Source organism: Diospyros lotus, chromosome 8, assembly GCF_014633365.1.
Source record: "Diospyros lotus cultivar Yz01 chromosome 8, ASM1463336v1, whole genome shotgun sequence".
In the NCBI taxonomy this organism is placed as follows: Eukaryota; Viridiplantae; Streptophyta; class Magnoliopsida; order Ericales; family Ebenaceae; genus Diospyros; species Diospyros lotus.
The window spans coordinates 33075169-33198353 of NC_068345.1; the positions used below are offsets into that span (position 1 = coordinate 33075169).

The 123185-nt window shown below is 36.2% G+C and overlaps 5 protein-coding genes, 1 long non-coding RNA gene and 1 other non-coding gene across 14 annotated transcripts; 3 read left to right on the forward strand and 4 right to left on the reverse strand.

Moving 5' to 3' along the window:
• Positions 1-19415: 19415 nt before the first annotated feature.
• Positions 19416-22837, reverse strand: LOC127808026 (probable serine/threonine-protein kinase PBL21). Of its 2 annotated transcripts, XR_008024852.1 has the most exons (7): positions 22264-22837; positions 22148-22186; positions 21867-22054; positions 21563-21752; positions 20185-20576; positions 19642-20097; positions 19416-19525 (listed from the first exon to the last, which is right to left on the reverse strand). XR_008024852.1 is itself a non-coding variant. In XM_052346330.1 (6 exons), the coding sequence occupies exons 1-6, from the start codon at positions 22349-22351 to the stop codon at positions 19792-19794; spliced, it is 1203 nt and encodes a 400-aa protein (XP_052202290.1). In that variant the 5' UTR covers positions 22352-22837; the 3' UTR covers positions 19416-19791. The 2 variants fall into 2 exon arrangements, 1 of the variants encoding a protein (XP_052202290.1); XM_052346330.1 differs by having other exon boundaries at positions 19416-20097.
• A 4466-nt stretch (positions 22838-27303) lies between these two features.
• Positions 27304-29371, forward strand: LOC127808027 (glycosyltransferase family 92 protein At1g27200-like). The gene has a single exon (XM_052346331.1). It carries the CDS (start codon positions 27331-27333, stop codon positions 29089-29091), a length of 1761 nt encoding a protein of 586 aa, XP_052202291.1. The 5' UTR covers positions 27304-27330; the 3' UTR covers positions 29092-29371.
• Positions 29372-39247: 9876 nt separating this feature from the next.
• Positions 39248-44204, reverse strand: LOC127808028 (uncharacterized). The gene is made up of 4 exons (XR_008024853.1): positions 42777-44204; positions 40594-42612; positions 40392-40499; positions 39248-40167 (listed from the first exon to the last, which is right to left on the reverse strand). It is a non-coding gene; the product is annotated as an uncharacterized LOC127808028 (long non-coding RNA).
• LOC127809006 (small nucleolar RNA snoR101) lies at positions 42977-43041 on the reverse strand. The gene has a single exon (XR_008025017.1). It is a non-coding gene; the product is annotated as a small nucleolar RNA snoR101 (small nucleolar RNA).
• Positions 44205-48780: 4576 nt separating the features above from the next.
• Positions 48781-50553, forward strand: LOC127808029 (HMG1/2-like protein). Its single transcript, XM_052346332.1, has 8 exons — positions 48781-48941; positions 49040-49085; positions 49266-49370; positions 49491-49548; positions 49634-49678; positions 49799-49879; positions 50111-50203; positions 50303-50553. Exons 2-8 carry the CDS (start codon positions 49048-49050, stop codon positions 50318-50320), a joined length of 438 nt encoding a protein of 145 aa, XP_052202292.1. The 5' UTR covers positions 48781-48941; positions 49040-49047; the 3' UTR covers positions 50321-50553.
• A 10652-nt stretch (positions 50554-61205) lies between these two features.
• On the forward strand, positions 61206-64023 carry LOC127808032 (WUSCHEL-related homeobox 8-like). Of its 2 annotated transcripts, none has more exons than XM_052346336.1 (3): positions 61206-61574; positions 62796-63317; positions 63496-64023. In XM_052346336.1, the coding sequence occupies exons 1-3, from the start codon at positions 61331-61333 to the stop codon at positions 63573-63575; spliced, it is 846 nt and encodes a 281-aa protein (XP_052202296.1). In that variant the 5' UTR covers positions 61206-61330; the 3' UTR covers positions 63576-64023. The 2 variants fall into 2 exon arrangements, with proteins under 2 accessions (XP_052202296.1, XP_052202297.1); XM_052346337.1 differs by having other exon boundaries at positions 61207-61574; positions 62796-63321.
• Positions 64024-64097: 74 nt separating this feature from the next.
• Positions 64098-115967, reverse strand: LOC127808030 (uncharacterized). 6 transcript variants are annotated; one of them, XR_008024856.1, is made up of 29 exons: positions 115387-115964; positions 115129-115213; positions 110655-110730; positions 103281-103345; positions 103158-103202; positions 102970-103070; positions 102737-102878; positions 102199-102260; positions 102055-102128; positions 101903-101973; positions 92867-92954; positions 92668-92740; positions 92484-92579; positions 91205-91298; positions 90666-90759; positions 90493-90576; positions 90249-90405; positions 89770-89963; positions 81340-81384; positions 76074-76102; positions 75851-75972; positions 68979-69026; positions 68674-68798; positions 68206-68552; positions 65839-66790; positions 65604-65660; positions 64910-65029; positions 64628-64828; positions 64098-64481 (listed from the first exon to the last, which is right to left on the reverse strand). XR_008024856.1 is itself a non-coding variant. In XM_052346333.1 (28 exons), exons 1-28 carry the CDS (start codon positions 115727-115729, stop codon positions 64772-64774), a joined length of 3846 nt encoding a protein of 1281 aa, XP_052202293.1. In that variant the 5' UTR covers positions 115730-115964; the 3' UTR covers positions 64099-64771. The 6 variants fall into 6 exon arrangements, 3 of the variants coding, with proteins under 3 accessions (XP_052202295.1, XP_052202293.1, XP_052202294.1); XR_008024855.1 differs by having other exon boundaries at positions 64098-64510; XR_008024854.1 differs by having other exon boundaries at positions 64099-64453; positions 64529-64828.
• Between the last annotated feature and the right edge of the window lie 7218 nt (positions 115968-123185).

Below are 123185 nucleotides of genomic sequence, written 5' to 3' on the forward strand. Positions count from 1 at the left end.
GTCGTGATCACTAAGTCAATAGACTATTCTTCTCAATCAAACCACTATAATGAAGGCAAATTGTGAACAGTCATGACTTGGATAATTAATAATTAAGACTACTGCCCTTGAGCTAAAATGAACAAGAACACTGGAAACCATTCTTCCAACAATAGACCAAAGTAACTGTCCTAGAGCCAAGATTAACCACAAAACCAAAACACCCAATGCCCATGATGTTCTTGAACAACCCCGGCAATTCTCCCGGGCCTAGTATTATCTAAACGACTGCCATCCAAACTAAGTTGAAATTTAGGATCACTATATTTTAAGAGTACAATAGATGAACTTATATACTGCATACAATAACTCACAAATTATGCTGTGAATCAAGTGGTATTTCAAATGGTTTATGGAGTTTTTGTCCCACATTGATAGAATATAAAGCTTTTCTTATCTTTTTATATACATTTGAGTCTATTTGAATTTATGAAAACTGTTAGAGAGTTGGGCTTTCTACATACGAAATTGGGTTAATTCAAGGCAAAAATTGATGATTTGCCCCTGCACGCGAGTTAGATTGTGCATTGTAAATTTTTGTTTGATTTGCTTTATCTTTTTCTGGCCTTCCTTGAGACTGCTAAACACTTTATCTTATCTTCTTTTTATCCATCTAATCTTGATCAGTTGCCAATTATCTGTTCCAAAGTTCATATTTCTTCACCCACAAAAGCAGCTACTTACTGTACTTGTGAGTCACGAAATCCATCGTTCTTCCTCTCTATTCATTTCCCCTACTGCTTCTATAGTTGTTTTGTTGGGTTCTTGTACTGTCTTTTGCTCTCCTTTTATTCGCAAATTTCGTGAGTGCACACATGCTTGGGAGAGCTTGCTATATCATATAAGAGATAGTCACCTGAGCCTTTGCACAGTTTATATATTGAGAGGTAAAAATTATCTTTAAGATCTTGTAACATTTATTGTCATACCTTAACTTTCATACATTTATTGTCTGCCTCTATCTATTTTTCTTTCAACAAATTATACTCACAAAAAATTATATATTTAAATCTCAATTGTAAAAGAAATAACTGTACTCCATATCTTTTAACCAACTCTTAAAGAAAGCAAGCACCAATATTGGTGCTATTTTTGGGCCATAATTGTCATTTTTTGGTTGGAGCCTTACTCTTTTCATGCATGTGGGTCAGTGTACGTGAATTGTAATAGACTAGTTAGACAAAATTTGGAACCCCTACCTAGGGTAATGCTAATAATTATCTTACGGGCAATAATTAAATTATAAATAAATACATATTATTTATAATTAAAACATATTGTTTTCAATTCTAAAACAATTTTATTAGTTGATAAAATGTTATAAATCATGAAATATTTACCATCAATTAATAAAAGTGCTTTCCTGACTAAAAATCAAATATAATAAATATATCTTATTTAAAAATAAAATATATTTATTAAAATTGAATGGTTACCTTGAATACAATAATTAATGGGCTATTCTAGCACTGGCAAGATGTTTTTTTTAAAAAAAATTGTATAACCATTACACTTTATTTAAAAATAAAATATATCAAATACTCTTGAATTATACGTACCGACCAAATCAGATCTAGCCTAGTTCATAAGGTCCAAAGACGCCCAGCCGACGACAAGATTTCGGCCCAACTTCAACTTACGATAACTATAACACACCACTATGTAGTGGCACTCTTGCGTCAATTTACATTTATTGCAAATTTTATCCACATTTATTATCAATCTCGTCGGTAGCCCCGACACAGAGAGCCTTGTCGATACCAGATATCACAGTCCTATCATTTTGTGTGATATTCAAGGTAAACATGCATAAAGGGCCTCTATTTTTATATAAACTAACCTGATGAGATATTAATATATATTTTTCTTAACTCTACTGATATATTTTAAATTCTCATTTTAACTTGAACGTCGAAGTAATTGTAACGATCACATCCCGCCCGCCGTTATCAAAGTCAGATCCTTCTGCACCTCAAGACTCGCGGACAGCGAACCCTCCTTTTCCCTCGCTTTATTGCTGTTTACTGTCGGGACAAAGTACGAAGGAAATAAAGAAAAAAATAATTGGGTGCTCCGGGAGTCAATTGAACCCGTCACCCAAGCCACGAAGACCCTGCCACATACTCGTAGGTAATTGGTTGGCCTCCCTTTCATCTCCTTCCTCTCCTCTTATTTCATTTTACGTTCCCACTAGTGCCACCGCCACGCCCTCCGAATATCTTCCTTTTCCAATTATTATATATATATTTATTTATTTCCACAAAATGGGCCGCAGCCATTGACTTGGTAAAGTGGGCCCAGTTCATTTAATCAGATCGGCAGGTTTCAAGCTTTAGATATAGGGCGGGCCCCATAAGCCCAAAAAACCCAACCAAGCAAAAATGTTACCCGTCGTCCGTCCGCCAAACCGTTAGAGATTCATGTTGGGAAAGTCAAGCCATCAAGGGAGCAGTGAGCTGAAGAAGCAAAGCAAAAAAAGAAAAAAAAAAGAAAAAAAGGTAATAAAGTAAAGACTGATTTTTCAAATAAGTGAAAAACAAACATATATATAAATATATAGTCATTATTGTTTCTTTAACCATAATAGTTATTTGCTAAATTAACGAAGGAAATGCTAAATGTTACCAAGAAAAGCAGCAGAAAGAGATGGAATTGAAAAGTTGTGGGGGCATGGAAGAAGGGGTGGAGAAGATTCTGAGAAAGATGGGTGTACGTCGTATGAAAGGCTTGACGCGGCAAGGGATTGGGAGGCGAAGCGATTGGTTGACGTGCAAAGCGCCCGCCCAGTTTTTTCCAAAGGCTTGACAATCGAACCATTTCTCAGCACCCAGGAACTTCTGTCCCGTGACACATTCAAAACAACATTCGTACGTGAATCATAACATCATCTCCCCTCCGATATGAATCATCATTATTGACTTCTGTTTCTTTTTCATTTGTTATTGAGAATGGTTAAATGTAATTAAGTGTTTGAAAATATCTAAAATGCCCTCTTCCCCTCCACCCCCCCCCTCCCGACGTACCTTTTACTTTCAGTACCTTTTACTTTCAGGCTTTCAGCCATGGCTAGCTAGCGATGGCAGTCAGGGATGGATCTACGTATGAGTTGTCTTGTGCTAAAACTCAGGGCAGCCCATAACAAAAATTAAATTATTAGAGTAATTTTTTAATTATTTAGTATTAACCTAGCCCAAACTCAATTCAGCCCACCCTCGTGCTTGCCCTCACTCTTTGCTCTCGGGCTCGGCCCTTCTTGCTCTCGCTCTCTGCCTCTCTTGCTCTCACTTGAGCTCGGCCTTTCTCGCTCGCCCTCCGACTCTCGTTGCCTTTCTCTTGCTCTCGCTCACCCCTTCGCTACCTCTCGCCCTTGCTCTCTGCCTGACTGCCTCTCTCTTGCTCTCGCTCGCCCTCACCCCCACGCTCGCTCGGCCAGTCGGCTTCGCCCTCTTGCTCAATGCCCTCTGTAACACCCCACTTTGTCGAGCGTGTTATAACTTAAAACAATTCTGGAATAATAAGTTTTTTCTTAAAAACTATTGCTAAACCATAACATTCCTCATATCAATCCCAAAATTTTCATACATTTATCTCAAAAGAGAATTATCATATACATCAAATGCGGAAGCTAGAATCAAACCTAACACATCTTAACATTATTCATAAATCAATTATTACATCCTCATTAACCATAAATAAGGTTTTACATCATCATTCCTCAAAACGTTCAGAATTCAAAAGTAGCAGAACTTAAATACATGGACTACATAACATACATTCAATTCATCATGCACTTTACTAAGTGTCATTTCATGCCTCATTTGTAATAACCCAAGAGCCCAGAGAATGATAGTATACATCGAGGATAAGTAAGGAAGGAAACAACACTAGCGGATACCTTTTGAGCAGAATATAGGCAAAGAACTCCGGGGTTAAGTATGCTTGAGCTGGGGAAGTTTAAGGATGGGTGACCTCCTGAGAAGTTCGCGTAGACTCATCAGGGTAAGTTGTTCTAGTCATTCTTATCGCTCAATACAGGATGTTACAGGTGGTATCAGAGCCGACCCTTAGTGAAGACAGTCCGATGAGGGCGGGGAGTGGCACTAGGGCTCGAGGACTTGTACAATGAGCAGCTTCTGGCAGGCTTCTAGGATGGCAACCCCTAAGGGGAGAAGATCTGGGACCAGTTATAAGTCATATGACGAGAACGTCATGTGCTCAAGAAGGGAGAATATAATACCCCAAAAGCCCAGAGAATGGTAGTATATATCGAGGATAAGTAAGGAAAGAAACAACACTAGTTGGATATCTTTTGAGCAGAATGTAGGCAAAGAACTCCGGGGTTAAGTGTACTTAAGCTAGGGAAGTTCAAGGATGGGTGACCCCCTAGGAAGTTCGCGTAGGCTCATCAGGGTAAGTTGTTATGGTCCTTTTTATCGCTCGATACAGGATGTTACATCATTCATCCTCATTTCTACTACAATCTCCATCTAGAAAGTTTGAATATTCCATGAGCAAAACCCAAGTTAGATGATGAATCATCTAAGTAAGGGTACAAAACATATTTCGTGCATGTATGCAAAATACAAAATGTCATTTTTCATATCATTTCGGATTGAGTCGACCACACCTTAAGACTACTCCCCATTTTTACATTCTTTTTATCAGGCCGAGGTGTATGGGTACACCCTTGGCAGAGCAACGGTGCCGATCCATAATCCCAAACCCTTATGCGAATGCATGATCAATAATGTCATCGTGAACATATGCACATTTCATCATCAATACATATATACGCAATCTATATAACATATTCACATCGAGATATGACAACATAATAAAATTATTTACATAAAATTGGCATTTGGGTCGAACTACTTACCTTCTCAACCTTATCAGGATACCTCGATATTTGCGCATTGCCTTGAAATACGTGCATCACCTTAATTTGCGTGTCAATCTCAAATTCGTATAAGTCAATTCAACTTAAGCCTCAAAGCACTCTAATCATCATATTTATTTAAATAAGTATTAAAACCTATTTTTTCATAATTTCTTACATTTTCTTTATTTTTTTCTCTATTTCTTCATATTTTTCCTCAGTAAATCCAAACTGAATATTTTTCAAATATTTCACTATAATAATTCATAAAATAACATTCCTGAATTTCTAAAATTTTCTAAAAAATATTAGTCACCTTGAAGGTTTATCTCTCGAAGTTACGGTTTCACAGCAAATGACCTAGATTCTTATAGAAAATACGAGTTTCAGTAAACCTAACCTCCAAAACTTTTACGTAGGGTTGAATGGAATTAAATATGGGTCATAACTGAAAATTTTCGATTAAAATGGGCCCCACACGCGCCCTGTAACGGTTGGGGTCCACATAGCAACGTATTATTCGGTTTAGGTCGCAACCAATCCTCGGTATTATCGTTTTAGGATTTAATCCCAAAACGCGCATCACTATGTAGAACATCCTCCGCACTTATATGCCCAGATCCCCCATTTACATGGCCGATGTGGGATTCGCTTAAGGTGCCTACATGTACCTCCCTTAGGAACTCAACGTTCTCACTAAGGTTTGCCCCACCACCGCGCTCAAAGGCTCGGGGGTCGGCTCTGATACTATTCTGTAACGGTCGGGATCCACATAGCAACGTATTGTCCGGTTCAGGTCCCAACCAATCCCCGATTTTATCGTTCCGGGATTTAATCACAAAACACGCGTCACTATGTAGAACACCATCCGCACTTATATGCCCAGATCCCCTATTTTACATGGCCAATGTGGGATTTGCCTAAGGTGCCTACACGCCCTCACGCGCCATTTGAAAGTGACCCACTCACTTTCACGCGTAGCCGTGACAACATTGTGTCATTTTCATATTTCGGTCATATCTCCCTTATTTTAATTCCAATTCGACCCTTGTTTGAACCTACAGGTCCATCTCTTCCCCCTCTACAGAATATTAAAAAATTTGGGCTTACCTTGCCTTTTTTCCAACTATTTGGGATAAATTCATATGAAAACCCGAAACTCCGTCGAGACTCGTTCTCCTTCGCTTCTCATCCGATTCCTTCCATTCTTCTTACAGAATTTTCTCCCCTCTCTCAAGAACAAGCTTTTCACCTTAGAATCCATCAAGCCTCAAACTCGCTTGGAATTATTTGAGAACAACTCATGATCCTTATTTATAGATTTCTCAGACCAATCACATGAAGCCACTTGTCACTTGATAAGCTTTGGACTCCAAAGACTCAAAACTAGAATTGAATGTTATTTGAAATCCAAATTCATATTAGTTTGAGTTTTGAAATCCACCAATAAGATTTGTACTCCAAAGACTCAAAACTAGAATTGAATGATGCTTGAAATCCAAAGCCATTTTGAGTTTTGAAATCCAAAACTAATATTCCACGCTTCTTTCAAATGTCATTTTGGCCCTAATTTCAAATCCTCAAGCTTTGATATTATTGGTCCCTTAGGGAATGGCCACTCAAAAGGGGTGGTGAATTAAGTGATTAAAATTTTTCTTAATTTTAATAAATATTCTTGATTAATGATTTTATTGAAAAATATATATTTGATAAATATAATAAATTATATATTAGATTAATAATAAATGTAAGTCACAAGATATAACAAAAATAAATACAATAAGGCACAAGACAATTTATAGTGGTTCGGTGTCTTTACATACACCTAGTCCACTCTCCCAAAATCTAACCACCCTTGAAGTTCCACTAAATCAAAATCACCAAAATTTTCATACTAGCTCACCTTGGAAACTAGATACACATCTAGATTACAATGGGTTCTAGACAACCACTATACCAAAATTTTCTCCCTGTTATCTTGGAAACTAGATTCACTTAGATTTTAACGGATCTAGGAAATCTATACAATCCTCAATAATAATTTAAATGTTTACAAATAATTTATCCACACTTGGACACAAATAAGTAATTAAGAAAAAATTATACAAGACAATAATATTTAAATAAATAAAAAAATTGTAACCTCAAATGGAGAAGTTCGGATTTATCGTAGAAGACTTAAAGAATTTTTCTCCTCTTGCCTTGTGAATTTTCGGTAGATGAACAATGAAACTTTAAGAACCTTGGAATACTTAAAAATTAGCTTGAGAGCTTTGGGAGCTTTGTATGTGCAATGGATATTCAAAAAATGAGTTTGGGAGGTATTTATAAGCATTTTAGTCACTAAAGAAATGGTTAATATGATATTTGAAATTCAAAAAATGTTTAGCCTTTCTCAAACAATAAGAAAATATGTCTTACTTTTAATTTAAAATAAATTTACTTTTTGCATGAAAAATTAAGATTTGAAAATTTAAATATAAACTTTTGAGACATATATGATTAAAATAAGAAAATATATCTAAAAGCAATCTCTTTTAATTCAAAATAAATTTACTTTTTGCATGAGTAAGAGAAAATATGTCTAAAACCAATTAGCTTTAATTCAAAATAAATTTACTTTTTGTATGAGAAAGATAAACATGTTTAAAAGTAATTCTCTTTTAATTCAAAATAAATATATTTTTTATATAATTAATAAAAGCATTTATCAATAAATGAAAATTTAAACATATACTTTTGAGACATAAATGATCAAAAGAATGAAACATGTCTAAAGACAATCTACCTTTAATTTAAAATAAATTTACTCTTTTTACTCACTTTTAATTCAAAATAAATTTATTTTTATATAAGAAAGAAATACATTTATATTATAAAAATATTTTTGTTAATCATCAAAACTTAATTAATATGAGCAAGGTGGCTCAACATATATTTTATCACATGAACTCCTAATTTAATCCTTATTTCATTTGGGTAATTCTTTAATTACAATTACACCCTCAAATATCAAATTAATTCTCATTTTACATCTTTATTACCTTTGGAAATTTCTTAAATTACAAATACACCCTCTAACGTCCAATTAATTTGTATTACGATACTGAAAATGTAAAATTAATAATTCAGAACTTACTCGATAAGGACAATTTCGCCGCAATGTCATCACCGAACTATTGATTCATCCCCAAACCATCTCAAGGTTAATCCTTACGCGAAACTGGAGCTTTTTCTGGGTTCCATTTATTTTTCGAAAGCCTCCTATGATGATTCAATTTTTCAGCCTGAATCAAAACTATATTTTAGCTGTACCGAAAATCGTCTCAATTCTAATTTCTTTTAATACCATAAATCTTATCTCGGAACACTCATTAAGCCCATATCATTTTCCTTAGACATTTACACTCCGGGACATTCTCTGTAATCGATTCGATACTTATAATTGCTATCAAGCCAATTTTTTGGTATTCTAAACTTACTTAAATTACGTGGCAACCTCACAAAAATATGTGTTCTTATATTCTCCCCTACTTACAAAAATTCCGTCCTCGAAATTTGCCATATATCATAAATCTTAAAATTTCATCTTCGAAATTAGCACCTGACTGATCAAATAACTAGGGAATAACATACCTTACAACCTTATTTTAAATAATCATGTTATAGTTTTTCATAAGAGATCACATATCCCAAGAAAAATTATACCGACTATAATCCTTATTGTTTGTGAAGCACCAAACGGCGTCGTAAGCCTTAGCCAATTGGAAGGCTGTGCTGCAACTGCTGCCTGCCATTTGGCAGCTACTGGATGGCAGCACGTGGCAACCATCTGTTACCTCTTGATTGCGCCTAATTGTCCTTGTTGATATCTCTATCGCCCAATTGCCTTCTTTACCTGCTGCCATTTCTATTGGAATAATCAATCATGCTTGCACGATGTAATCTCAGCCATCCATCTGTGCTTTATGAGGCTCGATCCCAACCATTCATCATCACTTTTAATCTTGCGCCTCGAGATGTGAACTATCAGATAAAAAACAAAAAAGCTGAGAAGAATAAAAGCAAAGAGAAAGAAAGATCTGGGGGTTGGTTGAAGGCTCTCGTCTTTGGGCTAGGGTTCTCTGGTTTGCTCTCTGTTTTCTCTTTCTGTAAATGCTTTGTATAGTTTACGTTCTATGGTTCGATAGGTGTTGCCTTTAATGTGTATTAAGTGATTATAGGGCAAATTTTTGTTTCTCGAACCATCGTTTGTATAGAGTGATTGAGAGGGTTGAATGTGGGTGTAATCTCTGATTTTATTCATAGTTCAGTGAGCTCTTCTCACCAGAGCTCAACAAGGACGTAACCCTAATTTGGTTGAACCACGGTAAAAATTTCGTGCCCCCTTTCAATTTTCATTTTTCATTTCAGTTCTGTGTAAGAATGTTTTGCTTCCTGTTTTGTCCATCGAGAGTTTGAGATTGAAAGTTGTGAAAAACCCTAAGGTTTGTGTTATCGATTCCCAACAGTTGTAACATCCCGTTCAAGCGATAGGAAGATCCGGAACCACTTATCCTGATGGGCCTACACGAACCTCCCAGGGGGTCACCCATCTCTGGATTACCCCAGGTCAAGCACGCTTAACTTGGGAGTTCTTTGCCAATATTCAGCCCAAAAGGTATCCGGTTGGTGTTATTTCCTTTCTTACACTATCCTCGATGGCTCTCGAGGTATTACATTCTCCCTCCCTTAAGCACATGACATCCTCGTCATGCGATCTTACAACTGGTCCCAGATCTCCCCCCGTTGCATGGCCGACGTGGGATTCGCCTAAGGTGCCTACATGCACCCCCGTAGGGGCCTACACACACCCCCTCGGGACTCAGCCTCCTCGCTGAGGTTTGCCCCACCACCGCGCTCAGAGGCTCGGGGGTCAACTCTGATACCACATGTAACATCCCGTTCGAGCGATAGGAAGATCCGGAACAACTTATCCTGATGGGCCTACACGAACTTCCCAAGGGGGGTCACCCATCCCTGGATTACCCCAGGTCAAGCACGCTTAACTTGGGAGTTCTTTGCCAACATTCAGCCCAAAAGGTATCTAACTGGTGTTGTTTCATTTCTTACACTATCCTCGATATATACTAACTTCTCTGGGCTCTCAAGGTATTACAACAGTGGTATCAGAGTCGTGTTAAGATCGGCTCTTAGGGTTTCTGTAAGTTCAATCATTTTTCAAATCTAGGGTTATCATTGGTCTGGGGGTTTCTGTGAAAGTCCGTGTCAGCAGGTGTTTGCTATGTTGATTCTCATCGGTGTCTAAAGCCCTCTAAATTATCTTCGTGCAAGGCGAAGATGGCTTCTACCCAATTTGAAATCGATATATTTGATGGAAAATGAGATTTTGGAAGCTGAAAAAAGAAGATGAGAGTGTTACTCTCTCATCATAAAGTGCTTACAGCACTTGAGACAGATGATCGCAAATGGTCCGCAGACCAGCTTGCGAGGACAGAGCAAATCAAAGATGAAGCTTTCAATCTAATCTTTCTCTATTTGGGTGACAATGTGATCCGCAAAGTAAATGGTATGTCTACTCCCTTAGAACTCTGAAATAAATTAGATTCTTTGTTTTCTATCATCACTGCACCTAATTTAGTTTACTTGAAAGGCATGTTGTTTAACTTTAAAATGAGTACATCTAAGACAATGGATGAGAACATAAACGAATTTACTAGGCTTGCATTATTACTTAGAGGTACTAATCAAACATTAGGTGACTCGAGTGAAGTTATGATTCTGTTAAATTCATTGCCTGATGATTATGATGTTGTTAAACATGCATTGAGATATAATGGCATTGTACCTAGTCTAGACCTTGTTATTTCAGGCTTTAAGGCTAGAAAACTGAAACTAGGAACATCTAAGAAATCTGGAAATAATCTTTTTGTAAAAGGTAAGAAGAAAGATAAGAAGGGCAAGCAAAAATGCTAATGCTATCACTGTGGGAAAGAATGGCACATTAAAAAATATTATTATGATTTTATTAGAAAACAAAAGCAATGGGGAAATGCAAATGCTAATGCTAATAATTCAAATTGCTTAGTTGAGGTTCTTACTGTTTCAGATTTTTCTATTGATAATGAATGGATCATGGATTCAGGTTATTCTTTTCATATGTGTCCTAATATTAATTGGTTTCAAAATTTTGATAATAAAGAATCTGGAACAATGTTTATGGGGAACAACCAATCCTGTAGGGTTAAAGGTATAGGAAACATATCTCTCAAATTACATGACAACAAAACTTGAACCTTAACTGATGTACGATATGTTCTTGGCTTAAAAAGAAATCTGATATCTCTTGGCACATTAGATGAGCTAGGGTTCTCTTATAAAGAAGAAAATGGATCCATGCATGTGTTTAAAGGAGATGAACTAATCCTAACTGGTGCTAAGAAAAATGGATTGTATGTTTTGGATGGCTGTTATTTTCCCTTTGATAATATTAATTCTGCATGCGTAGTCAAAACAGATAAGACAGAATTATAGCACCTAACACTTAACCATATGAGCCTGAAAGGTCTTAAGGTATTGTCTAACCAAGGCTACCTTGGATCAGTGCTTGTTGGGTCTCTCGATTTTTGTGAGCCATGTGTTCTAGGCAAGCAACACAGGCTGAGTTTTCATAAAGAAACTCACCTGGCGAATGTATGCCTAGAATATATACATGCAGACTTATGGGGGCCTTCTCAAGTCCCTACCCACGATGGTAACATGTATTTTCTTTCTATTGTGGATGATTTCACCATGAAGGTTTGGGTTTTTCTTTTAAAATCTAAATACCGGACTCTAGAGAAGTTTAAAACTTGGAAGAACATAATTGAAAATCAAATAGATAGAAAGATTAAGGTCTTAAGAACAGACAATGGTCTGAAATTTTGTAACAAAGGGTTTGATGAATTTTGCAATACCCAGTGAATACTTAGACATAGGACTGTGAGGTATACACCCCAAGAAAATGAGTTAGCTGAGAGAATGAACCGAACCCTCCTTGAAAAGGTTAGATGCCTCTTATTCACATCTAATATGCCAAAGTCTTTTTGGGGAGAGACTCTGTCCATAGCAGCCCACTTAGTAAATAGAAGTCCCTTAACTACCCTAAACCTAAAATGCCCTGAAGAGAAATGGACTGATAGGAAATTAAATCTTAATTACCTTAGGGTGTTAGGTTGTGAAGCATATACTCACAAGTCAGAAGGTAAATTAGAACCAAGGTCCACCAAGTGTGTGTTTGTTGGTTACCAAGAAGGGACCAAAGGCTTTAGACTATGGGAAAGACAATCTGGTGGGATTAAAATCATTATCAGTAGAGATGTCATATTTAATGAAACCAATTTCCCTTGTAAAATTGTAAACTCAGAAGAAACCAACATTCCTAGAAGTCCAGATGATTTTATTATCCTATGAGGGTCTCAAATCGAGGTGGAGCAAGCTGCAGGTAATAACAATCTTCCAGCTACTCCAACAGAATCCAACCTAGAGGGTGTTCCAGTCCCAAATGAAAATCAAACCTCTGATCATGATGATGATAAAGAGGAATAAGAAGATGAACCTGAGATTGAAGTGGAGCATCATAGCTCACCCCAAGATTTTAGTGACTACCATCTAATCCACGATAGGAGTAGGAGGGTTTCTAGACCCCCTACAAGGTATGCCTATTCAGACTTAGTGTATTGTGCCCTTTTGACAGGTCTGTAATTAAGGAGCAGTGAGTCTTCCACGTATAAGAAGGCTGTCAACTCCAAGGAAAATGTAAAGTGGCAGCAGGACATGGATGAGGAAATGTCGTCTCTTAAAATTAATGGCACCTGGGAGTTGGTGCCTAGACCTCAGAAATAGAAACTGATTCAGTGTAAATGGTTGTATAAATTAAAAGAAGGTATGTCTCCCATTGACCCAATTAGATATAAAGCAAGATTAGTGGTAAAGGGGTTTACTCAAAGGGATGGCATAGATTACATTGAAATTTTCTCCCCTGCAATTAAATTTAAAACCATTCACATGATGTTATCTGTCGTTGTTCAATTTGACCTTGAATTAGAACAATTAGATGTCAAAACAGCATTTTTGCTGGAGATTTAAAAGAGAAAATTTATATGGCTCAACCTGTTGGATATATTGACTCAGATAAGCCTGAATATGTGTGTTTACTAAAAAAATCCATGTATGGCTTAAAATAATCCCCAAGACAATGGTATAAAAAGTTTAATAATTTTGTCTTAGGGATTGGATTTGTTAGGAGTCAATATGATAACTGTTTCTATTTTATTCTCTCCATTATCCCTAGTTTATCTATTGTTATATGTGGATGACGTTCTATTAATTAGCAAGTCTAAGTCTAAGATAAATGAATTGAAACAGATGCTCAACACAAGTTTTGACATGAAAGATTTAGGGTCAGCTAAGAAAATTTTAGGAATGACAATAGAAAGGGATAGAGGAAATTTTAGCTTAAAGGTTCATCAAAATGACTATTTAATGAAGGTTGTAAAAAGGTTTGGCATGCACAACTGCAAGCCAATTAGTGTTCCATTAGCTGGACATTTTGTCTTAACTAAATCTCAATGCCTAACGTCCAACTCAGAAATTATTAAAATGGAAAATGTTCCATATGTTAATGCAATTGAAACTATTATGTATGCCATGATTAGTACTAGACCTGATCTAGCCTATGTTATCTCATCCCTTAGCAAATTCATGTCCAATCCAGGTAAACCTCATTGGGATGCTTTGAAATATCTATTAAGATATATAAATGGCTCCGTAAATGTTGGACTTAGCTACAAGAAAAGATTTTCTACTCTTGATCTTGTTGGGTATGTAGACTCTGACTTTGCAAGTGAAAGAGATACTTGAAAGTCTACCACTACTCTGTTTTTCACCTTGGATGGAAATTGCATAAGCTGGAAATCACAGCTACAACCCCTGGTTGCGCTGTCTTCCACTGAGGCTGAGTATGTAGCAATAACTAATGTTGTTAAAGAAGTAGTCTGGCTCTAAGGTATCCTTCAGGAGATCCACCTACTCCAGAGCAAGGTGGTGGTGTGTTCAGATAGTCAAAGTGCGATTCATTTGACCAAGAATCTAGTCTACCATGAACGCACAAAGCACGTGGATGTCAGGTATCATTATGTTAGAGATTTGGTAGCTAATGACACTATTTCTATACTAAAAGTGCCTCCAGAAAATAACCTAGCAGACATGGGTACAAAGTTGCTAACTACAACAAAGTTCAAGCATTGCTTGAACCTGTTACATGTGGGTATTGGTTGATCATCTCAGCCAGAGCTATGAATGTGAGAATTGTAGCATGATGAACTTGAGAGGATTTTAGATTCACCTTTGGTTTGCTGCTTCAAGGTGGAGATTGTTGTTTGTGAAGCACCAAACGGCGTCGTAAGGCTTAACCGATTGGAAGGTCGCGTGCTACAACCGCTGCCTACCATTTGGCAGCTGCTAGATGGCAGCATGTGGCAACCATCTACTGCCTCTTGATTGCGCCTAATTGTCCTTGTTGATATCTTTATCGCCCGATTGCCTTCTCTACCTGCTGCCATTTCTATTGGAATAATCAATCGTGCTTGCACGATGTGATCTCAGCCATCCATTTGTGTTTTATGAGGCTCAATCCCAACCATTCATCATCACTTTTAATCTCGCGCATCGGGATGTGAACTATCAAAAAAAAAACAAAAAAGCTGAGAAGAAGAAAAGCAAAGAGAAAGAAAGATCTAGGGGTTGGTTGAAGGCTCTCGTCTTCGGGCTAGGGTTCTCTGGTTTGCTCTATGTTTTCTCTTTCTGTAAATACTTTGTATAGTTTATGTTCTATGGTTCGATAGGTGTTACCTTTAATCTGTATTAAGTGATTATAGGGCAAGTTTTTGTTTCTTGAACCATTGTTTGTACAGAGTGATTGGGAGAGTTGAATGTGGGTGTAATATCTAATTCTATTCATAGTTCAGTGAATTCTTCTCATCAGAGCTCAACGTGGACGTAACCCTAATTTGGGTGAATCACGATAAAAATTTCGTGCCCCCTTTCAGTTTTTGTTTTTCATTTCAGTTCTGTGTATGAATGTTTTGCTTCCTATTTTGTCCATCGAGAGTCTGAGATTGAAAGTTGTGAAAAACCCTAAGATTTGTGTTATCGGTTCCCAACAATCCTCTCTTAATCACAAGATCTTTGGCACGTATATCTTACCCGACACTTGAGAATGCCATTACGCATCTCAAAAATCAGCACCGTTGGTTCGACCATACCCATCAATCCTTAGACAAGTACACCTGTCAACCCCATGCCTCTCGATATTCACTTTTAAAGCCCAAAATCATATAATCCGGTCTTTTCACCACGACTCTCAACCCGAGCTTCCATCCAAATGGAAGTGAATATAATAAAATGCCAAATTGAAGTGACCTTTGTATGCGTGTGAACATGAGTTGGGAAAAATCAAATGGACCTGCAGTGTGAACAAGAAGAGTTCAGAAACGAGAGAAGAGACAGGCAGATTGTGGGACACGACATTTGGAATCTATGAACACCCAAAACTCTGGTAAGCGCGTTACTTGATTTGGGTCATGGCCTACCCTATTCACACTTCATTGTCATTATATTTTGAGGATTTCCATGATTTAGAAAGGTCCAATGAGGTTGAGTTTGATGTCGAGAGTTGTCTTAGCCATCAACAGACTGACAAAAGATTTATATATTATTACATCCAAGCCGGTATTTTAATTCATGGTGAACAAAATCAATCTAAGCATAAGTTTAATGAATTTTTTATTTTAAAATTTCGTCGAGCATAAATTTAATAAAAATTTATTATACTATTTTTTAGTTACATAAAAATTTTAATACATTAACTTTTTAAATTTCAGCTCCAACCTAAATTTCTAGATTGGCCGATGGTGGTAGTGTCTTTCTGCAGCAATGGGTTTAGTTATGATTGAACCTTCCTCTGTTAAAGTAAACTGTTATGTGTCCACGCAAAAAGTGCAGAAGGTAGGTGCAAAGTGTGGGCTGGTTCGGCTTTAGTCAAGTTAGTAGTTGCAGTCAAATAGATCGACGTTAGGACTGTTTCCATTTGTTCCTTGATTGTTGCATTTAGTTTAGTGGACTGACGGTAACAGCCATTATCTTATTATTGTTGGTTATGTTTGGGATTTAAAGGTGTAATCTCTCCAATAATAGAGTTGCCACAAGTGAATAATAATAATAGAGGTATATAGTTCGCATGGGCAGCTCAGCGGGTCAGCAGTAGTGAAGTTGGAATAAATGTTCCAAGATCGAATCTTACCAGTGACAGTGTGAGAGCAATCTCTCAAATGAGGGGGCTCCTTGTGCGCAGTGTGTACTGGTCTAGCTGGTGTTGGTTGGCTAAGTCACCATAATTAACCTCCCCTCACATTCCTGTCGAGCCAAGGGTGGGGGACGCCTGAGGTGAGCGATTTCACCTCTTGGAACAAAAATAATTGAGGTATATATTGCATTCAGCAAAGTTTTCCAATCTCCTTCTCCGTCCTATATTCTTGTGTCCCCTTCTTCCTTCTTATCACAATCTGGGACTAAACCCTCAAATCTCTACTTCAACCATCACTAATACAGAGATAACAAGAAGTATCTTTATCTGTCAAAATCTTTTCATAATAAAAATGATTTTGAGTACCAATAAATACACATAAAAAGAGTATAAATGAGGTATTTAAAATATCATCGATCGGTTAAGTAAAGTAGTAAAGAGCCTAGTGTGATATAGAAATTCTTTCGAAAAAAAATATTTTTTTGTTAAATTTTTTTAAAAAGAAATTACATAATTTTTTATTTTAAATTTTTAAAATAAATTTATTCTTTCCACTTCTTCAAATAGCTTATCTTGAACTTGAATCTTATCTCAATCGTTTTAACAAGCACTACCTAAATAAATATATATTATTAATGTTAGGTAAAAATATCAATTTTCTTTCATCACTATATCTAATTATTTATTTAAAATTTTTATTTGAAAAAATTAAAAACCGTAAAATATCGAAGATCTCCTGTTAAATTATAATGTATTATTCATCAAGTTATATTGTTGTTTGCATTGGGATTTGTAAATTAGAACAGTTTAAAATTTTATAATCATTGTTTTCTAACTTTTCCTTTATATTTTTCATATTCCCAAAACCAATTATAAAATTATTGTAAATTTATTTAAATTATAAATATATATTTATTAATATTAAATTTTGGATGCAAAAGTATTCATCGAGTTATTTTTTACCTTACTTACAAATATGAAGACGAGTGATTAAATAAAATATTTTTAAAATATATAAACAAAAACAAAAAGGCATAAGACACATACATGCTTATCAATTTGGAGGTTTTCCTCATTTGTACCCTAAACTTAAACGGGACTCATTGTGTCTCTTAGCTTTTAATTTTAAATCTTTTACACATTTTAAATTCAATAATTGAACTTGGGACATACACATACTTCTGTCTTCTCTAAAAACTAAGAAAATATTATCATGTGAAATATTGATTGTACAATAAAAATCAATGGGATGTTGTCACATGTCAGTGCAAACCAAACCCATTTTCTTCTCTCTGCATTGTTGTCACTGACACCTTCATTGTTGTTCGCCTCTAACGCAGCCGCATCCGACACCATCAAAGCCTCAATCATCGTTTGCCATTGTCACTACTACCACCACCATCAATGCTTTGTCGTTCTCTCATGTGCCTTTCTTTTTCTTCGTCAATGTCATTCTCTCATGTTTGCATGTCGCTAGTGGCTTATGGGATGGTCCAATCAGTCACGATCTTATGGGTTTCTACCACTGTCGATCAATTGGTATTTCCTGCCATGGTCGATCGATTTTCTTTGTCTTGGCTATAGCGATTAGGTTTTTTCTTCTTTATTCCCTTCAATCAGCATCCCTAGTGGTCGTCATTAAAAAAGATGGTTATTGCCATCAGCACGAGAAAGACGAGAGATTGCCGACAACAAGAAAGGTGAGAGGTTGTTGTCGCTGGTGCTGGGAATGAGAAAGAAGATGATGGTATTGTCTTCGCGTACTTCAATTACGTGTGTAACTCATGCACAGTGTTGATTGGACAATGAGGTGCATGATAAGTTCAAAATTCACATTTAAGTTGTGTAATAGATACCAAACTATAATTTGAAGACCGCAATAGTCCCTTGCAAAATTTAAGGGCACAAATGATTAAAAGTCCCAAATTGAGGGGCAAAAATGTGTCCCATGCCAAACAAAAATGAGGATGAAATTCTAATTACAGGAACGGATGAGAGGTCCGTACCATACCCTTCCTTCACTAGACCAGAGAATGGTTGGTTTAGATGTTGAACCAATGGGTTTAGACCATTGCAGTGAAATTTTATATTTTCTTAGTGACATTTTATATTTTCTTAAAACATATAAAAATAAGAAGAAGAAAGAGGAGAGAAGTTAAATTTCGAAGATAAAATTGCAATTTACGTAATTTTTTTAAAAAGTATTAAGGGGTTATTGTTATTTTGTAAAATAAAAGGGTGTCTTATAATTTATCCTATATAATAACACAAAAAGTACTTTTCAAACGATCAAGTCAGATCCAAATTATTTTTTTTAAAGTAATTATTGTAAAAATATTTTTTACAAAAATGATTCTTACATTAGTATCAAAAATTTCACCTATATCAACTACGCATTTAATCTTATCACCACTAGTGAAGTGGCTCACGCTATATACAATTAAATAAAAAAAATTCAAATAAATGTTCACAAAGTGTCACTTAATATTTAGAGACAACACAAACACACCCTTACGTTTATACATTTTCCAATTGATGGAAAGGAAACGTCAAAATGGGCTAAAACAGGATACAGATACAGTTGTGTTAAGAAAAGAAAAGGCAGCTCTTGCTCTTGGAGTATTATTACACTTTGGGTTCGATGGAATTTTGATCATCCATTCAGCTCCAGTTCTTGGATGCTTTTGGATTTTTGGAGGATTAAAAATATGTCTACAGAATCTTGGCTGCTATGTATTTTATGTTTTTTTCATTGTCTTGTGGGCCATTGGCCTCTCGTGTTGTCTCTTGATATTGTATCGTTTTGAATATTACATTTTTTATCTATACATATTTACTTTTGATAAAAAAAAAAGGCAGCATCTTAATCCAAGCCCAATACCAGCACAGGATCAGATTCAGAGTCGATAAATTGCATAATTTCATAATATATCAGGAAGATAGATAATTTGAATTATGGTTCCATTCAAGAACTAGTCTTAGTATTAGATGCACTAAAAAATTAAACCAGTATAGTTTGCTAGTTATCAAGAAGAAGTCCATGATTCAGAAACAAACCCATGTAAATACGCCTGCAAATGCAAATCACATATATATTCCTGTATTTATTATTTACTTTACCTCCGAAGGAACATCTTAATCTTTTTTTAAAATAATAAATAAATAAATAAAGAGTTTATGTTCGCCAACCCAACTGCCATATAATTCACCATTTGAATAAATGATTGGACTCTAATTGTGCGTCAACAACACGGATAACATGCCTAGAAAGAAAGAAAGAAAGAAAAAAAAAAAAGTATAAATAAATTGCCACTCTGTGATCCTCTCTTAAATGTCAATAAATAGAAATGTATGTATACAGGAGGTGAGATCTAAATACCTCTGTGTTCCACCACAAGACCAACTCTTTTCTTTACAAAGCCGTCTCTGATTCTGAAAGTGAAACCCAAGTAAGCAAACTCCCAGTATAAAGAGGGCGGTGCCCTCACAATTAACCAGAGATAGATTCCATAAGTTGCTAACACAAGCCTCAAACGGCAGAGGAAAAGCTTCCACAGTTTGGGTCTCGAGAAAATGAGTCACTCTCGCTCTGCAAATTTGGTGCTGATCCAGGGGACCGCTGCAGTCCCTTCTGCAACTCTTTGTCGGTCTGAGAGGCCAAGTACTCGAGTGCTACAACAATGTCACTGATAAGGGGCCGGAAATTCGCTTGCTCCTGAAGACACATTGCAGTGATGGAAACAGCATAGTGCAAGCTACGGTTGGGAATGCGCCCTTGCAGCCGCGGATCGACCAATTGAACAAACTTCCTCTTGTCCTTTAACAAAGGCCGGGACTGAAACAAAGGGGAGAGGAAATTTTTAATTGAATAATAGACTTACATGGAACCTGCACACAATGGAACGATTTCTTTTTAACTCACCCAAACAATGAGGTTCTGCTCTCCCGGCTTTTTCGTGGTGTCAATCACTTTACGCCCTGTTATCAGCTCCAACAAAACGACACCAAAGCTATAGATGTCAGACTTTAGAGTCAGTTTGCCACTCATTGCGTACTCAGGGGCACAGTAACCATATGTTCCCATTACTCGGGTAGAGACATGAGTATTGTCACCCACAGGACCCAGTTTAGCAAGTCCAAAATCTGAGAGCTTAGGATTATAGCTTTCATCCAACAATATGTTTGCAGATTTCAAGTCGCGGTAAATAACTGGTGGGTTCGCCTTGCAATGGAGATATTCCAGGCCCCGAGCAGCACCAACGGCAATCTTCATTCTTGTCCTCCAGTCTAGTGGTTCTTGATTGGGTTCAATATCTGAGGACGAGAAGCATTGCAAGTGTAAGGTCTCAATCTCCCCTTGTCTAATATAATAGCAAAACTAGAATATGATTCATTGCTGAAGAAACCATCATCAAAATAACAAGAAGAAGCCTATTTTTTCCAAATGATGTTGAAAAAACAAGTGATACATTATGTTTGCAATCCCATTCACTAATGTTCCATGTCATGCCCATTCTAGAGACAAATATAAAGCCATTTTTGTCGTTCCATAACAGGGTTCTTCAAATGAGAAACAAGACCTATAACTGGGGACCTCTTGTCTGATGCAGCAGTGGAAAGTGTCATTTCTCATTCTATAACAGTCTCCAAATTAATAAACAAGCCAAAATGTAGATGAAGAAACCAACTCATTAACTAAGCTGATCTCATTATAGGCATATATAAACCCTTCAATTGCAACAATACTCAAAGCTTAAAAGGCTTACAAATTCATTAACCATCACGATTCTCTAAATCCACTCAACATCAGTAAATACTGCAACTCTGAAATAAAAATGGAAGCTAAACGAGAGGAAGATTATGAAAAGACCATGAGTGGATGCTTTTGTTTCTTATATTTCATGGTTAATAAGAACATGGAACCCTATCTAAAGACTCTGAACTAGAACTTTCCCGGCCAATCTACAAAATTTCACCACGGAAACACGGAGGTATCCATTCACAAGCATCTAAGCTCCCTTAAACTATCTATGACGAGTGGATATAGATTTCATTCAATGCTTACATCCCTTAAAACTGATCACCTTTCACTAAATACTTATTGTTTGCATAAGGAAGAAAACAATAAAATAAATCCTGGCGAGTACTCTTCAGTTCAATGTTTATGTTTCATAACCCAAAATTCAATAAATTTACTGGGAATGTTCAAATAAACAGGAACGGAAATTTGATAAAGAAGCAGAGATGAGCAAGTCCATAAAATGGAAATGAATTTAGGGCACATTAGAATCAAGAATTACCAAAAAGATGATTCTCCAAGCTACCCATTTGCATGTATTCATAAACCAGAAGTCTCTGATCTCCATCAGTGCAATAGCCAATCAACGTGACGAGGTTGGGGTGATGTAGTAGACTCAACATAAGAACCTCCACAATGAATTCCTGGTTTCCCTGCAGCCCATTGAGATTAAGCTGTTTCACTGCAATAATCTGCTCAGCAAAAGGAAAGAAAAATGAAATCATGAATTAGCATGGCTTAAACTAGAAGAACACGAAATGTTGAGATTTGGAAATGCAAGATCACAGAAAAGAAGCAAAGCTTGCCTGGCCGGATTCCAGGCGGCCCTTGTAAACGCATCCGAAACCGCCTTCCCCAATCAAATTGGCCTCTCGAAAGTTTCTTGTGGCTGCGGCGAGCTCGCGGAACGTGAAGCTACTAGCCATGTTGCCCTTCTGGCTGCTAATTTCCTTGCCCTTACTACTAACGAAAGAATTCGCTCGGCTCAAACTCTCTACACAGAAAGCGGCGTCGAATTCAAACCTACGAAGAACGCCAAAAAGAAACAAACAGAACAGAAACAAATTCGTGAATTTTGTAACCTCACCTTTGCTATTATTGACGAATGGCTTCCCCCGCCCGCTCGCTGCAAATCCAAGAGATGAATGCTTCAATGGAAATAGACAAAGAAAATTAAAATGTCCAAACAAAATTGAAAGAAACCTGAAGGCTCGGCAGGGTGAACTGCCAAATCGTCGTCATTATCTTCGACATCCTTGCTATTAAAACTGGCGCAGGAGAAGCAGTTCATCTGTGTATTTTCTGGGAAAACAGGAAAAAAAAAAAACAAAGGAAGGCGAAATCTTGCGCAAGAACACGCAGAGAGAGAGAGAGAGAGAGAGAGAGGAGAAGCTTCGAAATCTCCTCCCTCCCAAAGAGTGAGTGAGAGATATCGAGTGGACAAGCCCTAGGGGAAACCTAATCCGTGTTCGATTCACATGGGAAAAGCACTACATTGGCCATAAGATGGCAAAAATACGCAGCGAGAGACAGAAGAACAGACAATTGCGGTGGGGGAACGAAGAACAGGTAAAATTGAACAGCAGCTAAATTTGGTACGACCAGCTTTCCACACCCACCACTTATAGCAGCGCCTTTCTCGGTGAAAGCTATTTTCCTTTTCTTTTTCTTTTTTCACGCGGCATTTTGCGGCACAAAACGACGATTACTACGTTACGTCACCCTCCCTCAATTTCACAGCCATTGAAATACCTGCCTCCAATCAACCCCCCCCCCCCCCCCCCTCCTTCCCCCATTACAGCTTCTTCTTCTTCTTCCTCATCAAAAATCCTACTTTTTTTCTTTTTAATGTTCTGAATTTATTATTTCTGTCAAAGTAAATGTTGGGTGTGGACTTGTATTGGATTCGCTGCCCCGGCCGATTGCATTTTTAATTCCGCCATGTATAAAACCGTGTGAATGAAGCGAAGAAGAAGAAGAACGAACGAAGAATGAAATGGGTTTGGCGTTTGGAGCATTAACTACGTTGCGGAGGAGGAGCCAAATGCGAGACCAATGGGATTGGGGCTGGCATTGACTCCATTGCGGAAGCTTTGGGCTGCGTGTGGACAGTAGCGAGTGCAATTTCAACGCAAGCTGTCAGGGAATTTGATGATTTCAATGCCTCGACCTCCCCTTCTCGCACTTCTGAGATGATTCCTCTCTCTCTCTCTCTCTCTCTCTTCCTTCGCGGAAGCTTTGGGTTGTGAGTGGGCAGTGGCGAGTGCAATTTCAACGCAAGCTGTCAGGGATTTTGAGGATTTCAATGCCTTCACCCCCCTTCACCTTCCCTTCTCGCACTTCTAAGATGATTTCTCTCTCTCTCTCTCTCTCTCTCTCTCTCTCTCTCTGTATACTTCATCCACACAAATTTAAATTTTATTTATCGAACATTTTTTTATGATATTTATATATAATATAACATAAAATATAAATATTATAAAAAAGAAATAACATTTTTAAAAATTTCAATACCAGCAATAATATGTAATTTTTCTTACCTTTGGAATCCACATTATGGATTCACAATTGTTATAATTTGTTTTTATTTCTGATGATTATCATAATTTTAGATCTAAAAATATTGGTTTTTTAGTGTTCGTCTATATTATTCAAAATTACATTTCAAACATATATTTTCATATTTTGAAAAATAAACCTAAACATTTTCAATGAACTAAGTTGTTACAACTTGTTCTTAATATATGTTTATAAGATATATATGAAACTTTAAGAAGTAAAAAATTAAAATTAAAATTAGATGAAATGTCAAATGGGTTCTCGGGGCCCAAGAGGCAACGTAAAGGCCCAAAAGGGGCCCAAAATCATGCTAGAGTCAGAGGTGGTGGTGGTGCTGATTGTGATTTGAAACCCAATAAATATAAAACGTAGGCTTACTCACCACTATTCTTATTGGGCTGGGCTGCCTTTATATACTATACTATACCCTTTCCATCCATATATCGTTAGTACCCAATGCAAATGGAGGGTGGCCTATTATTTCAAGTGACGTTTAATATGAAATGAGATGAATCATCACTTCAATTATGCATAGTCCGAGCACCCTGTATGTCTGGGTCTGGCTGTAACTGCTACTCCAACTCTTCAGTCCATGGAATACTTTATATTTATTCTTATTATTATTATTTTTAGAAATTCCAATATCAGAACAGTTTATGGTAATCCCAACCCAGGGCTGAGATCGAGTATATCCCTTCACCAGCTGCCATTTCTTTGTCTTATGTTGCCAGGGGCAGGCACGAGCTGAAGCCCCCAGATTCAGCCCTCCCTCAAATTTGCTCCTAGATCCGCCCCTTTATGTCGCTTTTCCCTCACTCGTCTGGCGCTCTGATTTCATGCACAACTCGTGTAGATATTGGCTATATGATAAAACATTGAAGGCACAGACAGTATATACTGTTTAACTCTAATTATGAATGAAAAATCAAATTCAAATCCCTCTTTCAGCTACAGATGCTGCTTTCTTTCATTTGCCAAATGAACGTCGTCTAACCTTCTTCATCAACGTCTAAGCGTTTATTAGAACAAGTGGGAAGAAAAGAAACTCAGAAGCATTTTACCCATCCACTCTATTGCACTTGGATCAGCTAATTCCTTCCTATTCTTGACTTGCTCCAAGCGATGGCATTAGAAATTGATTCTCTTCCATTAACCTACATTCTTATACGAGATGAACATATGGCCAACAATTTGTCTATGCAAATACAGCCACAGCAGAACTATCAATTTGCTTCTGATCGATGTCAAATATATGCTCTGCTGCTATAGAATGAATAATGTAACATTATTATTGATTGCATATATTACCTCAAAAAATGACAACGTAATACATACCCCTTTCCCCTCAAATAACAATTAAAAAAAAAAAAAAAGAAAATGAAAAAACTCATGCCGGATTTGGAATCCACCGGGGTGGGCTTCGGCCCTGAGCCAATGCTGATGGGTTCCATGGAGGAACCCAAATGCAATCTGGGTTTCCAATCCAAATCCTGTCTAAGTTCAATTGACATATCTTTATATATATATATATATATATATAATAGAAAGAGTCAAAGAGACTAGTGGCGATGGGGTTGACAGTGTTTGCAAAAATGTTGCAATGGTAGTTGCAGAAGAAGAGGAGCAATGGTGACGTAATGGTGTCGCAAATGAGGCGCAACGGTAATGATAGCCGCGGATGGAGAGCTATTATTCATCTTCAAAGACCTAGTGCAAAGTGAGGTCAAAGTTGAATAGGAGGCACCTGTGTTTATCTTCAAACTTAGTTTCAAATTTTTCTGGGTTCGATTCTTCGACCAAAATAAATCCTTCTGGGTTCAATCTAGCACCAAAAGATTTCAAAGATGAATGAATCAAACCAGATTTAGAGATGATGGAGAAATGAGAGAAAATATTTTAGATATAAGGGTAAAATGGTCATTATACGTGATATATTATCTGAAAGTTTGATGTTATTTTTGAAAATTTAAAAATAATAATCAATATATATAATTTAGGTAAAGTTTAAAGATGGTATGTAAAATTTATTATAAAAAAAATAATATTATCTCACAATTGAAAACCAAATACATGATCTCATGGTATATGGCCCAACCTGACCTCCCTTTGTTAAGCTTGTCCTTGTAGCTGCACAAACTAGACTCAACCTCGGCCTTTAAGTTATTCGTCATTTAATTAGGCCTAGCTCGACTTTGTCAATCTTGGGCTCAAGATCTTTGGGGGCTAACTTGGTCCTTTTATCTTGAGTTATATAGGAGATTTCCTTAGGGTTTGAGAACCTAATAATTTAATTTACAAAGATTCTGTAACTAGAAGAAGGTTGCATAAGTTAACAAAAACTCTTCCTAAGATTCTTTCTTATAAATTAGGGATAAACCTAATATACTTCAAGATTAATCCCAATAAGGATCTCGGGGCATACTCTCTCTATATATTCCAAAACTTAGGAAGTCAATCATGGAAGATAAGACAAATCTTCTTAAGTTTGTATGGAATTAATATTTGTTATGAAATTAAATCTAATTCTAAACGAAGGATTATGTCCAAAATCCAATATAAGTAGAGGAGGATCGATCTCACACCTTCATGGTAAATAAATATATATAGTTCAATTTCATCTATTATTAATTGCTCCATCAAAAATGATTTTCCTAACAAAGTCTCACAATCCTTATTCTACAAACAAATCTGTTTAGCCCAAAACTTCGTTTGTGATACAAGTTAAGTGTCATCATCTCTTTTGAATAAATATATTAGCAATTAATATTTTATATGATCAATATCGTTCAAATCCCCAAATTAAATAGATAAAAGTCAAAATGTTGAGAAATAGTATAAAAATTGAAAATAGAAGTTAGAAGGGGACACATAATATATATATATATATGTGCACGTGAATGTAACTTTAGAAGCAATTAAAGGATGAAATAAAAGTTATGGGAGAGGGGAAAGAAACGAATATAGGAATGGAATATTTGGCATATATATAAGGTTGGAAAGGAAGGAACTTTGTGTGCAGCTGAAGGACGGTAGCGCATGTCATGGCATCAAATATAACCCAATTCTGTGCCGCCTTTGCCGTAAGGCCATGCCCCCACCCCCACCCCACTGGCACTGCCCTCTCTCTCGCATTTCACTCAAGAATAGCGATTTAATTTGCTTCCATCCATGACCCATGTATATATATGTGCATGAATTTGCGGCCAGAAAAGAACATGAAAATTACGTGCAACCCAGTTGAGGGACACGCAACGTACGTACGTAAACAATCATGCACGTGGATCTCAAAGCGATCGAGACTCTGGGACTTGTTATTTTAGATTGGCCCAAATTTACAATCCTCACGATCTTCATAGTTTTTCGTAAATACATACATATAAATCAAAGATTTAGATCATCAAACAATTCTCGGTAATCCTTACAAATTTTAACTCAAATGCCTCCAACCCATAATAATTCTCAAGAGCTTCAAACATTTTCTTAACAAGAAATGAACATATAATAATAATAATAATAATAATATAATACAAATGACAAGATCCGACCCACATTCCATTGCATTTAGTTACAAGATCCGGATATAAGTATATACATATATATATATATATAGGGATTAGGGAGAGTGAGTGAGAGAGAGAGAGAGAGCCATAGAGGGGAGTTCGAAATCATTTATTAATTTCATTTTATTTTTTACGGTCGATAGATATAATAATGTTGGAAGAAGAATCGCTCCATTTTCGAATTTCATACACTTTCTCCCCGATCCGATCGATGGCCCAGAATGTTCGGAAGGGCTTTATCGCCGTCCTGGCGACGATCATCTTCTTGGCTTCTTTCTACCACTCTCTGTTAGCTCCCAAACCGCCGTTCTCTGCCGCCGACCTCCGCGCGCCTCCCATTCCTCGCTTTCCCCGCACTGACGCAAATTCCGTCATTCAAGAACAGGAACAACCAAAACATGAACCAGTTTCTCGCCAGATTATCAGCCGCCACGTCACCTCCGTGATCGACTCCATCAACACCGTCTCGATTCTGCTTCCCGCTTGGGAGGTCCTCGTCATTATCTCGCCGAAGAACCGATTTCTTTCGGACTCCGTCCCCACCGGCTTCACATGCCTCTTCCCTAGTAACGCTTCGTCTCCTGGGAAATTCGCCGGTTTTCTGAGTTCTCCTCGCCGTTCCGCTTTCAAGTGCGACTTTCCGGGTAGGCTCCGCCGTCGATTGCCCTTCCCGCAGCCTGTTCTGTCCAGATCGCCGGACTATCCGCCGGAAATACCGTTTCCGGCGCCGGAGTTGATCCGGTGGAACTACCTAGTCTACGAGTCGTTTTCCACTGAAACCGACGTCGTCTTGTTCGTGAAGGGCATCAACCATCGGCAAGGCGTCAACAGAGCGCCGAGCGAGTTCAGGTGCGTTTTTGGTGACGACGACGGCATTAACGCCGTCAAAACGGCCGTCACGACGTCGCTGCAAGAGGTTTTCCGCTGTCCAAACCCGCCGTTAGTGACATCCGCCTTCCTATCCAACGGTCGAATCAAAATCTCCCTCGAGATTTTGCAACAGAAGCGAATAGTGCCCTCCGTAGCGTACTACACCTCCTCGCGCAAGATAGCCCTACAGCAGACAAAGTCATTAATATGCGCGTGCACCATGGTGTACAACGTCGCCAAATTCTTGAAAGAGTGGGTGGTCTACTACTCCGCCATTGGAGTCGAAAAATTCATACTGTACAACAACGGAAGTGACGATCAGCTGGACCGAATCGTTGAAGAGCTCGTTTCAGAAGGTTATAATGTAAGCACTCTCTTCTGGCTGTGGCCGAAGACCCAAGAAGCCGGGTTCTCTCACTGCGCCATTTCCGCCAAGGACTCTTGCGAATGGATGATATACATGGACGTTGACGAGTTCGTCTACTCTCCGTCATGGCTCAATTCATCAACGCCATCAACCCAGATGTTGAATGATCTCTTGCCCGAATCTTCGTTATTCGGACAAATCCTGATCAGTTGCTACGAGTTCGGGCCGTCTAACCAGAACTCCCATCCAGAGCTCGGCGTGACACAAGGATATAATTGCCGACGCCGCAGCGAAAACAGGCACAAATCAATCGTGTTATTGGAGGCAATCGATGAGTCGTTGCTTAACACGGTGCACCATTTCCAGTTGAAGCAAGGATACATAGGCAAGAGACTGGGCGTGAAAGAGGCGGTGGTGAATCACTACAAGTTCCAGGCATGGTCGGAGTTCAAAACCAAGTTCCGGCGTCGGGTGTCGGCTTACGTGGTGGATTGGACGGTGGAACTGAACCTTGCTTCGAAGGACAGGACGCCGGGACTGGGGTCTGCGCCGGTGGAGCCCCCAGCGTGGGCGGAGATGTTCTGCGAAGTGTACGATGAGCAGTTGAAGGAGTTGACGAGGAGGTGGTTCGGCTCCGAATCACCATCTGGCTACGGAATGGCCTGGCAAAGATGACAATTACACCCGGCCCGGGCGACGGATCGAATTGCTGTTGCCAGGGAAAAGATGGGGTTGGGGTTATAGAGAGGAAATTAAAGAAGATATATATATATATACTGATGATCAGCCAGCGGCGAGCCAGAGAGGAATTAATTTGCCTCTTTTTCTTTTCTGCATGAACAAACGTACGTATACAATTTTTCTGTTTCTGTTTCTGTTTCTGTTTCTGTTACATATATATATATAGGATTATTATTAGGAGAGAAACCAAAAATGAATTTCATGACGAAGGTATATATGAGTCTCTGATAAATTCATTTGAATGTGTCCGTCCAGTTGTTACCACTCAAAATAACTTCAGTTCTTGGTTTTAATTCATTTGAATGAGTCTCTGACGAAGGTTGATGTATTTACGTTATATAAATATATATCAATTGGATCAATTCTGGGCAATAGGCAAAGTCTTACAGAAAGCAAGATGAAGAAAGGTCCAGGCCCTCCTCGGCTTGCCCGTCAATACCCAATTGGCCCAAACTGTTTTCCTTAGCCCAGTCTGGGAAACTCGTGGCCCAATTAATCCTCCCAGGTTGTATTTCCTCTTTAAAATTAAACATTTTTTTTTTCTAAAAGAAAAAAGGGATTGTCAAACAAGTAAAATTTGTTGTATTTTAGTTTTAGGGTTATACTAATCATGGTTTTAAGAATAATGATTAAATAATAATAAATATATCTTATTTTTAAATAAGGTATGTTTATTTTATTTTTAACCTTCAATTAATTTTATTAATTAATTAATAATAATTATATCATATTTTGATCGATTTCATCCACAAACAACGTACATATATTGCTAGCCAGATTATTAATATTGCATTTTGTTTTATTGTCTAAATATTTTTAATTAGTTGATTAACAAATTAAATGTTTTAAGAAATCAACAATGGCGCAATAAAAAGGACAAAATTTCAGGAACCCACATAAAGCCACTGGAAGTTTAGTAAATTTAAACATTTATCGGTTATTTTTTAATATTTAACTTTTAATTTTTAATTAATATTTATTAAACTAATAGGAATTTGACACGTAACCTAGTTCGGGAATCCACTGTCTTCCCCCCATCACTTTCCACAATAAAAGCGCCGTGTTTTAGAAAAATGTGCATTTTGCAGTTTGTCTTTAAACTCAAAATAATTTTGTTAGTTAATTAAATATTTAAAAAACTTCACACCTATTTAGTTGTACAAAATATTTTTTATTTTTCAATTCTAATTTTTTATTAAATAATTGATTCTCTTATTAAAAAATAGAAAACTCATTTTTTAATTTTATATTATTAATTAAAAATAATTTTTTATGTTTTTAAAAATTTCTAAAAATCAATGTTATGGTTTTGTAAAACATAAAATGTTACAGATTTTTTTTACTAATTAAGCGGTCTACACCCATAATAATATTTAAAGATTAAAAATAAAATATAATAAATACATTAAACAAAAGGTGTTTATTATTTATTCCTTAGCCAATGTAATGATTAGCATTAACCTTACAAATAAAATATAATAAATATATCTTATCTAAAAATAAGATATATTTATTTTATCTTACATGAATAAATTACTTAGCCCCTAAATTTTTTATTTCGTAAAAAATTAATCATAATACTTTAGTTTTTGTTACTACAACCACCAAATTTTGATTTTTTTTATAATTTAATCTCTTTTAATGTTTGTTAAATTTAGTTTAAGAAAACCATACATTAATATAAACTTAAAAATATCTTAATGTATATTATGTCAATTTTTATTAACAAAAATTAATGAAAAATTGAAAGAAGAATTGAATTGTAATGAAAAGTTAAAATTTAATAATTACAGTGACAAAATTTAAAATACAATAATTAATTTATTATAAACCATAATCATTACTAAACATATTAAAGATAATGTTAATCATTGAGCGAATATAAAATAAATTTAGAACACTTTAAACATTACTCTTAACACAATTATTAGCACTACCCAATTATTAGTACTCGTAGATAATTTTTTTAAAATATTATTTAGACGCCCAATTTTAATATTTTATATTAAGATATTATATATTTAAATTAATATGACGTATATTATAAAGGTTAATGTAATAATATTAAATTAAGTATCAAAAGTAGCATTTTTTGTTCTATAATTGGCCTGTGAACTTGTGACTGCATGTAGCGTGTAATTTGGTGATATGAATAGCAGAACAGTTGGGGAAGAGGTAGTAATAAATGCCTTAATTATTATTAGGAACGATAATATTTACATATTAAAAATTAATTTTTGTATCAAATAAAAATAAGACACACAAATACTTTTAAGAGAATATTTTTTATATAATTAAATAATTGTATTAGTTAGTGATAAATTAATACATCATGTTTTGAACCATTCTATCAACTAATTTAAATATTAAAAATAAGATATAATAAATACATATTATTAAAAAAAATAATGTTATGAGTTATGTGTAATATCCCAAAATTTTAGAGACGATAATGATTATTAAATTTCAGTATTTGGGGTCCGTATCGAGTATTTGGGGATTTAAGATAACCAAATAATAGTAAAAATAATACCAATAATAATAAAAACTATAATAATAAAGATAATAACAATAATCATAATAATAATAAAAAAGTAAATCAAATTAACTTAAATGAAATTAAATTAATTATATATATGTGGTGCGTGTGAATGATTTGGAGGCCAAGTTTGAAGCAATGAAAATGGGTGAAGCAGATGAGATAGAGGGGGAGCTCGAGAGTGAGCCATGAGCAGAAAGATGGGGAGAGAAAGAGCTAGCCAAGAGAGAGAGAGCTTGACGGCCAATCGGCCATGGCCGCCGCTGCCATGGCTGACGAGAAAGAACAACGGCATGCTGGGAAGAGCACGCGAAGGTGGGCCAGCAGGCGTGCGGTGGCACATGGTGACACATGGAGGCAACGACGGTGGTCGGCCGATGGCTGGCCGGGGGCTGTGGCAGCGGCCGAAGTAGTTCGTAGAGACGAGCGGGCGCGTAGGCTAGCTGCGCTAAGGGGAAGCCGCAGCTGCTCACGGCGTTGGCGGCTGACGACGGTGGCAGAGTTGGTAACGGGGATGGCCAACAAGGGCGGCATTGGCCGAGGCGGCGGCTGTGCGCAGGGAGCTGTGCACGGGGAAGAAGAAGATTAAGAGAAGGAAAAAAAGAAAATAAAAGAAATGAAATGAAAAAAGGAAAAATAAAGGGATTTTTGGGTTATTTTAGTGTGGAAAGTGATCAGGTACATGGGTAAAAATTAGTAGAAGCGTTATATGATTAAATTATAAATTTTATGGGGTTAGATTTAATTAACTTAAGCCATGGTTATATTAAACACAGTAAAACATTTTACTTCACAACGGGAGCACAAAAGAGGCCGAAAGCAGCTGGTTTCAAGCAAACTCCTAACCATGTTCTCATGTTCTTTATTTCCCATAAAAGTCTCTGTAGTTTCTTGTATTTTATTCTCTCCCTCACCGTGACTCGGTTCCACGCATTAATAATAATATTCGTATGGTAACCATCTTATGACTTATATTTTATTAATGAGTTTATTGTTAATGAAACGAGCTAAGCAATGATGTCTTGATGTCGTTCATTTCGACCGTCCTGAAGCCTCGTATCGCTCTGATTCCCTTGAGAATGATACCGAACCCATTGGGGCTAGATTCTTAGAAAAGTTGATTATGGTTTAATAGGGTTATGTTAATAATTTATTATGAATGTGGAGATAGCTTCCTATGTATAAGAAGAGATGAGAATAAAAATGATATAATGGAGTTTATGTTTTCATGGAGAAAGTTTGTGAAATGATAAGCTTAAAGTGACTAAGTTTAGTGTTATCGGTAGGTGTGTCTAAGGGTATGAGGTACAAAGTCACCAACTGTCGAACGTGGGTCGTGGTAGTTGATGGCTGGATGTATGGGCGCCAGTCATCAGCTGATACGATAAGCGCTAGACAAGCCAGAAGAGCTGATACTTCCAAATTCCTGCCTTGGCCTGTGCATTGCATGATGTGTGTGTTGTACAGGGAATGGGTTGTATTCACTTGGAGACATGTTTTGTGTGTGATGAGATGTGTGAGCATCTACATGACCCGGTTGGTCTAAGAGCTAACCTGGGTTCTTTAGGTGAGCCGGTGCATTTAGAGGCATATCGCATGTGTGAATTCCTATGTGGGCGTAGGATAATCTGATGTTTGATTTATGGAGGACTTGTCATCACGTTTATGCTACAAAAGCCGTTGCATTTCTTATTTGTTGCACTACATTGTGAGAATGTACGATTTTAAGTGATGAGTATGAGTGGCAGGCGTGGCCCACAGTAAGACCATGGGGGAGACCCGCGGCGGCTTGGCCCACGGTAAGACCTTGGGGTGAGAACCACGGCGGCGTGCGTAATATCCTAGTATTTTGAGAATAATAATTTTTTTTTTTTTAACATCAATTAGAGATTATAATTGAAAAAAAAAATTAATAGGTTTAGAGTTAGTGGGCTAAGTTAGAAAAATAAAGACTAAGTAAATGGGCTTAGAATTAGTGGGCTAAGTTGAAAAAAATAAAAGGCTAAGTAAATGGGCTAATTAGTAGGCTAAGAAAATAGGTTTAAAATTAATGAATTAGATAAAAGAATAATCTATTTAGAAGAAGATTTAGTGAAAAATAATTAAGGTGACAAAATAATTAAAGATAGTGAATGAAATAATTGAGAAATGTTGGAGACAAAGTAGAATGTGGACAAATAATTAAAGATTATGAATGAGATTTAATGAAAAATAATTAAGAAATATGACAAAATAATTAAAGATGATAGATGAAATAATTGTGAAATGTGATAGGCAAATTAAGGTGTGGACAAATAATCAAAGATAATGAGTGAAATAATTAAAAAATGTTGGAGACAAAGTAGAGTGTGGACAAATAATTAAAGATTATGAGTGAGATTTATTGAAAAATAATTAAAAAATATGACAAAATAATTAAAGATGATGGGTGAAATAATTGAAAAATGTGGGAGACAAATTAAGGTGTGGACAAATAATCAAAAATAATGAGTGAAATAATTGAAAAATGTTGGAGACAAAATAGGGTGTGAACAAAAAATTAAAGATTATGAGTGAGATTTAGTGGAAAATAATTAAGAAAGATGACAAAATAATTAAAGATGATGAGTGAAATAATTGAGAAATATGAGAGACAAAGTAAGGTGTGGATAAATAATCAAAGATAATGGGTGAAATAATTGAGAAATGTGGGAGACAAAATAAGGTGTGGATAAATAATTAAAGATTTTTAGTTAGATTTAGTGAAAAATAATTAAAAAATGTGACAAAATAATTAAAGATAGTGGGACACTACAATTATGCTAAGCTTAACTCAACCTTCTATAAATAGAGAAAACTTGAAAGCTTCGAGGACTTAGATTAGAAAGAGAAAGGTTGTAAGAAAAAAAAAGATTTGAGAGTGAGAGAGAGAGATCTGGAAAAGAGAAAAAAAAAATAGAGAGAGAAAAATATCAAGAAATTTCTAGAAAAATTCTATAGACTGGGTTTAGTAGCTTGTGTGAAAATTTATGGCAAAAGGCATTGTTGGATATGCAAATCGAGATTTCATCGCAATATTAAAGAATACCGAATCGCTCCGAGGAAATGTGAGTTATCTTCAAAAATTTCAGAAATATGAGAATGATATTTTAGAATTTTTGATGATGAAATTGGAAGAGAAATGCATGATTAGTATTTATTTTGGATTTTTTGAGGCAATACATGCTTGAAAATCAAAGAGAAAATGAGAAATAAATAGAACATGAATTCTGAAAATTATGAGGAAATTTATAGGGCTTAGGAATATTGCTTTAGGAATTATTAAGAAGAGAAATTGAGAAAATTTTATGAGCAAGTATTATTTCATAATTTTGAGGAAATAATATGAGGAAATGAGAGAAATTAGGAAAATTAGAAAAAATTATAAATCTGATTTTCTTAAATAATTATGGTGCTCAGGGTATGCCAAGGTTCATAATTGAGTATGATTGGAAGTTCGACACGAATTTTGAGGCAAAGTTATGTTAGGGGCAAAATTATCTTTTTGCAAGATAAGTGGTACTTCCTAACTGGATTTAGTTTTATGGAAATGCTTGGTTTGTAAGTTGTTCGATCCAAAACTTGATTTTACGTAAATGATTTTATCATGTTGTCATGCTTTGATGTGAGTATGTCATATAGATTGCATTTACATGTTTGACTTATGAAATATGCATATTAGCATGATGAGATTCACGGTCATACGTTGCATGGGTTTGGGATTAGGTACTGGCTCCGTTACTTTAGCAAGGGTGCACCCATACACCTCGGTCTGGCAGGGAGACTGAAAAAATGACGGGTAATCTTAAGGCGCAGTCGACCCAAACATGAGAGTTATGATGTTATGTGCATTGTATACATACATGAGCATTAAATGTTTTGTATCCTTACTTAGATGATTCATCATCTAACCTGGGGTTTGCCCCTAGAATATTCAAACGTTCCAGATAAAGATAGTAGCAGAAACGATGATGAATGAGGCATGTAATGGCACTTAGCAAAGTGCATGATGAGTTGTATGATCAGTTGAACGTATATTATGTTGCTCATGTATTTAAGTTCTGCTACTTCGAATTCTGAACATTTTGAGAAATGATAATGTAGAACCCTATTTAAGGTTAATGTTAGTTGAGAATTTATGTTATGTATTAAGTCGTGTTGAGAAATTTATGTTCCCGTGATGTAAGAACTAATTTATGATTAATGTTATGATGTTAGGTTCGATTCTAGATTTCGCATTTAATGTTTATGATGATTTTCCTTGTAGATAAATGAATGAAAATTTTGGGATGGATAAGAGCAATGATATGGTTTAGTCTTAGTTTTAATAGTATAAAAAAAAAATTATCCCAAAATTGTCCTGAGTTATAACGCGCTTGGGAAACTGGGCGTTACAGCGTGGCCCACAATAAGACCTTGGGGTGAGACCCATGGCAACATAAAGACCTTGGAGTGAGACCCACGGCAACAGATTATGTTGTGAGCGGCAAGAATGGATATATAAGGAAAATGGTATGGTGGTAGCTTATAAGAGACTGCTGACAAGGCAGGTATTGGGCATGGCATGATATAACGTTGCATTGACATTAATTGTATGGGGTGTTATGGGAAGAGTTATGTCCTTACCCTACAGCCTTTCTTTCTAGAGCTTGCTGAGTCTCGCGACTCACGTTTGCTTTGCATCATTTCAGGTAAAAGAAACGTCTATGATAGTAGGTACGTTCGGCGGGGTTTGGGTCCAGACCATCGTGTCATGATACTAAGTGCAGAACTCTCCTGAAATTAGATCATGGGTGTCATTGTGCCTATGTTAAGGTTAATGTTTATGTTGTGAGATTGACATATGTTATGTAAGCTCAGGTGGGCCCAAGTGGTGAATGGTTATTTAAAAATGACTATGAGACATTATATAATAAAAGATTATGATTTAAATAAGGGTTATTTGTGAGTTGTAATTGTGTTATTGTTTAATATTATTTTAGTAATGACCCTCTCACAGATCCTCTATGCACGCGGAGGCTCTAAGAGGCGGGCCATTACATTATGACTGATGATAATGTCATCAGTCATGTAGGGCTTCTTCATTAGAGGAAGATAAATAAATCATGTGTCATTATCTCATCCATATATTTAACATATTTTTCAATAAAAATGTAATACATTATCAATCTTAACATTATTTAAAAATAAAAATAAAATATATTTATTATTACATAGGGCAACAGTATTGTCGAGGAGCATTAATTAACACATGAACATAGCCACACAGAATAATTAATGGCTAGGAAATTATTGGGGTCTATATAAGCTTCGAGGAAGGCTCTTCAATTTTTGCCAACTATTTCCAAGGCTGCAAACTCTACCTCTTATTAAATATCAACCACATTTATAGTTTACTTCTTTCACCACTCATTTTCCATTACTTCAAAATTTAGCTCATTTTTTGAACTCTGGGCATTAATACTTCAAAACAACTTTTTTGCTCTTTTTAATGAACAGTTTTTATTAAGGACTTTATTAAATGATTAGAATCTATCTAAATAGAAAGTCATTTAATACTTACTTTATATTATTTTAATGATATTTAATAAAATAAAAAAAACAATTTTAACCTTATAAAAAATTCTAAAATTGTAACTAAAAAATAAATGACATAATTATCCTAACATCAATAATTGAAATGATAAAAAAAAGACAATTCTATCTAAATAGATTTATTGTTTTATTAAATGAATAAGTATTTTATTAAGAAATAAGAAAAATCATTTTTTTAATTTTGTAGATTTATATATAAAATTGGAAATAATATTTTTTTTAGTTTTTTTTTTTCTAAATTCTCAAAAACAAGTTCTGTTATTTTTTAAAAAATACAAAATATTAAAACATATTTAAGTATAAAATTAAAAATATATCTTAAAGATTAAAAATCTGGTGGATACTCGATCTGCAGTCTATACTATGGTAGCACGACGATGCATTGAATGCACAGCTTTTTTGCAAGGGCATGTCAATATCATTGCCTTCAACATATTATTAATGATTCGCAGCTAACTCTCAAGCCCACAGAGCTGTTCTTCAGGTTTAGGTTTAGGGTTACTCATTGGAGGGGATGAACTGGATCTATATATGGTAGCCAGTGGCCACTTACATAATTATACTCTTTACTACTTAAATTTGATATTTGATATTAATATATTATATATTTATATTAATATAATATAATTATGTATATATATATATTAAAGTCATATAACAAATATATATATATATGTTATTGCCATTATATACATCTGCCAACTCTCTCAATCATAAATTATCCTTTTTAACATTATTTGTGCGATGCCCTATATATCTACAGTCCACGTGGAGTCATGTTTCCATCTCTCGTATTATTAATGTACATTAAATTTTGCCTTTTGAGTATTTTGGTAGCTGCGAAAATGGGTATCAATCAACTTCAAATTCAGGTGGGAATATTAATGGCCTACCATGCATGTAATTAACCATGCATGGGAGTTGGGACTTTGGATAGGTGGGCGGGCGAGCGAATACCTATATTTGTCTGCCAAAGCTCATCATCTAATTTAAACTAATCTAATTCCATACGCGGTTTATGAAGAAGAAGAAGAAACATCATCCATCAAACCAGTTAGGATGTTCATCTCTCTACCCAAATCGTCGGCTGCTTCAAGTGTCAAAAATTTTAAGATGAACATCTCTTTATATATATGCATATATATATATATAGTTGTCCTCTTTTGTTTTTTGTCTCTTTATTTTACTTCACCTGAGACAACAAATAAAAATGTGAAAAACGGAGCCTCACCATGTGTTTATTAAATGCTTCTTCTTTGTAATAAAAAATAAATAAAAAACCTGGTGGTTTCACTTATTGAAAGAAAGAAAAACTATAGTTGGACGAATTTATGAAGTGTCTAGCGAGGCCAATTGGAGCATATCGGTCCCACAGCGTAATGTGATATTATATTCTTATGGTTACCTGGCAGTGCAAATCCTATTGGGAAACAGTGATAGTGACATCAAAGCCTTAAAATATCATTGAAAGGAAATTGTAAATATATGAAAACATATCGGCAGAGATGAGGATAGATTTTGCCACAAAATGATAAGTTTTCTTCTCACTTTAATATGGGTTAAATTTTCTTCTAGACAGGCGAGTGAGTGAGACCATGGAAGCTTTATCTCTGCCTTTCTTTTCTTCCTACTTTCTGCCCACAGAATAGAAAATAAAGAATCTGTGGATTCAGTGCGCAGTAAGCAAGTAACACACTCAACACCCCCTCGTACCCACGTCCACTAACCCCAGTTTTGGTATTTAGATCAAATACAAAGATTAATCATTTGCATCTATCAAACTTGAGAGATAAAAAGAAATTAGTATACAAAACTCTACATTTTAATAAAGTAGACAGAAGATCATATGGGACCTTTTTCTCTAACCTTTACAATAAAAAAGAAACAACCTTATTCTAAAGAGAAACAAGAAAAATATAATGCAAACTCAAATTGATATAGAGTGCCAACCTATATATATATATATATATTTTAATGCTTGATACAATCCCAAATTTACATACAACAAAATTTAGCCAGCACCCACATGTTTTGACCCAAGCTCACAGTATTCATTAATTCTCCTAAGATGTGTCTATAAATACTCTGAAAAATGAGATTCATAGACATCTTCTAACGTATCATTATCCAAATTCGGTGCTTCTTGAGCAGCAGCTCAGAAAGTTCACTGCCTGACACCAGAGATTAATCAGAATAGAATGTGCATTGTTGTGTTTGTTTGGCAAGCTCACCCTGAGTACCCACTCCTCCTCTTGCTCAACAGAGATGAATACCACAACAGGTGAAGCGCCTTTTGCTTTCTCTTTCACATACTCGCAGACACTAACAATGGGTGCTTGTGTTTTCCAGGCCTACAAAAGCTGTGGGATGGTGGGAAGGAGGCGAGATACTGGGGGGGCAAGACGAGGTTGCTGGCGGGACATGGCTGGCTTGTTCGAGAGCTGGCAGAGTGGCTTTCCTCACAAATGTCTTGGAGCTCCATACTATTCCACAGGCCAAAAGCAGAGGTGACCTCCCTCGTCGTTTCTTGCAGGTACCAACCAACACTAGTCTTTCACTCTTCATTTGTTGCCCATTACACGGGCAGATATTGCTAAATGGTTTGATACCATTTTGAATGGTTGCAGAGCACAAAGAGTCCCCATGAATTTGCTGAGGAAGTCGCCAAAGAAGCTCACCACTACAATGGATTTAACCTCATAACTGCCGATCTTTCCTCCAACACCATGGTTTATGTGTCCAACACCCCAAAAGGGGAGCCTTCTGAGATTCAGGACGTCCCTCCCGGCATCCATGTGCTTTCCAATGCAAAACTCAACTCCCCTTGGCATAAGGTGAGGAAAGATAGTTATCTTCACCTGTTATGAGAATCATCTTACATAAGAAACAAAACAAATTAAAACAACACGACCCAATGCCAATGTCAAATCTGTTTTTCTAACTTTTGGTTCCAAGAACAACAAAAATGCAAATAAGAATTACAGAGGAGAACAAGTAGCCTTAGGAGCTTCTTTCCAATGTATTATGGGAATTTACTAAGAAGGTAAATAGTTGTCTTGAAGACGCAAGTTTAAAACTTAACTGAGGACTGCAGCCTGCAGGACAGCCTTCGGCTACAAAAATCCTAAACCAACCTGTTCAAATTCCTCTTCTCTTACAGGCACAACGCTTGGGAGTGAATTTCACCCAACTTCTTAGCGAACACGCAGACAAAGAAATTCCAGTGAATGAGATGGTAGAAAGACTAATGAGAGACACAGTTAAAGCTGATGAGAGCAAGTTACCTCGCATTTGTTCCCTTGATTGGGAGTGGAATTTAAGCCCCATTTTCGTCAAAGTTGACACACCACTGGTGGGTATCACAACTACAATCCTCCATTTTCCAAGTTAAAAAACAAGAGGAAAAAAAAACAATTTAAATTCCTTTAAATTTAATTGTCTATCTATGATGTATAGGGACTTTATGGGACTAGAAGCACAGCTGCATTGACAGTTAGAGGTGGAGAAGTGAACTTCTATGAGACTTACCTGGAGAACAAAAAGTGGAAGGAGCATACAGTCAAATACAGAATTGAGAAGTCCAAGTAGATGAAGACTGAATGCCATCAATTACAAACTTGCGGTGCTTCGGTGTCTATGCGTTCATCCTTCTACCTATGTCTGTTTGAATGCACCAATATTCAAAGCTGGTACAAGGATAACTCTATACTTCTCCATCACCATTCTGGCCTAAAGAATAACATGCTGCAGTTGTAATTCTTGAATCCTGAAGTAAATGTTTGTAAAAGCTCGACTCCAATGAGTTACAATAACACCATACAAAGCCTTTATCTTACTATGTGGGGGTCAGCTACATGAATTCCAGCTCTCCATTCATTTTTATCTATGGTTGTATCTTCAATAAAACTCTTGTAAATAATATCATACCTAAGTATCTCCACTAAGTTTTTCTTGATTTTCCTCTTACCTTTTTTGTTAAATACTTGTTCCATTCCAACAACCCTCCCCATAGAAACCCCTATGGGTCTTCTTCTAACATGATCAAATTATCTTAATCATGTCTCATACATCTTGTCTCAGCAGGAGCCGCTTCAACCTTATTAAGAATAATCTCATTTCTAATTTTACCTTCTTTCTTGTATGACCACACACACATCCATCTTAAATCCTCATCTCCATTATGATCATATTTTGCACATGTTGGTGCTTTACTACCCAAAATTTTGTGCCATATAACAAAATTGGTCTTATAAAACTTTTCTTTCAGATTCAATGGAATCTTATTATCATATAAAATGTCAGATGCACTTTTTCAATTTAACCGTCTTGCCTTAATTCTATGGTTAACATACTCAAACTCCAATGAGCATGAGAATAAATATAGATACACACCAAGCAATACACAGAATCTGGAATCCATATACAAGAACCAGCAAATTATAAACAAGTACTCCCATGAAAAAGAAGAAAGGAAAGGGGGAAAAAAGTGTCCACATCCTGTAGAAATTTTTCCTTTTTAAAAAAAAAGCATACTAGAATGCTAGAACAATTGATCTGCTTTCAAAATTCAAACTTTGCTTTCCAAATTAATCAAGATTGGAGAGTTCAATGTATTGTTTCAAGTAGGACAATTGTAACTGTCAGGCATTCTGACCGGTGAATCAAATACATCCAAAAAATTGATTTCTAGACGAGGTATATATGATTATATGAACATTGATCATCAATTTGATTAAGCAAACTTCCCAATTTAGTTAGCATTTACAGTTGAAGATCAAGTCCTAAGTGGCTACCTTATTCTGAGAAGTAACATAGCAAAAGGACAACTTCAAACCAAAACACTCAAACTATGGAAAAGGACCACTCCAAACCAACTGATTCATATTAAAGATTCGAAATATTTATGCCTTTGACAAAAAATAATAATAATAATGAACTCACTTTGACGAGTCAACTCACAAGGGGCCATAGGCCGCATACCAGATCTCTTTCTATGAACCAAACAAAAAAAAGTTGATTTACGTTAAAGTGGGGTAACAAGTTAATATGGATAACACACAACTTTTTTTTATTATGTTGACTGCCATAAAGGACAGTGAATCTTGACCCCTATGCATACAAGTAACATAAAAAATTACAATCAACAACAAAAGATTTACGAAGTTGATCTAAACTCTAGTAATCATCAAACTTGCAACTCTACTCAGTTAATACAACGTGAAACCTCTCATCTTCCACTCTTTGCACTTGGAACATCCTCACAGAAATGACCATTATGCATATTCCCATGGAGCTTTGCTATCCTGCAAGTTTAAGCAATCTTCTTTGTGACCCTTAAACAAGACAGCAATAACACAAGTGATGGTTAACTGATCAGCACGAGCTGATATTGTATCCACGTCCATTCTCATTCAACATACTAAAGCAATCCAAATTATAGATAACATAGCATGTGATGTGACATTACCCTAGTCCTGAAATTGTGATGTTTTTGACAACTTGAAACTGGATCAAGTGGTGTGCCTCAAAGGAGTAACAAGGGCACTTTGAGCTCTCCTCCAACTTATCTTTTGCAAATAACAGGAAATAAACAGCTGACGAGAAGACCAATGCCATAGAAGCACATGAAAACCACAACAAAATTTCTTAAAAGGACATGCAAAGACGAGCATCAGTAGTGAAGATTTGTCAACAGGTAAACTTACCTGAAGTTCAGAGATCAAGTGTAAGGCATCATATGCTAGTCTTTTGCACTATTATGGCAAGGGAATAAACGCATGTAAAACTATGTGCGCATGTTGTCTGCATGTGTGTGCGTCAGACTGCCAACACATGCCATGAAGCCAAACAAAGGAAGATACTGATAATGAAACAAAAATGCACCTGGTGGTGGCATCTGTGAGATGGGAATTAGTTGGAGAAACGTGGCAGGTGAGTGGAAATATAAAGTTGGGTGAAAATCTTAGTAAAGGTCTGTGCAAGTTAATATCAAGCGTAAAGATACAATGCACTTGAATGAAAAAGAAGCAAAACTGAATGAGCTTTGGTGAGTGCTCAAAGATGAAGTATCAAACAAAACATGCTATTGAGAATAATAATCCAATTCTAGATCGTGGGGAAGAAAACATTTTTTCCCAACAACAACAATCACGAGCCGGAATCCCACTAGGTGAGGTCAGCTACATGGAATTCGGACCTCCAGAAACCAATGTTTTCCTAACAATTTTAAAAAGAAATTTCTGTTTAGTAGCAACTGCGTTTTTGAAGATAACAAATTCATTTTATCAAGTTTCAAATATGCACTATCATGAGCACGTTTTAGGCCTAATTAGGCAAATTCAATTAGACTCTCTTCCAACTATATTTTCTTATTCTTTGCGTTTTCCACAGCCGAGGCTTTCTAAGCCTCAAATCGACATCATATCAGATGATATAAAGACGCCAAAAAAATGCTCAAATATACAAGGACGTCAAACTAGACCTCCTTTCTCGCTGCACTTGTTGAATTCAACATCCTGACGAACCACCTCTGGGCGATGCCTTCTGATGGCTCCAGGAAACTACGGCGCAGTGAGTGGACAGATGTGCTATGATTGGGAAATTGAACTAAAACAGAGAACAAAAACCGTTGCCTGAAACCAAACAAGAAAGCCGATAATAAGTGGCCAAGCCGGAAAAACAATAGACCATCAGAAACGGCGAAACTTTTTGACGATGGAGGGGAACGACGGCGGCGGCGAATTTGGCCTTTCAAAACCCTAATAATAACTGAACCAGTGGGGAGGGTCCCCAATGCATTGCGCACTAACTAAATAAACCCTATCCGACCCGAATCCTGGCTGGCATCTTTATCTTCTTGTCGTATAATTTTAGCCAAAAATATCCAGGGTCAAGTTTATGCACGCGGAGTTGCTCCCTCTTCCATCTCTCTCAGTCCCTGCCCCCTAAAATGGGCTGCACCAGCAATTTACATAATAGCCACTTAATTTGTTTTTGCAAGATTATTATTTTCAAACACTCTCTATTTTTTTTTATTATATTATAAATAATTTATTTATTTTTTTTACTTTAAAAATTATGTTTACTTTAGTTATATTTTCTATATTCCTACTATTATATTTTTCAATGAAGCTTTGTATTTCGATGGTGACGCTTACAATAAAAATGATAATGACAATATCTCCAACAATAACCATTGTAAGAAGGAGAATAAGAGCTGTGATGGATGATGACAGAGCCAAAAAAGGTGAAGGATTTAGCCTTCATTATTTAGATGGTGAGCAAAATCGAAGATGATAAGTTGGTTTGGAGTAGCTTCTTTTGTCCTTGTTGGGGCAAAAGCGCTGCAAAACATATCGTTAGTGCACAAAAACTAAAGTCAAAAGAGTAAATCGATAACAGTAACAAGAAGAACACGAAGTAAACTCTCTAATTCGATCAATAAATAGCAATCACGAAGACTGCTCAAAGACTCAAATATGGGCATCCAACACCACTTAGGCAACATCGAGAATAGGCACACCAAAACCACAAAGGAAAGCCCCGAAAAATGCCCAATAGCCATAATCCCCAAATCGCCCCCGACCTTCTCGGTCAAAATGAAAAAAACCCCCTTGCCATAGAAAACTCCACACACAGTAAAGACCACTGAAGAAGCAAAGGATCACAAAGATGGTGGGTTCAACAAATGACCAAAAAGCTTACTAAAGAGAAGACAACAACACTGAATAAATAGGCATCATAAACGCCATTGACGGACAGTCACAATGCACAAGAAAAGTGCGGCACCTAGCAAGGAAATGAGCATCGAATCAAGATAAAAATGCAATCATGGATAATCGGTCAAGCATAGAAAGAGGGAGAGAGCAAATCGGCCACCACAACAAATCAACAAAGGGTTAAAACATTTTATATGGAGGGTTTAGGGCAAGACAATGGGCTTGGGCTTCAAGGTGGGCTTTCCTCTTATTTGAGCAAATGGGCTATGGCTTGTCTTCCAGTCGAGTTACCAATAAATGTGTTGAACTTCATTTACGGGCCAAGACCTATGAAACTTAAACACACTCAATTACATCACCGTCTTAGGCCTCATTAAAAAACACAAAACTAATAATTTCCTTTGTTAAAATTTTGGTTTAACGAATGAAATTAGCTGCATTTGAGACGGCCTAATTTGGAGTATACAATATGTCTGCGCTATTCTCTGTTTACATTTGAATTTTAGAAGCGTTGGAAAATTATACAATGATTTATGTTATAATTGGAGTTTTTTCAAAATAATATGTTTCATTAAGCATTCTCTATATAATTCCTCTTATAAATTTCTTTAATTAAACATCCACATCGCACAGTGAATAATCACGTAATCATCTAATCTCAATTTTTGTAATATTTTTAAAAATTATACGCGATACTCCTAAAGTTTTAAATAATTATCAAAATAACTCTTAACATTTAAAAAAATATAGTGAATATCTTAAAATTTAATACTAATTGCAATTTCTTCCATTTCTATAGTTAATCCCGTTAAACTTTAAGAACATAACTTAAAAACTTTTATATTTAAACGTTTATTTTATTTCATTTTTTTGTTTATTTCTTTTCCATCTCCTTTGTTTATTTATATCTCTACCATGTCTATTGGTAAAGAGGGCAATTCATGGTGGTGACAGAGATGAAAGAGGCATCTATTTGCAACGGTTATTCATCAGAGGATGGGAACTACATTCATTGCACATGCAAGGGATGCACATCTAGAGTTAATTTCGTCTCTCTTATATTTTTGTTTTTTACTCTCGAATTGTAGAGGTGAAGAAGGCTAGTCACAATGGTTACAATGACAGTGGGGGCATCTACCATACACCCAAGAAGGGGTGAAATTAGGTGTTTAATAATTTTCAAATTTTGTAAAAGTTTGCAATATAAATATGAAAAGCAATGAGTTATAAGTAAGAAGATAAAAAACAAAGTATGCAAATGACATAAGAATATAGAGTGATTTAGTTTTAACATAACGTAAGTCTACTACTCTAACTTCTTAGTTATAAATTTTGAATGAATATCTACTTTAATATATATAATATTTTATAATAAATAATATAAATATATTATAATATATTTTTATATTTCATATATAATATATAAATATATATAATATATTTGTATGGGGTTATAAAAGGCTAATGGATGTTTTAGTCTTTTTATTTGTTAAAAACATTCTTAAGTTCATGAGAAACTTAGGTTGCGTTCTCTTTGCTATTTTCAAGTCATTTTTAGTTTTCAATTTTCTAAAATAATGAAAACGCGTTCTCTTTGCTGTTTTTTAAAATATATTTTTTAAAACAAAAAAAAAAAATTGTAAAGAAAACTCAAAACAACAAAAAGTTGTTTTGAGTGTTTTCATTCAAAACAAAATCTAAACTTAAAATACATCTATTTATTTATTTATTCATATTTTATTATTGTAATGGAAAAAAATATTACAAAATTCATTAACTTTAAAATGTATATATTTTTTTAATAATATATTAATATTAAATATTTATAATTTACTTAATAATCAAATTTATTGAATAAAATATCATTAAAAAAATATTTTCAAAATTTCAAAGAGAACGTGTTTTCTAATTTTCTGTTTTGAAAAATAGTTTTTCAAAATGACAAAGAGAATGCGTTTTCAATTTTCTAAAAATAGATTATCAAAACAGAAAACCGAAAATGAATTCAAAACTGAAAACTGAAAACTGAAAATTGAAAAGCAAAGAGAACGCAGCCTTAGATTCCCAACCCCCATAAAATTTTTTTTGTGGAAAAGTTGCTTAAAAATTGTTCTCGAGAATTCTATTTTTTAGTATTCTTTTTATAAAAAGGTTATACCAAACATAGAAATACAGATTCTTAACCTAACATTTACAAAAATTTTAAAATTTCTCCTGTACCAAACCAAATGCACCTAAAGAATACACTCTCCAACTTATTATCATCAAACTCACTTTCTCTTGCACTTGTACTTATGCTTAAAAAATAAAAAGATAAAAAAATAAAAATTAATTTGGCCAATGGCCGCATGACCTATCTCCGCCATTAATACCCATATATTTATAATGTCAATGTATATATAAATATTTATTCATTTATTTCCTATATTTATCCATTAAGTTATGGATTGGAAGACTCCTACATTTCTTAATGAAAACATAGTTTTTTTTTGGTTATTTTCTATTATATGTATATATATAAATTAAACCCATTCCATTTAACATTGTATCAACACTTATTTTTATTTAAATTTTATTAAGAAATAAAATACAACTGCTAATCATCATTCTGTAAATATAAATTTCCACTTCAAATGGTTTATATATGTTATATGTTGAGATCATTTTTTACTTGACACCCTTTTAATATGACTCATAATATAATAATTAAGATAGTGTTTATTAATTACTGGATATAACATAAAATATAAGATATAAGAAGCATGCCGAACTTTTTAACTTTCTAACATATTTGTTAAATTTATCTAAGAATAGTTGAAAAAACCCTCGTGTGTCTCTTATATGACTTTTTACAAATAAATTTACCTGGCATTTTATAAATAAGCCCAAATTACTCATATACCCTTATATAAACCTTTACCTATTTCTTTTCATACCTTCATCTTCTTTCTCACCATCAAACTTTTCCTTGTTCATCGATTTTTATTCACCTTCATCTTCTTCCTCACCCATTTATGTTCTCACCCGAGTTCTTTGTCTCTTTTCTCACCTATTTGATCTTCCCATTTTGTTTGCTTCAACGTTCATCTTCTCATCGATTTTTCTCTTCCTTCTTTTTTTTTTTGATTTTTTAAATTATTTTATTTTATTTTATATTTTATTATTTAATATAAAAATATGTTTTGGTAATTTTTTATAATGAAAATATTTTATTATTATAACTCCACCTATAATTATTTATAAATCTTTTTAAAATATATTTTTGAACATGGATTTAAAAAACAAAACACTATTTTTATTTTATATTTGTTGATAATTCACATTAATCATAAAATATTATTTTAATAATAAATTTATTCTTGATGTTAATATATAATTTTGAATGAATTTAATAATAAGAATATTTTAATAAAAAATTCTTATCTAATTGTTTATCATATGCATTTAATAAATATATGAAAAGAAAATATATAATCCTCAATAAAATATAAAAATTTTAACAAATAATCTAATAAAAATATTAGAATATTTTTTTAACCCAATATTAATCATTTTATGTATTGATTTAAAAAATATTTTGATCTTATCTTAAGATTTTTTTATTTTACTCATTAAACGCTATTTAAGTACACCAGGGAGGAATTGCTTTACTCCTATTATGATAATGCAATGCAAGTCTGTTGGTAATATGAACGAATGCCGTGAAATTACACGGATCGTTGACGTGGCATGAAAATTTCGTAATCCCGCCCAAACCCCTGATTTCATTTCGTCCGCGATTGAATTTCAATTTCGCATCCGCAGCTTATTATCTCCGCCTTTCGGCGATCCTTAAGGCCTTTCTGCACCTTTCTCTCTCCCTCTCTCTCCCTCTTGCGCAAGCCCTAACCCTAACCGCAAGGTTTTCACAAACGGCAAGTCCTACCGATTCTGAGTCGATTTTAGCTGTATTTTTTATGGATTTTAATAAATAATTTCAGTGCTTGTTACTGATTCGCCTCTTCGACTGCAGGATTCGCCATGAAAGGAGGAAAATCGAATGCCAAGGCAGACAATAAGTAAGTTCATTGCTCCTTGTAATCTACCAACGTTTTTTTGTTTGATCTATTTTATTTGTATTTTAATCGCCACGATTGGAATGAAAATAAATAGCTAAATCGAAGCCGTATAGATCTCGATTCCTTTTCGCTTTCTTTTGGTTTTACGTGTCAATTATGTTTGGGTTTTTGGTGAGCAAGGCTGTCTGTGAAGAAAGGAGCTGCAAAAGCAGGCAGAAAATCAAGTAAGAAGGAAAAGGACCCTAACAAGCCTAAGAGGCCTCCGAGCGCTTTCTTCGTCTTCATGTGCGTGCTTTGTTTTTAATGTACCTTGTTGTTGACATTGACGTGGCGAAGATTTATGCTGCTGGTTTCATTTTTTTTTTCCCTCGAAGTATTTAGTTGATTCCCAATTCCTTCTTGCAGGGAAGAGTTCCGACAACAGTACAAAGAGAAACATCCAAACAACAAATCTGTCTCTGTAGTAAGTATTTTCCGTTGACTTTCAAACCTATATGGATTATTCGGTTGACTAGTTAATCACTTCATAATTTGCGGTCTGGAACTAGGTTGGCAAGGCTGGTGGTGACAAATGGAAGTCATTGTCTGATGCTGTGAGTAATATGCAAAACAATTGATAATTTTTCTTCTGCCTTGATCTGCTGCAATCATTGATTTCAGATTGTAGCCCGTTAAACCAGTTAGTTAACAGAAACTGTTCTCCTAATGTTTAGGAGAAGGCGCCATATATAGACCAGGCAGAGAAGCGAAAGAAGGAATACGAAAAAAAGATGGAAGCTTACAACAAGAAGCTGGTAACTTACCCAAGTCTCTTCTGGTTGTCCACTTTTTGTCTGTATTTTGCTTTTATATAAACATTAGCTGTTATAATTGTTTTGTTTCTATTAGGTGTCTTATCCCTAAAATTGCCCATATATGTTTCTTATTGTTGTTTTAATAGTACTGGATCTTTCTTTGTTATGCTTTCTGGTTTCTGCCAGCAGTTTTTAGTTAACTAATAGTTGTATTATACTTAATAAAAACAGGCTCAAGGATCTAGTGCTGCAGAGGAGGATGAGTCTGACAAGTCTAGGTCTGAAGTTCATGATGATGAGGAAGATGATGAAGGCAGTGGCGAGGTTTGAATTATTCCTTGTGGATTATATCCAATAATATTTTTAGAAATTTTGTACTTTGTATGTGTTCTTATTTTATGCTATTTTGCATTTACATTGCAGGAGGAAGATGATGACTAAACATTGTCTTTGGTGGTTGCATAGTTTTGTGGCTGTTCTAGTGTTTGAATCAGTCTGTTAACCTCCTTGGGTTCTTAGCAACATTTGACAATTTCCAGTACCAATGACTTTACCCCTGCTATCAAATTGTTTTGCCATCTAGATAAGTGGATAGTGGATAGAATTTAATCTCATTTCTCTCTGTATCTTGTAACTGAGTAATGTAGAGCAAGTTATGCATTTTCATGGTTTTAGTTATTGTATAGCATGTTTCCCATTAGTTTATGTTTTTTCCTTTTTTGTCTGGAAATTTTTATTGCCTATTATGTTAGAGATATATCTATGATTTGCATTTGATATTGGCCTTGCCCGTCATTGATTTGTCCTTCTTCTAATTAATTGCCTTGTCAGATCACCCTGTCCTTTATTCTTATTTTTCTTTTCAGCAGTGAAGCCTAGGGAAGCTTGCAATGTTTTTAAAATATAGTGGCAAATCCTTGATGGGATGACAAAAGTAATTATGCTTTCCCTTGTCATACTAAGTGAATTCTTTTTTTATCTTTTAATTTTTAATCCTTTTGTGTTACTGAGTAATTTATTGTAATGGATTTTTATGGGTTTGAATGTGTATGCATGCTTTATGCTGTGAATTAACCATTTTAATTTTTTGTTTGCTTGTATTTCTTGAGTTAAGACAGCTGGTTCAGGTTGTCCCCTTGTTTGCTCCAATTGTGCTTGTCATTTGTTTTGAATAGGTCTGTCTGGTTTGTCTTCTAATACTGGCTGAAAGTGTTAAGATGGTTTATTTATAAGTTTAAATTTGGTAAATGTGTTTGCATCAACAGTTTGTGCAGGTTGTAATTGCATTGCTTCTTTGAAGCTATGTTTTATTGAGCTTCTAGCTTTCTTGTTTCAAGTTTTTACTATTGGTTATCATTTTTTCATTGTATTTTGATTTTGTTTTCAATTGGGATAAAATAAAAATTTACAATTGATGTGTAGTTTACAAGAAAAGATAGAATTAGGAATATGGGATTTCATAGTAATATTGAAGTGGTTTCTATCAATAGATGCTTTTGTAGGTAGGGTGGATGACATATAACAAATCTTAAGCAATAGAGATTGGGAAAGAGAAAAACTTGGTGGAAATTTTAGGTCAATTGGGTAATAATTATATTGGATGTATATGATCATGGACGGAAATCATTGGTTTATGAGTTATCCCTCGCTTGTGTATGTGCACAATTTGGTTAGATTTTGAAAAATTTAAGGTCCAAGTTGTAAATTATTTTAGTAGTTAAGTTAAATCATTAACTTATAATATGGTTTTGTTTAAAAATTAATTTGGATAGCTTGAATGTTGCATAAATATTTTACCTTTTAAATTGTTAGAACTAGTGTTGTGTGTGTGTGTGTGTGTGTGTATATATATATATATAAAGAAGATATTTTGTCTCATGGTTGTACCTTGGTGTGTGTATATATATATATATCTTATTGTGAATAATAAAATATAATACTTTTACCCTAACCCCTCCCTAGATTTAGTAATTGCTATCGTAGATTGATGCCACCATCATTAATCACTTCATTCGTCGTCAGCTTTTTAGATCTCGTTATTGCTGTGTGAGTTGTTGGTATTCTGCAGCCTCACACCTTGTCACTTCTTCCTTTGGTTTGTCATTCATCACTTCAATAATATTGGTCTTTTGCCATTGTCGATCTTAGTTCTTTGATATTTTGACAGTTGCTTGCGTTTGTCACTTGATCTTTCAACACAATTGGCTTTATGTCAATTGTTGCCTTGTTTTTCTCGTGTAATGCGATTGACAACGACCTTAGATTTGCTTTTGGCTGGTCTTCAATCTTGTGGTCATCTATTAGATTGTCGGCCTCTTTCGTCAATGGTGACCTTAGATCTATTTCTAGTTGGTCTTTTTGGTTTTTGTGGTTGCCTATCGAACCATTGGCTTCTTTAGTCATCGTTAGACACTTGAACAAGTTCTAGGCTATATTTTCAAATTTGGTTTGCAACAACTCTTTTAGATCTTGATTTTGCAGTTTTAGATTTGGTTTGTAGCAACTTTTTTGTTTTAGATATGGTTTGCATAGCTTTTGATTTGTCTATCTAGTTGGTTTTAGGTTTTTCTCTATGGTCTGTTCAAATCTTGGAGTGGTGAGTTTCTATTCAATTGTATTGTGCATGTGGTAGTTCTTGTACATGTACTATTTTTATTTGGTATTTCAACCATTACCATTGACAAATTGAATGGTAAGAACTATATATCTTGGTTAATGTTTGTTTGAATGTGGTTTTGTGGACACAATGTTAGTGACCATTTAACTATGAGGCTCTCTGACATTGCTAAAGCTGATAGGATTGTATGGAATAGCATAGATGCACAATTGGTTACGTTGTTGTGGCAGTCAATGGATGTTGATTTCGTTTCTTTATTTTGTGTCTACGAGAATTGTTTCAATATTTGACCTAATGCTTAGTAGCTATATATTAATGATATTGTACATCTATACATTATCATTAGTAATTTGTTTTGTAGTTAGAAATGAGACTCAAATGTGTCTATTTACTTGGGTCATATTTGGTCAGTTGTGACACATTTCAACGCTACACTCTTGGTTATAGTTGATCTTAATGAGTAGAAGAAGCAAAGAGACAAGTTGTTTATGGTGTTTACCCTTGCTGGACTTGGGCTTGATATGGATAGTGTTTGTACTTGGATCTTAAGTAGTCCCACCATACCTACCATGGAAGAGGTATTTGCTTGGATCTTTCGTAGTACAAAGACATTTTATGGGGCTTCAATTAGAGAGCGATATATCCTTGCCTTTTAAACTCATGGATCTTTCTTTGAAATTGGACCTAGAGGTTGTTTTGGTAGACGTGTTGGGTGTGGTTGCAGTGGTAAGCGCTCTTATTGTAATAATTGTTGTTGCCCTAGTCATTATAAGGATACATGCTATGCACTCTATGGTTGACCTTCCAAGGCCAGTGTTGCAATTCCTTAGGGTGTAGACACACAGTCCATGGTATTTGATATCTTTCATACTGAGCCACTAGTTTCCACATATATGATCTATGCTGAGGAGTTGATTGAGTATTGTTAGTTTTAGGTAGCTTGGCATGCTTTATCTCCCATAGCTTTTATTACCTAGGGATCTCTTTCTTTTGCTCAGTCATCTAGTAGTACTTCTCATATATGTCTTACTCATGCTTACCTTAGTCACTGAATTTTTTATTTTGTTACTTTAGAGCTTATTTTTGGTAATAAATTTTTTTTCTCTTATTTTGATTCCTCTATGTCCTTTCCTCTTATCATTGTGGTTGATGGGTCTAAAACCCTTTCCATTGATATTGGTAGGGTTGATCCATTTTTGTCTATTACTTTTAATTTTGTTTTACATGTCTTTAGTTGCCCATAGTCTCATTTCTATTTGTTGTCTCACTCGTTTGAATTTTTGTGTTATCTTTGATTTTGATTATGATTATGTTCTTGTGCAGGATTGGGGTATAGGGCGGATGATTGGCACTAAACGTGAGTTTAAGGGACTTTATCATTTTGCCTTGCCATTGCTAGTGCTACTATAGGGATATCTTCTCTTTAGATTCATTTTTGGCTTGGTCATCTTCACTTTTCTACTCTTCGATGGATGATTCATTCATTGTTTTCTTTGACTATTCTAGAATATAACTCTTGTCAAATGAGAAAACATGTTTATTCTTATTTTAGTCATCTTAGTAGAGAGATGATGCTCATTTTGATCTTGTATATTTAGACATTTGGGGTCCTAATAGAGCTAAGTTTAAATAGGGTTTTTTCTATTTTGTTACATTTAACTAGAAGAAGTCCTTATATGGGGTGAAGTAATCTCCTCGATGTTGGTTTGATCATTTTAGTTTGGTTATTTAATCATTTTGTATGAGTAAAAGTGAACTTGATTATTTTGTTTTTTGTTGTTATTCTCTTGGTAGAGTCATATTATTAGTAGTGTACGCAAATGACATTGTTATTATAGGAGATGATGGTGTTGGTATTGTGCAGTTGAAGACTTACTTGCATTCTTATGTTTAGACTAAAGATTTGAACAAGTTGAAGTATTTTTTTGGCATTGAGGTAGTTTAATTTGCCTATGGTGTGTGCATCTTTGAAAGGAAGTATGTCTTAGATATTTTTGGAAGAGATTGGTATGGATGATTCTTGGCTTATAGATACTTTTATGAATCTTAATGTTAAGCTTGTATTAGGATGTGGAGGATCCTTTACAATATAGAAGACTAGTTGAGAAACCTAATTACTTTACAATTATATCGTCGGAGGATCCTTTACAATGTAGGAGATTAGTTGAAAAACTTAATTACCTTACAATTACACTATTAGACATCTCTTTTATTGTCGGTGTGATAAGTCAATTATTGGACGCCTTACGTCATAGTTACTAACATGTTTTAGTACATTTCTTGAAATATATTAAAAATGCTCATGGTAAAAGTTTGTTGTTTGAGAATAAAAGAGACAAGTAGGTTGTTGGACAGATTGATGCATATTGAGTTGGTTGTCCTACAAAAAGGTGCTCTATTATTGTATCATGATTGGAGGAAATTTGGTGTGTTGGAAGAAGATTGGTTTGGTTGTCCTATAGATAGGTATTTTATTTATCTTGGGTTATTGTGTCTTGATTGGAGGTAATTTAGTATATTGGAAGAGTAAGAAGCAAAATGTTGTTAAATCTAGTGCATAAATAGAATATCGGGCCATTGCTTCACCACATCTGAGTTGATTTGGCTCAAACAATTTTTTATGGAGTTGAAATTTGAAAATTCAAAACCTATGTAATTTATTTGTGATAATTAGATGGTTGTGTCTAATCTAATTTTTCATGAGCTAACTAAATATATTGATAGACTATTATCTTGTGAGACATTGATTTCTAGAGATATTAATATCTTATTTGTTGGTTCTAATGTCCATGATTTGCCTATATTTATATTAAATTAGGTACATATGATAAATATTTGTGTGACATTGATTTCTAGAGATATTAGTATCTTATTTGTTGGTTCTAATGTCCATGATTTGCCTATATTTATATTAAATTAGGCACCATATGATAAATATTTGTGCGCTTGAATGGAGTCCAGTGTTGTATATATATCTTAAATAGAGTTGTACATTTAAGACGTTACGTGTTATAGTTGTACGTTGTACGTTGATATATATATATATATACACCATATTGTGAATAATAAAATATAATATCTTTTCCTCTCAAAGCATTACAAATACAAACTCAAAAGGGACAAATATTATTATAAAAATTATGAAGCATAATTGAGATATTATATAATGACCTATTTGATATCATCGTACATTATGGACTACAAATAAATTTTTTTGAATATTTTATGACGTGGGATGATGGAAAGTCATTTTAAATAAATTCAAGCAATTACAATTACAATACTCATAAGTGCAAGTGCAGCAAAAAAGGGTTAAAACTCAAAATATAAATGTTCAAACCCTTCTGCCAAAGGTGGTTTAGGCATACTTTTGATGTAATAAATGTTCAAACAATTTGTATGAAAAGTAGTAATAAAAAAATTTAAATCTTAAATATAATTTTTTGGTGCCAAATCTATTTGTATAAAACTTATTTACAAAGTGTTAAAATGGCTCTATGGGGTAAAATAGTAATCATTGATATATTTTTTTTCATACAACATAGTTCTTCGAGTATGTATTTTCAATATTATACTATGAATAGTATGGTTTAAAATTTGATTTTGTTTTTTTTTATTTTTATTTTGTAGGCAACATGCTAAACTAAATAGTAAGGTTTGATTCCTAGAATTTACCAACTAAACTTTTGTTTTTAAAATTACATTAAATTAGTGGGTCTTTTTTAAATTATTTGTGCTAAATCATGCATGTCTCTGGGCTCTATCTATTTTTGTGATGTGTCCGTAATCGGATTATTGAGCCAATTGAAATTGTTGTCTTGCTATAGAGGATTTTATACTAACTTATTTGAATGTTATGATCTAATGCAAAGATATGTGATGGTTCTCATTTTCTATAATTTGTTTGTGTTTTAGTGGATTAGTGTTTGGGTGTCCATTTTTGTGCAGTTTGAGAGATTTATTTGTGGGCTAGTGGATTGTTTTCCTTTTTTGTGGTTTGAAGTGTGAATTATGAAAGACTGCTTTATGAAATGAAATGGTTGGGGGATAAGCATGTCAGTTTTTTGTCTGGTTGCAATAAATTTTGTTTTAGCTGTCAATATATCCGCCTTCATTGTAATTATCTGTTAATCACAGCAATTCAACACATTTTACTTGTACATTAATTGTTTATGCTTATAAGATTTTGTGTGATTAGTCTATTTTTAAAGAAAATTGCTATAATAGTTTTTGTTTATTGCTTTTCTTTATTGTTGCATAAGTTGGATGAAGTTTTAGTTTTTAAAGCTATGGCAATATACTAGGCCTAAATTTTATCAAATGTAATTACTAAATTTTATTTTAATTCCCCAATAATGCCTTTCTCTAACCAGCCTTTTGATTTGCTTATTTTAATTGATATTATGTTCAAGTGTTCTTTATGCAGTTTCTATTTGTTTTATTTATTTATTTTTTCTTTTGGGTATAAACTTCTTTCATGCTATTGGTTTAGTTTTAGTATGGTCAACTATTGCAAACATGTCTTAGTTAACTATAGAAGTGTACTTTGATTTTACTCTCTAGATAGTGTTATTGTTAATTATTTTTTCTATGGCTTAAAGTTGACCAATCAAGTTCACTTAGATTCTCATTCTAGTTATTTTTGCTAAAGTTTGTTTGATTTTGTTTGCATGTTTATTTATTTATTTATTTATTTATTTTGGGGGGGGGGGGGGGGTATTATAAGTAAAAACTTAAAGGGATGTTGTGAAACGTATTGGGGATTCTTACCATTGGATGTAAATGGTTGTACTAATCCTGATCAGATATTTGTCCAATCTAAATGAATGAGATATGGAGTTAGTGTATGCGTTGGGACGTGTTTTATGAGTATCTCTTAACAGAGATTAATAGAAGCAATAAAAAGTAGAAGATTTGTCGTCTTTGTTGTTGAGGTTATTATTATGCTTTTTGTTTAGGTATTTAGGTGGCTTTAAGATGCCAGTTTTTGGGTGCGAGCCTTTCGTGTGCAAATTATTGGCCGCCTAGACGTAGTTTTAGCAAGTGTAGGGGTTAATGGGATTTGAATACTACTTTTCTCATGGGTTGGAGCCCCTTGTAGGTGACACAATTTTTGAAACGCGTTGAGTTCTGATGTTGCAAACTCGGCATTTTAACAAGATTGATTGTCTTTCCAATTTTGAGGGGCTAATAAATCGCATAAATAGGGAGTCTATTAAGATAAAAAAAACATCATTCAATTTTAATTTATAATTAAGAGATTATTGAATTTTAAATTAATATATAATTCTATAATTAATATTAATTGTCTTTAAAAATGACTAATGAAATTTTGAAATTTTTTATTTTAATATAAAGTTTGGTGATCTTTTTATATTTTTGAATGTGAATTTAGAAAAAAAAAAAAATTAATTTTATTTTTTTAATAATTTATATTAATCATAAAATACAATTTTAATCATAAATTTGTTATTGATGTTAACAAATAATTTTTAATGAATTTAGTAATAGGGATATTTTGGTAAAAAAAACTTTTATCTTGGCACTTATCATATGCATTAACAAATACATAGAAGAAAAAATATAATTATTAGTGGATTCTAAAAAAATTAATAAATAGTCTGATAGAAATCTTAAAATGTTTTTCAACTTTATTTTGATCATTTTATATCTTGGTTCGAAAAATATTTTAAATTTATCTTGATGTCTTTTATCTTATTCATTCTAACAAATGTTATGTGCATGTGATGAGTGTGTGGGAATGTTAATTGTCCCACATTACTTGTTAAAGAGGGATAATGTGAGTATACATAGTCCAAATCATGATATTAAGTTTGGGTCTTAAGGGACACCAAAATTTTGTGAACAGGCGAACCCATACCCATATGTACGCCCCACTGCCCGTAGTATTCTTTTTGATTCGAATCGATCCGAATTGAACCAATCGACCGACTAGATGAACGATAACATATGGTTCGTCCGCTCACAATATTTGAATGCCCTATAAAGCTCAAACTCAATATTATAATTTTGACTATGTATACACATTATCTCTCTTGGCCAAGGAATGTGGGACAATTAACGTTCCCACACAATCACCGCATATACACTCACTCACGCACAACCACCCCTGATAGGATAAGAAACAAAAGAAGAAGAAGAAGAAGTCAGTCTCCCTGCGATAAAAGGCACCGCTACGTACCCAGTTGGCCAGTAGTGTCCTGTTCTAACGACTCCTTCCTTCCAACACGTAACGTCCACTGTGCGGTCTCTCGGCGAGATTGCTTGGCAATTTTGTAAACGACCACCACCTTCGGATGCATGCAATGCATCTTTCTTTCCTGGGAATTTTTCTTTCACCAAGTATTTCTATAATAAACAAATTAATTTTGACGGGCATTTCTTGACCATATATTGCTCCCTCCCACAAAATTGATAGCTACAATTGTGATTGCGGCTGCAGGCAAGTGCAACACAGACACAAGATTGACCAGAATTAATTCTGAAAAAGAATATTTAATGTTCAAGTTAATTAATATAGAAAAAGATAGACGAGACAAATACAAGGGAGAGACTCAAAGAGAGCAAGCAGGGAAGGGATATATACTCTTCTCTTCTATAGGATAGAGCATTGAGGGAGGGAGACAAATTATATAGAGCACCACATGGAGGTGGAGGTGGGGCTATATATTAGCCATGTCAAAATCTGTGTCAAATTCTAGGAAAAACTGATATTAGAGGAGACGTAATCATGCATGGGTTTTTTTTTTTGAGATTATTAGTCACATACAATTATTCTTCAAATTACTATGTAATTAGAGTCTTGGTGTTAGCTGCTAGGTACATGAACCAGCTCTTACATGCATGAAGCCAAATTATAGTAGTAGTAAATTAGAAAAAAACAAGCAGCAAACTGAAGAGGGTGTGATGAGCACAGATAGAAATGGGCCTCCAACATCTTATTCTGAGCCCACCAAAATGCCCTGACCTGACAATTTGAAGGTTGGACTTAGAGTGTGCTCTAAGCAAATAATGGCGCATGTTTTGTTGGAGAATGACAAAGGGTTTGATTAGATTCCATGGCTGTTGGGTGATGCTTATATGGTAGTTGATTAGGTGCACCAACCTTGTTCTCTCCAAAGCTATCTCCAATTACTGGACCCTTAATGACAGCTTGGGCCCCCCCCCCCATCCCTTGCTTATTTATTTAGAGTTTCAAACCAATTTTATTTAATTTTTTTCTTTTTCATTTTGATGAAAATTCATAGCTAGTAATAGACTGTAATTCACTAAACACGTGTAGCAGTCCAAAAAAGGTCAATTTGGCCCATGGCTTAATTTCAAAGTGAATGTGACAACAACCAAAAAAGAAAAAAAAACTTACATGGGCATGATGATGAGAAGCAGTCTTATCTATTTTAGATTAAAGTTTGAGATGTGGCAGTTGAATTTGTTTCTGTTACTCCTTTTGTTTTACTTACAAGTGAAGTGAATACAGATAGTTGCAGTTCTAACATTGACTTTATTAAATTGAAGGCATATATATAAGATTAAAAGTTATGTTTGTTTTTCTTATATCTAATTATTATTATTATGCAAAATTTATGGAGTGAGTTAGACATATATAATTAATAATAATGCTATTCAACTCTTAAGTTTATTATTATTATTATTATTATTATGCTTCCACCATCCCCAAATTGTGGCCTATAATCTGAAATTAGATAAAAACATTAATTAATCTCTAATGGGCCCATAATTAATCTACTTTGCTGGGTGCTAAGCCAGTAGTATTGTGTAGACGTTGCGTTGCCTAAAGTTTCTAATTTATATATTGGTGACTAAGAAGCACATGGCATGTCGGAATTTAGGGTTTGAATGTACTAAAAATACACTCTATTAATTAAACAATCATCCCCTCTCTCTCTCTCTCTCTATATATATATATATATATATGTTGCAATCTATCTATCTATCTATCTATGGTCAAGAAATTAAATAGAAGGTCTCTATTTGTTTGAAATCCTTACCCTTTCGTACGTAACTAAAATTAATCATACATTAATAAACTAAATAATTAGACCGTATTCCATGTGATTTAGTCAACCTTCGACAATGATATCTATAATAGATAATAATTTATATAAATTTTACATAAATATATATATATATATGTAACAAGAATTATTTATAATAAATATTTACTAAGGGTGAATTCAAGTTAGTTGAAATAAAATATTATAATTTATATAGTTCATACGATAAATATATGATCTTGAAGTAAATAAAAATTTAAAATTATTTAGTAAAATGGGTATAAATAAATAAAAAAATCAAATTAAGTATTTTGAACTATGAAATGTTTTAAATATTCTTAACAATTCTTTGTTCTTATATATATATATATACTTTATTAAAAGACATTTATAATATTTCATAAATCGAATTATAAATAAAAGAAGGCAAATATTTGATTGATATTTATTGGTGGATAAAAAAGGAGAGTTATTTTGTGATCGTATGAAAATGTTATAAAATAATACCCAAAAAGTATAGAGATGAAATGTTTTATATGACGCAAATGACGTAATCAGCCAGTTTTGTTGGAGAACTGAGTTAGCAGCAAATGACCATATCGTGCCGTAAAAATATCGCGAGTCACGAGAGTTTGATTACGCGCGCGAACCGCGAGGATTATGCTAGCCTGCGCAGGCAATTGCGCTCCACGCTAAAATACACCTCCCGTGCCGAAGCAGACACAGTCACTGTGTGTGTGGATTTGTATATATCCGTTGCTTCAATTCTACTCCTCTTCCCGCAGCACAAGCACAAAGATGGGAATGGCGAGGAACGTTGCCGTGGCTGGGGCCGACGAGCTACTGGCAATTATGGAGTGGGAAAAGCAAGAGCTGCAGCAGCAGCAGCAGCTGAACGGCGGCGACGGCGGTGGGTTGTACGTGAAGGTGATGACCGACGAGCAGATGGAGCTTCTGCGGCGTCAGATCTCGGCCTACGCCACTATCTGCGAGCAACTCGTTGAGATGCACAAGGCCATCACTGCCCAACAGGACCTTGCTGGTTCATCTCTCTCTCTCTCTCTCTCTCTCTCTTGAACAGTTGAATTCAATTAATTTGTGTGGTGGTTGGTTTTGTGGATAATTTAGGTTTAGTGTGGCTGTTGAGTTCAGGGTTTCGTTGGTTGAATTAATTACTTCGGCCTATTGATGAGTTTCTTGTGGCGTTTAGAGTGGCTACCACCTTCTAAGGAATCTTTACCCCTTTTTTTGACCTTCTTCTTGGAATTGTTTTGGAGTTTGTACTTTTTTGGGACCGAAGATTCTTGTTCTTTTTTATTATGTTCATACTTCGTAGTTCATCTTTCTTTGCCGCCACTCCCTTCAATTTTTTAATTTTACTTGAAGGTTTTTGAGTACTCGCTGCTTTTCTTTTAATTGATGAGGGTATAGCTGGTTATGCATAATTCTTGGGATCTTCTTGAGTTTCTCCGAAAGTTGGATTTTGCAATGAATGAAATGCTACTAATACCCAACTGGTTTCAGTGGAGAAATCAGCATATCACTTAGGGTTTAAACAGAGTGAAGTTTGTCCCCAATTTGTTAAGAGTTCCCTGTTAGGGAATGTTTGTAAATTATTACTTAAAACTCCATACGGGAGGGCTGAATTTCAGTAAAACTATTTGATACTATATATACATACAAGTATGGGGTTTGGTTTAGAGAAAATCCATTCTTGTGTCCAGTTTTGGTACTTAACTACCTGCTAAGGGTGAGGTCACAAGCTCTTTGTATCTCTTTAACAAGACTACTTTGGATTTAGAAGTGAAAATGCAAGTTACCTGGCTTGAGCGTGTGTTGAGAGTATTGACCTAGCCTGCTAACAGAGTGTATGGGTCACCTGCTCAATAATTTGCTTCCACCCATCCTCTTCGTGGGGCTCGAGAGAGAAATGAGTTGTGCCTTTCACCTGCTACACTCGCAGGTGGTTTTGAAACATTTTTGTCTAATTAAAATGATCAGCTTTGTAACTGTTGTCTACAATGTGTCAAGCTTATGGTTTGAAACATCTTCGTGTCATGGAAATGCTCAACTTCCAAACTTTGTTCTTCTTAGTCCTTATATGGTTGATATTTGACATCTTTTTCTGCATACTTTCTCATCTTTTTTGTTATCAAAGTCCATCTTAGTATAAATTTTCAAGGAAAGTGATTAGTAGGTTTTATAATAATATATAGAGAGCTCTCCTTTGCCTCTACCAACAACCCATTCTTCTCCATGCTAGGAATGAGGCTGGGTAATATATACTGTGATTCATTGGTGACATCTGCCGGCCACAAAATCACTGCAAGGCAGCGCTGGACTCCAACACCTATGCAACTTCAAATTCTGGAAAACATCTTTGATCAAGGCACTGGAACCCCAAGCAAGCAGAAGATCAAAGAAATAACCATTGAGCTGGCACAACATGGACAAATTTCTGAAACAAATGTCTATAACTGGTTTCAGAACAGGAGAGCTCGATCCAAAAGAAAGCAGTTGGTTGGGGTGTCAAACAATGCAGAATCAGAAGCAGAGACTGAAATGGAGTCGCCAAAAGAGAAGAAAACAAAACCAGAGAGCATCCAAACCCATGAGAACGCAGCACAAAGGGCTGGAAATGTATATATTCAAAGTCCAGAGCTAAGTGCTGAAATGCATTACTTGGATGCCCTGCCAAATGCAGGGGAGCCTATGTTTCCATTAGATCATGGTTTGAGATCTCCTGGCAGTTTGGGCCATTTCGCCATGTATGAGAGCATCCCGAGTATGTATGTACTTGATTATGCTCTGTTGTCTAAAACCGTAATATAAAAACTGACATACATTTGCATGATCACATATGTTTGTGTTTGTCTACTGCTTGTGCATGCAGTAATACACGTTTTAAGTATGAAATCTCTAACCAATGAATTGTTCTTTTTTAAATGCATCTCTTTATGCAGGAATGGACCATTTGATTGGCAAAATGGAAATTCCAGGGGGCTTTAGTCCCTTTCAGCGTGTGGAAGGAGACGACATCTAATGATTTATAGAAGCTTATATATTGAACTTGAAGATAGTGGAGTGCATCTCTCTCTCCCTCTCTAGACAACATATAGAACTTAGCAGAATTGACATCTATCCGCACTGAAGTGAAGTTTACGGTTTGGCAAGACTTGCTAGGACTGAGAGTTGTTTATTGTAACCCTAGTCATCATACGGCAATTTGATTCCAATGAATTGGAATTCTAGAAAAAGTTAGTGATTTGAGTGAAATTTGCTAGTGTGACATTTATGAAAAAGCTGTTTGAGAAGACGAGTAATGGTGCTTGTCTTATTGTAAGCTGTGAGAAGACAAGTAATGATTGCATCAAGAAGTTGAGTTGCCATGGTTGACACTTGGTCTGTGGTGTTGTAATTGTGTGTTGATCCGAATGAAATATCAATGTGAAAGCCAGAGCTTGTGGTACTAACCGCTTCTCTTTCTTATACTTCAATTATAAGATAAGATAATTAGTTATTCTCTTGGTTTTCATTTGATGCTGAAATTCTTGTCCGAGGACAATAATGCATCAAGGCATGAAATCATTTCATTATAAGATCTTATTAATGTAAATGAATCGGGAATGGAAATCCCTCAGAATGGCAACAAAATGCAGTAAACTGTGAACTCTGAAATTGCACGAACAAGTTCTAGCATCCATGTTTGTTTAAAATTTTAGTTGAAAATACATAACCAGGGCGTACTATTTACAAAGTTAAAAAATTGCAGGGCTTGGCTGCTATTATATGCCACCAAATGCTCTGAAAACTCTGTTAACTGGAAGGTCACCTCGGCATATCTGGAGTAACAAAGGGAATCCATCCACTGGCAACTGGGATCAGTTTAACTTTCAAGAATGAAGCTCAAAGGCAGCAAAGCTGCAAAGCCAATGAGTATGTCATTAAGCTGCAAGAGATTGAAGGAAGAGCTTGAGACTGCAAGTTAAACATTACCAGCATTGAGTCCCCTTGAAAGTTGTCGTTATAGCACTTCAACATTCCATAGCTACAACATTGTAGTCAAACATGTGAACTTATTACAGTGTAGCTTACAAGCATGCTTTGTTTTCAGGAACCTTTAGACTCTTCCATTATAAGAGTTGAATCTCGAACGAACTTTCTGAACGGCACCAGTTGTGGATGCATTAGCCAAGTCATTTATGTTGAATGCAACTGAAAAGCTCCAAAAATCCTGTTTCAGGTTCCACCTCTGCCTCCAGAGGTAGGAAGCAGTTGTCTCTTTGGCAATTGCATCTGCAAGATTGATCAGTAAAATTTTACTTTAATCTTGGATGAATACCTTAATTTAAGATCTGGGTATTCAAACACTCTCACCTTTGATTTTGTTGTTCTCCAACCTCCTGAGTGCTGCTGTGGTGGGATGTATGAGAATTTCTCAATGGAAATCGGGAATGCACCACTAGTAAAGCCGGAGCTACAAGCTGGTGATAAATCCTACAATCGGATGCACAAATGTTAGCTTGCCTCGATAAAAAGCAAGTAAATCACAAATTATGACTCTGATTAAGATTAAAAGATCTCCATATTGCTGAGACAAATATTTAGGGCCTGTTCAAATTTAAAAACATTTTCTAACTTTTCAAGTCCAAATTTGTGTTGAATAATTGAATCTCCAGCAAAACAAGAAAATAGAAAATTCAATTTTGTAATTTTTTTAATTTATACTATGAATTAAAAGACATCATTTTAATATTTTTTAAAATAAATACTGTAACATAAAATATTAAAACATTTTTAGTTATAAAATTAGAATTAAAAATTTAAAAATATTTTCTGAAACTGAACAGAGCATTAGAAAGATCAGATGAATTATAAAATATTTATACCTTTTCATTAGAAAATGACTTTTATGTTACAGCGTCAGATGAATATTTAATTTAAGTTTCAAGTTGATGCAGTTTTAATAAGATCAGGTGCATTTTCTCAATATAACGGTATAGCTCCTATATCTTTCTTTGGAAGGTAAAGCCATTGCAATCCTTCCACCAAAAGAGCATTCCAAATTTACCTTATCCTCTGATGCGTCGGGATTCTTAATTTCCAAACGATCAAGATAAAACAATATCTGCACATGATGCAAATCGTCCAGAAAGAACTCATTGGCAAGAAAAAAGTAGCAAAAGCAGAGACAGAAAGATAAAAGAACATTTAATCCGAAACAGGAAATAATTGCAAGGACAAGTAGAATCATTCTATACTGCAGTCACTGTTTCAAAAAACTTGACCTACCAGAGTAACCATACCTTGTCAAGTAATTGGACATTTGATGTATCAGTTGCCATGACCTGCACACCAAGGCAGTTGTTGGGTTTACTGCAAAAAGGGCAGAAAATAGCATTGAACACACACCCATCCTCTCTACACCAAATTCCCTGTCCCGGAACACTATCAGGAGTTATATCACAGAGTCGCTGATCAACTGAAGATATGTCAGATATCACAACAGGTATACTAGTTGATATGTTTTCAGCAGCAGCTTCAGACCTTCCTTTCAGAAGAGTTGTCAAATGGACTTTTGATAAGGAAGTTATGGAGCACCTTATATATAAATGGTTCTGAGGTAGACCCAATGGATTCCTGCAGCATGAGCAAAAAATTTGCAGTCTCTTGTTCATAACATGACCTGAAGCTGTACATGATACCCAAGCATTATTTCCCGTGAGCAATTGAGTAACACTGGGCATCGTCAATTCATTTGGAGAACAGCTAGTCTCAAAAACAAATTTATCTCTGCAATTTTCGGCTTTAGTTATCATTGAGCTAGCCATAGAACTTGAGTGACCTGTAACTCTGGGATCAGGAACATCAAATTGTTCTACTTGCATGAGGTTAACTGATTTTAAGCCTGAAGGCTTTCTCCTTTTCTGAGTATGAGAATTGACACTCAAATTCAGAACTGACTCTGTTTCACCTAAATGGCTGTTCATGTTGGCACTGACATATTTTTCAGGAGTGACCACCAATGATGAAGTCGACTTTGAATGAGCTGCATTTGAATATGTCGGGGATCTGGAATGTAATAATAACTGGTCCTGAATCTTACCAGGGGCCTCAATTATTGTAGAATTAGAGTTTTCATCCTTGGAGAAGGATCTGGGACTAGCTAAAGGACTGACATTCATACTAGGGGTCTCCCTGACAATGGATATTTCTGGATCATCAGACGAAAATTCCATGGATAAGGCCCTGGGGTACCTGCATAGAGATGGAATTCATCTTGTAAACGAGTTGTAGTGCTTTGACATTTTGTAGGACCAGAAACCAATGAAGATACTTTTATCCAAGAAAATCAAACAAAGTATGGAACCTCATAAGCAAAATATCCAATAGAAACTTACAATCAACTGAATAAACTAAAATAACTATAAGAGCAAATGAACATGAATTCTAGACAAATTAAGGAAAATCATGGGGCATAACCCTTCAAAGCTATGGGCAACACTGCTCACTTGTAATGACAAATGAGGTAGAGACATAGCATCTGTGCCTAAATTGTGGCAGATTTGCAAGGATTCTTGCATTTTCATGGACAGATGCAAGTAAAGAAGCTAATCAAAGATCATAGAGTAAGGATTGAATCATGGAATATCATGACTTTGACAGGAAAATCTAGAAAAGTGGTGGATGTGATTACCGGAAGAAAAATTAGTAGTATGCATCTCCAAAAGACAAAATGGGTCATCTGGATATAAACTTTGTTACTCAAGGAAGGATCAAGAAATGAATGGAGTGAGGATTATTAGGGATAAGACTTAAAAGGATGGGGTAGTGGTTTGTTATAGGAGAAGAAATTGTGAATATTATTAGTACATTATGCATCACAAATTTGTTTCATGCCTAGTAGGTTTATAATGAAAGTTATATATTTGTTGAGGTAACTAATGGAAAAGGCATAGAGATAAACAAAAGGATTTCTTTGTGGTGTGCATAGATTTTTTTTTAAATAACAACATTTGTAAAGAAGTCTTGTGGATTGTTTTAGAAGATAAAGGAGCTTGAATTGCTTGTATGCAAGTTATTAAAGACATGTATCAAGGGGCAGAAACATGTGTTAGAACATAAGGAGATACTGAGGTTTTTTCAATTACAATTGAATTACATCAAGGAACTGCATTAATTGTAATTACATCAAGGAACTACACTAAGTCCTTACCTATTTGCCTTGTTAATGGATGGATGTAGTAAACATATACAAGCAAAGGTGTTATGGTGTATGCTACTTGCAACTAGCATTGTATCGGTGGATAAGACAAAAGGCGTGAATGCTAAGTTCAAGATATAGAGAAATACTCTAGAATCTAAAGGTTTTATGATAAGTGGAGTGAAAACAAAATATATGAAATGTAAGTTCAGTAAAAATATTAAATGTGTGTGGATGTATAACTGTAATATGTTATGGGAAAAGACACCATTTCCATGTCAATAGAACTGCCCTATTTCTTCCTTTTGAAAAATCTCACCCTAAAACAAGGCCACAGCAAGTTGGTGTGAGAAGCTCTTCATAGAGCCAACCAACCATAAAGCAAGAACCAATAATCACAGGACAGGAGAAAAAAAATATAAGTGCTCAGTACAAATCCGTAAAGGCGTATTATTGGATCAACACTAACCCGAGGTCTTTCTGAAAACTGCAGTCTAAATCAACACATTCTCTTGAACTGGTAACATCTTTTTCATCCACTATAAGCAATTCTTGAACTTCAACATTGTCTTCAGATTCTGATAGGATAAAAGTGACACAATTTGTTGTGACAGGAGTTGGACATTGAGATAACCTGGTACTTTTTTCCATCGAAATGATGCTTTCTGAAACTAATTTTGGCCCATGTTCGTTAGATTTGTTCAATTTTTTATTTTTATTCACGAACCCTTTGCCACGATCCACAGCAGCAGTACTTTCCACATTTACATCTAAATTATTTGTAGTATTAACAGCATCCTTGCCAAGCCGTTCCTGCTTTAGTTCAAATCAGGAAACATCCAGTTGATGCTGCTCATGTACAGACACGAGAATGAAAAGAAAATATAATGGAGCACCACAAAGTTGAGGGTGAATTTCATTTAAAACACAGATATACCTTGACAGTTCTGAAAAAGGATTTTAGTTCCTCAAGTGAGTTCTCAAAGTTGTCATACTGCCTAATTGATTTCCTCAGCCACTTTGAAATATATGTTGTATTCCGTTCTTCACGAAAGCGCTCATCTGCTTGAAACCCAAAAAAGAAAAATGAAATTGCTCTATGCGGCAACTAGAAGGGGAAAAACAGATGATTTGCAATGAAGGAATACAGTTGCAAACAACAACATTATTAGCTCAATTGCCAGGACTTCAGTCTCCATTCTCAAAAAAGTACAACATAAATGTGAAACATAGAATATATACCTAGTAAGATGACAGCTCCATAGTCAAACCTATGTCTGATACAACGGCCTACAAAAAACGAAGGCAGGAAGTCATAGATCATACAAATCACACAGACCAGTGAAAACATTTTTTTTTTTCAGCCAAAAAGAAGATGAGATGGCAGTGGGCTTCTGGCCAGACAATGTCTAGGGGCATAACCTCGCACCTATCTAGAACTTGTATTGGGCTCGAAACATGCCTGTGGTCAAGTTAAGGTGTGAAAAATAGGCTAATGCAGCCTTGCTCTGCAGAAACAGGAACCACGTTGCCCTTATGAAACAACTAAACAAAGTCATCAGGTCAAATTAGTCAGGGACTTCAGCAACAAACTAAAAGGGAACTCAAATCCAATTAGGGGGGCTGTTTGGGAAGGCTATTTGTTATCTAAAACCATCTAATATGTGTTTGGCTTAAAGCTATAAAATCTTAAGTGAATGACATATAACACATATAAACTCCAACACAAAGTGGAACAGAAGTAATGGCACAAGTTAACTAAACCTGATGTCATGAACTTTACCACAAATAGCTTAACAATATCACTACCTTAAAATGTAGAAAGAGAGTGAGGAAGAATGAAAGTATTAACTGTCAGATTGCTGAATCTGACAAGGGGTGTTTGAGGGGAAATCAAAGGAAATTAAGAGAAAGGAGAAGGGAAAGATAGAGAAAGGGGGAGAGAAGAAGAAGATAGGAGAAAATTAGAGAGAATATTCAGTCGATTTCATTCATGGATAATCCATCCTCATGATGTGGCCCTATATATAGGCTCACAACTGCTACCATGTGCAGTATAACAGATTTGTAACCGCCTCAGCTACAAGACAAAAAGATAAAAGACAAAAGAGAAAATATCCATAACAAACTAGGAGGCACAATTACATAGCTACCCTTGGCTTGTGACAACTCCCCCCCCCCCCCTAACACATGTCTTGTCCTCAAGAAATCATAACAACTGTGCCACTCGAGGAAATTGCTCGAGGAGGTCTAGGAGATACTCCCATGTAGTATGAGCGGGATGTAAATGGGTCCATTGCACCAAGACTTGAGTCAATGGTAGAGAGTGTTGATAAATCACTCTCCTCTCCAATATGGCCAGGGGTTCCATATTAACTACTACCTCTTCCAATGGCAAAGGAATATCCATAGTGGTGTTGTCCGTCTGTCCAATGACTTTCTTTAGCAAAGAAACATGAAAAACAGGTGGATTGATACGCCATTCAATAACTATAATTTGTAGGCCACCTCCCCCACCTTTGCTACTATGGGAAAGGGATCATAGTATTTGGGGTTCAGCTTGGAGGGAGGATTGTTAGAGGAGAGATGTTGCTAGAACCTCATAACCTTTAAGTACACCATATCCCCCAAGTCGAATGACCTCTCACTTCTCCTCTTATCTGCCATTTGCATCATTCGATTTTGTGCAGTAGTTAGTTCTTTCTTAATCACCTGCAGAGCTTCCTATCTTTGTTGTAAGTACTAATCCACTGCCATCTCTATATTCGAGTACTTCATAAGAACAGGCAGAATAGGGGGTTTGTAGCCAAATAAGGCTTCAAATGTGTTTTTTTCAGTGAACTATGGAACCTGGTGTTGTACCACCATTGGGCTAGGGGCAGCCATTTGTTCCAACTCTTAGGTTTAGCAAAACAAACAGACTGGAGGTAAGACTCCAAACACTGATTCACCCTTTTCGTTTGATCATCCATTTTTGGGTGATAGGCAGTAGACATGTGTAATTTCACCCCCCTAAACTATTGAATAATTCATGCCAAAAATTGCTAGTGAAGATCTTATCCCTGTCGGAGACAATGGATAGAGGCAGCTCGTGTATTTTAGCAACTGAATCTAACAACACTCTAGCAACCCCCGAGGCTGTGAACGGGTGTGCTAAGCTCAAGAAGTGATCAAACATGGTCAATCTGTCCACCACCACAAGGATCACATCCCTTCCCTCCAATTTAAGTAACCCTTCCACAAAATCCATGTAAATTTGTTCCCATGCTTGTTCCAGTATGTTGAGTGGCTGAGCAACCCTAGATAAGAAATCTACTCATGCTTACAGTGCTGGCAAGTGGAGCACTTCAAGACATAAGTAGTCACATCTTGCTTAAGCCATGGCCAATAAAACAGTTGTCTTACCCTATTGTAGGTAACATTCAAACCTAAGTGTCCCCCTATAGGAGAATCGTGTAGCGAATGAAGGATCCTCTCCTTGAGAAGGTTTCATCTCCTATCACCAACCTTCCTCTGTATTGCAATAACCTCGCTATTAAGGTATAATCAACTAAATCTAAAGGGTGAGCCGCCAATCATGAGATGATATCTTTTACCCGTGGATTGCTCATAACTTGCAGAATTTCCTTAATCAGAGCTAATAATGCGTGACAAACACCCCCTCTTCCCTTCGAGATAGTGCATTAGCTGCTGTGTTTTCCTTTCCCTTTTGATATTATATTGTATAGTCTAACCCAAGCAGCTTACACACTTTTTTTTTTTTTCCAACAGCTGCGTATGTAGCCTCTACTGTAACAGAAACTTGAGACTTTAATTGATGGCTTTCCAAATAATATCTCCATTTTTCTATTGCTATTAGGATTGCCAACAACTCCTTGTCATATATGCTCAAACTCAAGTGTTTCAGAGCTAGAGCTTGACTTAAGAAGGCCAAAGGCTTACCTTCGTACACCAACACAACACCCACCCTTGAATCACAAGCATCTATTGCTAAGATAAAGGGCTTTGAAAAATCAAGGCCAATATTGGGGCATGCGTCATTGCCTCTTTCAAGGTTTGAAATGTTTCTCCTGCGTTGCTATTCTAGCCAAAGTTATTCTTCTTGAGTAAATCCAACAGTAGCCTACTAATAATTCCATAGTTCCTAATAAACCTCATTTAATACCCCGCCAGGCTTAGAAAACCCCATAACTCCTTGACTGATTGTGGTTTTGGCCACTCCAACATGGTTGCAATCTTCTTAGGGTCTGTACTCAGCCCTTCTCATGTGATTACATGGCCTAGATACTCCACTTTTGCCTTAGCAAAGGTACACTTGAATCCCTTCACAAACAATTGATTGGATTTGAGAATTTCAAAAGCTACCCTCAAATGGTTTAAGTGTTGGTTCAGGGATGAGCTATAAATTAGGATATCATTGAAAAACACAAGGATGACTTTCCTAAGGTAAGGACTAAAGATGTGGTTCATCAAGGCTTGAAATGTTAAAGGGGGCATTAGTCAAGCCAAAGGGCAATACTAAAAATTCATAAAACCCTTGACAAGTCCTGGAGGCTGTTTTGTGCACATCCTTAGGTCTCATCCAGATTTGATGGTACCCGAATCTTAGGTCGAGTTTTGAAAAATTGTGGCTCCAACTAGTTCATCAAGTAAATCTTCAATAATTGGAATGGGAAATGTTACTATTTTGCCTAAAGTAATTACATGCTGGATTTATTGAAGAAATCAGGAAGAAATAATGATGATTTGGCAGCAGTTAGTTAATAGGACATAAATGTAACTAATTGTTTTATTAAGGGTAGATTTGACTTTTATAAAGTTAGTTATTTCCCTTTTATATTTTCGCCTCCCTTAGTCTATAAATAGAAGGGTGCGGAGGCCAGTTTTTATCATCATTCATTCATATCTTTTATTCCTTGGGTTCGGATACAGTGAGAGACGAGATTAAGAGCTGTGTGATTCTAGTTCTTGTTGTCTTCATTAGAGTATTGTATTTGAGAGGCAAAGTAGAGTGAAAGAGGGGTATTCTTGTACTGGTTTCTGATTTGTTTCTAGTGGATTGATTGCTTCTTGGATTGCTGGATGTAGTGCCATGAAAATGGCATGAACCAGGGTATATCTTGTGTGCTGCAATCTGGTTTGGTTTCTCTACTTTTAATTCTGTTTTTATTTTCTACTTTCAGTATTCAATATTGGTTTGAATTCGGTGAGGTTCTTGAGTGATTCTTGAGAGATCATAGTCTCGGTTTTAACAGGAAATTTGTTTTTGATAGTGATGGAGTTCAATTGATGGTAACCTACGCAAAATCGCCATGTACCCTCCTTTTTAACTAATAGGATAGGGGAGGCAAACAAGCTTTAACTTGGCTGAATGATGGATTTAGACAGCATTTCGTTCACTAATTTTTCTATCCTAGCCTTTTGTTTTGGAGGATACCTATAGGCTCAGATGTTGATAGGATCAGTGTTAGGTTTCAAGTGTATGGCATGATCAAGGAAACGGGTTGGAGGTAGGGTTGAGGGTTCTGCAAATACATCCTCAGATTCATTCAACAGTGAGTGTAGGGAATCGCAAGATTGTACCTTAGTGAGTGAGTTCAGAGTGAAAGACATTGTTGGCCATGGGCTGCCCTCCAAGCTGGTTGTTGCCTCCTTGGTTCCCTCTTCCTTGCCCCCCTCTATCTCAACTGCATATATGAAGTGCAAATTGAGCTATCAAGGACTCCCCTTGTTGTATTAGTTTCTACATCTTCTTTCTTGTCAACACCTTGCATTCTCCAGTCTCCTCACTTCTTGTCAATGTCAGCCTCTTCCCTTTTTTTTCAAAAGTAACTTCTAATTTATTAAAGTCAAAGATTAGAGGGCTTACCGTCCCCATCCAATCTACTCCAAGTACAATGTTGCAGCCACCCAACTTTAGAATTAGCAAATCTGCAATGAACTCTTCCCCTTGCATTGTCCACTTAAACTCTTGGCACCTCAACGTACTCAGCATTTTGTTGCCATTAGCTAGTCACCGAAAAATGAAGTGTCTCTTGTGTTGGGCATTATAAATCCTCAACTGTAGCTTCATCCAAGAAGTTGTGCGTGCTTCCGCTATCAATGAGAATCATCAGCTGCTACTTCCACTTCCCCTTCTTCAAGCCCTTCCATATGAAGCAATTGGTGCCCATACTTTTCCCCACAACGAAAACATAATCCTAGCTGCCTTTTTTGCTCCAAGGACAGTGACTTCACATGAGCTGGATTTTGGGTAGTTTTGGGCATCATATGTCCTTTCTGTGGGACCGAGCTAGTCCCCTTGAACCCCCCTCCGCTTCCCACTTGTGGGTTGCTCGTGTTTAAACCCCTTGTTACCATTCTCTGTTTCTTGAAAATCACCTCTAGGCCTAACTCTTGCAGCTTGGCTTTCTCTGCAGCCCGATTAATGGTGGTGGGCTGCTTTATCTTGACTACCGGTCGTAACTCCTCATTTAACCCACTGATAAAGCTGGATACGGAGTAGGGTTCGTCCAGCATGAGGTAAGCGACATCTATCACTGCCTTATGTTCTTCAAACCTATCAAGATACTCATCCACCGATCCTTCTTGCTTCATTTTATTAAATTCTTCTATAATGTCCACCATCTTCCTTTCTCCGAACTACCTACATAAACCCTCTACAAACTTCGGCCAACTTAGGATCGTTCATCCCTGGAACCATATATCTCCGATGTCGCTGAGGTATGCCGCTGCTACGTTTACCTTCTGCTCCTTTGCCACTCCGTATTGATAAAAAAACTCGTTTGCACCTGCGAAGTCACCATCTCAGTTTGTCTCCTTCGAACACCGAAATGTCGAGTCTTGACACAGGAATCGAATTATGATGGACCTCAGTGCCTCTCGTCATGGGTTCCGGCATCAACTTCGATTGCTCCTCTATCTCCACCTGGTCTGGAGTGCGATGCCCGGTTTGGCCCCCCGTGAGTATTGGAGCTAGATTGCTCATCGACGAAAAATTCGTCAACAGGCTCGCATTCGGAAGCTTGGAGAACAAGGCCAACACTATAATTATTTGTTATCCGAAACCCGAAAATTCCTCCCAAAGGTGGGAGAAATCTTCTCGCAGGTTCCTCTCTACTGCCATTGTCTCTGCGCAACCTCAACTAATCTCCTCTTGAGTCTAGCGGAGGCCAAGTTCCATCGTCTCAAACCTCTCCTCTATCTACTCCTAGTTTTGACGGACACCCATCTCCATCACATCCAACCGCGACCCCAATTGTTTCATCCGGGTCCCTTCTTCCATCACCGTGTTCTTCTACTTAACTACTCACCGAAACAACTGATCGATGTAACCGATTGTCTTCGCCTAGTGGTCGCCGAATAAAGGGCCGGGGATCGCCTGGCTCTGATACCAATTGTCCGACTACTGAATCTGACAAGAGGTATTTAAGGGGAAATCAACGAAAATTAAGAGAAAGAAGGGAAAAAGATAGAGAAAGGGGGAGAGAAGAAGATAGGAGAGAATTAGAGAGAATATCCAGTCAATTTCATTCATGGATAATCCATCCTCGTGATATGGCGCTATATATAGGCTCACAGCTACTACCATGTGCAGTATAACAAATTTGTAACCGGCTCAGTTATAGGACAAAAAGACAAAAGACAAAAGAGAAAATATCCATGACAGATTATAGGAGGCACAATTACATAGCTACCCTTGGTACGTGACATTAACTTGTTGCAGCTCTGTTGGTGGTCAAAAAAGGGAATTGATTCTGACATCCTCATCAACTGCACTTTTTCTTTGCCCTATAAAGGTAAAACTTCTCTGGGAATCACTAAGACATTTGATTTTGTCTTCTGTCGTGTTTTAGCGTCTACCTTAACTCATAACACGCCCTCCACCGCCACCACCCAAAAGGGGGGTGGAGAATTGGAATGCAATAGATAATGGACAGGAAGAACAGTGTTAAAGGAGTACTTAATGCAGGCTCCACAAACTAGCTTACTAGCTTGTCCAAGGTCAGAAGATTTGATAAAATAGTAAAAATAGCTTCCCCTCCTTCCCAAAAAACCCCACTAAAAGAAATGCACATCACCAGCTTGGAGTTAGCAAAAATAGCAAAATGTACCTGCAGCTTGATTGAGAGCTCGGAAGGCTTGTTGACAATACCACTCATTTCCACTAAGGAGGTGTCTAGATGATTTATATGTGTCATTATACCTTTTCTTTTGAACAACTTGAATATCATTTCTGGGAATAAAATTGAATCATATCATTATGTAAGAGTAACTCATATTTGTTAAGTTCAAATTGATCAAAAAAGAAATAAAAGAAATGGTGGAAGCACTTACATATTAGGAAAAGGAATCCCCACAATTATCTGAAATAGCTAAGAATACACAACATTAAACAACCATTTAGATGAGTGCCAAAGATTAGGATTATTTTGAGGAAGAGACAAAAAGTATTGAATATTTTATTCATGTGTTAGGTATATATATACCTCTACAAGGTACAACCCAAGAAAGCAACTAACCATGTACAAGGGTAAGCATGCTATCAGATTTAGTGTGTTTTATCTCATTTCCTATTGTATTGTTTGTTGTGGCTGTTAGTTAGTTGATTAACTGGCTGTTAGGCAGTTAAGCTTGGGTGACCAAACAAAGCGCAATGCTCTATTCTGTATTTAAGTTGGCTTTCTCGGGGTTGGCCTCCCAGATAATGAATTGAGGTATTTTTCATTCATAATTCTAATATGGTATCAGAGCAATAAGCTCATTTTCTTCTGTTGATTTGCTCCGCCGTCTCCAACAGGTTTCCAACAAACAGATAAATCGCACAACACGCTTCTTTGTTCAAAGTGTGTTATTCTTCTTGTTTCAAATTCAATCGTTCATCCATTATTATTCAACGGCGACTGTAAATCCAGATTTGTCCTCCGCGTCGATGAGCAATTCCGCCATCGACGACGGATCCAGTCCTTACTTTTTACACCATTTGGATAGTCCCAGTCTTTTTCTGGCTTCCCAACCATTGACAAGGGACAATTATGTCTCCTGGAGTCATTCAATGATGATAGCTTTGTTCGTGAAGAACAAGTTAGGGTTCATAAATGGTTCGATCCAACATCCAACAAGCGATGAATTTCTTCTCAATGCTTGGATTAGAAATAGCAATATTGTTATCTCATGGATACTCAATTTTGTGTCTAAGGAGATCTCGGCAAGTGTAATATACTTCGAATCGACACGAGATATATGGATCGATCTCAAGGAACGGTACCAACAAAGCAACGACCCTAGGGTTTTCCAATTGAGGCGAGAATTGATGAACCTTACTCAAGGTTCTTTGTTTGTAAGTGTGTACTTTACCAAGCTTAAAACTATTTGGGATGAACTTGGTAATTTTAGACCTGCACATAGTTGTGGCAATTGTACTTGTGATGGTATTAAGGCACTTGCAGATCACCATCAAATGGAGTATGTTATATCGTTTTTTATGGGGTTAAATGAATCTTTTGCTCAAGTACGAGGTCAGTTGCTCTTAATGGATCCTCATCCTCCTATTAACAAAGTTTTTTGCCTTAATTTCTCAAGAGGAAAAACAAAGGAATGTTGTTGTTAATGCTGGGGATCCTGTTTTGTTTAATGTTAAGCATGATATGAGTAAGGCTAGCCACAATAGGTTTCAGAAGAAGGATAGGCCTATATGCACACACTGTGGATATCATGGCCACCCTATTGAGAAATGCTACAAGTTGCCAAAGGAACCCTAGCAGTAGTAGCCTTGATCACCTAAACTCTAATCAATTAAACTCCAATGTTGTAAGGTATCTAAAGGCCATAATAGTGCTTATAGCAATCAGGTCATAGGGGAATTTATGCAGTCTTTAAACCCTACACAGTACCTTCATTTGTTGAGCATGATGAATACTCATTTTGGTGCAACAAAGACCAGGGTAGAACCTAATGCTCCTCAAGATCAAGCATCAAGTATCTATTTTTCCATTTTGGTTAGTCCAGTACTTAATCATTCTAGGTATTGGATAATAAACTCAAGGGCTACAAATCATGTATGTTTCAATAAATCCTCCTTTCATCAGTTGAGACTTGTTAAGGATGTCTTTGTTACACTACCAGATCAATCTCAATTATCTGTGACATGTATAGGGATTGTGATACCTAGTCCATATATGATGCTAGAGAATGTTTTGTATGTGCCTCAATTCAAGTTTAACTTGATTTCTGTGAGTGCACTAGTAGAGATAAATGATGTGAGCCTCAGTTTCTTTTCTCATTCATGTGACATTCAGGCTGTCCATCTTTCGAAGATGATTGGCAAGGGTAGTCTTCATGGAGGCTTGTATGTCGTTGATGCGGATTCTTTGACTTGTAATCCTAATACTACTACTATTGTGGCTCATGTTGTAAGCAAACATACTTGGCATAGTAGACTTGGACATATTTCTTTTCAAAAGTTGGAAAAACTGAAATCTTTGTTGAGATATAAGGATGATGAAGGTGTTTCTAGTTCGGTATGCCCTTTAGCTAAGCAAAGGAGGTTGTCATTTCTTTCTAATAATCATCTTTCTTAGCGCTTTTGATTTTGTCCATTGTGACACTTGGGGTCTGTATGAGGTTCCTACTCATGCTGGTTACAAGTATTTTCTTACTTTGGTTGATGATTATACATGTTTCACTTGGAATTCTTGATGAGGCACAAATCAGAAGCTAGGGATATCGTTTCCAAGTTTTTCTCTATGGTTGAGACACAATTTAACACATGGGTGAAGAAATTTAGGTCAGATAATGCACCTGAACTGAAATTCCATGATTTTTTTAGTTTAAAGTTGGTGATACATTAGTTTTCTTGTGTAGAAAGACATGAACAAAATTCAGTGATAGAAGGTAAGCATCAACACCTCCTTAGTGTAGCTAGGGCACTGTTATTTCAATCTCGTGTACTTATTCAATTTTGGGGTGAATGTCTTCTCATTGCCACATTCTTAATAAATAGGACTCCTGCTCCTCTTTTGAACCATCAATCTCCTTATTAACTCCTTTATCATTCACTAGTGGATTATGATTCCTTTAGAGTGTTTGGTAGCCTTTGTTTTGCTTCCACGTTGCCTTCTCACCAATCAAAATTTACTCCCAGAGCCACAACATGCATTTTTCTTGGTTATCCCCCTGGTATGAAAGGCTACAAGCTTTATGAGATAGCCACAAAGAAATTTTTTCTTTCTCGTGATGTTATGTTTCATGAGGATGTTTTCCCTTTTCACTCCATCATTTCTTCTAATGCAATTGTGGATCTTTTCTTTGATTTGGTTTTACCTCGACCTGTTCTTGATGTGTCTACTTCCACCACACCTGCACATGACCCTACCTCTTTAATTGAGATTTCTTCTCCTATTGAGCATGTTCCTTGTCCTAGTGATCCTGCTCCTTCCACTCGTCGATCCACTAGGGTCACTAAACCTCCCTCTTATCTTCAAGATTTCATTGCCATTTGTTAACATAAACTCCACTTCCTCCTACAACATCCTCATATCCCTTAGATCATTTTATTTCTTACTCTGCCTTGTCACCTTCACATAGACATTTCCTCCAACTTTGAACCTCAATTTTACCATCAAGCAGTGCACTATGCTCACTAGAGGGATGACATGGTTGCAGAGTTGGATGCTATGTATCTTAATGATATTTGGACTATTACTACTTTGCCTCGAGACAAGCATGCCATTGGGTGTAAGTGGCTGTATAAAATTAAATATAAATCAAATGGGTCCATGGAGAGGCATAAGGCTTGTTTAGTAGCTAAGGGGTACACGCAACAATATGGTTTGAATTTCTTTGATACTTTTTCCCCTGTAGCCAAGCTAGCTACAATTAAAGTCCTCTTAGCCCTAGCTACTATTCATAAGTGGCCTCTTGTCCACCTTGATGTCAATAATGCCTTTTTCAATGGAGATCTTTTTGAGGAGATTTACATAGACCTTCCACTTGGGTATAAGCCTCGGGTTGTTGCTCCTCTTGAGGGGGAGAGATTGGTGTGTAGACTCCATAAGTCCATCTATGGCTTAAAACAAGCTTCCAGGCAATGGTTTTCCAAGTTTTCTACTGCCCTCCTTAAGTATGGTTTTCTTCAGTCTAAATCAAACTATTCTCTTTTTACTAAGGGTGCTAGTTCATCATTTGTGGCCTTACTTGTATACGTTGATGATATCATCATAACGGGTTCAGATGCTGATGCTCTAGCCTCTCTTAAGGGTTTTTTTCATGGTCAATTCAAGCTTACGGATCTTGGATGTCTACGGTATTTCCTTGGACTTGAGATTGCTCAATTTAATCAAGGTATTTTCTTATCCCAGAGACACTATACCTTACAACTTCATGAGGATACGGGTTTCTTATCTAGCAAACTGGTTATAATTCCCATGATCCCTAATGTTAAGTTGTGTTCTACTAAGGGTGATTTACTTAAGGATGTCTCTGCCTATAGACGACTCATTAGCCGGTTGCTTTATTTGACTATATCTCACCCTGATATCACATTTGTTGTTCATAAGCTTAGTCAGTATGTTTCTAAGCCTAGGAAGCCTCATCTTGATGCAACACATCATTTGTTGAGATATCTTAAGGCCTCTCCTGGACAAGGACTGCTCATTTCTACTTCTTCTTTGCAAATATGGGCCTTCTCAGATACTAATTGGGGTTCTTGTCTAGACACTAGACATTCTATCACAGGCTTCTGTGTTTTCCTTGGTGATTATCTGATTTCTTGGAGGGCTAAGAAGCAGAGCACCGTGTCTCGCTCATCTGCTGAGGCTAAATACAGGGCTCTTGCTTCTACAACCAGTGAGGTTGTATGGTTGCATCAACTTCTTGCTGATTTGCAAGTTTCTCCTATAACTCCTGCTCTTATTTTGTGATAATCAGTCTGCGGTTCATATTGCATCCAACTCAATTTTCCATGAGCACACCAAGCACATAGAGTTGGATTATCATTTTGTTCGAGACAAATTGCAGGCTTGTGTTTTCAAGCTAATGCCTATTCGCTCTACTCATCAATTGGCTAACATGTTCACCAAGCCTTTACCAACACCACAACTACCTCATATATTGGCCAAGATGGTTGATCACAGTCCATCTTGAGGGGGAGTATCAAATTTAGTGTGTTTTATCTCATTTCCTATTGTATTGTTTGTTGTAGTTGGCTGTTAGTTGATTAATTGGCTGTTAGGCGGTTAGGCTTGGGTGACTAAACTGAGCACAATGCTCTATTCTGTATTTAAGTTGACTTTCTCGGGGTTGGCCTCCCAAATAATGAATTGAGGTATTTTTCATTCCTGATTCTAATGCATGCCTTAACCTCACTGGCGGGTAGCTATATTTATTCCAGACCTCCTGTGTAAGGCTGTTTTGTCCTATGTCATAATACTTTCAGAGATAAACAGAAAAAAATGTTGTGTATTGAAGACTATCATTGGTTCTCTCATCAGTAAATGTCATTTAAAAGTGAATCTGAAACTTTAAAACTAGCAGGTGGAGAATCTCTTTCAGCCAAAGATAATCTGTGACTAAGAGGCAGATAAATAAAATCAGCGAAGGATACAACCACTCTAGCATTTTCATCAGAAAAGTCAATTCCTTCTGAAACCTGCAAAATTTGAGATACAGAATATCAAAACAAAGCCATCCTCCTTAACCAGATTAAGATGATCAGTGAGATGTTTACATATATCATATTTAACTACCAGTATGCAAGATAAGTTGGTTATCAAGAAAGATTGCTGCACTCAAAAAAGTTCCAAAAGAATTACTTGTTGGATGCTCAGGATAACTGCCTCAAATACTAGCATAAAAATTTTAATTCTGAAAACAACTTATAGAGAATACAAAGCATTGTCATCTAGAGAATTCAAAATGAAGAGAACCAAAAACAGAAAAGGACTCTAGCACTGCCAGGATGGAATTGTGAATTTCACAAGCTTCAAGAGCGAGACAATTATATGAATGAGGGAAAAGAAGGCCAATTTACCCATTGAACCTTTTGATTTAGATCAATTTAGCTCCTGAACTTCTTGGTGGCTCAAATTCATCCCTAAACTTTTCAAATGGGCTAATTTAGGGGTGAATTTGAGTCCCAAAAAAACAACTAACAATTCAATTTTCAAGGGTAAAGTGAACCTGTTGAATATTGTATTTATTGTATAGTTGACCAGGCTGATTAGCAGATTTATAGGCTGATGTATAGCTGATTTGATAGACTGATTTATAGGCATAATTCTATGCCTAATTTCTACTGTAAATATGTTCCACATTACTATGAATATAGATTAAAACCGAGACTCTTGCCCTCAGGCATTTAGCCAATTCTTTCCTCTCACATGGTATCAGAACAAGTGTGAGAAAATTCTTTCACACCGTGTCATCCCTCCAGCGATACCTTTCTTCTCTTTCCCACTGTGCTCCGCCATGGTTCATTGCCTCTTGAGAATCTTAGTTCTGGTGTGCATCAGAAAATTCCAGTCAGCCTATTCCTGAAATCTCATGTCCAGAGAACTTGTCACGCGCTGTCACGCACCACCCCTTCCTTCTGCAAGCGGGCTCCAGTTTGTGTCTTCAGCCCTTTTCCAGCCTGTTTCAGTCATTACTTTGTGGTTATTTACACTTTAACGTCTCAAACCAGGTCTGTCCTCTCATTATGACATCCACAAAGGTTACTTCTGACATAGCAATGAATTCTCCCACTTTCACCTCTGTTTTTACACTGTCATTACCTCTGAAAAATTATTGGGTGCTGCTAATTATCTATCCTGGGCTACTGCTGTTGAGCCAAGGACATGAAGATCACTTGACCAAGCAAGCTGGAGATATTCCTGATGCAGAGCGTCCAAAATGGAAGAAGAATGACACTCAATTATGTGGAGCTCTCTGGCAGTCCATTGACTGCTTACTTGCAGTCCAATATTGGGCATACAAAACCTGCTATGATGTTTGGGAGAAAGCCCAAAAATTGTATGCTAATGATGTCTCTTGTTTTTACACAATTGTCTCCAACATGATTAGCTTGAAGAAGCAGGACATGGATATGCAAACCTGCTTAGGTAAACTTGAAACTTTTATGCAAGAATTCAATGAAATGAGGCAAGTCTCCACCAATGCAGAGGAACAATTAGCACAATGAGGGAAGCTATTTATGGTTCTTGCACTCTTTGGTTTGCCACCAGAGCTTGAGCCTATTCAAAATCAAATTCTAGCTAGTTCCCTCATTCAAACCTTAGATGATGTATCCTCACAGCTATTCTGTCTATTTGAACTTCTTGTCCCTCTAACTGAGACCACTTCTGTCAAGTCCCCTATTCTAGCATCTCAAACAAATGACAAAGAAGATCGTGGCAAAAGCTGCAATCGTGGCCCTCATCCTCAATGTACTTATTGCAACAAAATTGGTCACACTAAGGTTCAGTATTTTTCCTTGCATGGGAGACCTTCACGTTTTGCAAATGTCGCTCACATTGATAATTCATAGGGATATGGTCCAGAATTATCAAGAAGTCAAACTCTAAAGTTTCCATATCAACAGCTGATTATAATGCATTTCTACAGTTCTAGGGAGCCCAACAACTAGTTCTGCTACCACCTGAAAAAATCTACTGTTGGTCAGTGTTCTAAAAGGCGCTAGGCGGCAGGCGCCGCCTAGAAAATTTAATATTTTTTTTATTTTTTATCTTAATATATTCTTTCTTTCCTCCACCCCACCTCAAATTTCAACGCGTTCTCACTCTCCCCCCCCACCTAAAAATTTCACGATGCTCTCTCTCTAACCTACCTCCTCCGAGCACATCGTTGCCCCCGCCATTGCCAATCGGACCGTCTGCCTCCTTCGAGCACATCGATGCCCCCCGCCATTGCCAATCGGACTGTCTGCCTCCTTCGAGCACATCGATGCCCCCCGCCATTGCCAATCGGACTGTCTGCCTCCTTCGATCACATTGTTGCCCCTCGCCAATGCCAATCGGACCGTTGTTGTGTTATCACAAGTAAGTCCGAAGGTTGTTCCAATCCCTGTCCAACGGTGGCGGCGACGGTGGCGGCGACGATCATCACTAATGGAGTCGGGTGAGGTCTCGAGCCCAAACCACATCTGGGCGGCCACATCGGCCGCCTAGGAGCTGCTCGAGCCCGATTAATTGGGCCGACGCCTAAAGGGTCGATTTGGAGGAACTCACGGTGGCCAGGGGCCGCCTAGCGCCTCTTTGCTGCCTAGGCCGCATTTTAGAACACTAACTTGGTTTATGCTGGGTCTATATCATTAAAGTCAGCCCCACTGGTCAAATTGATCATCCCATAGCTCGTTTGTTTACTAAGGGGCATCATACCCAAATCTTTGGCCTTGATTATGATGATATTTTCTCACCAGTGACCAAGATTGCTTCTATTCACCTCTTTCTCACCGTGGTTGTCATTCATCGTTGACCTCTCCTTCAATTGGATATTACAAATGCCTTCCTCCATAGCAACTTGTGCAAAGAGGTTTATATGAAGCAACCTCCAAGTTTTGCTGCTCTATGGGAGTCTAGATTGGTATGTCAAATCCAGAGATCGCTCTATGGCCTAAAACAATCTCCACGGACGTGGTTTGGACAATTCAGCTTGGTTGTACAACAGTTTAGCATGGCTCACGGTGAAGCTGATCACTCAATATTTTATTCCCACTTTTTATTCAATCTTTGCATTCATCTAGTGGTTTATGTGGATGATATCATTATTACAACTAGTGACCAAGAGGGCAACCAAAAAGCTAAAACAACACCTTGTTCATCACTTTCAAACCAAAGAATTGGATAACCTAAAGTATCTTTTGGGCATTGAGGTGGCCCAATTGAGTGTTGGCATTGCCATTTCACAAAGAAAGTATGCCTTAGACATAATAGAAGAGACAAGCATGATGAATGCAAAGGCTATTGATACTCCAATGGATCCAAACCTCAAATTCCTACTAGGACAAGGGGAGCCTTTAGCAAACCCTGGTAGGTATCACAAACTTGTTTGGAAATTGAATTATTTCTTGATAACCGGACTAAACATTTATTTTGTTGTGAGTGTTAGTCAATTTTTGGATTCCGTTTGTGACAGTCATTGGAATGCAGTGACTTGCATCTTAAGATACATCAAAAGTTCACTGGGTCTATTGTATGAAGATAAAGGACACACTCAGGTTGTTGGTTATTTAAATGTTGATTAGGCAAGATGGCCATTAGATAGACACTCCACTTCTGGGTATTGTGTCTTTGTTGGAGGCAACTTAGTATCATGGAAAAAGTAAAAAACAAAATGTGGTTGCTAGGTCTAGTGTAAATTCTACATATCGAGCTATGGTAGTAGCAACCAGTGAACTCATGGTTGAAGCAATTGCTCTGAGAACTGAAATTTAGAAACAAAAGACAAACAACTCTTCACATTGCTTCTAATCCAATTTTCAAGAAAGGACCAAACATTTAGAAATAGATTGTCACTTTGTTAGAGAAAAGGTTCATTCAAAAGATGTCGCCATTGCATTTATGAACTTTAAAGACCAACTAGCCAATATCTTCACTAAATCCTTTCGTAAGCCAAGGATAACTTACATATGTACCAAGCTGGGTGCATATGACATGTATACTTCAATTTGAGAGGGAGTGTTGAATATTGTATTTATTGAATAGTTGACCCAACTGATTAGCTGATTTATAGGTTGATGTATAGCTGATTTGGTAGGTTGTATTTTAGGCATAATTATTTGCCTAATTTTCTGCTGTAAATATGTTCCACATTACTATAAATATGGATTAAAACTGAGACTCTTGCTCTCAAGCATTCAACCAATTATCTCTTCTCTAAGAACCATTTCGAAAAGTTCAAGGGTGAATTTGAGAAAAAAAAATCCAAGAGTTGAACTGACCAAAATCAAAAAGTTGAGGGGCCTAATTGGCCCTTTATCCTACGTATAAACAAAATAAAAAAGTGGGTAAATGACAAATTGTCCAAAATTCATTCAGAAAATGTCTATTTAATTAAATTCTTGATCATTGAAAGAGAGAATAGCATGCAATTGTCAATAATATCTCTCAGCATAATCAATCCAGTAATCAACTCATTGTGAGAACAAAATAAACAACTGGATTCAAAGCAAACCTCTACACGTCCTGTCCTATGCAACTGACTGCAGTTAGTGGAAGTAGCAATTGGTAGTGGCATCCAAATTTTCTTGAGAAATGGGGAAGTGCAACACCATGGATCCCCCAAAAAAAATCCTAGTTGAAGGTGACTTATGGGTTAATGAGATCAAGTAATATACCTAAGACCTCCCTAGTAAACTATCAATATGAGATTGGATTGAGACAAACTCCTTTCTTTTTAATTCTTAGATTCTTCCCCAAATTAGAAATCCATATCTCAATCTGTCTCAAAACAATTGCCTGGATCATTCCCACTCAGTAGTGATCCTAAGTTGGCTTGAATACCACTTGTAACACCACATGTTCACATCCAAAAGTTCTAGCTAAAACTAATTTATGGATTCACTAAACAAAGTAATATACCAAAGACCTGCCAACAAATTACAAATTTGGGATTGAGTTGTAACTTGTAACATTGGGAGTCCTCACCAAAAAGTGCTAGCTAAAGGTGACTTATCAATTCGTGTGACTGAGTAATAGACAAAAGATGTCCCGATTAAACTATTAATGTGGGATTGGGTTGTGACAAACCCCCTTCCTTTTAATTCCTAGCATCCTTGCTAGGTTAGAAATCCATTTCTCAACCCAAACCAATCTCAAAACAATTTCCTAGCTTGCAAAGGCTTGATAGTGTTCTTGGGCCGACTCTAATACCATTTGTAATACCAAAAGTCATCACCCAAAAATGTTAGCTAAAAGTAACTAACCGGTTCATTGAGCTAAGTAATATACCCAAGAACTCCTCAATAAACTATTGATTTGAGATTAGGCTATGATAAATCCGCTCTAATTCTTGGCCTCCTCGCTAGTGTTTAAAAAGCATGCTTTAAGCACAAATTGCAACATGCTTAGGGCTTTTTGTGTGTGAAGCTTAGTAACTTTGCTGAGCGCAATTAAGCGCACTTAATTTGAACTTTTACCTAAGCTTTGAATAGCAAAAAAAGTGCGCTTCAAAAATACACTTTTTTTTTTTTTTTTTTTTGGGGGGGGGGGGGGGGGGGGTCAAACATGAATAGTTGGATTAGTTTAAATTTTTGCAATGATGCAGCTACTTGAATGGAGACCTTACCCAAAAATACTGTTTAAGATATGATAAAATCATATCTACATTTCAATAAAATAAAAAAAAAAACTTGATTGTATTTACCGAGAAAAAAATATTGATGGAAACATGTAATTAGGCATAAATTAGGAATTGATGATTGATTCCTAATTGGTGCAAATTACAATTTGTTGGTTGAATGTAAACTAGGAATCGTTTGTTTGGGGATTGATGTAAATTAAGGGTTGATTGACTAGGAATAGGTCTAAATTAGGGATGATTTTTTTCCTTATGCTTTTTGTATGATTGTATGAACTTGTAAACTAACATAAAATATAAATGAAAAATGGTATCTCATAATTTGTTAAATTTGTAGCCCTCATTCTTATTTTGTTTTAATTAATGATTGATTTTATAATAGTTTTTGTTTTGTATGCTTATAATAGTTTATACTCTATTTCATTTATGTGCGCTTCACTTCGCTTAAGCATGCACTTCGCCTTACACTTTGCACTTAAACTCTATAGGCCCTTTGCGCTTAGAGTTTTGGAAAACACTGAGTCCTCTCCAAGCCAAAAATCCCATATTTAAATTTGACCTAAGTCAATCTTAAAACCCTTTCTTGGCCTGCAGCCCATCCACGCGATAATAGTCCTAGGTTGGCCCTGATACCACTTGTGACACCACCCAAAAATGATGGTTAAAGGTGACTAATAGGTTCATGAAACCAAGTAATATACCCAAAACCTCCACACTAAACCACTTATGTGGGATTGGGTTGTGGCAAGAAATGATGATCCTCTTCCAAACACAATTACGCTGTTCATGTTTATCATCCACAGGATGGTAATAAAATAATAGTATTTAACAAATCTATTTGGGTACCCTTGATGACTGTCATGTGTCTATCTCCCACAATTTGAGCCCCTTAGGAGTGAACTATACAAATCAGGGAGTTTACCTTGCCAAAGGATCAATTTCATGATTTTCAAAAAGTGTCAAAGAATCCTATACATATATTGTTGAACGTAACTTCTCAAACTACCACAAATTGGAACTAGCCACACAATGATTACCTTGCCAAAGGATCACCTTCAAATAATGAAAATGTTGCTATGATCAAGAAAAAAAAATCCCCCACAATTTCTTTTTAGCCAATGGAAACCTCTACAAAAAAAGGTATCAATGCTATCCCTTTCATTGCCTTACAATGGAAGATGCCTGCCATATCTCATCATAAATTAACATTGATGACAAATATGCTCATCACAACATCCCACTCCTAACATGAAGAGCATAAAACCATTTGTGCATGCATGCTGGTAAATTTCCAAGGCATATAGAGAAATAAGCCTTAACCATTCCATACAAGCAAAAAATAAGCAACCATCACTGTCAAAGGTGCGCCTAGGCATGAGATGCAGCCTTGTGTGCCTCATCACCATTGAGGCACACGCCTCAGGCAAGGCACAAGGCTCAAGACACATGAGGCGAGTCTTGTATATATGTGTTATAACTCTATTTATTGTCCATTTGTCATCTTATATCTTATTTCTTGTTGATTTGATTACATATTCTTGTATATCAATGAGAAGCAAACCTATTAGTGTAAGCCAAAGGTCTGTTAGATCTCCCAATTGTTGGGATCCTTTGGCAATGATGTTCACTTCCTAGAGAAGTGCTCATGTCTACATTCTGCTTCATTTTTGTTTCTTTCTTCTAATTACTTCTGCAATTTAGAACAAACTAATTCTATGTTGTAACTTGTAACTGTTTTTTGTTAATGTGTTCTACTCTAATTCTTCTCTTCTTTCTTCTAATTTCTGTTGCAATTTAGAAGAAACTAATTGCTAAGAAACGAATGTTTTCATTGTGTGATCTAATATTTTTCTCTCTTCTAATTTCTTTTGCAATTTAAAAGAAACTAATTGTTTTTCTGTGACTTTTTGTGTTGTGTGTTCTGCTGTAATTTTTTTTCTTTCTTCTATTGCAAAACAAATTAAAAGAAACTAATGGTTTCCTGTAATTGTTTCTTACAGTGTGTTCTGCTATATTTTCTTTTCTCTAATCTCTTTTGAAGTTAGAAGAAACTAATTATAAAAGAAACTAATTGTTTTTTTTTTTTTTGTAATAATATTAGTTGTCATTTATGATTTTGAGTTTGCATCTACCTCCTTATACATATTGAAAAGCATAGTGTATAAGTATTTTATAAGCATTTTGAATAAATGTGCGCCTCATGTGTCTTGAGCCTCATGCCTAGGCCCCAAGCACTAATTTGCACCTTGCACCTTTGACAACTATGTAATCAAATGTCCTTCAGATAACCAATCTTTTCTTCCTAGGTTCCAGTTTGCATTTATAAAGAGAAAAGACATGTCTCATTACAATAAGGTTGTATAACTCTCACTGTTAGTAGACATTATAGCAAATTTCCCATGGTTCTTTGTTATCTGATGTGCATTGCATATTCAGAAGCATGTATCTAGCTGGTTATTACTCCAGAATAGAACATCAAGCTTATATGTCAATTCCACTTGGAAACTTAAGAGTCCAACAGAAATGAAATTGGCAACTTTGGATAGGCTTGAGCATGAAAAGGAGAAAATATAGTATTTAATTAATAAGAAGTTAATAGTAACCTACTGCACTATTTCTACATCAAGGCTGATAAAAAAAAACCATTTCCACCATTTCCTCACTCATGTTTTTCTCAAGGAAATAAATGTTTATGATAACAACAAGAGATGGGTTTAGCAACAGGGTTTAGTATTTATACCTTTCCCCTGCAAACTGCTAGAAAAGCAGCTCCTTCCTTACAATTTTCTGTGCAATCATCTGGATAGCAGTTACTAAGCCCAAGTCTTTTGCCCCTTCTCTTTTTTCCAACAGCAGGCCTTTTGCTTTGACAAATTGTATTATAATAATCCCTTAAAACATGTTCAAAATCATCCTGGCTTCCTCCCATTGGCTCTGAAGCAAACAACACTAGACATTACCATTTTCTGTCCAACCAAAAACATATCAATGAAGGACATTGAAGCTGTAATGGCCAATCTATGCTTGCCAAGAAAATTCTAAGTAGCTCCAGCACCCATAGAAAAAGACACATGAAATGCTCAAATTTGCTAATGATATATGTCAAGTGAGAAGTAGAGTTGTATTGCATACAAGCTCAACAACAGTAGTAGTCATATTGCATACAAGCTCAAGAACAGTAGCCATAGGCGTGAAAGGAGAGAGATGTCAATATCTTACCAACAAAAAGTGATTTTTGAGCATTTAGTCTAGACCACTGGCCAGTTGCATGCCAACGTTTACATAGTTTCTCCATTAACTTATAACTAGGGAAGAATATAAGAGAACCACCAGGCACTATCTTGCATATTTTCTCCAAAGCTGTACCCAGTGCATCCTTCAAAGAATACAGAATAAAGTTTATGAACGAGAAGACAAAGACACAATCACAATTAACCAGAACTTAATGGCATCCAAGCAGTACCTGAAAAGCATATGCATCAGCTGTCTTATAACTTGCATTCAATCTATAATTACCTGGACCAGTAGAGATTACAGCAGCCCACAGCTGCAAACAATAAGTTTGACTAAACTGTCAAAAAAATAGCCATAGCGACAACTCTGATCAATAAGCACCATAAGTTACATCGTCAGAACCTGTGATTCGACATCTATTACATGTGGAGCTTCCAGACAAGTACCAAACTGAACCCCTAGTTCAGATGAAAAGGAATTCATAGGCGATAGTGTCCTATAGCAATCACATATAACATAAGGAAACAACATTAATTGCAGGAATAGAACTGAAAGAAACCATATGGGCTCACAGAAAAGAATAGCGTATATAGGACTTCCCATTAGTTGTCCAAGAAGCTTTAAGTATCACTAATGCTAGATGCATCATGCATGTGCGTGGAATAGTATGGCCAAGCCCCACAACTTAGCAACCATACTCAAAAGTGATAGAAATGTTTTAGTAACAAATGGAGACTTCTGGTAGAGTCCAACCATCTGGGTAGGTAAGGTCTACCATCAGCCACATGGAAGTTTTACTTGGCTAGTGAGTGCATTAGCTTTGCAAGTCTGGGCAGTGGAAAAGCCAATTTTCTATAGGCTCAGGATTGCTTTGTCAGAATAAAACTAATAAATATGATAGCAGCTAGCATTTACAGTCATACACAACAGATTATACTTACCCGGACGTCAGGATCACTGATAAAGAAAGATTAGCAATATCTCTGAAGACAACAGCTGGATTCAAGCACCATAAACTCAAACTATGCATCTGGCCTGCAGCAACATTTCCCATATTTACCATGTAAACATACCCAAAACCATACACAAAGAGAAGACAATGATAATGAACTAGCATACATAAGCTTCAAATCTTATTACAGTGTCAACTTTCTCTTTTTCGCCTTTTCCCTACATCATACTATGTGAGAAATCAGCAAAAGCTATTCAGATGATCAAAAGAGAAACTTCATCCAAGTTCAAGGGGCCCAAATGACAACAATGACCAAAAAGGAGCAGAATAGAAAGAACATCACTGCCTGAATCTACCCAAGAATATGACTTTGAATAGAGCTAGAAGACAAATCTATTTAGTTGTTCCTGTAAAGCAATAGAAGCTTCTCGAGTCAAGTAGTGTACACAAGCATCACTTCAGTCATTGTAAGGCACAGCAAGTTCAATTATTCTTTCACCTGGAGCAGTTAAAGACTCGGATAACAAATTTCACGTAAAGATTGTATGGTTTGGCATCCCAAAATATCCTAATTAACTGATTGATCATCCTTAAAAATTCAGGCCCTTCTTAGTGTATGCCTTTACCTTTCTATGTGTTAGAAGTCTACAATATGTGACTAACTTTCAAATCCCTGGACAAAAATTAGGACTCTGGAAGCTTAGACCTTGTTCTCTTTGCTGTTTTCAAGCCGTTTTCAATTTTTAGTTCTCCAAAATAGTGAAAATGTGTTTACTTTCATATTTTAAAAAATGCATTATCGAAAACAAGAAAAAAAATTGAAAAGAAGACTCAAAACAATAAAAAATCATTTTGATTATTTTCATCACAAACACGCTCAAAATTTTCAAAATGCGAAAAACACTACAGACAAAAAAAACACGTTTTCAACAATCTCAAAACAGACACTCAAAATATAAAATTAAAAATGAATTCAAAATTCATAACTGAAAACTAAAACATGAAGAAAATAGTCCCTTAAGTCTTCATGTGGTGAGACAATTTTCATCCTAATTGGCTATGCCTCTTCACTTCGTTAGTACAACATTTCAGATGCTATTTAGAGAATATCCTGATTAATTGAAATTGCACTATATAATCTCAGTGAAAATGTCTTCCCGAGTTGCTACAGATACCACAAAAGAAATAAGGAACTTCGGAGTCTCCTTAATTGAACCTTCTAGGTGCAATAATTTGAAGGCACAAAAAAAGCATTATTAACAGCTTACCAGCATCTTTCTTAATATATCGCCGTAATACAAGCTGATAGTCATATACGTGGACCCCATTTCCCGAAAAAAAGTAATTGAGTGAAGAAAACAATCCTGTGCAAGTGTCATAGGCAGTCAACAGAATTATCAAAAGGAAATGGATAAGTACAATTTATACATAAAAATACAGAACTCCAACAACCTGCCAGTGCCATGGCTGACATGCTGGTTAAATGAGCTACTTCTGGCTCTGCATCTGAAGCAATTTTGATTGCCTTAACAGAAAGGAACAAGAAAGCAAAACCGACAAAAGAAAAAAATACAAAAATTAGCACAACAATTTTATAAATAGTACAAGCACCATAAAAAACTAAATTCTATTAATTTCTAAAAGAAATTACCTTTGTGGCACACTCTTGCAATATAGGGAAGCATTGTTGTGAAATGTTTGCTTCATGGAGCTCTCTTAAAGCCTTATCTCCAGTCCAACTGAAAAAGTAATTTCAATGGAAGATTGGGTTAAAGGAATACAAAAATTTAGAAGAAAATCTTATTATGGACTCATCTAAGATATATCTTATCAAAATGAACTGATAAAGGCAGGCAAAAAATGCTCATTTTTAAACACCAAAAGCCATCTTATTGCAAAACCTTTTGGATTGTATTGCCTACAATTAAATGGTAAAAGAATAACTTGATGATAACAAGGCACTATGGAAGAATCATTATTGTGTTGCCATCCATTTTAAAAAAAAAAAAAAAACAGCCATTAGCAAAGCCACTCCAAGTCCAGATAGAGAGACCTAGCAAAGTAGGGTCACACATTCTCCATACAATATATAATAGATAAACAAAAATGTTTGGTATTTGTCACCTCAAAAGACGCTTTAAAATGATTTTTTTTATTTGGGCAATGCTTTAGCATACAATTAACAAGAGGGAAGCATTTTACAACTTGAACATAAGGTCAAAGTGGTCTTAGTGAAGATAAGATGCATGAGACAAAGTTAAGATGGTTTGGTGATGTAAAAGAAGACAGATCGAGGCTCTTGAGGAGAGTGGATGGAACTGAAGAAGTCTTTAACAAAAGAAGCAAAGGAAGACAAAGAAAAACTTGGTGGAAAACTCTTAGGTATGGCATGAGTTAGAAGGGGCTTACAAAAGATATGGCCATAGATAGATATGATTGGAGAGCTAGAATTTATGTAACCAACCATATTTTTATTGAGGATTTATGTAACCAACCAAACAAGTAGGATTAAGGTTAGATATGTTGTTGCTTCTCTATGCACATGTGTTAGAAATCCCTAAAATAACTCTTCTATATTGCCTTATTAAGGAAATCTTGTATAATCCTTTCTTTCTCTTGTTATTACATTCCTAATGCCTACGACTAGTTTCTTGATTCTTTGGGAATTGTCTTACCAAATATAGTTTCTCCTATGTGTATAAATGACAAATGTGTATTATCAATTAATATAAGAAATTATTCTTCTTCTTCATGATAGTAGAGCAGTTGTGCTTGGGCCCTTTACCAACCTCCATTGCTTAGAATCAATCTTCATTACCGATCAAAACTACTGGGATCTTTCACCGAGCAAACATGCCGAAATTGATCGGCTTACATTACCAATTGACCTCACTTCCTTTCATCTAATAACCACCCTTCATTGCTGAAACTTTGTTTTAGTTCCTCTTCCCAAACAAAGAAACTTCCGAGACCATGCCATCAAGTTCATTTGGAACCACCTTCAAGTCAAGATAAAATGTGTCCTGCAAGGAACTTCAGAGCACGAATCCTACCTATCGACTGAATGGGAGAAACTATCTCTAACGGTCACAAATTGTGAAGACATTCCTAAAGGGAAAGGGAAAGATTAGCCATCTAAATGGAACAAGACCGAATCCTAGTGACCCAAAGTTTCATTTGGGAATTGGTTCGTCAAACCTATTCAAAGGTGCAAGATGAAGCCCTTATTTACGAGATCAAGACAAGGATATCAACCACCAAGCAGGTACACTCTTGATGACTAAATACTATAATCTAATGAAAGGTTATTAGCTTGAAATGGGCCATTATCAAGGTATTAAGATGAAGTGCAATGATGATGCCAAGACACTCTAGGAATTTGGGAAGAGGGATAAAATATTTGACTTGTTTGCACATCTCAATGCCAAGTTTGATCAGGTTAGGGTACAAGTGCCAGGGAAAGAGAAGTTGTCATCACTAAGTGAAGTCTTCTCTATAATTTGGGCCGAGCAAAGCAGGTCATTTATGCTTGACACCCAAATAGTTGAAAGTTCGACTATGATCTCTACAAGGACCACAAAAGATGGAACTAAGGGTAATAACTCAAGATCTGGTAACAAAATTGAGAACAAAAGGGAAAAATTCACTAAATCTCCTAACCAAGAGGGACTTCGATGCAATTACGACAAAAAATCCCATCACACAAGAGAGAATTGTTTCAAGCTTCACAGAAAGGCTCAAGTTCTAAGTCGAAATAGAGGATTTAAGGGACAACAACAAAGCAAAGTACATTACACAAATGGAGAAGACACTCCCCAAGAAAAGGCTACTTTTAGCAATGCAAAATCCAAACTAAAGAAAGAAGGAATTAACAAGCTAAGCGACCTTATTAATTCCCTTACCCCATCCTCTAATGAGTGTTCTTGGTTCAATCAAGTATTTGCCTTGTCTCCTATAGCTTTAATGCCTCAAAAGTGTCCCATTATGGCGCTTGGGTTGTAGAATCAGAAGCTATTGATCACATGACCCATAGTCTAACTCGATTTAATTCCTATAAACCTTGTCCCAGTACCAAAAAAATTACAATTGTCAATGGCTCTTCCATCACTATTCCCAGCCAACTTATTGTCAATTTGACCCTTACCTTTCTTTTGAAAAATGTGTTACATGTGCCTAAATTATCCACTACCCTAATCTCTATTCCTCAAATTACCAAGGATCTCAATTGCAAAACCACCTTCTTCTCTACGCATTGTGTTTTTCAAGATTTTGTTATGAGGAGAACAATTGGATTAGCTAAGAAGATGAATGGGCTCTACTATCTTAAAGAAATGAGTGACCGTACAAATAAAGAAAACAAGTTGTCCCTTTCCCGTTCAAATTTCTCTTCCAATACTTCCTAAATCTAGCTTTATCACTACCGACATGGACACCTGTGACGTTAGTTGCATGTTGGGACCTATGTAATAGGTTGTAAGCCTTGATTAGTAGGCTATAGGCCTTGTTTAAATAAAGGCCCATGGATAGGCATAGTTAAAGAAATGTTCCAACATGCTACCTGGCAAGTTGTAAGGCAAGTGGGTGGGATAATCGTCTTTGGCACCCATTTAGGCCATAGATCAGTATAAATACAACTGATCTACGCCTACCCCGCATGTTGAATGAAATTTGGAAATCAATTTCCCTCTCAATTCTTGTTCCCTTCCTATCTCTTTCTCCCACTCTGATCTCTTAATTTCCCCCTTACACTCTCAATTCACTGACGATAATCATTCTCAAGCGACTGAGAATTTCCTTTGTCAGATCAAGAATCTAACAAATTGGTATCAGAGCTCTTTCCTAGTCGACGTTTCTCGGAGATTAAGATACGATGGCTGACAGTACCCACATGAAGCAGATGGAGATGCAATTGCAACAAGTAACTGCTACGGTGATGGAGGTGCAACAGCAAGTAGGAAACATAGAGGATACGATCGGAATGATGGTGGACAAGAAGCTAGAGGATGTGGCGGATTGATTGCAAGGAGACATGCGCAACCAAATCCGCGAGGAGATGTGGGAGCACAGTAATATGGTTCGAGATCAAATGCAACAATTCATGTTGATGTTCTCGAACCAGGCGCATGTAAGGATATCCCCTGACTTTCCCCCTCGTGAGCATTCAGATCCAATACTTTCAAGTATTGGCACGAATCATGAAGCAGTCGAATCTTCTGAATTGGGGGGGTGATCCAGTGGGAATGGGTGAAGAGGCAGTGGAGAGGAGGCCAGGAGTTATGGTGAATTCTAGTGACTCTAATTTTTCAGTGCCCAAATTAGAGTTATCAATGTTTGATGAAACGAAACCAAGGTGGTGGATAAGGAGGTGCGAGAAATTATTCAATATCCACCAAGTGGCTGATAACTAGAAAGTTAATGTGGCCACAACATACCTAAATGATGTAGGAGATATATGGTTTCAAGGCTGGTCAGGGGTGAGAGAAGGCTACAGTTGGGATGAATTTGCTAAGGGCTTGTGTGAAAGGTTTGGTGAGCGAAGGATGGTGGACAATGTGGAGGAGTTTAATAAGTTGAAGCAGATGGGAACGATACATGAGTATCAACTAAAATTTGAAGAGTTGAAGTCATTCATGCTCTACAGAAACCCCTACTTGACAGAGGAATATTTTGTGTCGAACTTCATCAACGAATTGAGCGATGACCTCAGATCCATGGTGAAGATTATGAGGCCTTGATTGGTGCAAGAGGTAGCAGAGGATGCACTATTACAAAAACTGACCGTTGAGGCCTTAATGAAGAAACAAAGGGGGCAAAACAAGGGAATGAATCCAGGGATGGTATTGTCTGGAGGAAAGGTGTAGAGCAAGGAGAATTTTAAAGGAACAGGGGTGAAGTATTTGACCAATGCACCCCATGACTCGAGCTTACCACCAAGAGATAAGTTCATTGAGCAGAGGAGGATTGCGTGTTTGTGTTTTAGGTGTGGGGATAGATATACCCCAGAGCACCAATGCAAGAAACGATTGCTCTTACTAGAAGGAGCAGAAGGGGAAGAAGAGGAAGAGACAGATGTGGAAGAAGCAGAGGAAAAAGGAGAGGGGCCATTTCCTTACACGCAATAATAGGAATGGCCAATAGCAAGATTATTAAAGTGGAGGGTAAGGTCCAAGATAGCACCCTCATGGTCCTAATTGACAGTGAGAATACCCACAGTTTCATAGATGAGGGCACGTCTAAGAAAATGAAATGGATGTTGGCCAGCACACAACCGTTGTCTGTAACCATGGCTAATAGGAGTAGGGTCATTAGCAAATCTGTGTGCTTGGGATTTTGCTGGGAAATGCAAGGGGAAGATTACTAGGCTGACCTAAGGTTGCTAAAGTTAGGGGAATGCCATGTTGTTCTCGAGGTTGATTGGATGAGGGGAGTAAGTCCAATTAGCTTCAACTTTAACAATATGGAGGTCACCCTAGAGAAGGATGGAATGAGGGTAATGTTGTCAGGGTATATGGAAGTGGGGGCATGCAAGATGATTAAGGGGAAGAAATTGCAATAGCTGTTCAAGAAGAAGATGTCCCAAGTAGCCCAATTATTCTCAATTGAGGCTACTAAGCAGTTGGAGTTGGAAGCTAAGGGAAGCTCTAAACAAGGAGGCCAATCATTTACAGCCACTTCGCAGGTACACAAACTAGCTCTCCTTGATGTGCTATTAATTGAATACCAAAATCTCTTTGTAGAGCCTAAGATCCTTTCACCTAATGTTGAACTAGTGAACATTAGGTCCTATAGATACCCCCCAAAACTTAAATCAGAGATTGAGAAATTTGTCAAAGAAATGCTAACCCAATCAATGATCAGACCCAACTATAGCCCATTTGCTTCTCCCGTCCTATTGGTTAAGAAAAAGGATGGTACATGGCGGTTATGTATTGATTACGAACAGCTCAATGCCATTACCATTAAAAATAAATTCCCCATTCCTATCATTGAGGATCTTTTGGATGAACTCAAACACGCCTCTATTTTTTCTAAGGTGGACCTAAAGTTAAGATACCATCAAATTAGAATGGATCATAATGACATAACCAAGACAGCCTTTAAAACACACCATGGCCATTTTGAATTCACTATCATGCCTTTCGGCCTAACCAACGCACAAACCACATTTCAAGCCCTCATGAACCAAATTTTGTAGCCATTCCTCAAAAAGTTTGTGCTAGTTTTCTTTGATGATATCCGAGTCTATAGCCCCTCCCTTGATTAACACCTAGTCCCGGCCCCTAGACACCAAGGGCTCAACATTTATGAGAATGAGTTGACAACAGTCCTTATGACAGTGGAGAAGTGGCGACTCTATTTAAAAGGAGGGAAATTTGTTATAAAAACAGACCATGAGAGCCTAAAATTCCTATTGCAACAAAGGCTGCATACCCAATTGCAGAAGAAGGCATGACCAAGCTCATGGGATTGGATTATGTAATCCAATTCAAGAAGGGAAAGGAAAATGTCGTAGCAGATGCCTTCTCTCGCTGCCAAGAAGAGGGAGTTAGTGCGGCCATTTCAACAATAATCCCAGATTGGCTAACAGAGATGCCAAACAACTATCAACAAGGAGCATAGACCAAAGGGTTATTGGAACAACTGAGTGTGAATGCCAATAGCATGCCAGCTTACTCATCTAACAACAAAGTGATCAGGTATAACGGAAGGCTGGTAATTGGGGTTAGTGAGGAGTTGAAGGGCAAAATCCTATATGCACTACATGAGTCCCCCATTGGAGGCCATTCGGGCATTCAGAATACCTACTGGAAGGTGCAACAAGTATTCTTTTGGCCTCAATTAAAGAAATACGTATGAGATTATCGATTATGTGATGTGTGTAGAAGGTGTGAACACGAGATCGTGGCTCATCTGAACCTCCTGCAACCCCTAGCATTACTTGACCAAGCATGGACTAACGTAACTGTGGATTTTATAGAAGGGCTTTCAAGATTAGACGGGAAGCGTTGCATAATGGTGGTGGTGGATAAATTCTCTAAGTTCAACCACTTCATTAGCCTATCTCACTCGTACACAACACAAGAAGTGGCAAGAACATTCATGGATAGTGTGGTGAAGTTGCATGGCATTCCACAATCCATAGTGTCAGACAGGGATAAAATATTTACCAACTTATTCTGGAGGGAGCTGATGAGATTGCTAGGCACTAAGTTGTTGATGTTTACTGTCTATCACCCTGAAATTGATGGCCAATCAAAAAGGGTGATTCAATGCATAGAGTTGTACCTAAGGTGTTTCAATTTTCTACAACCCAGGGGATGGCACAAATGGCTAGCAATCGCCCAATGGTGGTACAACTCCAATTTTCACAGCTCAATCCGGATGACACCATTTGAGGCCCTCTGTGGATATAAGCCAAGGCTCATACCGGCTCTTGGAGGACAATCTACAATGGCTACTGTGGGGACCTATTTGCAATAAAGACAAGAGGTTATGAGATTGGTGAAAGCAGAATTGGCAAGGGCACAGAATAGAATGAAGCAATTGGCTGACAAGAAAAGGAGTGATCGGGAATTTTCGGTTGGGAAAGAGGTCTACCTGAAGCTTGGCCAGCAGCATCTCAAGGCCTTGACCCATCAACCCATCTCCAAACTAAGCCCTAAGTACTATGGGTCATTCCCCATAGTGGAGAAGATAGGGATAGTAGCCTACAGGCTGCAACTACCAGAAGAGACACAAATGCACCCGATGTTCCACGTCTCTCTCCTCAAGAAGGTTATAAGAGCACAAAGATCCAGTGCCTCACTTCCTCCCATGGCAAGATAAGGCAGAGAAAAAGCAATGCCCACCACCATCCTAGACAGAAGAGTGGTTCGTAGAAATGGAGCCCCCCTCATTCAAAAGTCCTAGTCAAATGGTCATCCCTCCCCGAGGACAACAATACTTGGGAGTATTTGCTAGACCTTCTCCAGCAGTTTCCCAACTCTGCTAGCTTATTACACATTTGTTGAGGACAATAAATGCTTTACGGGAAGGGGATTGTTACTTTAGTTGCATGTTGGGCCCTATGTAATAGGTTGTAGACCTTGTTTAAATAAAGGCCCATGAATAGGCATAGTTGGAGGAATGTTCCAACATGCTACTGGGCAAGTTATAAGGCAAGTGGATGGGATAACCTTCTTTAGCGCCCATTTAGGCCATAAATTAGTATAAATACAACTGATCTACACCTATCCCACATATTGAATGAAATTTGGAAATCAATTTCCCTCTCAATTCGCGTTCCCTTCCTATCTCTCTCTCCCCCTTTGATCTCTCAATTTCCCCCTACACTCTCAATTCACTCACGACAGCCATTCTCAAGTGATTGAGAATTCCCTTTGTCAGATCAGGAATCTGACAACACCCATCTGTCCAATTACTTAAAAACATGCATCCTTCAATGTTTAGTAATGTTAATATTGACAATTTCCCTTGTGATACATGTGAAATTGCAAAACATTATCGTGTGTCATTTCCATTAAGTAATTCCAATTCTTCTATGCCTTGCTCCTTGATTGACACTAATATTTGGGGTCCATCTAGAATTCCTAACATTTCCAGGGCTGGGTGGTTTGTGTCTTTCATTGATGAATTCAGTAGAATAACTTGGTTATTCCTCATGAAAGAAAAATCAAAAGTCAGCCATATCTTCCCCATTTTTCACAAAATGATTAACACACAATTTTGGGTGTCTATAAAACAAGTTAGATCTGATAATGCAAGAGATTACTTTAACCAAACTCTTTCACAAATTTTCCAAAGGGAGGGAATTATTCATGAGTCCTCGTGTGTCGATACACCTTAACAAAATGGCATAGCTGAAAGGAAAAAAAAAAAAGGCACTTAATTAATGTTACACGGGCAGTCTTGTTTTGAAATAATGTTCCAAAGCACTTTAGGGGGGAAGATGTTTTAACGGCAGTTTAATCAATCGGATACCATCTAGAGTACTAGGAAGTCAAAGTCCTACACGTGCTCTCAGAATTCTATCTTGATTTCCATGCCCATTCAGAATTACAACCTATATGCAAGATACATGCATCGCAGTGGCAGCCCAAATGTTAAAACCCTAATGCTCTTACGAACAAAACTGAACAGCCTCTTTAGAAACTTAAAACAACCTGTATATCCACATGTATGAAAATGGATCATAGTACAAGAGAAACAACCTATAAAAAGAAGGGGGAAAAAAAGAACTGAAAGCAGAATCACCAAACACCCACAGCTTGGCGTGAGGCCTAACAAAAATTTAAATTCCTGGAAAAATGTAGGGGATTTAAGTCACAATATACATTGATCCTCTAATAATTATTAATTGTAGGGGATTTAAAAATATTAATAGAAATGTTATCATGCCCTTTGATTTCTAGGAAAGAGAAGAATTTGTTTGGTAATTGATGCTAAAAGTGAATCATCTATTATACATGCAAGTACATGTGCACATCTCTTTTTTTTTTCATTAACCACCAGCCACCAGAAGGATCAAGGTTCAGTATATAAAGAAGTTTATGTTCTTCAAGAAATTATCATGTATCACTAAATATAGATTATCATGATATTGAATATCAATTAATGAAGCTTCCACTATACCAGTAGTGCAGATAAATCATCAACATAAATAAGACCAACAGCAAAATTGGCTCACCATGAGAAATAATGCTGAAATTCATGCTTTTCCAATGTATTTTTCCTCCGTTCTATCCAACTGACTAAATCCTACAAAGACCAACAACCAATACAAACATCTGTTTCTGAAAGATTTAACTTCAAAACTGAAAAATACTGCTTACAACATACCTGTATCATTTCATACAAAGGTTGGTAAGTCATTGCATCATTAACAGCCAATTCCCCTAATTCAGTCTGCAGTTCTTCCAAAGTATGAAAACCATAAGGCATAATTAATATATGAATGAGCAAGAAACAAAGACGCATACTTACTATGCAAAGCATCTTCTTCAGCATCCATGCTACCTGCCTCACGAGCCATGTCTTCTATATTACTTGGAATTGAAAGGCTCCAAATCAGGCATAAGATTGAAGAATATATAAATTGATAGAAAAAGAAAACAGGTAATAACAAAGAACAAATTTGAAACTAAATACAGGTTCAGGACTAAATGGCAAAAGAATTTTCCAGTACTCAATTCACTTATGTAAATAACCACATACAAACCACAAGCTTACTAGCAATGAATCGTGTAATTTAATAAGTCTTCAAGACAAATTTTCTGAATGTCTGCATTGTTCCAACAAAATCTAATTGTGATATTGAGCTGTCCTAATATATTTCCACATTCTATTCTGAAAAATATCCGTTGTCTAAATAAAAAAAAAAATCTTTTTGCTATATATTCTCAGCACAAAAACCAAGAAATAAGGGGTTGCAATGTAAACTGTTCTTCTTGAAGCATAAAAACATTGGGTGAACAATAGAACGTAAATTCTCTGATATAAAAACCGTGGTTGCAGTGCATACTGTGCTTCATCAAGAATTAGAATTGCCCCTTTAATATCCACTTCCATTGCTTTGCGGATGAGAGGATTAATGATGTAGCTGTATGGGCAAAAAACTAATTGTGCATCATCTGCCATGGAACGTGCAGCAAAATAGGAGCAACCTGAAATTCAAGGGAGCTTTTCAGCAAGACAACATGATGACAGGAGTTGAACTAATTTCAATCAGTAAAAAGAAAATTATAAAAACTAAACCTTTCATTTCTTGCCCAATTTTCACTAGATCTTCAATGTCATAGACTTCATGGCAACCTCCTTTCTTAAGAGATGAATGACCTTTGACTTTGTTTGCATTTCTGTTTGAGAAAGCAATAGCAAATTGAACCATTCTTTATTCTTTTATTAACTTAAAGAAGTATCAAATTGATGGAGAAAGAACTCACTTGAATTCTGAACATCCTACTTCTCGATTGCTTAGAAGCAACTTGCTGAGAATTTTTTTTATTACAATTAGTAATAGGAGAAAAAAGTAAACAGAATCAAGAGACTTTCAGATAAGTTATCACCATTCTTCGTCGATATTTTTTTTGCCATTTACATGCCTATTGGTACAGTAATGCTTCCTTGACGCCTGTTATAGACAAAAAGGCATATAGCCAATTCTTAACTGAAACAACTTCATGAAAATTAATTGACTCAAAAAATTCGTTCAGCTCATACAATCAATTCAGAGGTTAAACAAATGGGAAAGGGGGAAAGTGGTTAAACAGTTAAGCACTAGCTTAGAGCAATCTCAACTCTTTTAGTCTGCGGATGTAATGTTTTTGTTGACAAAAAAGCCACTCACATTTTTGGAACTGTTACAACTATTGTATAAACTAGATGGCAGATATTTGAAAGCCAAGATAAAATAATATGACCACTTCATCTTGTTCTACTTATTCAAATATATTCAATAAGCCCACATGCAAAGAATTGGGCATGCGTGCGTGCGCGTAAGTGCATGTGCGTGGGGAGGGGGGGAATAAGGTGAGTTGGGAGATGACACTTTGCATTATGGATGCAGTAAAAAGTGGCAGCTATAGTGTGAAAATATAATTTTAAACACATTTGAAACATTACCAAATAAGTAAAACTTTGACTTATCAAGACATTAGAAAGGTATTAGATAATAAGATGCTCCAACATCATCAATGCCTATGCTATGTGTGAGAAGTTAGAGGGATCCTCCTCATTATATATAGTCCAAGTCTCCCTTGTAGAGTCGATGTGGGATTCTCAACACTCCCCCCCCCCCCCCCGCGCACCGAAGCTTCTCCAGTAACCGATACATGCCCAGGTGATCGGGCAAGGTATTGGTCCATGACCACGACAACCAAGGGTTAGCTCTGATACCATATGAGAAGTTAGAGGTAGAACTCCAACCTAAAAAGCTAGCTTAACAGGTGAAGGGATCATCTTCCTTATATATAGCCTAGGTCTCCCTTGTGGAGGCAATGTGGGATTCTCAACACTCCCCCCCACGTCGAACCTTCTCCAGTAACTGATACATGCCCAGGTGATCAAGCAGGGTACTGGTTCATGACCACGACAGCCAAGGGTTAGCTCTAATACCATGTGAGAAGTTAGAGGTAGAACTTCAACCTGAAAAGCTAGCTTTTTAGGTTGGAGTTCTACCTCTAACTTCTCAAATCTTTTCAGGTGGAGGGATACTCCTTATATATAGCCCAGGTCTCCCTTGTGGAGGCGATGTGGGATTCTCAACACTCCCCCCCACGCCGAAACTTCTCCAGTAACTGATACATGCCCAAGTGATCGAGCAGAGTACTAGTCCATGACCACGACAGCCAAAAGGTTAGCTCTGATACCATGTGAGAAATTAGAGGTAGAACTCCAACCTGAAAAATTAGCTTAACAGATAGAGGGATCCTCCTCCTTATATATAGCCCAGGTCTCCCTTGTGGAGGCGATGTGGAATTCTCAACACTATACAATCAAATGTGCATGCATATAGGATATATAATCAAATTTAAAGTCAAAAAAAATCAAATTTTAAGTGACATTAGACGTATTGCAAAAGGAAAATTAAAAAATATTAACTAATATACAAAGGGTGTACAATTAGAAGTATTTTTAGATATAGAATATTCTTTGTATATTTTAGGAGATATGTATATTATGTGTATATTTCTCTTTCCTTTTGTATTATTCTCTTCCTTTATAAAGAGAAAAGAGAATCAACATATTATGGATCTTAAAAAATAGAGAAATATATTTTTCTCAACCTAGTTTATATGATATCAAAGCGGGAATTAGGGATTAAATCACAGTCGTCCACTGTGAAACCCCAACTTCTCCTATTCTTCTGCTATACCCAAGATCTACTACTGCCCTTACACTAGTCGCCAGTCATCGCTTCATCCTCAGGCCGCCACCGCCCTTACACCGGCTGCCGCCTCTACGATCCGACATCCCTTTCACTGCCGCCACCACGGTTGTCGTCGTTCTCCAGTGGGTTCTCACCTCTGGAATGGTCATGGCCTCCTAACCTCTCGCGAAGGTCGGCCTCCATTCGTCGGACCTGTCGCTGCTCTTGTTGCCTCGACATCGCGAATCAGAGTCGCCTTTGTCCGCGCAACAGATCCGCTCCCATCCACTGTTCAATGCCATCCCTAGTCGCCGTTTGTGAGCCGCCCCTATTCGTGCATCAAAGTCGCTCCCATCCTCTGTTACCCAGATAAGTTCTTGTTTATATTGGGCACCTAGATCCAAGTGCCCAAATCCGTGGATCACTATTGGTGCATCCAGATCCATGGGTGTGTCCAGATCTAATTGTTCTATTGCCACCACGCAATGCAATACCCTAATCTGATTGTTCAGCCACCATGATCGATTCTGCATCTTCAGTCACTCCAACCCAACAATCCCAGTCCTTTCAAGACCAATTTCAAGTTCCCTAAAGCTCCTCCAACTCACATCCGGTACAGATTACAACCATTCGTCTCAATGGTACCAATTTCCTACGTTGGTCGCAATCTATTCGTATGTACATTCGAGGTTGGGAAAAGTTTGGCTATTTAACTGGCGCCACATCAGCCCCAGACAGTAAAGACCCACTGTATAACATGTGGGATGCTGAGAATTCAATGGTGATGACGTGGCTTGTTAACTCCATGGAGGAAGAGATAAGTTCGAATTATATGTGTTTCTCTACAGCAAAGGAACTATGGGATGAAGTCACTGCCATGTATTTCAATTTGGGGAATCAATCCCAAATCTACGAGCTCAACTTGAAGCTTGGTGAGATTCGACAAGGTAGTGATACTGTCACCATATACTTTAATTCTTTAAAGCGTATATGGCAAGACTTGGATCTCTTCAACACATATGAGTGGAAGAACGCAGAAGATTGCACACGTTATCAGAAAATGGTTAATTCTAATCGGGTATTTAAGTTTCTCGTTGGACTCAATGTTGAGTATGATGAAGTTCGTGGGAGGATCGTCGGTAGAAATCCACTCCTGTCTCTAAGTGAAGTTTTTTCTGAAGTTCGGCGTGAAGAAAGCCGAAGACTGGTTATGTTGGGCAAGAAGAAGAGTGGTGAAAATGAGCTATATGAAAATATGACACTCGTGACTACTAATGTTAATGCTGGTGGACAGCATACTGCAGGTCAACAAAAGGCGAAAGAAAAGCCTCGTGTTTGATGTGATCATTGCAATAAACCACGCCATACTCGGGAGACCTATTGGGTGCTTCATGGTAAACTAACCAATTGGAAGCCTAGATCAAAGTGATCCTAACCTACTACCCATGAAGCTGATGCAAGACCATTCAACAAAGAGCAACTTGATCAACTTCTGCGACTGCTAAAGCCTAATATGTCCCCTAGTACACCTAATTGTTCATTGGCCTATTCAAGTAGAAATTCATTTGCCTTGTCTAGTTCGTCCCAATCTGCTCCATAGATCATTGAGTCAGGAGCATCTGATCATATGACTGGTTTATTGCATCTATTCAACTCATATATTCCTTCTGCTGGTAATGAAAAAATAAGAATAGCCGATGGTAGTCTTTCACCTATTGTAGGTAAAGGTCTCATTAAACTCTCTGATAGTATTGATCTTTAATCAGTACTCCATGTTCCTAAACTTGTCTGCAATCTTCTATCTGTTAGTTAACTCTCCAAATACTCTAACTATAGTGTTATCTTTTTTGACTCTTATTGCATTTTTCAAGCCCAGAACTCGAAGAAGACGATTGGCAGTACTAGAGAAATAAACAGGCTCTACTATTTGAATGGGGGATGTCTTGCGTAATAAAAAAGCTCACGAGCTGAGTGGTACTAGTTCTACTTCTGTTTCTAATCAAATAATGCAATGCTATCTTAGGCTAGGTCATCCCAGTTTTCCTTACTTGAAATATTTATTTCCTACGTTGTTTAAAAGAGTGGATCCTTCTATGTTTCAATGCGAAAGTTGTCATTTATTCAAAGATCATCGTGTTAAATTTCATCCAAAACCCTATTGTCCTTCAAAACCATTCTATTTGATACACAATGATGTTTGGGGCCCTTCTAAGGTCTCTACTTTGTCTAGAAAAAAATGGTTTGTTACTTTTATTGATGATCATACTCAAGTTTGTTGGATTTACTTACTTGCAAAAAAAATCAAATGTGCCTAGAACTTTTAAGGATTTTTTTCATATGATTGAAGCTCAATTTAACACAAAAATCTATATTCTTCGATCTGATAATGGCACTGAATATTTTAATGAATCTTTGGGGGTTTTTTAAAAGAAAAAGGAATTTTACATCAAACCACTTGCCGAGAAACTCCCCAACAAAATGGTATTGCTAAACAAAAAAATCGCCACCTCCTAAAGGTTGTCAGGGCCATCATGTTTTCTATGAATGTCCCTAAATATCTATGGGCTGATGCAATTTTAACTACTTCCTATCTCATTAATCGTATACCCACTCGTGTTCTACAATTTCAAACTCCCTTACACTCTTTGAAACAACTCTTTCCTCTATGCCGTATATATTCTGAGTTACCCTTAAAAGTTTTTGGATGCACTTGCTTCGTTTATGTTCCTCAAATATTTCGTTCCAAATTGGATCCCACAGCTGAAAAATGTGTCTTTCTGGGCTATGCACCAAATAAGAAAAGGTACAAATGCTTTAATCCTGTCACCAAAAAAAATTATATCAATATGGATGTGTCTTTTCTCAAAACTCAACCCTACTTTACCACAAATCATCTTCAGGGGGAGTATATTTAGCAAGAAGATAATTTTTTGAATTCTAATGTTGAGGAGGATAATTCCTGAAAACTCAATGACCCTCGTCCTACCATGATTGGTGCTCCCCTCCACTCTGATAAACAACTCAAGGATATAAATGTTCCAAACGTTGTGGAATAGGGTGTGTCTGGTTCACAAGTGCCTAGCATGATGGGATTGGAACCAGGGGGAGAATTACCACAAACGAATCAAAATATTTCAAAACCAGAGCTTCAGTTTTATACAAGAAGGCAAACCCAAAAGAATACTCTGAATATTCCTCTAACAATTGAACAATCGACGTCTCTAAATGATGGGCCTTTTGACAGTACTTCTTCTTCTCATGGTAACTCTAAACTCACTCCCTCAAATTATTCTTCATTTGACGTGTTCGATCTTGATACCCCTATTGCTACTAGGAAAGGAGTGAGATTTTGTACCAAACACCCAATTGCCAAATAACAATTTAGGATGCCCTTGGTGACCTAGATTGGAAGTTAGCAGTCCAAGAGGAAACGAGTGCTCTTAAAAAGAATGGAACTTGGGAGATTGTGAACAAACCAAAAGGCAAAACAACAATAGACTGTAAGTGGGTATTTAGGCAAATGGGAGCATAGAAAGATACAAAGCAAGGCTAGTTGCTAAGGGATTCACCCAAACATACGACATCGACTATCAAGAAACATTTGCTCCAATAGCTAAAATAAACATCGTTCGAGTTCTCCTCTCCCTTGCAGTGAATTTCGATTGGCCACTTCACCAATTTGATGTAAAGAATGCCTTCCTAAATGACAATTTAGAAGAATAAGTGTTTATGGATCTCCCACCAGGATTTGAGAAAAGCCTCGATACAAACAAAGTGTGTCGTTTAAAAAAATCCTTGTATGGTCTAAAACAGTCTCCAAGAGCATGGTCTGAAAGATTTGGAAAGGCGGTGAAAAGCTATGGCTACATTCAGAGTCAAGCAGATCACACACTGTTCTTCAAACACGCTAGTGACGATAAGAAAGCAATTTTAATTGTCTATGTGGATGATATAATAATGACTAGTGATGACAAAAGAGAGATTGAAGAGCTTAAGAGGAGATTAGCTCATGAGTTCGAGATCAATGACTTGGGTCCTCTAAAGTATTTTCTTGGGATAGAGTTTGCAAGATTTAAGGAGGGGATCTTTGTCAACCAACGCAAGTATATTCTGGACTTACTTAGTGACACATGAATGCTTGGGTGTAAGGTTGCTGAAACTCCCATTGAATCCAACTTAAAACTTCAACCTGTTGAGGCCAAAAATGTGGCAGAAAGAGAGAAATATCAAAGACTTGTGGGTAGACTTATCTATCTATCTATCACCTACTCGACCAGACATAGCCTTTGTTGTAAATGTTGTAAGTCAATTTATGCACTCACCTGGTTCACAATATTTTGAAACTACCTACAGAATTCTGCGGTACTTAAAGGGAACCCCTAGGAAGGGTCTACTTTTTAAAAAACGTGGACACCTTCATATAGAGACTTATACAGATGCAGACTGGGCAGGCAGTGTAACTGAGAGAAGATCTACATTAGGGTACTACACCTTTGCGGGAGGCAATCTTGTTACTTGGAGGAGTAAGAAACAAAATGTGGTGGCCAAAAGCAGTGTTGAAGCTGAATTTCGTGCAATTGCCCATGGTATTTGTGACGTCATGTGGACAAAGAGGCTTATATCAGACTTGAGGATCTCCACTTCCCTACCAGTCAAAGTTTATTGTGATAATAAAGCTGCAATCTCTGTTACTCATAATCAAGTTCTCCATGACAGGACAAAGCATGTAGAGGTGGATAAACACTTTATCAAGGAAAAAATTGATAATGGAGTAATTTCTATGCCCTACATTCCACTAGTTGACCAAGTGGTTGATATTCCTACAAAGGGATTACACAAAACTCAGTTTGAGAAACTTGTGAACAAACTTGCCATGGAAGATATCTTCAAGCCAGCTTGAAGGGGAGTGTAGAATTAGAAGTATTTTTAGATATAGAATATTCTTTGTATATTTTAGGAGCTATGTATATTATGTGTATATTCATCTTTCCTTTTGTATTATTCTCTTCCTCTATAAAGAGAAAAGAGAATCAACATATTATGGATCTTAAGAAATAGAGAAATATATTTTTCTCAACCTAGTTTATAAAGGGTGATCCAAGTACACGAGGCTCCTTGCTTTGCAAGGGTTGGGAATGGTTGTTTTTATGTGCAATCTTTCCCTTGTTTGCAAAGAGGTATTTTTTCTATAACTCAAAGCCGTGGCCTTCTAATCACCAAAGAGCAACCTTATTGTTGCCACCAACACTTGCCCTCTATATACACTAATATATAGCAAGTGTAGAATCCTTGATTGTGTCAAATTACTCATCCAACCCATCAAATACAAACAAACAGGGCTAATATTTTGCCTAAGCCTGACCCTATAAATTTAAACACCAATCTAATCCCTAAAACAGTAAGGGTGGACCTCATGGCCCAATACACACCCTAATAGAATGTCCAATGTGGAATCTCCAATATAGTAGGCAAGACCCCTCTTTAAGTTCTCTTTCTACTTGGGAGTAATCTGAAAACTGTAAGTGCATAAAAAACAAAGAGGAAAAATAAAAAAAGATTTGGGTAAACCTACCAGCACTGCCATTGGTACCCGATAAGTAGTCTTCTTGTATTCACGAATCACCTGAGCAATTTGTGAGTGTGTTCTCCTAATTATTTGAAAAAAAATCAATAAGTAAATACATGTAAGTGATCAATCAAGATTCTAAGTATTTAACTATATATTGGTGCTGTAAGAAAAACCAAACAACAATAATTAAACCCATTCAGTGGGGAAACATAAAGACCCGGGGGGGGGCCTAGAAAGTTTAAGAGCTCAACCTAATTTTACTCTCAAAATGGGATAAATACCTATTCAATAATGATTATCTGATGATATTTTATGCTATATCATTCAGCTGGCTTTGTCTGGCTCACTAGAGTGCAATGGAAAATGAGCTAAGGTTGCTCCATCAGTAAAAAAAACTTCTCAAGGGTTCTTTCGTTTTCGTGAATGAATATAAGAAACTAGTCCAAAACCAAAGATTGAGGATTCGATTATGAAAAGTTGAAACTTTGACGAGAAAATCTATGAAGGTGGTGGATGTGATGATCAAGAATATAATCAATATTGTTTGCCTTTATAAAATGAGATGGGCTGGTGGCATGGCTAAAATATTGGCCAAGTCAAGATAAAAACTTCAGCACTTAAAGACTTTAAAGGATAACGTGGTGGATGTGAAGAGATTAGGAAATAGGATTATCATAGTTAAAGTTAATCTGGGAGAAAAGACTTTAAATATTGTTAATACATAACTACATAAGTATTTACAGGACTTGTTGCAAGGAAGGCCTAAAGGAAAGACAGTCAGTATAGGAACTGCCTTAAATGGTCATATGGATAGAGAAGTAAATCAACATAGAGATGTGCATGGAGATTATGGCTATGGAGAAATAAACAAAGAGTAAAAGTTATTTTGAATTTCACCATGCATATAATCTCATTATACCTAATACATGTTCAAGAAACGAGATAAACATATGGTCACATATAAAAATAGCTGATACACTACCTGAATTGTTGAGTTTGTGTCAAATTCATACTCTTTGAGCCCAATACAAAATATAGAAGAGATTTCTTTCAGAAATAACTTAGAACTTTTGTCTACCCTATCTCTATATATTGTGCTTTATTATCTGATTTTAGAGTGTGGAGTGCATCATAAATTTATCTAAGTGATTGTGAGATTGGGTGTATTGGAATTTTGGGGTGAGAATTTTTCTTCATAAGTAAATCTACTTTTCACACGGTGAATTCTTAATTCTCCTTCAGTTATGGATGTAAGAACATTGGCAAACCACATTAAATCTCCGTGTCTTCAATTATTGGAATTATTTTTCTTTTTGATTTAATCCTCACATTAATATACTATTTTCTGATACGACAAAGGAATGCATATGCTGTAAGCAACATAATTTATGCCAAAAGAGAGTATCTGACCACTCAACATAGGTTTATGACACTTGATGTTGATATTAAATAATACAAGAGGAAGGATGATGATAAGAGAGAAAGAATCAAATGGTATGATTTAAAGGGTAGAAAATAAATTGTTTTCAAGAAAAAAGAAATGTATGGCAAAAGAGATTGGATTATGAAATGTGAGACTAATCTAATGTGGATATGGTTACTGCTATTTGAAACAACATTCTAAGAGAGTGAAAGGAAAACCCTTAAACAAAATGAAGCCACTCATGATGGTGAAGTGAGAAGATACAAGAAAAAACAAGACCTAAATGTCTTCCTACAATACTCTCCCATACATGTCATGACTAGAAAAATATAAAGATGTATATTTAAGCTTAAAAAAACAAGGCAATTAGTGAATCAAGGTCAAAAATTTATGAAAATTCGTATCACCAACTTGATATACAAGACCAAGAAAAAAGGACAAAAACCAAGTACTGATAAATGAGAGGACAGTCTAGGAGAGATGGAAAGATGTATTTCTTGAGATTATTCAATGAAAGTAAAGAAACAAATATTATGTTGAGACACCTTGGTAATTCTGAAGAAGAAAGGAATTACATATTCTATAAACATACTTGTCCAAACAAAGTGAAGCAAACTATGAAAAAAATAATAATGGTAAAAAATTGGGCAAGATAATATCCTAAATTCCTAATAAACGTATGAAAATACATGAGAAAAATAAGAAATTTTATGGATAACAAAATTATTTCACAATTGATGTGGCACCACGTCTCCATGACGAGGTATGCCTCTTGTTTGACTTACATTTGAGTGTATCGGCATGGTTGTAACCCACCACGTCCCATAGATCAACTTGGGTCACAAAGTCTTGTGGTGACATAAAAAGTCTTTACTTCATTAAGACAAACTTGATCACTCTCCTCCTTAGAAGTGTCCCCTCTTATTCCATTGGTTTATAATTTCAGTTTCTAACCAAACTTACTCATAAGAGATGGAGTAGTATAATTCCAAGCATGATTCTGAAATAGAGCATTTTATATCACATATTCAACTAAGTACAACAACATTTAAGTTATATAAAACATTTTACCAAAAGTGCATGCATAATGTCTTGCATATCTCCTATCATCCTCTAGCCCTTGATTAGTCAATTTCCCCATCCCTTGCATGGTTTGGAATGTTAAAATGCAATTCGTGAGAAAAGAATTCTAGTAAGGCATGTCATGGCAATGCAATCACACAATCATAATATCATCCACACATTTCATGAAAGCAGCCCCTAAGTATAACCTTCTGCCATGCACCAGCTGCTCCCTCTCCTAGGTTCAAGCCCTCCCATTATCCCTTGGCATCATTCACACAACCTAAGGGCTCCACCCTTGGCAAACATTAGCAACAACTATTACAGCGCATTTATCGTTTGAACCTTCATTAGCACCATGCTTGACTCATACTTTCATGCAACATGCACACATATCATGAATAGAACATGTCATCTTATGCATTTGGTTGCCATTAAAATCACTCCATGCACCTATCTCAAGTTAAGCCTTAGTTTCTTCAAGCTTTCTTTAGCTTTCCAGCAAGACTTTCTTATTTCTCAGCTTCTTTCTTACTTTCCAGAAGAACTTTCTTAGTTCCTATAACTTTCTCACTGCACTCTTTCTTATGGACATCGTCTCACTCTCATTTCAGTTGTCTCGTAAAATGAAAAAGGTTTGGCCTATTTGTATGCCATGGAAGCAGCTTACTTTGCTGCTAAAGCATCTGAGTGTGTGGCACCCACTTGGCTCTTGTTTGGTGGCATTTTCCTGAAGAGATAGCCAGCTATCTGCTTCAGCTGAAGCAACTGACACCTCTTGCTTTTCGTGTTGTCACCTAGCCCCAATGCAATCCTTTCTTGTAGGAAGACACCTCACTTGTATGCTTCAACAATTCAGCCACCTCACCTTGTTTCTGAAACCTTCTACAGATTCCCCACAGCTGGAACTTCACTAATCCTTGCTTAATTAACCATAAGCTCCTTAATTAAGTCATTAATCCAACTTCTTCAATTCTAAACCAAAATTACTAATTTCCATATCATCAGAATCCTCTTTTTATGCCTAATAACATATTAAGAATGCAGATATTTATCTCTTAATTTAGTCCCCAAAAACTGATTATAAATTCAGTTGCTTACCTGTGGTTTTCCACTTGCTTGGCTACCACCTTAGATACTTTGTTTCAGCAAATATCTAAGAATAGCTCATCTTTTGAAGTGTCATGCTGGGACCCTATTCCTACACTTAATTTATGGGGTGTCACAATTAACATGATCCTTAAATCGAATAAGATGCCTAATGCATGCCCATTTACAAGAATAAAGAAGGTTCAAAGTGATGAAAATTATAAAGGGATTAAGTTTAAGTCAAGAATTATAAAGGGATCAAGTTAAGTCATACTACAAAACTTTGGGAAGGATGACTAAGCAAATATTAAAAAGAAAAATCAAGGTCTCTGAAATCCAATTTAGTTTCAATCCTAGTAGGCCAACAATAGAACCTATCTAGTTACTAAGGCGCCTAGTTTGAAAGGTCTAGTGAAACAAACAAATTTGCTTATGGCATGATAAGTGTTTCAGTGGATTAATTTATCCTAAAGCTATTCTACTAAATAGCTATATTAATATCACAAGCACAACGAGGGCTTGGAAATATAAGTTAACAAGGTAGAGTTAGTATGTTCCTAATAACGAGTAATAGAAATACACAAACATAATTTCTTCGGAAAAGAAAACCATTCCAGGAAAAATGACTGTAATTCTGAAAATATATGATTGCTAATAGTACTTGAACTATAAATGAATACTGTAGATGTAATCGCTTTTGCATATACTTCTATAACAATTTACTTTTACAACTACCGTAATACCTACAAGCCAAGCAATTTGAATAAATTCTTCTCTTGTATAATTACTGTAGTCTCAACAAGCACGTTGCAAAAACAAATTCCATACGTTCCTAAAGCACTGAACTTCCATTAAACAGTTTGCATGCGTTTTCCTAATGCTTGTTCAACAGATAAAACTTACGAGGCATAAAAAATGGTGGGTGTTGTCTTTTTCTTCGAGGCCTTGTTGTTTGTTGCTGGTGGAGCTGGATCTGGATTTCCTGGAGCTGAAACAATGGAAGACGTCCGGATTAGCCAAGCATTACGCAGTCATTGACGTAACAACATGATTACTTGAACAGATATATTACCAACCAATCTAAAATGCAAAACGGGAAATGCCCGTTAGGGCTTCGAATCGAACAGAGGAAGAAATGGTAACATCGAAGGCACGCCAAACCTGAAGGCTGGGATTCGGGGATAAATCCGCCTCCGTAAGCAAGGGGATCAGTCATGGCCTCGGGAGCAGGCTTCGAGATAGCAGGACTGGAGGCAATCTTTCTGGAGGGATAGCTCTGCTGCCACGCGAGAACCGAGCAAAGGAGCGAGAGCGATTTTCCGGTGCCGGTGGGGGATTCGAGCAAGGCGTGGGAGTGGCCGTCCCTTAGGGCTCGATCGAGGGTTGAGATGACCTTGGCCATGAAAGCTAGCTGCGATCCGTAGGGTTGGTAGGGAAATTCCACAGCGATTCCTCCAATGTGGTGCACGTTTTTCGATTTTCTTGCTGGATTTGAGCGCTCCATGCCGCTTCGTCTCTGTGCACGTAGTTTGCTTCGAGTTGCTGCTATTCAGTGGATTGGGCGTGATTGTGCATAATTAGGAACGCACGAAATAGGTGTTTTGGCGGGAAACGGTTTGACTTGGGGGTTCTGAATTTTCATGGGGGCGGGTAACTTTCTTGGCAAGCTGGGTGCTTGGAAAAGTTTCAACTTTGAAAGCTGTGTTTGGGACTGCACTGAATAACAAAATGAAATTATTAGGTTGGTTTGCTGAGCTTCTTATTCTTACCCTATGTCTGGGAGAGAGTTTGGGAATGAAGAAATAGTATGCAATAAAACAAGTGACGTATGATGAAAGGTGAAGACACATAAAGTAATATAATTTTTATTACTTTCATTGTTTATAAAGAAGGAAATATTAGATAATTAAATGTCAAATTTTTATTTTATTTTAATACATAATAGAATAGGGGCGAAATGATTAAAAATTAAATTTATAATTATACCCTGTAATTTTTAAAATAAATACATAAGTATAAAAATTCCTATAATGGGTGTCTTTTTATTTTTCTTAATTTTTGTCATTAAAAGAAAATTGTAAGCTTAAGTGATTTTAATATATTTTATAAAATTAATAAGTGTTAATAAAGTTATTTATTGTTGTGTCCAAATGTTAAAAGTTGCGGCTCCATACACATATAATATTATAAATATTGAAATTGAAGGAATAAATAAGAAGCTAAAAAAACATGACAGTATTTTGTACAGTAGCTGCAATTTTGACAATTGTAGTAGCTGAAATTTCAAGCGGTGCCGAACATGTGAGAGACACAGTTCAATTGTTTTTCATTCTAATATCCTATCATTAGAGAGAAAAATAAAGAGTTAAAATTATTCAAAGTGTTTGCTCATATTTTTAAGAAAGATTGTTATTGTTATCTCCTTGTAATATAAATATAAACGTGTAATTCCTATTTTTTTGTAGTGAATTTGTTTATCTTTATCTGTTATTTTTACCCTGATTTATTTTAGAGTTTTTCACGTAAAATATGTCCAATTTTTTCATTATTTTATTTTTCTCAAATTATTAGTTGCGACCCTATTCTAATTCGGTATTATTTCACAATAAGTGGTATCAAAGCCAATATTGTGGTGTTTATATATCTACTTATTGTATGATCTCTAGTTGCCACTATAAAAGTGGATCCTCCACATCATAAAATAAGTTAGATAGTTAATCACTATTTTTTAGGTAGATACTATTCACATATATGGGGTACTATTTATGCATACGATTACTGTTCAGGTGTAATAGTGGGAGCTAATTTTGTGCTCAAAATAGTTTGTGATAAAAGCAATGACACCAAAATTTGAAATTGAAAAGTTAAACGGGATAAATTTCTCACTATGAAAATTTAAGATGAAAACTATATTGAGAAATGATAATTGCATGGCAGCCATCAATGATAAACTGGGGGACTTCACAGATAACGTCAAGTGGAATGAGATGAACGGAATGCTATTACAAATTTTTATCTGGCACTAGCAGATAAGATATTGTCTAGTATATAAGGGAAGAAAACATCAAATGATATTTGGGATCATCCTACAAAATTGTATAAAACCAACACATTTTACAATCAAAATTTCTTAAGAGGAAATTATATACTCTACGGATGTCAGAATCTACTTTGGTAACAAAGCACATTAACATTCTGAATACTTTATTTTCTCAACTCACATCTTTGGGTTATAAAATAGAGACAAATGAACGTGTTGAACTTTTACTTCAAAGTTTATCAGATTTGTATGATCAACTCATTATCAATATGATAAATACTTCCACTATGGAAATCATAGTCTTTGATCATATTGCAGTTGTTATTCTAGAAGAAGAAAATCAGTGCAAAAACAAAGACGACATATTGGGTAGTTCACAAGCAAAGGCACTAAAGATTGTGAGAGGGATATGAACGAAACATGAATCAAGTGAAAGTTAAAATTATGGTAGGTCAAAGTCAATAAGTAAGAAAAATATTAAGTGCTACTACTGTGGCAAGAAGGGTCACCTGAAGAATGACTGCTGGAATTTGAGCAATAAAAATTTCAATCCTTAAGGAAATGTAACAAGTACATCAGGTGAAGGTGATGCACTATATTGTGAAGCAATGACGACTTATAAAGACAGAAAAATATTTGCTTATGTATGGTTCATTGACTCTGGAGCTACATTTCACGTGATATCTCGAAGAGAATAGTTCCATCATTATGAAAATGTCTCCGGAAGATATGTGTATAGCTGTGATGATCATGCCTTAAAGATTGTCGATATTAGAACCATCAAGTTGATGTTATTTGATGGTACAATTCACACTGTTCAAGAAATGAGGCATGTGAGAGGCTCGAGGAAGAACTTGTTATCTTTAAGATAATTGGATGAACTTAACTATAAAATTGTGATTAAGAAATAGATCATGAAAGTGATTCAAGGAGCGCTTGTACTAATGAAGGGAGAACATGTGATTGCGTAGTTATACATGTTGAAATGAGAGACTTTGTTGAAAGAAGAAGCATTAATTTCTTCAAAATCAAAGTGAAAGATCTACAACAATGTGGCATCAAAAAATTTGACATATATTTGAACAAGGAATAAAAATCCTTGTGAAGCATAATCTACTTTCGAGTATCACAAAGTTATCCTTACCATTTTGTGAGTATTGTGTTACTTGTAAACAATTGAGGATGAAGTTCAATGCATCGAATTATAAAAACAAATAAATTATATAATTTGTTCACTTTAATGCATGGCAATCACTAGTTTCGTCCCTAGGAGGAACAAAATATTTGGTGTTCTCGTAGATGATTATTCAAGAAGATATTGGGTGTATCATATCAAGAGGAAGACAAATGTGTTTATAGTATTCGAAGTATACAAAACGCATGTGAAACTTGAATTTGGAAAGAAGATCAAGTGTTTGAGGTCAAATAATGGATGATAATATACCAACAATGAGTTTACTGAAATATGTAATTAGGAAGGTATTAAAAGACAATTACTACAGCATACACTCCTCAACAAAATGGAGTGGCAGGATAATAAACAAAACTTTGTTGTAAAAAACAAAAGCAATGTTAGGAGTTGCAAGCTTAGAAAAATCTTATGGGCAGAAACAGTTAATACTGCCTGTTATGTGATAAATCGTGCCCCGTCAATTGCAATTGAGTTGAAGACACCGATGGAGATGTGGATTGGGAATAAAGTTGATTATTCAAACCTCAATATGTTTGGAAGTCTAGTGTATGTGATATATAATGCCCAATAAACTACAAAGCTATATCCAAAATCTAGGAAATGTTTTTCTCGGGGTATGCTGACGAAGTAAAGGGTACCGCCTGTGGGATCCCATTGCTCACAAGGTTATAGTCAGCAACGATGTTATATTTGTAGAAGATAAACTACAGATAAAAGAATGTGATAATAGCACGAAGAAATAAAATATATAGACTATAGTGGTATAGGTAGAAAAATAATATAAACAAAACGATTATTCTGAAATAGCACCAGAACATGAGGAACAAGAACCAGTTGTGTTCGAGGCATCAGAAATTCGTCGATCGGGTCACTTTACAATACAATCAGATTGGCATCAGATTATGATATGGAGACTAATGTTGCATATTGTTGGGGAACCACCAACTCTTCAAGAAGCAGTTAACAATTCATATGCATCTTAGTGGATGGAAATAATGCATCTCAGTGGATGGCAATAATGTAGGAAAAAAATTAAAACTCTTCATAAAAACAAGACTTGGAAATTTGTGTCGTTACCATAAAGAATAAAGCCTATTGGTAACAAATAGGTGTATGAGATCAAGCGTAATAGCAATGATCAAGTAAAGCGATATCGTACAAGACTAGTGGTAAAAAGATATGCTCAAAAATAAGGGATTGATTTTAATCAGATATTTTGTCATGTTGTTTGAATTACTATAGTTCGAGTAGCCATGGCAATGTGCACTATATTCGACCTACATCTAGAGCAGTTAGAATGATGCTTTTTTTCATAGAGATTTTGAAGAATAAATATATATGCTCCAACCAGAGGGTTTTGAAGAAAAAAGAAAATAAAACTTGGTTTGTAGGCTAAATAGATCTTTATACGGTCTCAAACAGGCGCCGAGGTGTTGGTATAAGAGATTTGATTAATTCATCACGAGCCTTAGATACGATAAGCTTAATGCAGACTTTTGTGTATATTTCAAAAGGTATGATGGAAGTGATTATATTATGTTGACGTTATATGTAAACGACATGTTGGTAACATGCCCCAACAAATATCGTATTAAATAATTGAATGCACAGTTGGCTAGAGAGTTTGAAATGAATGACTTGAGACCAGCAAACAATATTTTAGGAATGCAAATTCACCGATACAAAAATAATAGGAAGATTTGACTTTGTTAGAAAAAGTATATGAATAAGGTAACATGTAATGTTGTAAGTCAATTTCTACCTCACTTAGTGTTAATTTAAAATTATTTTCGAATATAAATCCTAATAGTGAAACAAAGAGGCAGAGCCGACCTTGGCCCAAGGCTACAACTCGGGGCCCACAATTGAGAGGGGCCCAATGATAAAAAAAAAAATTGAATAAAATATATATTATATTTATTTTTCCCTTATATTTTCTCCCCCCTTCACTCAAAAGTTGTCCCCTATACTTTACATTTTGTCTCCAACTACCTCCTCCACTTCCACAAAATTAATCTCTTTATTCCCTTACTATTATCTCTCCTCCCCCACCCCTCCATCTCTTTTACGGCAAAAGTTTGAAACCCAACCCCATTCTTTCTATTTCTCTTCCTTTAATTTTATCTCAACAATATATCAATAAACCATTGATTTTGTAAAATTTGAAATCTACTAAAATATGTAGTTTTCGTTTAATAATGTAATGTTTACAATGCGGGGTACTATTTTTCCTTCGTTTGGGGTTTTGTCCCATTGGGTTTTTTCAAAACAAGGTTTTAATGAGACCCCAAAGTATTATTCCTTATCTTTTGTAAATTTGTATAACTTTAATAAAATTAATTAGTTGATAACTTCTATGTTTTTATTTAATTTGTATAAATGGGCACACTTGAAAAAAATTGCCTTGGGCCTTAGAAAACCTAAGACCAACTCTGCATAGAGGATGGAGATGTCTCGAGTACTGTATGTATTAGCAATGAAAAGTTTAATGTTCACTATGATTTATACAATATCAGATATTACACATGCAGTGAGAGTGGTTAGTCGATATATGGTGAATCATGGTAAAGAGCATTGAAATGCTGTGAAAAAGGTCCTGAGCTACATTAAGGGAACCACAGTGTTGCATTGTGTTATGGGGATCATACTTTATTGTCAGATGATATGCTGACTCAGATTATGAAGGTGATATTGACAAAAGCAAATTCGCCACAATATGTGTTTGCACTTGTTGACGGAGTTGTAAGCTGAGTTTTAAAACTACAGTCAGTTGTGGTCACGTCGACAACAGAAGTAAGATATGTAGCAAGCTGCACAAGCTAGTAAATAAGTAGTATGGTTGAAGATAGTATTGGAGGAACTCGGGCACAAACAAAATAAAATTTCGTTGTTATGTGACAATTATAGTGCATTGCATATTGTAATGAATCCAACATTTCATTCAAATACAAAGCACATTTGAGTTTAGTATCACTTCACTCGTGACAAAGTGGAAAAAGAAATCGTGGATATGCAGAAAATTCATACAAAATACATCATATAAGATTTCATGATAAAAGCAGTAAATACTAACAAGTTTAGTTGGTGTCGATCCTTTAGGGTGTATTTGATTAGGGGTGGAAAGTAGGGCGAAATTCCAATTCTATGGAATTCTAATTCTCACCCCACTCCCTATGAATTCAAATTCATTAATTAAAAAAAAATTATTTTTTGAACTAAGATGAAATTCTAATTCATGAAAAAAAAAACTGTTTGATATAATTTCTTGGAATTTGAATGAAAAATTAATTTCACTATCATTTTTTACCCCTATCAAACTCACACTTAGTAGTCTAGTAAAAACATAAGCAACAGGGAATGACAAGAAATAAATAATGGTGAGAAGATTGATTTATTTTAAATCAAATCTTCAAGTGAGATATTGTTGTGCCCAAATGTCAAAAGTTGCGACTGTACACATCTAATATTACAAACATTGAAATTGAAGACAGAAATAAGAAGTTGACAGCCATATTTTGTATAGTAGTCATAATTTTGACAATTGCAGCAACTAAAATTTCAGGCAACGTCAAACGCGTAAGGGGAGGCCTATCCCCAACTCAATTGTTTTTCATTCCAATATTCTATGGTTAGAGAGAAAAATAGACAGTTAAAATTATTCAGAGTGTTTTCTCTTATTTTTAAGAGAAATTATTATTGTTATCTTCTTGTAATATAGAGAAAAAAATATAACTCATATTATTTTTCTGTAGTGAATTCTTTTATCTTTATTAGTGGTTTTTATCCTGATTTGTTTGGGGTTTTTTACGTAAAATTTTGTATGTCTAATTTTTTTCATTATTTTTTTCTCAAATTATTAGCTACGAACCTACTTTAATTTGATATTATTTTACAACACTTACGAGTGTCATTTTATTTTTTCATTTCCTATCAAGGAATTAAATTAATTGAGTTTATAAATAAATTAATGATTTATTAAGTGAAGTCATTCCAGTTTTCATTTATTTGTTTTTTGTTATTAAAAAAGGATTGTCAAGTTTAAATAAATCAAATAAAAATTGTGAATTTTTATGTATTTATTTTGAACCATGTTATTGGCATTCATTGGACTACAAAAAGCTACTCAAATGACAAAATTATCCTTACTGAAATTGCAAAATTGTAAAGCACCCTCATATCTTCTTCATATCCTTCATATCACCTAGCGACCATGGTCACATTCTTTCTCATCCCCTCTTTCCATGGTCGTCTCCATCAATCGTCAATAGCTAGTCACCGTCGTCGCCTCGCCACTTTGCCTCTCGCACATCGATTACTGTTAAGGATGCAGTGACGATCGATGTAGGATATGTGACACGATGCGACTTGACGAGGTGAGGCAACGATAACAATAAGATGGCGACAATGGGCGATTGCTGAAGGTGACCATGGAAATAAGAGAGAAATGAGATGGGAGGCGACGGGTCGTTGGGTGAGGAGAGAGGAAGAAAGAAAAGAGAACGGCGTTTTGCAATCTTGCAATTTGAGTGATGGTAATTTTGTTATTTTAATTCCTTTTGGTAGTTTAAATAGTACTGATAGCATTTTTCTTATATTTTCCTTATATTTAATTTAATTGTTAAAGTCATATTAATTGTTGATTTGTATGTAGTTTGTAACGGATAATTCATTTGATTGTTTGGTTTTGTTGTTAGTTTAAGCTTTTGATGTATTCATTTTTTGTTTTTT

Coding starts and splice junctions, on each gene's coding strand:
- LOC127808029 (XM_052346332.1), top strand. CDS start 49,048: ATGAAAGGAGGAAAATCGAATGCCAAGGCAGACAATAA. Junction 49,371..49,490: donor AGCGCTTTCTTCGTCTTCAT/GTGCGTGCTTTG, acceptor TCCTTCTTGCAG/GGAAGAGTTCCGACAACAGT. Junction 49,880..50,110: donor AAGCTTACAACAAGAAGCTG/GTAACTTACCCA, acceptor TAATAAAAACAG/GCTCAAGGATCTAGTGCTGC.
- LOC127808032 (XM_052346336.1), top strand. CDS start 61,331: ATGGGAATGGCGAGGAACGTTGCCGTGGCTGGGGCCGACGAGCTACTG. Junction 61,575..62,795: donor TGCCCAACAGGACCTTGCTG/GTTCATCTCTCT, acceptor TCTCCATGCTAG/GAATGAGGCTGGGTAATATA. Junction 63,318..63,495: donor CATGTATGAGAGCATCCCGA/GTATGTATGTAC, acceptor CTCTTTATGCAG/GAATGGACCATTTGATTGGC.
- LOC127808026 (XM_052346330.1), bottom strand. CDS start 22,351: ATGAACTGCTTCTCCTGCGCCAGTTTTAATAGCAAGGATGTCGAAGAT. Junction 20,577..21,562: donor CTTGGAGAATCATCTTTTTG/GTAATTCTTGAT, acceptor TCTCGTCCTCAG/ATATTGAACCCAATCAAGAA. Junction 20,098..20,184: donor AGCAGAACCTCATTGTTTGG/GTGAGTTAAAAA, acceptor CCTTTGTTTCAG/TCCCGGCCTTTGTTAAAGGA.
- LOC127808027 (XM_052346331.1), top strand. CDS start 27,331: ATGTTGGAAGAAGAATCGCTCCATTTTCGAATTTCATACACTTTCTCC.
- LOC127808030 (XM_052346333.1), bottom strand. CDS start 115,729: ATGGAGCGCTCAAATCCAGCAAGAAAATCGAAAAACGTGCACCACATT. Junction 103,203..103,280: donor AAAAATATCGACGAAGAATG/GTGATAACTTAT, acceptor AAAAATTCTCAG/CAAGTTGCTTCTAAGCAATC. Junction 75,973..76,073: donor GGGATTCCTTTTCCTAATAT/GTAAGTGCTTCC, acceptor TTTTATTCCCAG/AAATGATATTCAAGTTGTTC.